This window comes from Talpa europaea, assembly GCF_964194135.1.
Source record: "Talpa europaea genome assembly, chromosome: 2".
Lineage (NCBI taxonomy): Eukaryota > Metazoa > Chordata > Mammalia > Eulipotyphla > Talpidae > Talpa > Talpa europaea.
Window position 1 is genome coordinate 61,119,931 of NC_140068.1, and position 121,896 is coordinate 61,241,826.

At 38.0% G+C, this 121,896-nt stretch overlaps 2 protein-coding genes across 2 annotated transcripts; both read right to left on the bottom strand.

The window, feature by feature from the left end:
* Positions 1 to 42,002: 42,002 nt before the first annotated feature.
* Positions 42,003 to 102,675, bottom strand: LOC311167206 (cytochrome b5 reductase 4; the record flags this gene model as incomplete). The annotated part of the gene is made up of 15 exons (XM_084228061.1): positions 42,003 to 42,057; positions 44,530 to 44,694; positions 51,939 to 52,025; positions 52,318 to 52,468; positions 54,744 to 54,896; positions 56,299 to 56,439; positions 62,830 to 62,969; positions 64,925 to 65,022; positions 66,125 to 66,182; positions 67,348 to 67,408; positions 70,445 to 70,474; positions 79,740 to 79,821; positions 83,429 to 83,529; positions 98,933 to 99,086; positions 102,601 to 102,675. 15 exons carry the CDS (start codon positions 102,673 to 102,675, stop codon positions 42,003 to 42,005), a joined length of 1,551 nt encoding a protein of 516 aa, XP_084084187.1.
* Positions 102,676 to 107,205: 4,530 nt separating this feature from the next.
* Positions 107,206 to 111,952, bottom strand: RIPPLY2 (ripply transcriptional repressor 2; the record flags this gene model as incomplete). Its single annotated transcript, XM_084258609.1, has 4 exons — positions 107,206 to 107,353; positions 111,220 to 111,284; positions 111,583 to 111,661; positions 111,843 to 111,952. The coding sequence occupies 4 exons, from the start codon at positions 111,950 to 111,952 to the stop codon at positions 107,206 to 107,208; spliced, it is 402 nt and encodes a 133-aa protein (XP_084114735.1).
* Positions 111,953 to 121,896: the final 9,944 nt, after the last annotated feature.

Sequence of the window (121,896 nt, forward strand, 5' to 3'; positions counted from 1 at the left end):
TTAATAAAAAATGAAAAATGAATTTTTAATTAATTAATTAATTAAAATGCCTTTTTCATTAAAGGAAAAAGGCAGAGACTTGTTAATAAGGGCTGTGAAAAAAAAGTAGACATTAATTTAGTATAGATGGCGAGGATGAAAACAACAGGGGCACACACTGAATCTAGACTGTTCCACCACCAAAAAACTTCCTTCATAACATTAGTAACCCACCTTCTCTTAGAGAAGAAGTGATGACTGGTACGAGGGCTGATCTTGTAGCCTTTGAAGATTGTGTTATTTAAATATTATGAAGCTATATCTTCTTAGAGAGAATGAACTATCATTTCTGTGTAAACTTCATCAATTTCTATATTCAGCCTAGAAGTCAAAATGAGTCAAATTAAGTAAGTGCACCCCCTGAGAGATATTTAAATGTTCTTTACCAGAACTGCATTCTCTATTTTTAGTTTTATACAGCTGCAAGTGTCAAGTGGTTTGGAGAGGGAACATCTTATCAAACTAACATCCTTCTGTTTACTCTAAGCTCCATTAAATCTTCCCAGAAGAGCACCTTGACTCCAAGCAAAATGGTCAGTGTTGTAACCCTCAGTATTGCTTATGGTTAGCATGCCATTTTCATACTTACTGGGTAAAGCCCCATTATCTTTGGGAAGACTTCATGTACTTAATGGATCTTTACTGAAATGTGTCTAAAACTAAGTATGTACCATAATGACACATGTTCTACCCAGTGTGGTTGGGCATATTTAATGAAAGGATCTCTCTCTATGAAATATCCCAATGCCCTAAATCATGTGGAAAGAAAGAAGCTCTTGGCAGAAATTCAGACAAATGACTACATAAGTCTGTTTAAGGAAAAGCTTTAGGAGCTCTGTGTTCAGCAGCCCTGACAGGCTTTCAAAGCTTAGTTAAACTAGTCTAGAGAAGTGCAAGCCATCAGATGTGTTTCTGCAGGAAACAGCAGAGTTTGGAAAGGGCTATCAAAGCAGTGCCCTGTGAGAACAGAGCCACTCAGAGCTGTGTGCCAAGAACACATTCTGAGATGCCTTCTCTGGCAAATGAAGTAAGACTCCTCAAACCCAGCTCGAAAGGGTAATGAATTTTTAAAAATTGCCCAGGCTTCATGCTTATGGAATCAGCTGATTTACTTCCTAAAAGGGTCAACTTTCCTCTATCCCTCACAAAAGTAACTGGTCCATAATATCTGGTTAAGTTATTGTATTCTGTGACCAGCCTGGAAATTCAGTCATATATAGGTTGGTATATGTTGGTAAATGGGATGTGTTAACAGACCATAAGACCTTGAAATAAAAGGCAACATGGGCTCACAAATTGTTTTTATGTCATCTTTTTTTTTTTTTGAGAAGAAAGAGCTGAAGAAATATGTATGCATATGTGTGTATACACAGATTAGAAATTCTTTTCTTTTGAGAAATTTACACCTTCTTACACCTTAATTTGTAGGGTATAAGAAAAAAAATATGGGTAAGGCAAAGATGCTCAATTAATACTTCCTTTCCAGCTGTTGGACATACAGATAAGGTTTTGGGAAGGCAAAACCTAAAACCATGTAGTTGATCACACTGTCTTTGACTATTTAGGGCTGGAATTTAGTGGGCACTTGGTTTACATGCTTTCCTCTTCCCCGCCATTGAAGTGTATCTACAGTTCTGCCAGTGTTACCCAATGTAATATTCTGTCAAACTCTCCTGGCTGTAACACTGGCACTTTTATATCTTAGCAGAAAAGTACATTTATGAATTCACATTTGTTTTTACTAGGTGGACTATTCACAGCTAGTGTATTATTTTCCTATGGTTCCATGTAGCTCTTGAGAACTGAATCTGATGCCTCTAGATCAAAAAGAAAGGGGAAAAATTCAGTCATGGTTTTTGATGTTATAATTCAATGTTCTAGTACCTCTTTTGAGAGAGTTACAAAGATAGCAGGAAGTAGAAATGCACAAGACTGTATCAGGTTACAGTAGAGGAATACCATTTAATAGCAATGATTATAAAAGCTGGAAAAGACATTTAAAGCTCTTTATTATGGATGTCTGGCTCTTATCATTGTTCATGATTACCTTGCTTAATCTAAGCCATATTCCTTGAAATACTCAGATAATACAAATTAATGTCTTCTAGCCAATTAGCAATTTTGTGTAACCCAATTAATAGCAAGTGACTCTAAAATCTAAAATTCAAAAGTCCATTGCCTTGTTTCCTGATGCTCAGAAAACAGATTTCCATGAATGAAAGAATGGAAATTGCAAAATAAATTTCACTCTTTTACTTTCATTCTGCTGCCGTTTTAAAGACTACCATCAAAATCACAACAAATGAAGGAAATTTGGCACACGCTTCTTAATTATTTTTTAAAAATCTCATATTTGTTTACAAAGAGAAAAATGATATCAAATCCTGATGTGTATTTGTATTCTTTTCCTAAGTCTACAACTGTTTAGTTATAGAAAACAAGTTTAGTGAGAAACCTCAGGTCAAATGCAAGTGTGGGAAGAGAGAAACATGAACTGGTAGAAACCAACAGAGAATTAGAAGGGAAAAAAGCATAGAAATAAAGAAAAATAGGAGGTTGGGCAAATCAAATCAAATAGACACTGTAATCAAAACAAAAACAGAAATTTACTTCCTCACAAGTTGAAAAGAATTACAGAAAATGATAAACAGGGAAAAGAAATACAACATAGTTGTATTAAAGTCTTAAGCAATAAAAGGATCAGAGAGACAGAAGCAAAATGTAAACAGTGTATGACCCCAGCAACAGAGAAATCACTAGCATTATATACCAGCAGTATAAAGGTCACTTAACTATAACTTGACATGGGAAGATAGAGAATAGATGGAAAGAAAAGTAAGTACAATGATTTACAATATATCTGAGTCAAAGGTTATTAATTAAAGCTGTAAAATAGAGCAATATAAATATGAACATATATATTATAAATGACACAAAAATAAATAAAAAATATGTTGTTGACCAAAATTAAGAAGTGTGGGGGTGTGTGTTAGAGAAAGCAGGTGAAAATAACCTTGTTTTAACATTTGCTCATATTAGACGCAAATAGATATTGTCTCTAAGGAAATAAAGGGGGTAGGGGTCTTACATCTCTACAATTATACAAGGTAACCATGAAACAAACACACTAAGCTTCTTAAATAGCAGGTGAACTGTTCACAATGTAAAATAAAGTGAAGAAAACAAGTCACAGAAATATTTTTTAAAGCTATAAAGACAGCAAATACAAATATTAGAATTAAGGCTATATATCTTTCAGATCAATAAAGACTTATCTATTAAAAGAAAAAGAGAGCCTCCCTGGTGGTGCAAGGGGTTGAGCACAGTGCTGTGAAGCTGTTCGCAGCCTCTGCAGCATGAGTTCAATCCCTGGCCAGGGAGCTACCCACAGGGCACAGCAGACCTCTCCTGACTCACCTGCTGCTCCCCTCAGCAGTGTACTTCAGTCTATCTGCCTGTTCTGTTCCCCACTCTGTCTCTGGTGAATCCTCTCACTTCCCACACCCCTGGCCTGTACTCCAGTTCTTGTAATCATAAATAAATAAATCTTTCTTTTTTTTTTTTTTAAAGATTTATTTATTTATACATGCACTGGGTACAGTCAGAAGCGCGGGCGGGCAAGAGAATTCACCAGAGCCAGAGCGGGGAGCAGAGCAGGCAGAAGGAGCGAAGTACACTGCTGAGGGGAGCAGCAGGTGGCAGGAGAGGTCTGCGCGCCATGTGGGACCCTCCTCCGCTGGCCGGGGAGCAGCCGGGGATCGAACTGGCGCTGCAGAGGCCGCGGGCAGCCTGGCAACCCAGCGCTCAACCGCTGCGCCACCGGGGAGGCCCTAAATAAATCTTTAAAAAAAACATTAAAAAAGAAAAAAAAAGAAAAAGAATTGTAGATAAGATCAAAAAGTAAAACACAACTCCAAGCTGTGTGTAAAACTTACCTAAAACAAAGCAATTTGGAAAGATTAAAAATAAACACGTCGGCACTTATACCATATAAATGTAAGCCAAAAGAAAGCAGTGGTCCCATTTTAATATCAGAAGAGATTGTTAAATGAAACAATAAAAGGATATTTCATAATCCTAAAACTTGCAATTAATGATGACTATGATGGTTATAAATATTTACTTCAGTATAAAATATACCACAAGTCTTCATAATTCAAAAATTACAGCAGATACTAGAAATGTTGACAAAACTGTTTCTGGCAGGAGACTAATTCATTTCTCAGTCCATAAGAGATCAGTTGGGAAAAAAGTTAGAATATAGAAGACCTAAATGACAAAATTAGTGAGGGAGATAAATTAGTAAATAATAAAATAGTAAACAGAGAATACCTAACATATATAGAGAATCTATCTTCTTTTTCAAGTCTTCCTAGTATAGTGACCAAAACTGACCAAGCCAGGTCACAAAGAAAATCTCAATAAATTCTTTATGATAATGAATTTTCCCATTTAAGACAACAAATACCTTTGCATTTGTCTAAGTCTTGCTTTTCCTTCAGGAGTGTTTTATCATTTTACTTCATATTAGTGTTTGCTTATTGCTTAAGTATTGCTACATTTATTTCATGATATTTCCTGATTAACTTATTTGTCACTATTGTCAATAGTCTCTTTCATTTCATTATATTGTCATACTGAATATATATACACATGTGTGGTAATATACATATCCATGTGTGTATATGTTTGTGTATATATATATATATATATACATGCATAGATAGAGAGAAATTTTTATATATGAACTGGTTTTCTACTCTGTTTCTTTTCTAAACTGTAGAAGACTTTTCAAATGATTTTTGTTGGTGGTGTTGAATACCAGGAAACTGGAGTCAACTACACTTACCCCTACAGTCCTAAGGAAAATGGCTGCAGGAGATCCTAGAAGTCCTTGCAAAGGCTTATAGCAGCTGAAGCTCATTTCTCTTCTTTCCAGGAAGATACATGGTTTCTGCTTTCTTTCCACCTTCCAAAATCTTACAGGCATGCATTTTATTCATGCAAAGTAAATGGCATTTTCCAACCCCTGTGTTACAGGGGGTGGGAGTGGAAACTGGTTGCTCTCCTCCCTCCCACCCTAGGAATACCCATCATGCATATAAAGTATATAAAATCTTCAGAAGATAGCAATAAGATATAGAAAATAAAAAATAAACAGTTCATAGAAAAGGAATTTTCTTAATTATATGAAAGATGCTCATATTCATTTATAGTAAAGGAAATGTAAATTAAAAGTCCCTATAGAGATCAGTTTTTATGATAGACCAGAAACATCATAACATCGATAAGCAGAATGTGTGAGGAAACAGGAACTCTCTGTATATTACAGTGGAAGACAGCAATTTGATATTATCAATCAAAATTGCAATTGCATATATATATATATTTTTCTTCATTTGACATAGAAATTCAACTTCCAATGATTTATCCTCCATATGTATTTACATGTGTGAAATTGTAATAGCAAACATATATATATATATATATATATATATATACAACCTGAATGGCATGTAGGAGTCTGGTTAAACAAATGATGTTATGGTTATACAATGAGAACAAAAGTATCTTTAAAGTGAATAAAGAAAAGCTTTGTGAACTGGTTTGGAAATATTTTCTAGATACTACATGAAAAAAAAAAAACCAAGGTGTAGAACTTTATGAAGAGAAATTTAACAAAACCAAAAACATTTGTTTTTAAAAAGAGGAAAAATCACATATATTGCATCAACTTTTACCATCCCCAAATTCTGGTAAATAGGAAACTAACAACATGTTATCTTTGGGAGGGGGAAGCAGGAAATAGGCAGGTGAAGAACAGGGTGGAAAAGAACTATTGGGTTTTATGGTTAAATTATAAAATTGCCTTTATTTAAATGAAGAAGATTGGAGGAGGAAAAGAATTGGGCAGAAGTTCAAGGCACACTATAAAGGCAATATCAAAGGAGTTGAGAACAAGCCCCATAAGAAGAGAGGAGTGTGTGTTATTCAGCTGTGAAAAGAGAAAGCAGTCTAATAGGATAGAACTCCTACATACATGATGACGGCTAGTCATTTGCCATCTTCTCTGAAAACAAGAGGCAATTTAGCTGTTGAATGTATGAATATGCACACAAAACATTAATAGACTTGCCCTCTTGGAAACCAAACATGCATTTAAATAGTCTCAGTTCAATTGTTTAAAAACCCTATGCTGGCTGTGGGTCCAGATTTTTTAGAACCAAGTACAAAACCCCTCACAATCTACACCAGCCTACCTTTTAATTAAGGCTTTCTGCTTTCTTCTTTTCACACAGTATACTCTTACCTCTGACCTGATGATAACTTCCTTTTTAAAAAACCTACTCTCTGTTTTCATGCCTCTATGTCTCTGCTGATTCTGGTCTCACTTCCTGGATATCCTTCTACTTATCTTCCTAGAGAGCTTCTCCTCATTCTTGAAATCCAGCAGGTATGACATTTGTGTAAAAATTTTGGAACTTTTTAAATTTGTTATGAGAGTTAATGAATTATGGCATGATTTGTTGTGCCTCTTATGCCTTCCTATGTCAATGCCCATATCTCTGTATTATTGTTCATGACACTATATGATAATTGGTAGAATAGAAGTCTAATGCCCCACTAAAATTGTCAGATGTCAGATAGTATCTTTGTATCCTTAGAAATCAATACAGTGACTCAGTGCCTGCCCTGAAATTATGATCACTGCATGGAAGGTGGGATAGAAAACACTCCATTAGAAATGAGAAAATCCAAGCACTTTTCTGTACTTATATAGTTCAAGCAATGAGGTAATGGAATGTCTACTAGTCTCTGCTGCTATATTGACATCAGGTGTCCGAGCCCGGGACTGGTCAACAAGGTTCTCGAGGGGAGAGCAGCGACCTGAAGAACAGGGGTACACCGGAGGGAGACACGTGCACTCTTCGTTCAGCTATCGCAGGTCTCATTTACTTTCGGTTTCGGCGGGGCTTTATAGCTGGGGACCGGAAGCGGAAGAAGCAGGCCAAAGCCGTCATGCGCACTGGGCCAAAAGAGGCTAATCCCGGAAGGGCACATGCCCTTATTTGGTGCGCCGGAGGTCGTCATGCGCACTGGGCCAAAAGAAGCACAGCCAATCACAGAAAGGGTGAGTATCCTGATGCCACGAGGTAAGGCGCCAACAATCAGGGACAGAATCAAAGGTATCCTTGGGATTTACAGACTAGATCCTGATATATCAGAAAGTGTTCCTTTGCAAAAGATGTACAGTGGGTTTGCCATCGATGCAGCTGCACAAGGGGGGGACTGTGAATGTCCCAAAGGATGCTTTGAAAGTGAAATCCCACCAGTTATGCATCATATTAAAGCAGATGGTGATTGGGGGATTGTGTTTTTTGACAACATGTATATTTAAAACTTGCAAACAGTGTGCTACCAATTTTTACCTTGACCTTACCTTCTTACATATCTCCAATAATAAAATAAACAGAAATAAGACCTTATTTTGAAGACTTGGTTTTGACAGCAAAGAAGAAGAATGGCTTTATCATCCTCCCAGATTCTAAACTATACTATAGGGCTATTGTAATGAAGATAACTTGATGTTGGAATAAAAAAAATTGATGCACTCCATATTGGAAAACAATATGGAAATAGATTTACAATGGATTTCACTTCTTTGAAACAAAGTATCACAACTTCTTATCTAAACAATGTAAAAACATTGATTAGAAGGGATCTACAATATACATATACAATATACATACAATATACATACCTATGTTCATTGCAGCACTCTTTACAGTAGCCACATTATGGTAAGAAAGTAAGTGCCCATGGACAGATGAGTACATAAAGATGTGGCATATATACAACGGAATACTACCTACCTGTAAAGAGATATAATCTTGACATTTTTGAAAATATGGATGAAAGTGGAGATTATGTTAAGTGAAATGAGGCAGAATGAAAAAGGCAAATACTGGCTGATTTTGCTCATTAGTGAAATCTATAGAAACAAAACAAAGAAACAAAAAAAAACCCAACAAAACTAAAACAAACCCTACAAATATGACTGCAGAACTGACACTAATAGAAAGGGAGGGGCGGGGAGGAAAAAGCGGGGAGCAGGACAACAGATTACAGCAAAGGTGTATGTGTGCTTTGGTGGCGTGTGTAGTGCGGTGAGGTACAGCTGAGGAGGTGTAAACATTCCTCCAAATCATACACAGTGTAGTAAACCAATGTTACCTCAAAAAATAAATTTGTGTTGTTACTTGAAGTCACTAATAATTAAACCCTTAGAAAATGAAATTGAGTGTAATGGGCCACGCTGTCACAATCTGAACTGGCACAGCTATACCAAAGGAGCTGTAAATATTTCCCTTTGAAATCACAACAACAGTCCATTAAAGGGTGTTTCTGTAGTAAAGTTCTCCCTTCTGGCTGATGAAATCAGTTGCCATGGTAACAGAGTTAAAGCAGCAAGTGACAGAAAATCGTTTTTTCATCCCCAGCATGATGCCTTCCCCTTTCACAAAATAACACCAATACGCAGACAGGCAAAATAACCAAAAAAAAAAAAAAAAAAAAGAAGAACAAGAAGAAAAGAAGTCCTTATAGTGAACACTATAGAATTCACAGACACAATCTCTTACTCCACAACTTCTCCAGACCACCTTCATCACCTGATCCCACTAAAAACATTTTCTTTAGTTCATTGCACACCTTACTACAAATATCCATTCTCTCTGAACTGATCTGATAGTGACAATAACATTCCATAGTTCTTCACAAATGTGCAGAGGTGGCTGGCCCCAAACACTGCCAAGCAGCCCATTTATTTACTGAGTCCATTTCCAAACAAGTCCAGCTGGACCCTCACCTGGGGAGATAAATAACCTTCTCCAGACTGATCCTCCTTCCCACGTTCCTCATTTCATCTCAAGGTGCACTTGCTTTCCCTAGCCTTCATTCAGTAGTTCTGGCCCCATGAGTTTTCCTTCTCTTTCTCTTCTGTTCTGCATGTCCTTCCAGCCACTGCACTCTTCAGATCCTTCTGTCATATTGTGTGACTTCAACGCTTCCTGTGCGCTCCTCAGCAAACTTTCGACTCCAGAACCCTCATGGCATACACATCAGGTACGACCCTCTCTCCAGCATCATATTCTTGCTACTCCCACCTTCCCTCTGACCTTCATCCTCATTACCTCATTCTAATGTAAAGATAAAAAGATATTTTTCCATTTTTCTTTTAAATTTATTTACGTAAGCATACAAGAACTGGGGTACAGGCCAGAGGTGTGAGGGGTGAGAGGATTCACCAGAGACAGAGTGGGGAACAGAACAGGCAGATTGACCGAAATATACTGCTGAGGGGAGCAGCGGGTAAGACAAGAGAGGTCTGCTGTGCCATGTGGGTAGCTCCCTGGCCAGGATTGACCTCTTGCTGCAGAGGCTGCAGATAGCTTCATAGTGCTACATCTTAACCCCTTGCACCACCAGGGAGGCCCCTAAAAAGATGCTTCTCTTTTCTCAGCTTTAAAACACAGACAAATCCTTGTAGGGAAAGACCTGCCCTTGTTGAGGAAACTATCTGAATAAGCTGCTTTTGGGTAAAAGCTCAGCCCGAAAGGCCTGAAAGTAGATGGAACTATTGTATGTGAGATAAGGGAAAGAATTTTTTTTAAAGATTTATTTATTTATGCATACAAGAACTGGGGTACAGGTTAGAGGTGTGTGTGTGGGGGGTGAGAGGACCCACCAGAGACAGAGTAGGGAACAGAAGAGGCAGATTGACTGAAATACACTGCTGAGGGGAGTAGCGGGCAAGCCAGGAGAAGTCTGCTGCACCATATGCGTAGCTCCCTGGCTGGGCATTGATCTCGTGCTGCAGTGGCTGTGGATAGCTTTATAGGTTGTGTTTTTTTTTTTTTAAATAATAAATTTTATTTTTATATTCCCCCATACAATTGCAAACGCCCCATTCTGACCCCAATCCTTCCCCTCCCGCCCCTCACCCCCCATAAAGTGTCTCTGGTTCATAGTTTTTTGTTGATTTTGATTTTCACTTTCTTATATTCATTTTCCTGGTCCCTTATTTAAGTTTTCTAGATTCCTGCTATGAGTGAGACCATCCGGTATTTTTCTTTTTCTTTCTGGCTTATTTCGCTGAGCATGATCCCTTCCAGCGCCATCCAAGTTGCTGCAAATTGCATGTGTTTATCTTTTTTGAATGCTGAGTAATATTCCATGGTATATATATACCACATCTTCTTGATCCAGTCATCTATTTTTGGGCATTTGGGTTGTTTCCAAAGCTTAGCTATTGTAAATAGTGCTGCTATAAACATAGGGGTGCAGGTGTTCTTTGGAATTGATGTTTCTGTGTCCTTTGGGTAAATTCCTAGGAGTGGAATTGCTGGATCACATGGTAGCTCTATGTTTAGTAGGTCCAGAAATCTCCACACAGCTCTCCATAGTGGTTGGACCAGTTTGCACTCTTACCAGCAGTGCAGGAGAGTTCCTTTTTCTCCACACCCTCGCCAACATTTGTTGTTGCTAGTTTTTTTAATATGTGCCATTCTCACTGGTGTAAGATGGTATCTCATGGTAGTTTTGATTTGCATTTCCCTGATTACAAGTGATGTTGAACATTTTTTCATATGTCTGTTGGCCATTTGCATTTCCTCTTCAGAGAAGTTTCTTTTTAGCGCTTCTGCCCATTTTTTGACTGGATTATTTTCTTTGTTGTTGCTGAGTCTCATCAGCTCTTTGCAGATTTTTGTGATCAGTCCTTTATCATTAGTGTTGGGTTTATAGGTTGTGTTTTAACCCCTTGCACCACCAGGATGGCCCAAGGGAAGAATTTGTTGCTTCCTGAGAAAGTTTTGCATCCTGGAGTCCCGCCCACACTATAATGAAGTCAGCAAAGTCTTTAGTCACTGATGAAAGTGTGTTTGGTTCTGGTTTTCTCTGCTCTGTGGGTGTTTGTGGCAACTGGTGAAAGTGCTGTTCTTATTATACAGATGGACATGGGAGGGCTGTCTCCTGTAGGCAGACAGGGAACTGGGCAAACAGAAACAAGTGAGCAGGAAGAAATTCCCCAAATCTTCCATTTTGCCCGGGAGAATCTGTAGGTGTTTGGCTCCAGTCCCCCTTCAAGGAAGGACCCGGGCCTGGGCCTCTGGGAGGAACAGCAGCAGAGCCTTCAACTGGGGGCCCTGTAGTAGAGACCCCTTCTCCCAAGGCCAGCCGTCCCTGGAGGGGCCCACATCCAAGGACTTGTGATGGTGCTTTCTGCAGGGCAGGGACCCGGAGGAGGAGCGGGGGAGAGCTGTAAAGCTTTAGATTCTCAATTGTCATGTGCTCTAGTTTTCAATACATGTTTATGTAATAGCTGAAGAACAGGAGGCCCTAAATGATATCTAGTTTACATCTAATTAAATTCATATAGTTTTATAAACAGTCTTTAATCTTTTTAGCTCAGGGAGGAAGGGAGATTGGGAAGGAAGGAAGGAAGGAAGGAAGAAGGAAAACGAATGGATTCTACTTATACATTGTGACTATAGCCTTATAAAACTATTCCTGGGAAAAATAAAATAAACTATGCCTAAATAACAATCAACTGCTTGGTAGTAGAATTATGGGTAACTCTTCCCTCTCTCTTTCAAATGTTGTGCAATATAGTTATATGACTTTACTTTTAAATTTAAATTAGGTTATTAGGAAGGCTGTGTAATAATGTGAAGGAATGTTTGTGATTAAATGTTAAGTTGAAACATTAAAATAAAAGTAGTACTTTGGTATGTCTGCAAAATATGTGTGGACAAGATGTATAAAGGGTCGTAGTCACAGCTTGATTTTTCGTGGAAGAAGACTCGGAGACAGAATTGGGTCCAAGAGCCTTTTCAGAGATCCTTAGGACCAACACCTGTGAACAGGCAGCGAGGGACGGCCAGGCCCATGGGTCCTTTACAGCTCTCCCCCGCTCCTCTAGGCCCCTGCCCTGCAGAAAGCACCACCACAAGTCCTTGGATGTGGGCCACTCCAGGGAGGGCTGGGCTTGGGAAAGGGGTTCTCTACTGGAGCCCCCCAGCTGAAGGCTCTGCTGCTGTTCCTCCCAGGGGCCCAGGCCCGGGGTCCTTCCTTAAAGGGGGATTTTAGCCAAACACCTACAGATTCTCCTGGGAAAAATGGAAACATTTTGTATGGAACACTAGGTAAAAACATCATCCAAAACATTTTTTTCAATCATTTAATCTTGCTCTATCAAATTTTCTTCCTAGAAAATGGGGGTTTTAAGAGTACTGACCTCATAGCATTATTGCAAGGATTTCAAGAGATAACAGCTGTAAAGCGCAATGCCCAACACAAAGTGCTCAATATTATTGTTCTTTAAGTTTTCCGACCTTCTACCATGCTAAGGAGCTAGTCCTCTTCATTCCTTTATTCCTGCAGCCCTTGGAGGATATTATCGAGGCCTCAGGGTCCCAAACTCCTCTGCTGCTAAATGCCTCGCTAAGTTAATAAACAAAACACATTCTCATGACTTAGGCTACTCTCAGTTGGGCTTTGTGATTTGAAGCAAAATATATTTCAAAATTTAGGGAAATCATCATAGTTGGGAGGCAAGTCGTAATTTTCTAAGTTGGGAGAACTGGGTGAAGAAGGGAACTTAATAAATGTAACCTGATAAGATCACTCCTGACTGTGTCTGCTTCAAATTCATCTATGCTTTAATTTTCTGAATTCCTCCCTGCTCATGATACAGAAAAAATTAATCCCTCCTTTGCCTCTAAGCCATGTGGAGCAGATGTGTGAGAAAGGAAAGATACTAATGAGATTTTCTGGTTTATGGGTGTACGTCAGTGTGACCATTAAAAAGCAAGAACAAACACCCTTCACTGAGTACACTGAGACTCCTAGAGCTGTTGGAAGGAGAGCTGCATCCTGACAATTGCTAACAATGCCTGTCATTCTAAAGTAAGCTATTTATCTTCTTTATTGTCCAGCAGGTATGAATGACCCTGGAGAGTGTGGAAGGAAGGTTACTTAACCTTCATTCTTTTTTTTTTTAATTTTATTTTTATATTCCCCATACAATTGCAACCCCCTTATTTTGATGCCAATCCCTCCTTTTCCCGCTGCCCCCCACCCGCATAGTGCGTCTCTGGTTCATAGTTGTTTGTTGATTTTGATTTTTTCTTTCTTCTAGTTATTCTTTTTCCTGGTCCCTTATTTAGTTAACCTTCTTCCTTAAGAGAGAGCTGTGTGAATATGACTCACCCAGTAATTGTTGACCTTGGGGGAAGAGATTCAGGAACTAGGGATTAAAATTACTTGCCAGAATTTTCCTTCTAGTAGATGAGTGGAAATAGGAATAGGTGTTAGTGTTTCCCAAATTTTTATTCTTCACCCTAATTAGCCACATGCTGCTGCTTATCAGAGGTAAAATTCAAGCTTTTATATTGTGATATATATATAAAAAGAGACAGCTACAAAAATAAAAATTCCCTGAATTATTATTACAGATGAGTTTTGAGAAGGGTTAAGTTTTGAACTGGAACATTATACAAAATGAGACTGAGTTCTGGGCTGACTTTTAAGAGCAGATTTAATCCATTTCCAAAGGACATGGATGAAATGGTCCAACTCCTGCTGAGGGAAAAGGATGCTATGAACAAAAGGATGCTATGAACAAAAGGATGCTATGAACAAACAGGTTTTATGGACCACACCCCCACTCCAGACCAAACAGATCCAAGACACCAAGAACTACAAATCCCATAATGTCACCATCACAAAAGGGAGGGCTCCTGGGACCTGAGGATGGAGTTAAGCAACCAGGTTTGGTATAAAACCAGACATGTGGGCCTTGGGGTCTCTTGGCTTTTCGCTGGTTCTTAGTGTGCTACTGGAGTTCCAGCTCAGTGGAATTGGTAGGACACATTCACCAATTTATCTCCCTTTCTTTCTCCCTGAGTTATTCCTTTCTTCATTTCCTCTTTTTTTTTGTAAATAAACCTTTTATTAACCTTTTAGTGCGTGCGTGCAGTTGAGTCTTATTATAAGTCCATTGCCCATTTTAAGCGCAAGGGTGAGCACCCCAGTCAGGCAACACATTTCATTCTGGGTTACCCTGTAACAGTCCCAGGTCTTCTGATCAGCCGACACTAACACAAACTTGGAAATGTGAAAAATTTAGCAAGATGATCCCCCAAGCTGGCCAAACATTTTGGTTCCACTTTTACCATAAATTCTTTTTTCGTACAGCTCTGAGCTTTGTGGATGACTGCCTGCGGCCCAGTGAAGTGACTTTTCAGTGCCATGACTGCCATGGGAGTAGCAGAAGAGCTTCCAGCTCTCTTCTGTTGGAGTTGTGCTTCTTTTCCACTTCTCAGCACTCCTCAGCTCAGATGGCCTGGCTCACTTTCCAGAACAATTTTTTGGCTGCCTACATGATTGTGTGTTCATCTTTGATACATCAACTCTCCAGCAACAAAATTCACATGTGTTCTGTCCAGGTAGCTGACTCTGCTCTAAGGATCTGTCTGCTGCTTGATCTCAGCACAGTACATGATCCCAGAGTAACAGGGTAGACCTCAGGGAAGGGGGAAATTCCAGTTTCCCTGCCCCACCCTAAGGAATGGTGTTGCTGATCAACAGGAGAAGCTGGAGAAAAGACTGGAGAAGGAAGGAGGGAAAGCCAGGAAACCTGGAGGAGGCACGTGGAGTAAAGAGACATGTGAAGAAGCTGCAGTTGCTGCTCATTCTTGGACTTGTGCCAAGGATTTAGGGGCCTCTATGGTAGTGCAGGGGTTAAAGACACAGCACTATCACCAGCCACTGCAGCACAAGTTCCATCCCTGGCAGGCCAGGGAGCCGCCCACATGGCATAGCAGACCTCTCCTGACTCACCCACTGCTCCCCTCAGCAGTGTATTTCAGTATATCTGCCTGTTCTGCTCCCTACTTTCTCTGGTGAATCTTCTCACCACCGCCTTCTGCCCCCGCACCTCTGGTCTACACCCCAGTTCTTGTATGCATAAATAAATCTTTACAAAAAAAGGAAGGACTTGGGGTACATGGCATCCATGTCAAACACGTGAAATGGGTGAGAGACCCTAGGAGAGGATAACAATGGCAGCTTTTTAACTTGATTTTGTTCTTTTCCTTCCAGACTTGTCTGGCGCCTTTTATCCCTTTCCTGTGGCTCCCCTTCAGACAGTGCCTTCAACTGTGGCAAGTTTTTAGGCCTCATCTGTCCTACTTTGGCCCAACCCTATTTGGCTAGGCATTTGCCCATGACAGGATGGGTAACTTTGGGTGCTTGATTTGGAAACCATATTCTTTCTCTTCTCTTTATTTCACACTAATTGTATTTAAGTTCTTTTCTATTGAAGGTCTTATGCACTAGAGTATGTATTGTCTTGATGATGCGGATAGCAGAACCTGCTTAGAGCAGGGCAGATTTGAGGGTCCCGGGTGCCCTTCACTCTCCCCTGTAACACCAGATCAGGGGGAGGAGCATGGAGGTAGACTGTCAGCCCGATGCTATAAACTCTACTGAGCACTACTGTGAGCCAACTATTACTTCTTCTGCTCCTGTCTCCCCCAAGCCTTCTGCACACTAGAAATGCAGTCACAAGTTAAGCAAGACACCCTTATCCTCAGCATGCCTAAAAGAGCAGAGCTGATAAATAGCCCTATACAAACACCTCCATGCAAATCCTGAACTGATGAATCAGATGCATAAAAGAAGCCAGAGAACCTGGTGTAGAACGGACCAGTTTTATTCTGGTATGAGAAAAATTAGTAGTTAGCAGGGAGAAAAAGTGATTACTCCTATTTCATATATTCTGTAAATTAGTGGCAGAAGCAAAACTATAGAACAGTTTCCCTGAGATTACGAACTATTCTTAGAATTCTCCTTTTAGTCTAAATGGGGAGGACAATGTTGGAGAGGGTTTTCCAAAATGTAGGCTGAGTGCCACTTTCCCCAGTCACCAGAAGGGCTCATTAAAAACACAATTTCTTCAACACCATCCCAGAGTGAAATGGGTGGAGGCAGGTGAATGCTGGAGTGTGTATTTTAACCAGATCCCCACATTTGAGACCCACAAATGTAGGAATATGGGCTTTCACCAACATTATCTTTATTTCTCTACTGTGCCTGGAGCCCTGAAACTTGTGTTTGAACAGTCTCCCAGGCCCCTCCCGTGGAGATGCAGCTTGGGAAGATCTGAGCAGGGCCTGGGAATCTCTCACAATGTCCCAAATGATGTGATAGGCAAGGTTTGGGGATTCTGATAGGCGATAATTGCTACAAGCACAAAGAAATTAGATACTGTAATAATCAAGCTGACATTTATTGAGTGCTTACCACCAAACACTCAGCTAAATGTTTTCCTATGTTAGCTCACCTCAAAACAATCTTATGAGATAGGTGCTATTGTGATCCCTGGTTTATGGGGAAGGAAAATGAGACCTAGCAAAAGTAACTGGCCTTCCTGGTATCTAAAAAGAGCACACACTAGATAGAAAAGATTTATTGATACTTTCAGGGAGGGAGTTTTTCCCAAGTACAGACAATTTGTAATATAATCCAGCGACGTTTATTCCCATTCTGGTTTTATTTTCTTCTGTTTTGTTCTGAGTGCTTTCAGTTCTGAGAACACTCTTCCTCAGCCCCTTCACATCACCTTTGATATTGATATGCAGGTGGGAGGAAACCTCTAGAAGGTTGCTTTTGACTGGGAGCTGTTTTATATGTCCTAGACATGGAAAATTTGGCTCTCTAGGTAGGACGATCCATTTCAAGAGGCAGCCTGATCTGAGTCAAGGAGGGGAGGAGATGAGCTATGTGCAAAGGGCCAGAAGAACCTGGGAACAGAGAGCTGCTCTCTGGGCAGACAGGGGCTGGGGGAAGAGCTGCAAGTTTGTACCTCTTTACCAATGTCTCCCTGTCTCCTCCATGCCCCAGCCTATGGAAACCACTTCTCTTATACTCCATTGTATGAGTTTGACTTTTAATTTAGATCCCACGCAGTATTACTCTTGCTCTGTCTGACCACAAGATCTACCCGTGTTGTTGCAAATGGTAGGATTCCTTCTTTCTCATAACTAATTTTTCATTGTGTGTGTATATACACATATATGTATTTGTACATATATATACACACCCACAGTATGAATGTGTCATGTCTTCTTTACACATTCATTTGTTGACAGACACTAAAGTTGTTTCCATATCTTGGCTATTATGAATAACACTGCAATGAACATGGAGTGCAGATATCTCTTTCATATTCTGTTTTCACTTCCTTTGAATATATATTCTGAAGTGGAATTGATGCATCATACATCTACTTCACAATGTTGAGGAAACTACTTGCTGTTTTCCACCAGGGCTGCAACAATTTTCCTTCCCACCAATACACTAGGGTTCCCTTTTCTCCATGTGAGAGGAGAATTTAAAGTCTTCAAATAGGAAAGGGGCGGAGCAACATGGCGGCGAGGAGACTCTGTGAGTAAGATCTCCCATTAAAAAAAGTTAATAGGGAGGAAAAGCGGCAGGTCCCAGTGAGAACTGGGACACGGAAGATAAACGGGTGACTCCAGCAAACTGCCCAAAGAAGAAAGTTGCCATAAAAGAGGACCAGAAGGGAGGGAAGCGCAGAACCCTGCTCCCCTCCCCCGCCCACAGAGGCGGCACTCTCCGACCGGCAGAGAGGAGGGAAACAACAAACCAAAACGGCCAACAAGAAAAACGGACGCAGCAAGTGGGACTGTGAGTGGAAAGGAACTATTTCAGCCACCACACCCCGTGAACGGGAGCTGAGGCGAACCCTGCAGGATCCGCCGCGGAGGTGAGCTCCAGGCGCCATTAAAGAGAGCCCCGCCCCCCAGGAGGAGACCAGCACCAGCACACAGCCCTGGCCGCCCCGGTAAGCTTGCACGGAAACCGCGGAGGCCCTCCCTGAGTGAGCAGGAACAAGGCGCCCAGGCAGGGAAGCGGGATTCAAAAGGCGACATTCCCACGCCACTGATCTGGGCTACATCCCGCGTCCTGGAACTGAGGGCTTTGAAACTGAGACCCGGGGCACGAAATTAGGGGCGTGGGTTCCCCACGACGGTGGGGCACAAGGCAGACACAGCACCCCAAAGCCGTTGAGGTGTACCCTACCATCCCCGCTCTGCTCCCTCTCCCACAAGGTGGAAAATCAGCTCCCCAAGGGCTCTAGGAGAGATCTCTGGCGCCACCTAGCGACTTGAAGCCAGCAGAGGCTCCTGAAGGAGCTAGTGGCCAGCTGGGGAGTTAGCCCACACCGGGCCCCTTCTGAACAAGTAGTCTGAGCCCACAGGGAGAGCGAGCACCCACAGCCGGGGCAGACCAGGCGCGCAGAAGAGTGTGCCTGAGACCAGACGCGCAGGGAGTGTGTCTCACATCACCATTTTAGAACAGGGACATTTCTTCAGTAAAGACTACCTGCAGAAGGCTTCCTCAGGAGCCAGAGGTGAGCGGGGGAAGTTCGCCCACGCCAGACCCCCTCTGGCCTGCAGTCCAAGCCCAGAGGGGGAGCAGGAACCCACCGCCGGGGCAGACCAGGCGCACAGGGGAGTGTGTCCCCACATCGGCATTTTAGAACAGGGAACTTTCTCCAGTAAAGACTGCTTGAAACTGACAGATGACTCCTGGAGGAACCAGAGGGGAGCAGAGAAGCCCACCCAAGATGCCAGCCAGTCCCAACAACACAGTGTCCCAACGCATACGGCAAATTAGAAAACAGACAGTAGGGAGGAGAAGAACCACACGCAACCTAGCAACTCTCCAGAGAAAAAGCACACCACAAAAAGAAAACCAGCCCCCAGATTGCAACGACAATAACTTGGAAGAATTTCTGAGCCTTCCAGAAAGAGAATTTAAAATTGCCGTGATTAAAAACTGACAGAAGTCATAAAGGAAAACAATGATAAGGGAAAAATAATCAACGATCAGAAGAATGCAACTGAGTCCCTAGAGAGGGAAAACAATGGTCAGAAGAAAGAAATTGAGTCCCTAAAGAGGGAAGTAAAAGAAATGCAGGAGATCAAAGAATTAATGGAAGAACTAAAGAATTCTGGGAAAAGCAATGAAAGCAGAATAGATGAAATGGAAGAACGAATAAGTAATCTTGAAGACACAGAAATAAAAAGAACCAAAACAGAAAAGGAAAGAGAAGTACGAAGGAAAAAGAACGAGGAAAGACTTCGGGAACTATCTGACTCCATGAGGAAAGGAAATATAAGAGTTATAGGAATACCAGAAGGAGAGGAGAGAGATGTAGGAACAGAGAAAATATTCAAAGAGATAATTGAAGAGAACTTCCCAAATGTGAAGAAGGAGCTGAAAATTGATATACAAGAAGCAAGAAGAACACCAAACTTCCACGACGAAAGGAAAAATACAGCAAGACACATAATAGTAAAGCTCCCAAGAATCCAGGACAAGGAAAAAATAATGAAGCTGGCAAGAGGGAAGAAACAGATAACATTCAAAGGAAAACCAATCAGGCTGACATCAGACTTCTCCGAAGAAACACTACGGGCAAGGAGAGAGTGGAGGGACATAGTCAACAGACTCCAAGAAAACAAATGCCAATCAAGAATACTCTATCCCGCAAAGCTCTCCTTCCTCTTTGAAGAAAGAATATGGACCTTCCCAGACAAACAGAAACTCCGGAATTTCATTGCAACTAAACCCCCACTCCAAAAAATACTACAAGGAGTCTTAAAGCCAGAACCTCAGAGGGATGAATAACAATGAAAGAAGGCCAAAAAAAAAAAAGTTATTACAAGAATAAATAAATAAAATCAAAGGAAAGACAAACACAATGGCAAATACAGATGTTAACATATCAATATTAACTCTAAATGTAAATGGACTAAACTCTTCAATAAAAAGACACAGAGTTGCAGCCTGGATTAAGAAACAAAACCCAACCTTTTGCTGTCTCCAGGAAACACATTTAGATACAAAAGATAAAAATAGGCTCAAAGTTAAAGGATGGAAAACAATCCTACAAGCAAATGGACCAAAAAAGAAAGCAGGAACAGCTATACTTATATCAGATAAAACAGATTTCAAACTCAAAAAGATAAAAAGAGACCCCAATGGTCACTACATTATGATCAAGGGGACAATACTTCAAGAAGAAATAACACTCATTAACATATACTCACCAAACGAAGGAGCACCAAAATATATCAGACAACTGTTGTCCTCTCTGAAAACAGACATCAGAGAAAACACATACGTAGTGGGAGACTTCAACACACCACTATCAACAATGGATAGATCAACAAGACAAAAAATAAGTAAAGAAACCAAAGCTCTAAATAAGGACCTAGAGCAATTGGGCTTAACAGATATCTATAGAACACTAAACCCCAAAAAAACGGAGTACACATTTTTCTCAAGCGCACACGGATCATTCTCCAGGATCGATCACATACTGGGGCACAAGACAAACATCAACAGATACACCAAGATTGAAATCATATCAACCATCTTTTCTGACCATGAAGGCATCAAACTAGAAATAAACCATAAAAAGAAGGCAAGGAACTTTCCTACCTCATGGAGATTAAAAACCACACTACTGGAAGACCATTGGACTAATGAGGAGATCAAAGACGAAATTAAAAAATTTTTTGAATTGAACGACAAGGAGGACACCAATATCCTAAATGTATGGGATGCAGCAAAAGCAGTAATAAGAGAAAAATATATAGCAATAGAAGCTCACATCAAGAAACAAGAAAGAACGCAAAGAAACAACCTAATCTCGAAGCTCAAAGATCTAGAAAAAGAACAACAAAAAAACCCCAAAACCAGTAGAAGAAAAGAAATAATAAAAACCAAAGCAGAAATAAATGAAATTGAAACTAAAAAAACAATCCAAAAGATCAATGAAACCAAGAGCTGGTTCTTTGAAAAAATCAATAAAATAGACAAACCCCTAGCCAGGCTCACAAAGGAAAAAAGGGAGAAAGCACAAATAAACAGGATCATCAATGAAAGAGGAGAAATCACAACGGACACAGTAGAAATCAAAAGAATAATCAGTAACTACTATGAACAGTTATATGGAAACAAGTTTAACAATCTAGAGGAGATGGAAAAATTCCTACAACTCTACAATCACCCAAAGCTAGGTAAAGAAGAAATAGAACACCTAAACAGACCAATTACAATTAGCGAAATTGAAATGGTAATCAAAAACCTCCCCAAAAACAAAAGCCCAGGACCTGATGGATTTACAAATGAATTCTACCAAACATTCAGAGACGAATTAGTGCCTATCCTTCACAAACTCTTCCAAAAAATTGAGAAGGAAGGGACAATACCAAACACATTTTATGAAGCCAACATTACACTAATACCAAAACCAAACAAGGACAACACAAAAAAGGAAAACTACAGGCCAATCTCCTTAATGAACACTGATGCAAAAATCCTCAATAAAATTTTAGCTATCAGAATCCAACAATGTATCCATAAGATAATTCACCACGACCAAGTAGGATTCATTCTAGGGACACAAGGATGGTTTAACATCCGAAAATCAATCAACGTTATCCAACACATCAACAAAAAGAAATATAAAAACCATATGATAATATCAATAGATGCTGAGAAAGCTTTCGACAAAATGTAACACCCATTCATGATAAAAGCCCTTGAAATTCTTGGGATACAAGGAACATACCTCAACATCATAAAGGCCATCTATGACAAGCCAACAGCCAGTATCATTCTCAATGGTGAAAAGCTGAAAGCAATTCCATTAAGATCTGGAACAAGACAAGGATGTCCACTCTCACCACTGCTTTTCAATATAATACTGGAAGTCCTAGCCAGGGCAATAAGACAAGAGAAAGACATCCAAGGAATCCAAATAGGAAAAGAAGAAGTCAAACTATCACTATTTGCAGACGATATGATATTATACATAGAGAACCCCAAAAACTCCACAGAAAAGCTAATTCAACTCATCAATCAGTTCAGTAAAGTGGCAGGATACAAAATCAACACGCAAAAGTCAGTTGCCTTCCTATACACAAACAATAAATCTGAAGAAGAAGAAATCAAAAAAACCATCCCTTTTGTTATTGAAACAAAAAAAATCAAATATTTGGGAATAAATCTAACAAAAGAGGTAAAGGACCTATACAAAGAAAACTATAAAACACTGTTAAAAGAAATAGAAGAAGACACAAAGAAATGGAGAGACATCCCCTGCTCATGGATTGGAAGAATAAACATTATTAAAATGGCCATCCTTCCAAAAGCAATATACAGATTCAATGCTATTCCAATCAAAATTTCAATGTCATTCTTCAAAGAAATAGAACAATTATTGATGAAATTCATATGGAATCACAAAAAACCCCGAATAGCCAAAGCTCTCCTGAAAAAAAAAAGAAGGGAATGGAGGCATCAAACTCCCAGACTTCAAACTCTACTACAAAGCCATAATCATCAAAACGGCATGGCATTGGAACAAGACCAGACATACAGACCAATGGAATCGAATAGAAAATCCAGAAATAAACCCACAGATTTATGGTCAACTAATCTTTGACAAAGGAGCAAAGACTATGCATTGGAGCAAAGAAAGTTTGTTCAATAAATGGTGCTGGGAAAACTGGGTCGCTACATGCAAAAGAATGAAGCTTGACCACTACCTCACACCATACACAAAAATCAACTCAAAATGGATTAAAGAACTAGACATAAGACCTGAAACCATAAAATATATAGAAGGAAATATAGGCGAAACACTACGTGATTTGCACATCAAAGACATCTTTACAGACACATCACCCAAAGCAGTGAGAGTGAAGGCAAAGATAAACAGCTGGGACTACATCAAATTAAAGAGCTTTTGCACAGCAAAAGAGACAATAACAAAAACAAAGAGAAACCCCACCGACTGGGAGAACATTTTTGCACCCAACACTAATGATAAAGGACTGATCACAAAAATCTGCAAAGAGCTGATCAGACTCAACAACAGCAAAGAAAATAATCCAGTCAAAAAATGGGCAGAAGAGCTAAAAAGAAACTTCTCTGAAGAGGAAATGCAAATGGCCAACAGGCATATGAAAAAATGTTCAACATCACTTGTCATCAGGGAAATGCAAATCAAAACTACCATGAGATACCATCTTACACCAGTGAGAATGGCACATATTAAAAAAACTAGCAACAACAAATGTTGGCGAGGGTGTGGAGAAAAAGGAACTCTCCTGCACTGTTGGTGGGAGTGCAAACTGGTCCAACCACTGTGGAGAGCTGTGTGGAGATTTCTGGACCTACTAAACATAGAGCTTCCATATGATCCAGCAATTCCACTCCTAGGTATTTACCCAAAGGACACAGAAACATCAATTCCAAAGAACACCTGCACCCCTATGTTTATAGCAGCACTGTTTACAATAGCTAAGCTTTGGAAACAGCCCAAATGCCCAAAAATAGATGACTGGATCAAGAAGATGTGGTACATATATACCATGGAATATTACTCAGCATTCAAAAAAGATAAACACATGCAATTTGCAGCAACATGGATGGCGCTGGAAGGGATCATGCTCAGCGAAATAAGCCAAAAAGAAAAAGAAAAATACCGGATGGTCTCACTCAGAGCAGGAATCTAGAAAACGTAAATAAGGGACCAGGAAAATGAATAACTATAAGAAAGTGAAAATCAAAATCAACAAAAAACTATGAACCAGAGACACTTTTAGGGGGGCCGGAGGGGAGGGATTGGGGTCAGAATGGGGGGGCTGCAATTGTATGGGGAATATAACAATAAAATTTATAAAAAAAAAAAAAGAAAGAAAAAAAAATAAAGTCTTCAAATAACTGTGATTAGCTTTCTTTGATGCAATATTAACTCAACAGTGGTAGTTTCTTAAAGGTAAGCTAGCTGCATTGTAGAATCTGAAATGCTATCAATGAAATTTTTGTGCTCTCTAAAATTAAAATCTACTATTCCATCTTGCACTTTGAATGGATCTTTTACTTATGCGTATTTTTACAAGATCACATATTGGTAAATTAAGCAATAAGTTGAACAGATCTTCCAAAATGTTGATATCAACACATGATACATTATTTTTAAAGTCCCTCTTAGCTATATCTCCAACAATCTCATTGAAAATATCTTTAAGTATTGGGATGCTGTCAAAAGCATAATGGAAGATGCACGTTTTCTAAAATTCTAATCTCTTGAAAGTTGAAACTTTCTCATAAGCAAAAATCACAAAATTAGTGAATTAGCAAAAACATCAGTACTAGCAGTGACAGGTGCTTTGCTAATTTTCCAGACAATGTCTGCCAAATACACCAGTCTGACTAACTATAATTTGTATGTCCAAATAAAAATCATCCTCTATGAATAACACAGCTCAGTTAGCAAGTCAAAGTTCTTTGCTTGCCACAACGGTCTACCTTCAGACCACCACAGTAGTGCTTTATGTGTTCATCTCACCTTGCGACAAACAATATTTTACTGCTTTGGGCCTTCAGTAAAATGCTAACATATTTGTCCCAAGCTGAAAATGTAAGATTCAAAAATGTTATTCAACACATTGGGTATTTCAGAGCCACTGTGATTTATTGTGGGGCATTCTCATGAAAGCACCTCTTCTTTGTGCTTGATTAGTGCTGACAGCAGGTGAATGGAAGCTAAAGAGCAAGTAAGACACATCTGTAGAGTTATATGCCTGTCAGGCTAAAGTTCAATTCCGCAGAGGAGATGCTGACTAGGTCTTCATGTTTGCAGCTAAATTTTTAGTTCAGAGTTGCTATAACATCAGAAAGTGGTACCATTGTGACTCCTGTTACTTCCTTTTTATCCAACAGACCTTTGGCAATGTCTGACCATAAAATTGTTAAAAGCTTTGTCTCTGAGTTGTTTGTTCTCCTCCTGTCACATAACTTATCCTATGACATGCTTCTCGGAGCTTTCATTTCTAGTTCAAAAGATGTAATGCACCCTACGCACCACCAAGATACCAACAACACATTTATCAGGGGGAGTTGCCATGTTTCTAAAACACAAATAATGTTAGAAACTGATGTTATTGTAGTAAAATAAAAAAATATAACCAAAAAAAAAAACCATAACAAATCACTGTTGGCATTAAAAGAGCTCATCAAGTCCACATTTAAACAATCGATTCTTTCTTATTTAAATTCTGAGTACTGGGCCTCCCCAGTGGCGCAGCAGGTTGAGCGCAGCAGGTTGAGTGCAGCGCTGTGAAGCTGTCCGGCCAGCCAGGGAGATTCCAGGGAGATTCCCACATAGCGCAGCAGACCTCTCCTGTCTCACCCGCTGCTCCCCTCAGCAGTGTATTTCGGTTCTTCTGCGTGTTCTGCTCCCTGCTCTGTCTTTGGTGAGTTCTCTCACCCTCCCACACCTCTGCCCTGTACCCTGGTGCTTGTATAAATAAATAAATCTTTTAAAAAAAATGCTCAGCTACTGGTCTCAAGAGCAGCAACTCTAAATTGACAATTTTGAGTGATAACTAATTGATAATCTATAGTCTCTGAAAACTTTCTGTTGCCTAAGACCCAATCTGGGAAATTATTAACATTTTTAAGGTGAGGGGAATTTAATTTTGGTCATTTGTTTCATTACTGTTTTGCACAGTCTCTTTGGACAGTCAGAGGATTCCCTGTTATGTCAGTTTGCATGTTTTCTTTTCTTAAAGCAATTTTAAACATAGATGGTACAACATAGATGGTACAACCATGTGGGTTGAGAAAGCAAGTATGCTAAACTCTCCATTTAAAGCCAATAATCCTTTTTAAATATAAGAAAATAGAAATTACTTTTTTACAATAAGCATGCTCTAAAATGGTAAGCTTTAGATAAAAAGCTTAACTATAAAGTTTGCAATAAAATTAAATATTTTTTGTAAAATAATATCTATAAATCTCATTTGTACAAAACAATGTATGTGTACATCTAAAAATAGAAAAAAAAATGTTAGAATGGTGACAGCCACATTAATGGTGAGCTTCTCTGATAGTAGGATTTTAGCCATTTTTGCTTTTTTCTTGATATTTCCGGCTATTGTACAATTTTTTACCATGTATCATTTAGAATATTTTAAAAGCTATATTCATTGTTTGTTGCAGGGAGTGAGTCCTGTTCTCAAAGCTCAGCATATCACTGTGCAAACACCTTGGATGCTGCTTGTGCTGTGTTGTGGAAATGATGAGTGGGACTTGCTGGGTGATCAGTCAGTCTTTTGGGAGAGGGAAATTATTCATGCTAATCAGAGCCTGCAAGGTATATATACTTCAATACCAAAACATGAATTTGACTTTGTAAGAGGATAATAGCTGTCAAAGTCCACCAGCATATCAACTCATCCTCTTCCAAATCAGAGTCAATTTGAGAAAAGAAATGACACAGATATAGAAGGCCAGGACTGAAAAGAAACTTGAGATCTTCTGGCCCCACCCTGTCATGTTACAGACGAGAAAACTGAGCTTCCAGAGGAGGAAGTACAGGAAGTCCTCACTGAACATCTGAGACAGGTTCTTGGAAACTGCCTCTTTAAGCAAAATGACATGTAATAAAACCAGTTACCGGAATCACGTCATTTCTTTCAGTGTCAACTGAAATTTCTTTTTTCTCATCAATATTATAAGAAAATGGTGCTGTTTGAGGACTTTTGTGTGTGTGTGTGTTTCAGATTTGAGAAATTTCAGTAGGTGTGGAGAGAACAAGTGCATTTTGTAAACCTGACACTAGTTCTCACTAGAGACCTGATTTATCAGCTTTGGTGACATCATCAAACTTCCTGCAAGCTCTGTCACAGCTTTCAAATGTGTGGTTATCCTGGGCTATACATTTTACCCTGAAAACTTCCTGCTTCCTCTAGAGATGACACCATGTCCTCACAGACATATGATTCCTAAGTCTTAAAAAGCAGAGTGAGCAGCAGGGCAGCTGTTAATGCTTATTAGTATCAATTACAGACTGAATCTTCGAGGTTCCAGAGCTCAGTCTCTGCTAAACCCATCATTTCTATTCTTTTAATGTATTTGCTGTAGGATCATCAGACATAGGGATGGTGACCTGGGTCAGTAAGGAATGGATTGGGGGGGGATAAGGGAGACATTAAAAAGCATATCCATTATCCTAAAAAATATGACTTTGACTTACAAGATGTAAAACCAGATTGTACTGAATATGGCTGCTTAGCCAATTCAAAATACTTTTGAAAATAGTTGGGGTATGGGATATATATTAGGGTTTTTCAGAGACACAGAACCAGTAGGAACTATATGGATAGGTAGGGATATCTCTTATATTAAAAAAAAAAATTAGAAAGATTTATTTTTTATTTATTTATGCATACAAGAGCTGGGGTATAAGCCAGAGATGCGGGGTTGAGAGGATTCACCAGAGACAGAGTGGGGAGCAGAACAGAAAAATTAACTGAAATATACCGCTGAGGGGAGCAGTGGGCAAAACAAGAGAGGTCTGTTGTGCCATGTGGGTTTTCTCCCTGGCGGGGATCAAACTCGTGCTTCAGTAGCTGCTGATAGCTTCATAGTGCTGTGTCTTAACCCCTTGCACCACCAGGGAGGCCCTATATATCTTATCTTATCCTGTCTGCTCTATCTAGCTATAGATGTCCATCTGTGGAGAAAGAGGGAGAGATTTATTGTCAGGCACACTACTGTGTATCCGTTACCAATACCAGGGAAAGGATTCCAAACCCTTCTGTCCATTGCATCTTAATATTGGTGTCACCGAGGAAAACAATGCAGTAAAGCCCTGGACAGAAGAAAGCTTTACTCACACAGACAGCAATCAAGATCAGCTCCAATAGTGTGGCTTGGTCCCTATGACCAGCAGTTTCTCCTCCATACCCCATTCCACCCCAAACACAGGCTGGGCAGTTGGCCTATGAGTTCCCTTCTCCAGCTGCAGAAGAGCCCAACTCTTTCCCCAGGGAGAGTGAAATATGTGTTTAAGCAGAAGGAAGGTGCACTCATTAAGTCTGAAACAGGAAAGACATTCCCAACAAGGCATAGCTAGGCACAGAGTGTGGGGGCCCTTTTATCTCTGATAAAGAAACAAGGGCCCCAGGCTGATTCTTATTTGGAGTCAAGAGACTATGCACATGTTACTGCCTTTGTCAATATTTATTTCAAGCAACTGAATCATGGTTATGGAAGATGGAAAGTTCACAATCAATGCGGCACCCCACAGACTGGAAACTCAGGCTGGGGTCTGTGGTGCGTGCTGAGGCAGAATCCCTTCTTCAGGAAGCCTCAGGGCCCTTTTATTCTCAGGGCCTTCAGCTGATTGGATGTGTCCCTCCCCCCATATTATGGTGATTATTTTAACTAATTTGCATTATTTAAAGTCTACTGTTTAATCACATTTTAAAAATACCTTCATGGAAACATCTAGATTAATCTCAAACAACTGGGCACACAGCAAGCAGAGTAGACATATAAGATTAATCACAACTGGGTAGAAAGATTTTTTTTTTAAAAAATGCATTGATTACCTGTCCTATATCCTAAATCATTTGTTCCTTAGAAGTGTATCACTGATCATAAACTATCCTTTCATTACACCATTCCCTACTAGAAAATGTCCAAAGGGTCTCCACTGCCCCTTGTTAGATGTAAACTCTTTCCCCGACACACGAAACACCCCCATGACCAGGCCACAGCCTCACTAGCCCTCCCTCAGGCTCACTAAGGCAGTCAAACTGCACACTGAGACTTTCCAGGCTTTGGTGTTTGCTCCCAACCTGCTCCCGTCTCTAATCACCAACATCCTACCTACTGCCTGACATAGAGCAGCTCAGATTCCAAATCTACTTGAAAACCTTGACTGCTATTCAGAATCTAAGGTATCTTCCTGTACTTCTCAAATTCTTTTATTTTTGCCTTTCCACAGAGATGTAAACACCTCAGGAACAAGGACTTTCTCCACATTTGCACTGGATTGGGCACGCATATAGTCAATTTCAGAGCTAGAGAAATGGGGAAGTAGAACAATCATTCTCAAGGTCACCAAGCAGCATAAGATGTGAAAAAGCAAAGTCCTACTCTAATTATCTGCCCCGTCCCTCCTGCACTTTATCATCAGCACACCCGCCCCCCTCCCCCACCACAACCCCCTGCGCCCTGACTGGCCTTGGATGAGATGAGCTGTTAGTGGTGCAAGATCAACTTATCATTCCTGGCTTGGGACTCACACAGTGCTTCTCCCCAGAGGCCCTGCTGGCATGCCAGACCTAGGAGGACTGGACTTCCTCTCCTCCTCCCACCCTCTCAAAGCTGAGGTGAAGAGAGGACTGTGGACTCACTTGAGGCTACAGGCTGGGATGGGGAATGGAACAGGGCTGAAGAGCTCAAAGGTGCAGGTCTGAGTCCTGAATGTCATACAGGCCGAGGGCCTTGGTGGCTCAGGTGCCTCCCCTGGCTTCTATCTCTCCATGTGCAAATGATTACCACAATCAGTTCATGGGTTTTCATGAGGCATAAATGAGATGCAGCTTGTGAAAATACTTTGCCACATTTAATTAAGATCTTCATATAAACAGCTGTTAAGTGTAAGAAATTCCAACACAGTGTTCTGATATTTCTTATGGCAATAGCTCTGAAGCTATTTTTGAAATAAAACATTCTCTGAACAGAATGGTTAGGTTTCCTATTTGCTTCCCCTGATTGAGAGCTTACATGACCTTCATTCCAGTTTTCAAATCCTACATCTGACTTTTGGATCAGCCTAGATCAACTCCTGCTCTGGCTCAGCTGTCACTCTCTTTTAGAAATGACAAGGTGGGAGAAAATGTCAGCAAATGGCATGGAGATAAGGCGAGAGAGCTTGTTTCCAAATCAGTCACTGAGAGCACTTGTAGGTGGCAAATGAGTCAGGTGACATGAGAGCAGATGGCCCTTTCTTGGAGTGGCTCTCGCTGAGAGGTGGCACTGTGCTCCCTGTAGGGGAGAGCTGAGAGCTGGCCTGCATCCCGTGCTGGAAGCTACCACCAGCTAGTCCGATTAAGAGGGACATGCCTCACCACTCACCCCCCTTTCCCGTCCTGCCTCCTTTCTCATTACTTGTGTTTCAGCAGATGGGACACGGCGCCTCCGTGGGCTGGCCTCCCTGCCTTTCCACAGCCATACCAGTCTCTTCGCCCTCTAGAGCCTTAATGCTCTTTACGGTCCATGCATGTTTGGGAGAAGACCACATCAGTTTGCTAAGCTGGTTTTTATCCAAACATCTTGTTATGATTCCTTAAGGCTGCATGAGGGATCTGCCTCTATCTCTTAACACCCTTTATATATTTTTAATGTGACACTTACTGTAGTGCACCATAATTATTGGTCTACTTATTTGCATACTTCTTTAAACTAAGAATATCCTGATTTTTAAAAAAAATCCTTATAGTGAGAGGTAGAAGTATCAGCCCAAAGCAAGCTCAGGATCAGAAATTCTGAGTTACCAAAGGATGCAAGTTGGTGGGTGACAGTAAAGAGGTATATGACCAACTCTTCCCAATACTTTCATGGTACTTGGGTACTTGTAGATATTGAAGGTAGGAAAACCTTGCTATTTGTTTCCGTCTTGGCTACATGTGGGTAAAGACTCTTAAACTAGGCAAAATGCCAGGCATGAAAACAGCTGACTAACCCATGGTCTGTGAATTAGAAATGATTGATATTTTCCTCTCTGATTTTGTCTCCCTACTTTGCTATACTATTGTGTAGAAAGCATGGGCTCTGCCATAACACACAGAACATAAAGAAAATAGAATATCTACTTCCCTTTGCCTTTAAGATTGCATAGGATTTTCTTATGCAATAAAAAAAATTAACTTTCCCTGAAAATGTTTCTCTAGAATGTGCCTTCTTCTAGGTCTTCCCAAATAGCTCAGAAGAAGAATTTCAAAACTTTTCTTTTAAAGAACAACTCGAGTCTAGCACCTCTCAGGAAATGCCAGACTCAATTTTTCTTGGCTTAATTTCATTTCAAGAACAGCACATTTTCTTCCTCCTCTCAAGCTCTGCTCCCTAGTCCTAGGAATAAAAGCAGTTATTATAAATCAGGCAGTTATTAAATAATAAAGGTAAGAACAAAAGAAATGAAATTGAAAACAAAATTGCATTAGAGGATGGACAAAAACAGACATTTATTCTTTATTTTATTTTATTTTATTTTTTTAATTTTCTAGAGGCATGTCTTATTTATTTATTTATTTGTTTGTTTGTTTGGTTTATACATGCACTGGGTACAGTCAGAAGCGCGGGAGGGTGAGAGAATTCACCAGAGCCAGAGCGGAGAGCAGAGCAGGCAGAAGGACCGAAGTACACTGCTGAGGGGAGCAGCGGGCGGCAGGAGAGGTCTGCGCGCCATGTGGGACCCTCCTCCGGTGGCCGGGGAGCAGCCGGGGATCGAACCGGCACCGCAGTGGCCGCGGGCAGCTTCGCAACCCAGCGCTCAACCGCTGCGCCACCGGGGAGGCCCAGACATTTATTCTTTATTATTTTTTTAACTTTAAGATTTATTTATTTATGCATACAAGAGCTGGGGTACAGGGTAGAGATGTGGGGGATGAGAGGGCCCACCAGAGACAGAGTGGGAAACAGAACAGGCAGACTGACGAAATACACTGCTGAGGGGAGCAGCGGGCAAGAGAGGAGAGGTCTGCTGAGCCATGTGGGTCCCTCTCTGGCCAGCCAGGGATCGAACTCTTGCTGCAGAGGCTGTGGATTGCTTCATAGTGCGGTGCTTAACCCCTTGCGCCACCAGGGAGGCCCAGACATATATTCTTCAAAAACATGAATATAATAATTAGAATTTTGAAAAGATTGATGAGAGAGGGAATAACTAGTAAATAGGAATGAAAATTAAAAAAAAATAGGGGCTCACCAGTGGCACAGCAGGTTGAGGGCAGTGCTGTGAAGCTATCCACAGCCTCTGCAATGTGGGCTCCATCCCGGCTGGCCAGGAAGATTCCCACATGGTGAGCAGACCTCTCCTGCCATGCCCGCGCCTCCCCTCAGCAGTGTATTTCAGTCAGTCTGCCTGTTCTGTTTCCCACTCTGTCTCTGGTGGACCCTCTCACCCCTGACATCTCTAACCTGTACCCCAGCTCTTGTATGAATAAATAAATCTTTAATAAAAAAGGAAAATGAAAAAATATAAATATTGAAACAAAGCCAAAAATGAAAAAAATACTTTGAACAATTTTCCAGTAAGTTAGAAGTAAAATGAAACAAACCATTTTCTATATAAATAGATTAGCAGAACTGTTTTGAAGGGAAAGAAAAATCAGAGATCCCTGCCTATGATCTCAATGTTTGTGTCCCTCTAAAATTTATACTTTGAAATCCTACACCTTAATCTGTGTTTTCTGTTTTCTTCCATATTTTTTAGTAGGTGGGGCCTTTCGGAATGCTTCAGCCATGAAATTGGTATCCTCATGAGTGGGATTTGTACACCTGTGAAAGAGGTACCAGTGATTTCTATGGCCCCACTATGTGAGGACATAGAAGACACAGGCTATGAACCAGGAAGAGGAATTTCATAAGAATGCAACCATACTGTTGCTTTGAACTTAAACTTTCCATTGTCCTGAATGGGGTGCAATACATCTGTTGTTTATAAGCTACCTAATATTTGGAACTTTGTTATAGGAACCCAAATGTCTACGACCTCCCCAGACTTGAAAATATTAAAGATAAACATTCAGAATACAAAAATGTGCCCATGGGATCAGGGGAAAGGTGATAAAATAGTTTTACAAATGGGATCTACCAACTGGTGATGGGACAGATTTCTGTCATGTAGGAATTATAACTAATTAGGGTAATTTATTTAACCTTCACATGTTTTCTCTATATTCCACATGTGACACCATCTGGTATTTGTCTTTCTCCTTCTCACTTATTTTGCTTAGCATAATCCCCTCCAGCACCATCCTTGTTACCACAAATGGCAAAAGTTTATTGTTTATGATAACTGAGTACTATTCCATTGTGAGTATATACATATTATCTACTCATCTCTGTTTACTTAGGTTGTTTCCTTCGTTTGGCTATTGTAAATAGTTATGCAATGAACATGGGAGTGCATGTTTCCCTTTGAATTAGTGTTTTTACATTCTTTGGATAGATACCTAGGAGTGGAATTGCTGGGGCTGTCTGTATGGCAGATCCATTTTTGATCTTTTGAGAAACCTCCATATTGCTTACCATAGGGGCTGCACAGTCTACATTCCCAACAGTATGTAAAAGGGTTCCTTTTTCTCCATACCCTCCCAAACACTTGTGTCTAGTCTTTTCAAAATGGCCCATTCTTACATGTGTGGGTGGCATTTCATTGTGGTTTGATTTGCATTTCCCTGATGATAAGTGATGATGAACATTTTTTCATGTGTCTGTTGGCCATCTGTGTGTCTTCTTTGGAGAAGTGTCTTATTTCGGTCTTCTGTCCATTTTTTTTTTTATTGGGTTATTTGCTTTCGTTTTGTCAAATTGTACAAGTGTCTTTGAAATCAGTCCAGAGGTACACCATAAAAAGTGTTTCTTCAATTTTTTTCTTTGTATCTCTTTCTTCTTCCACCTGGATACTTTTTGCATCATCATCTTCAAGTGGTCATGGATTTAATGTAACGTTTGGTTTATTCTACTTCATAGCTTTCTCCAGATTTTTTTTTTAAAACCTTTATTATCTTTTTATATCCTGCATCTCTTTTTATATCCTGCATCCTGCATTTATATCCATTATTTTCTTAGGGCTTCAATTCTGACCTTCATTTGTTAGTTTTATTTTTCAGGACATTCATTTGTTTTTCTTGAGTTTTCTAGTATATCTTTGATTAGTTTTTCTGTGTTTTCTGTTTTCTTCCATTTTTGAATTTATTATACAATTTTAAAATTTTTACATGTACAGATATTCCATGTCTTTGTGATTGGGGTCTGGAGAATAGTTCTCTGTGGTCTAGTATCCCCCAAGGGCTCAAGTTGGTGTTTGTTGTGATTTTTGTGTCCCCATAATTTGCTTTCTAAAAATTAAGTATGCTGAGCTTTCTGCCTTCCCAGCCAATGGCGCTGTATGACAGGGACAGCTAATCTATAGCTGGATATTCAATGAATGGGGGGATGTCCTCCTGTCTGTTGGGGATCTGGCATTGTGGGTTCACTCTCAGGTCCTTTTCCTGAATTTTTCAAGGCCCCATTGAGGTCTGCTGGATATTTCTTGGGGAGGGTCTGCCCCTGAGCTCATTCAGGGAGTTTACTGGGGCCAGCACTGATGTTGACAGCTTCAGGGTTTCCACTTATAAAACCTCTGTTCAATATAGTATGAAGCTCATCAGTGACCGATCTATTGAAGTCTGTACTGCTATCAATAGGCCTGTCTCTCAGACCTGTGTCCCTCTGGTTTGCTGTTCCAAGAGCTGAAACAAGTGGGAGACAGTCTCTGTGTTTGTTCACTGGCTGCCATAGCTAGAGGATGGAGGCTAGAAGTGGTGGGGTACTCCCAGCTGGAGGTGAGGCTTTTGCAGCTGGTAGCTGGAGGTTAGGAGGAGCCAAGTTTAGCTCCTGAAGCTGATGGCTGGTGGCTGGCAGTTGGGCTCTCACAGCTGGCAACAGGGAGTGGGGGGGAAGAAGCATGACTCTTGTTCACAAAGCTGAGCTGAGGCTGAGCTCCTGTTGCTGGTAACTAGAGGCTGGAGCTGCCCAGTTCTTGCTCACACAGCTGGTGGCTGCAGGCCGGGCTCCTGTGCAGACAATGGACACCAGAGGGCAAGGTGGTTTGGCTCTCACAGCCAGAGGCTGGGCTCCTGGGCCACTATTGCATGTAAGGGGTGGTCAGGCTCTTGCTGCCAGGGACTAGGGGTTAAGCGTTCTCGGTTGGCTACTTGAGGCTGGGTTCACACAACTCATGACTGGATGCTGGGAGTGGCTTGGATCTTGCTCTCACAGCTGTCAGCTGACTACAGTCTCCCAAGGCTGGTAGTCGGCAGCTGGGAGTGGCCAGGCTCCCTGGATGGCTGGCACCTGGGCTAGGGCTCCCCCCCTCCTATGGATATTTGCTCCCAGTGCACACTGCAATCATCTGTCTTAACTTTAGGAGTAAATATTGGCTTTGTTTTGCTGCACTGAAGCTGAGAGTACAAGGAGGAGGCAACCCTGCATCCTTTGCTGCCATCTTGCCCCACGTGACTTTTGAACCTGTGTCATGTTTCCCTTGAAAGCCTGCTTAGTTCAGGAAACCCTGCCTTTGGTTTCCTTTGTCACTTCCTAACTGGTTGAAGGAGAGTGCCCCTTCTTCTCACACTGTAGTATGCAGAATTTCCTCCTCATCAAAGGTTTAGAATAATAAATGGAAGATTTTAAAATATGATCAGTATATGTTAAAAACCACACTTAACATATGGAAGGTAAGAAAGAAAAGCTAGATGTGATGTAATGATTTCTGTGATTTTTTTTTTTCTACACAGCACAAGAATGTTGCTATCCTGACATGCCCTATGACGTTTCTCATATCACTGAAATACTACTTCTCAGAAAGTGGGAAATAGCATAACAAATACCTGAATGATTTTTACTAAAAATTTCAGCAGACTTTCCTTGAGACATGTTTGAAGAGCAACTGCAGAGCACAAAAAACTCTTTTCTCAGCATGTTCCAAATGAGAGGAAATTGAATTGTAATGAATCTACACAGGCTGCCGCGGCAAACATTACAGTGAAAACACTGCCTTCCTGCTCTAATCACCTGGGGCTGAGATGGCTAATTAGAAAATCCAAAATCAGAACATAAACCCTTCGAATGGGAGAAAGCACATTGCCAGCTCATTTTCAGGCTTGCGTACCAGTGCCCAGTTGCTACAAATGGACAAAATGTGCAGCAGCATGAAAATGATTTGTTCCTCCTAACATAGCCAAGCTTGCACAAAGTATATATGGGTTTTACTGCCTTCCTAGGTACTAAGTTATCGCTTTCATTATTTAATGTTTTCCAATCAGAACTAAAGGTATTGTCCCCTCTAGAATGTGCTCCCCACTCTGCCGCTACTGTACTCTCCCTAGAATTTCAATCATTCGCATAATTAACAGTTGACTCCTGTGCCATTATTTTCTTTTCTATTCTGCTCAAATCTAAGTAGATTCTATTTCTAAGTGTATTCCTATCCCAGGCACTAAGAGTTAGGAAAGCACACACATGATCTGAAGTCACAATGGGAAAAAAAAATATTTACAAAACATACAACAAGGACTTGTATATAGAATATATTAAGAATGCTTACAACTCAATAACAAGAAAGCACTCTGCTTTATAAAGGGCCAAAGATTTAAACAGACACACTATTAAGGTCAATTCACCACTGGTGAGTAAGCGCAAGAAAATATGTTCAACATTATTAGGCACCAGACAAATGCAAATTAAAGTCACAATAACATATCAATATACACTAAAATTGTAAGGATTAATGAAGTTGGTAAAGATATGGAGTACCCTTGAAAGTCTCATACAACATTGGTAGTATTATAAAATGGTATAACTGAAATTTGAGAAAAAAACTTTGGCACTTTCTTAAAAGTTTGAGACAGCACATTCAAAAGCATGATCATCTAACAAATCTGTATCTCTACATTAGACTGAGACATACAGGATTTTAAAAATGCAACTATATAGTCATATGACCCAGCAGTTACACTTTTAGTTATTTGAGAGAAATGAAAAACGACGCCCACAAAAAGACTTACACATGAGAGTTCTGCGGAAGGGGACAACAGCAAGCTTCTGAGCGGCTCCCCTTTCTAAGAGCTGAATGCTTGGCGAGGGAGGAGGGCAGCAACCTCAGGTCTGCTCAGCTTGCCTCTCTGGGAGTGGAATCACTGCCTCTCTACCAGGGCCCCAATCTTACTGTGTTGCACCCGAGGTGGAACCTCCCTTCTTTGAAGGGGGACCTGGCAAAGAGGGGCCTTTAGCCAGAAAGTAAACACATTTTGCATATCCAATCACTCAGTCATCTGTCTTGAGATCTGCTGAACTGACAACCCTAGGTGAAGAAAATTCACAACAAAACCAAAGTAGGAGGAGACCAAGAATCTGCGACTGGTTGGGATTTTTTCCCTTTTTAATCTATTAGCCACAATATTGCAGACCAAACTGTTCATGTGCCCAAAGGAGGTGAAAGCGGGAGAAAGGTGTCTGCAGCTATCATCAAATGAAGCAGCCCCAGCTAGTTCAGACGTTCTATGGCAAAGAAGGTAGACCATAGTGGAAGTGATATAGGGCAGCAAGTGGCACTAAAACTGGCCAAGGACACTGCCCGAACAGTTTACCGGTCACTGTCCATGTTCTTCACCCACATGCACAATTGCAAGACTACTCAGATTCAGGGAACGACAATGGGATTTATTTAACAAACCAGGGAAAAGAGTTACGGAGGCCAAAAATGGTCTTTACCTCACCCAAAGCAGTGTCCAGTGTTTTCCAGTCCTAAACAAAAGCTGGATGATGGCATCTTCCCGCCACTGAGGATACAGAGCTCCTCTTCAGAATAGGCCATGTGCCCCAGATGGCATCTTCCTGTCTCTGCCAACCTGGAGTACGCAGTAGCCAGACTCTAGGCCAGGTTCCAACTAAAAAAGACAACAGAAGACGCAAGAGGAGATGCTCTTGGAGCTGCCAGGATGCTCCAGCACAGCACCAGACAAGTGATACTCAAGACAGCAGCTGCAGTGGCCTAAGTACCTGACAAACAGCCCCACTCACACAGTTCAGCAAGGCGCCCGCCTCTGGGTCTTCGCCTTCTCTGCCAGGCTGTCACTACAGCAAAACAGAACAGTTTCAGTTGCTTGTCTAACTATGAAGCCTCCAAAATTTTCCTCTCTGAGGTTAGCTGCTGAAAGCCTCCACTTTCAGAGGCCTGCAACAGCCTTCTGAGAGATGAGAGCAGTCGGGAACAAAATCTGACCCCTCCTGCTTAATCCACCCCCAAATGCTGAACCCACGCCCTCTTCTGAATTTATATTTTTTTATCAGTTGCTCCACACCACTTTTTAGCATTTTCCCTGGGGCTATCTATTCTCATGAGCAACCCTCCCCCCCAGGGGGCACCACCCATAACAGTCTTTTGGCTTTAGCTACCAGTTACAGAAGTAGTGGCAACGCCTTTGCATATTGAGGTATTCTGGAGTGAAAACTCCTCTCTCACCTCTCTCATACTCTGTAAAATTCAGGTAAAACTTAAGAGCCCATAAGTGATAATCAAAACCTAATTATCTTACCTTGGATAATTCTGTTCTCTTTATAGACTGGATGTAGGGTAAGGTAAAAAGCATCAGGCTTTTCTGCCCTCCCGCCATCAGGATAGATGACGGAACCCTGCGGTCCTGAATGCATGCCTGATGGCGGGCACCTGGAGTAGGGTGTGGGCATAGGTAGATGGGATTCACCTGGGCTGAGACTGGGCTTTTAGAGGCGGGGTCGCAGGGAGGCCAGCAGAAACCAGGAGAGAGAGAGCAGAGAAGCAGAGACCATCAAAGAACGCTTGAGAGCCCAGAAAGAGTGAAGACTTGCTGGTGGCTGGGAGGCCTGCCAGCTTCCCGGCACCCCCAGCACCCCTGCCTGCCGTGTACCCAGTAAATCCCAATAAAAGCCTGCAAAAGCCACTGAGGGCTCCAGGACTCCTCCTTTTACCCAGTCTGCTGGATCAGAAAACCTGCACTGTGTCCTTCCTGTCACTACACTGGAGTACGCAGAATGTTCCCCCGAAGATGTTGACACCCTAAAAATGCCTGCCACCATTGAACATGTTTTATTAAGTGGCAAAGGATCTTTGCATACTGTAAGGTTACTGACTTTCAAATTGGGAGATTTTTTTCTAGATTATCTGAATGGGCACAATTATGTGAGCCCTAAAAAGGAGTGAGTTTTCTTCAGCTGGGACAAGAAAGTTGCAGCACAAAGGCAATTCAGAGATCTGAAGCATGAGAGGGGTGGATCCACCAGTGCTCTAGGGACCACATCCATCCCAGGCGGAGGAATGTGAGCAGCTTCTACAAGCAAGGATGCCCAGGCTACCCACTGGCAAGGAAATGGGTAATTGTCTTACAATTACAAGGAACAATTCTGTCAACAACCTAAATGAGCCTGGAAGCACAATCTTCCCCCAGAATCTCCAGATAAGAGCCCAGCCCAGCTGATCGCCTGATTTCAGCCTTGCAAGGCCTTCAGTTAAAGACCCAGTGGCCCCTGCTGTACCCAGCTTTCTGAATTATGGAACTGTGAGCTATACCTTGGTGTTGTTTTGAGCCACTATGTTTGTGGCAATTTGTTCTAGATGCAGTAGAAAACTAATTCATAAACACCTTTTTAAAAAAGCAAGCAAACAGAATTTTCAAACAAAAATGACTTTGAGTGTAACTCCTTTAACTCCCTTTCCTTGCAAATATGTGATGTAAAAGTCTTGATTTCTTTTCTCAAGAACAACAGTGTAGGGTAAGGTAAAAAGTATCAGGCTTTTCTGCCCTCCCACCGTTAGGATAGATGATGTATCTGCGGTCCTGAATGCATGCCTGATGGCAGGCACCTGGAATAGGGTGTGGGCATATGTAGATGGGATTCACCTGGGCTAAGATTGGGCTTTTAAGGGTGGCGTCACGGGGACGCCAGCAGAAGCCGAGAAAGAAGCAGAAGCAGAACCATGAGAGAAGCAGAACGCGAGAGAAGGCTGGAGAGCCCAGATAGAGTGAAGACTTGCTGTGGGGTGGAAGGCCTGCCAGCCTCCTGGCCCCCCAGCACCCCTGCCTGCCATGTACCTGGTAAATCCCCATAAAAGCCTGAAAACCCACCAAGGGTTCCAGGACTCCTCCTTTACCTGGTCTGCTGAATCAGAAAACCTGCTCCATCTCCATTCCTGTCCTCTACAAACAGAATCTATACTACCATCTGTGCCCTACAGGGTATCGGTGTACTTAATGGGGGACTGAAGCTCTACCTAGGGAATGTTCTCTTTAAGCCTTTCTCAAACACACTGGAGTGGAGAATAGATTTCTGTGAGATCATTACTGCAACAGGAAGGTCAGCTGTCAGACTACTGTACTTATCCATTGGAGGGTTGATAGGACAGGGTTTGCGAGTATGAAGCAGTCCAGAAGGAGAAATATTGCTATTTGATGATTCTACAAAGGCTGGCTTGGTGGAAGTTAGTAGCATGAATCAAAGAATCAAAAGAGGAATAGGCTTGGGGAGAAATTGATGATGGTGAAATCTTAATTTAGAACAAGTTGAGTTTGAGGAGTTTGTGGAACATTTGGGGATATCCAGGAGGTAGCTGGAAATTGAAAGCTGAAGATCAGCTGATTCTCAATTAGGAACTCCAAAATATATATATATATAGAGAGAGAGAATAACAGCCATTTTGTTTGAGGTAATTAGAACAGGATTGCAGGAAAGGAAAGAGGATAGAAAAGATGAGAAAACTGTTGGCTGAGATAGAGTTGATAAATTACTAATAAACTAACAAAAAAGGAAAATAAAAGCTGTGTCCTTTCTTAGAGGAAATAGTAGGAGGTAGTAGGGAGACAGAAACTGGAGAAAGTTCCCATCAGCCACCAGGGCTCATGGCTGGCCCAGGACAGTAGACACCTATGTGTGTTAACAATGATGCTGGTGGAAATGGCTGTGGAAGAATAAGGCACAGGAAAGATGGCTGTCCAACTGACCGCTTCCAGAGTGGAAAGGAGCTTCCTAAGTGGAAGGAAGCTTCTTAAACTGTTCATTCACAGGGAAAGTGGAGGTTCCTTTCACCCCATTTCTGTGAGAACACTGTTGCTATCCTCAAAAAGAGTGACAAATCCAAGTGAGCCACCTATGCATTCAATACTGTTTCCTCATGAGGAACTGACAATGACTTGATAGCGCTGCTGAATCCTCATCTGTGAAAATATCGGAAGGTTGCACACAGCAACAGGGAGAGGATTAGCTGCCTGCACACCAGCACTTAGGGGGGACTCCTGACTGAACTGCCAGCTATGGGGAAAGCAGCCAGCAAGAGCAAGTATCATTTGGGACATGGTGTTCCTCATCTTCCCAAGTGGCTAAATGGGCACAATAAAATAAAATTTAATCCAGTGCAAAGCACCCAATAATAAATTTTAGACCATCAGAAACGCTACACTTCATTCTCTTTCCTGATGCCTCTGCTTTTGGCTAAGAATCAAATAGTTAACAACCTAGTTCTCTTCAACTCTCTAACACACCTAATCCAAAGCTGCATGCGTGAAGCATCTCCAATATTTTTTATTGTTGCCTTTCAAATTTTCCCTTAGAGTGATGCAACATTGAAGCATTCAAACTCATTACTACTACAAGGATTAAAAAGTTCTTAAATATATTTTTATTGTATGTAACAATGCCATGTACACACACAAAAAAACTTTTGATCACTTAATAAGTTACAACATTCCATGTTTTAAAAGTATTAACAAGGACTAAATGATCACTTCCTGAGGTAACAGTGCAATGTAAAATTTATTCTGTATTGCTAGTAAGACATTTTACAGCATAGAAACATGATCAAAATGATCATTTACTTTATCATGTCACAAAACACAAGAGCTTATAATAGAACAGTGATCAAGTTTAAAGGGTAAGGAACTTTGTGACTCATAGTAAAGAATCCTGTATGTATTTGTTGTATGATTGACTTTCCAGGTTAAGTATCAGTAGTAAAATAAGTTGTGGTACAAAATAAAGCTGACAAGGTATCTATTTAACGATGGGCTATTTGATATCATTTAAGAAATTGAGGCCTGGAATCTAGTTATTAATCTTTTAGTATATACAAAAATGTTCTCTTAAAAAACCCTAAGCAGTCACAAGTTTAGATAAAACAGTTGAATGAAGGACAATCTTTATTATCCTGTAAAACTATGGATTTCATCTTTGGAAAAGTTAAGATCATGCAGCAACCTGAAAAACAAACACAAAGCATGTCTCTTAGGGACAATGTGAAAAACAAAACAAAACAAAACAAAACAAATCAAAGTTTATCATCATTACTAGCAAGGTATTGTTCCATTTTCCTAAATTACTATGTTCTCAAAAATCCCATCATTATAATTTCTAAAAATGTAATAACTCTTTAATGTCACCAAATATGAAATGTCTAAATTTTTAATGCTTTCCTAAACGCCGTAATTTTTAAAAGTTTGTTTGAATCAAGAGCCAGTTAAAGTGCTCTCATCATGATTGGCTGTTGTCTTCTAAGAATCTTTTGATCTGAAAGATCCCCACACCCCCAACCCCTGTCCTGCAATTTATTTGCTGACAAAACCAGATTTTTATGTGCTCTGTCTCCCAGAGACATCAATTTGCTGTGCCCTGTGGTATACTATAACAATATGTGTTTATAGCCTATTATTTCCCATAATTTAGTAATAATCAAAAGGCTTTACTAGATACAGATCAATTCTTTTTGACAAGACTACTTCATAGGTATATCCTCCCATCAAGAGGCACATAATACCTGGTTGCATCTTTTTTAATATATACTAGCAACCATTGATCATATATAGATCCATTAGTTCATAAGAAACTGAAATTGGTGATATTCTACCTCCATCATTCTCCATGTATCAGCTAAGAGCTCTATAAAGACAAATTTCTGCTTATTTATTATGTGGTTACCCTATAATATAGTTCATATAGAAAAGGCAGAAAAAATGCTTGATTTCCCCCCTTTTTAATCACCAGTTTTCAAAGTACAGAGTTGATCCTCTGGCATCCTGTTTTCATTTTTTTGGCAGAACAGGAAATGTAGAAATACTGCTTATGGGTAATTCAACTTGGAAAACACTTTACATAGAGACTGAAATCTTAGAAGTGGCTCTGTTTAAAATCCTGCTGAAACTAATGAGCACTTATTTAGTACTTACTATATGGAGTCACTGTGCTAAGCACTTCCAGTGCATATTACTACTGCTTCCCTTTCACAGGTGAATGCACTAAAGCTCAGGAAGGTAAATAACTAGGGTATCTTAGTTACCTAGGACACTTAAGTGATGATTATAAGATATAAGTAGATAGTTTGGATTCAAACCCTAACTGGATGCTTACAGAGCACACACAAATATTCAGACTATGGGATTGTAGCACAGAAGGTCAGCACAGTGCAACAATCCTGCTTTTGCTATTTGAAACCATCCGACTCTTCCAGCCATCCCTCCTGCTTCTCCCTGGCAAGTGCCTTCATTCTAGCCATACCAGTGTAGTCTTTTGGAAACCTGTACCTGTAACACATCTGTTCAGTCTCTCTCTGCCTATATTACTCTTTCCCACCCCTCCTCTGACTGCCATAGTCTTAGTTATCATTCAAAGTATCCTTTCTGACCACACAGCTCCTCTCTCTCCAAACAAATACCTCTTAAGTGAAAGTAACTTATCTCTCTCTTCCTGAATTTCCGTAATGCCTTGTTTTTCTGTCTCTAGTAAGATATTTATGACATACTGAGATAAATTTTACTTACCAGCATGTGCAATTGTTTCCCACTAGAAAGTGTGGCTCTTAGAGTACAGATTTAGTCTATAATAACTAAAGTGAGCATTTAAGTGGGAATTTAGTGCATAGAAAGATATTTATTGGTCAAATAATTATAAGCTCTTTATATTTTAAAAGATATGTTTATGAGCTATCATGCCATACAGATTTGATAAATTTCATCAAATATGAAGAGTACATCTGGAATAGTTATGTTACATCTGGAATAGTTATGTTATAATCTAGGTAGCAGACATGAGGTTAACTTTAGAGGTCACTGGAAGTGGGCATCCCAGAAAGAGTCATTTTTCAGGGGGGCAAAAACTATGAAATAGTAAGAGTCTTGTGGTAACTACTACTAAACAAGAGAGAGATACCACATTCATTAAGATGTTGAGGACAAAAAAAAAAAAATAAGAATTCTAAGTCAAAAGTAACAAAGTGCAGATTGTATGAATTCCAAGTGCCAATATGAATTAAGTCACAACTCACAAAGCTATACAGAGTGTATTCAAGGGTGAACAACAGCAGGGGACCCCTGACATGAGCACTGCTTCTTAATTACCGTATAGTAAAAAGCTTTGGTGGAAGAAAGTTGGATTTAATGCTCCAAATAAAATTGCGGCACCAATCTTGTGAACCTCTGTGTCCATCAGCCATTAGCACAGATCAGAGAGCTGGCTGTATCTTCTGTATTCCTATCTAATCACATGCATAGTGTTGGTTTCTAACCCCCCGCCTACAGGATGATTAAATACTTCACTAAATTTCTTAGGCTCTAATAGATTATTAAAAGGCAGATTCATGTGAAGAGCAGGAACTACAAAGCTAAATCGACTGCTTATAATGGAAGCTCTTCATTTCACAGCATTGGGTATCCTTTTTCCTACCACATTACTGCTCACCTTACTCCTTGTTCTGTAAATGGTGGTGGTCCACAGATGCAGATGAGAACTTTGGATTTCTCTAAACTTCTTTTCAAAAATTCAGAAAGAAGAGCTGGTGAGATGTGTCCCTGTTTGCCATTCCATTCTGAACTAGGTGCTGAGAGCACAAATTCGATTTCAAATCTAGAGAAATGAAAACATTAAAAAAACATTAAAAACATTACTTTAGATATATTAACAAGTTTCAAATTCATGAAAACACCTTTTATTCACTTTGAGAATAATTTAATATATAAAGATTGATGTACTGGTTAGAAAGCACTGGCAGATATTATAAGCAAAAATTACATAAAAGCAGACAGGTAAATCCATTTTGTTCTAAAGACTGCCTTTTGCTACAGATTAATTTGACATTTCTTATTGAACTCATTACAAAGCAAGTTACAAAAGATCCTATTCAGAAAATCCCACAATTTCTATTAATAATCTGCTTATACAAAATCACAGTGAGGAGCAATTATCAGTGACAAGTGTTCTAATCACTGACCCACACCTCTTTAATGAGTTCTAGATCTTTAAAACCAACAGTCTATTTGACTTTCTACTGTTGCTGTATCAATGGCCTCAATATCAACTACAGAACTCCCTCTCACATTATTTTTCTGAATGGCACCACAGTCCACTTAGTTACACAGCCCAGAACTGTGAGATTTATCCTGGGGACCTCTCTTTTGCCTCACTCTCCATATCCAAATTCTCACCAAGTCTTATCTCCTAATTGTGTCTACTTTTCTCAGTCTTTACTGGCACAATGTCATCGCCTCTCTTTTCTTTCTGTAATGCTTCTATCATACTCTGCCCTTCTGTTTTGGGTCAAGCTCATTTCCTCAGGGAAGGATGTGGCCCCACCATTCTGGGGTTCTTTGTTATATGTGTAATAGAAATGTTTTACTTTTCTTCATAGCCCGTAGTGCAGGCTGTTAAAATGATTGTTTTATTAATGTTTTATTAATGTCTTCCTCATGAGACCTTTAACTCCATGAGCATGAGAACCATGTTTGCTGTGACTGTCACTGCAACCCTAGGAGCCATTACTCAGGATGCACTAAACACTATGGAATGAAACATATTAAGGGAAAAAGGTTCAGAATTAAAATGAGAAAGAAGAACATCAACTGAGAAAGCAGAACTACAGATCATTTCTTCCTACAGCTTTGTTACCTGGTAAGAGAACTAATGGCGAAGAGCCTTTGTAAATTCAATGTTTTATGTTGTACCTGCTCTCTTTGCTCCATTTTAGCAAGCACAATTAATTCTCACTATTTTCAACATCATAGAGTAAATGCATTCCTACATTTCCTAGCGAATACTTGAGTTTCTAAAAAATAACAAGAATTAATTGAACATTAATTTTAATCTTAAGAAAAAAGTTGAGAAGAACAGTTTCTCTTGTGAGGTGGCACAGAGAGCCAAAGACCAGAACAGAAACAATATGTGGCTGATGCAATGATTCCCACGCCCCTGTGCTGCATGCAGCTGGGTTCATGCTCCCAGAGCTGAGCAGCCCAGCACAAGTGCACAGACCAACTCAGAGTGCCAGCAGGGGGCTCCTGGGCCATTGCAGCCCTCACCCAGGGCTCAGCTGCTAGGTTTTGTTGAGGAAGAAGGTGGAAAAACTACATAATCTCTTGCAATTCTAATGATCTGATTTTGTATCTTAAAAAATCTTACAGAATTGTGTTTTATTTCTTACCTTCTAGGTTCCTGTTTAGTTTCAGCATAACACTTCTCCACTCTACACAGCATAGCCTCCCAAAATACTTACACTAACTTCCTAGTACTTAAAATTAAGATAGTTTAGACAATTCCAGAAAGTGATATTTGTTTTTTGCTTCTTGAGGGCAGGGTCATTGTATGTCAATACTGTATCCAGGACTGGCTCAAAGGTAAGTGTGCAAAAACAAAAAAAAAATTGTTGAATAAAGGAATTTATTTACAAAGAAGCCATAATGGTTCTCTGTACATAGAAGAACAGAGTCATATGTAGACATCTGGAAATTACATATAACATGTATATGAGTTCACAAGTGTACTTTTTTTGGGAAGATTGGTACATAAACTTTTACTACATTACCAAAGGGGACCCACCAACAACTGCAGGACTACTTTCTTAAGAAATTTCCAATTAAACACAGACAACTGGATGAAAGATAATAATTACCTATTAAATTAAAAAATAGGACTCCTCTAACTCTATTTTAAACAAATCTACCACCGAAATAAAACTGCTAAGATATATAAATCAATACTGATGTTCCTGTCATTTGCAGTTTAGTATTTTCTTTTACTGAGATGCCTTTTAAAAAAGCCTAATCAGTGGCATACTTTCTGCAGGCATCTATTAAAAGGTGAAAAATAACTGAGATCCTTATACAAATTACATAAATTTCTCATGCATTTCACATTTGTCCACATAAACTGCCCTTTGTGTGTAAATTTTGGGATCAATGGAAAAAGTGAACAGGTGACAAGGATGCTATGTGTAAGGGTATTTAAAGAGGCTGCTGTGCTGCTTACTTCCTTCTTCACAGGACTACAAGAGCTTAAACTGGAACAGGGGCAATCCCAAGTTAACAGTCACAAATACCTCAATGAAGGATTTTTTACAGAGAGATGCAGAGGGTTATTGTGGATCTTCTCTTCTGAATTTTTCTGAATAGATTTGCTGAAACAATTGCAGCCTTGAGGCATGAGGGGCAACATTCATAAATGTACTCAAATTCCTATTACCTTAGGACTTCCAATGTGTCAGAAAGGACCAAGACTTTTGTTGTGAAAATAAATTCGGATATTCCATAAAGGGGAGAGAGGAAGTAAAGGAGGAAGAGAAAGACAGGGAGAATGGAAAGATAATAAATATAGACCGGAATGCTAAAGACAGTTATTTGGATGCTAGGATTATGGGTAATTTTTCTCCCCTTACATTTCCTCTACATATGTATTAATTTTATAAGCAGATGGAAAAATCAGCATATCAACAAATGCTACCATTTACACAAGATAATATGCCTCTAATTTACTAAAATAAGCTTATTATCCCTCAAAATGATTCTTGAAAAGGAAAGGAAAACACTTTTTACTTATTAAACAATGTTGTCAGGAAATAAACTTCACAGTTAAACGATGAGGTCTGCAACTCATAACTAGTTCTGCAAAGGCAGAGAACTCACACCGTGAGCTCTTTCTGCTGACAGGATGGAACAATGTAAAAGACAGAGTCACCTTGGCCTCATAGCACTGCTCAGTATTTGAGAGCAATAAGTGAAATTTAATTTGGAACTCAATTTACATGGTAATTTAGTTACAACTGCTATTGTACACATTTGTCTTCTGCATTCTCTCACTTTGAAGAAAAACATATTTGTGAGATTTTACTAGATTTTTTAAAATTAGATTTTACTAATCTTGTGAGCATGCAAGACATACATACTTCAGTTCAAATTTTATATTTAATGACATGAAAAAATGAAATAGAAATGCCCAAAAGATTACTTACGGTGTACCCATGTTTTGCAGTTCTATTAAATTTAGCAATTTGGAAATATGAAGAAATAAGTCCCTGAATTTCTCATAAGAAAATAAGCCAACACAGTATTTTGTTCACTGCTCTACCCCTGTGTATGGGAACATGTCTGATGGCTTTCAAGCATTTCATGAATGAAGGAATTTTACAAGTATGCTAATTTTGGGGCAGGCACCTACATATGCTTACTTATGCTATTTCACTGACCGCAGTTCTATGACATAGGTATCACTATGTCCCTGTTCTAGAAATGGAAAAACTGGAGATCAGTCAGACCAAGTGACTTGCCCAACATCAAAAGGTTTGTAAGATTCTATTACACAGTGATGTTTCTAAAATTTTCATTTGCTAATAATATTATTCAGGTAAACCCTGGGGATAAGCATAGCATTCCTGCTATGCTTTACTTTTCATGCTGAAAATTAAATTAAAATTATATACCAGCCTTGGAATCCTTTCTTTATATCTCTTCTTGTTCAATACAAGATTGAGTGGCATGTTGAGGCATAGCTACAGAAAATAGGCTATTTTTCTTGTTTTAATTATAAAATTTGATGGATTTTTAAAAATTTACAATTCAACAAAAATTCAACTGAGAGCATGTTTTCAGGTGTCCACATTCTGTCATCAGAAATGTTACCACTAAAATATTATTAATAAAACTAGAAGTTATAAAGGAGAGTCAAAATGTAGGAGAGGGTGATTTAATATAGAATATGTATTAAAATAATAGCTTTATAAATGGTTAACTAAATACAGATGTAACTAATTAAAACTATCTTTTATCATATTTGAAATTTTAACTTTCCTTTCATATATGGGACTCAACAATTATGTTTTCAATGAACAATACAGACAAAACCTGTCAATAAGCTTTTAAGGTTAGATTTTTCCTGTACATGCCAAGCTCCAGAATATGACAAAGTATTTAACAAATGTTCCAAAGCCATCCACATAGCATGGGAGAGCTGGGCCATGAGTGTCATAAAGTACTATGTAAGAAGTCAGTGCCAGTAAAGTCCTCAAGCAAGGAAAGCCATGTCTCTATGAAGTGGACAGAGCTTAGGGAACACAGACCAAACACACAGGAGGAAGTGGGTAAGAGCAAGAAGAAAAGGACAAGGAGCAGAAGAGAGTGGATAAAGGCAGGCCCAAAGTCAGACATTGTCACTTCTCTCAGCAAGCTGGAGGTTACCACTCACCTGGTGAGTGCTATTAGACCCAGTCATGCAGAAGTTTGATCATTACTAAATTATGGAAAATAATAGGCTATAAACACATATTGTTATAGTATATCACAGGGCACAGAAAACTGATGTCTCTAGGAGACAGAGCACATAAAAATCTGATTTTGTCAGCAAATAAATTGCAGGACAGGGGTTGGGGGTGTGGGGATCTTTCAGATCAAAAGATTCTTAAAAGACAACAGCCAATCATGATGAGAGGACTTTAATTGGCTCTTGATTCAAACAAACTTAAAAATTATGGCATTTAGAAATTTAGGAAAGCATTAAAAATTTAGACATTTCATATTTGATGACATTAAAGAGTTATTACATTTTTAGAAATTATAATGATGGGATTTTTGAGAACATAGTAATTCAGGAAAATGAAACAGTACCTTACTAGTAATGATGGTAAACTTTGATTTGTTTTATTTTGTTTTTCACATTGTCCCTAAGAGACATGCTTTGTGTTTGTTTTTCAGGTTGCTGCATGATCTTAACTTTTCCAAAGGTGAAATGCCACCAACCCAAATTATGCAGACCAAAACAAAAAACAAAACACAACACACAGTGACTCTGTTAAGATACTTTAGGCTCAGTCACTGTCACATATTCCTTCTTACCAATTATTTCTTAAATCAGCTTTAACTTCTATTAATAAAATAAAAGAAAATGCTCATTAAAATAACAGTTAATGGATTTTTCTCATGTAAGGGCACTATCTTAAAGAAATTAACATTGTCCAAAAAATGGTCAAAAATACCTTTAAAAAACTCTCACTAAAAGCCTAGATATTTCTGTTTAAATTCTTTTAAAAGTTTATTTAAGAAAACAGTAGTCCAAACCGTAATACAGTAAAGAAACACATGTATATGGTTCCTACAACCACAATTCAAATATATAAGTAGGGTTTCTCAGTCTCCAAAGCATTTACACTATCTTTTCTAATCTTCACAACAACCATATTGTAAGTAAGTAGAAAAGATGCCATTATTTTATTTTGAAGGTAAAGAGACACACAGAGCTAAGTAATTTTTGAATAAAATTCTAGACCAGTGAAGGATAGGGAACAAACTAGAGGCTTTTTGATAAATGCTTTCAATTTTCCATTTTGAAAATTAGTGAAAAAGGCTCTTGAAAATCTAGGAATTTGTATTTCTTTCTTAATGCTCTAAATTGGCATACTACTATCTAAAACATAGTAAGTCTTCTTGGATTTATGTCTTAGTATGTAGGAAGAGTAAATAAAGATAATTAAGTTCAAATCATCCTGTATTTGTGAAAATTAGTTAATAAAACAGAAAGAGGAGGGTGGGAGAGAGCAGCAGGTTAAAAAACTAGAAGATGACATCATTACTCTAGTAAGGTATTTTAAAATAGTCAGAAGAACCAGAAGCCCCTACAACAGCTGAGTTTTGAAGATCTTTAACTTTTAAAAGGCCTAAAACTTTATTTGTGCTGTGCTATCATAAACATAAATGTTTATTTCACATACCTTGTAAGACTTAGGAAATTTTAAATTCTTAGAAATATTTTTTGATGATTATGGAAATGGTTTAGAAAATAGTTAGCTTGTCCAATGAACTCTTCTAAAAAATTTTGTTTGCAATATCCTACTGCTTTCAAATCTTTTTAGGAGAAATGGACAAATGCCCTTTTATTTTATTTATTTATTTTTTAAGATTTATTTATTTATGCATACAAGAACCAGGGTACAGGCCAGAGGTGTGGGGGGGTGTGGTGAGAGGATTCACCAGGAACAGAGTGGGGAGCAGAACAGTCAGATGATGCAAAACACTGCTGAGGGGAGCAGCAGGCAAGACAGGAGAGGTCTGCTGCACCATGTGGGTATGGGGAATCGAACCCGCCCTGCAGAGGCTGCGGACAGCTTCGCAGTGCTGAGCTCAACCCACTGCGCCACCGCCACCAGGGAGGCCCGCAGATGCCCTTTTAAATTGTCAGATTTCAGTTGACTATGCTAGGGCTCTTTCTCCAATGAAATAAATTTTTACTTTACTATTCTTGCTGCCTTGTTCTACCACTGAGCTCAGTCTGCCTCAAGCATTTTTTTTTCTTTTTTGATTGCCAATACTGGCATTTTCCAAAGTGTGTACTGGGGACCACTAGTTAATAAGTGTTACTATAAACAACAAAAGTCAAAGAATCTTGCTAAATTATGGATAAGTAACCTCTCTCTTGGAAAGTCACAATGGACATTAGCATGTTAAAGACTAAGAAATCCTCCAGTTAAGAAACATGTTTATTTTTGCTTAATTCATCTCATCCAATTTATTTATTCTGTTCCCATTATAACAAGAATATCCTAAATTACCAAACTGGGATTATTTTCAATAAAACCCAATTCAGTATAAATAACAGCATAAACATGAGCCTAATATATGCTTACTGGTACATATATGATGTGAAATTGATCTTTTCAAACACTGTTGGGATTTCTTAGGGTGAGTATAAACATTATTTACATTTAAGAGAATTATTGATAATTTTTTCTTTGAAGGAGCTTCCTGCTCAATTAAAAATCCAACCCAAGGAGATAAGGTGTACACTGACTACTCATTTATAAGTATTTAAACACAGAGCTAATACCATTTTAATACCTTTCATCTTCTCGTGATAATTTCTCCAATTGGCTTCTCCAAATTATATCATCCTCTGTTTTATTGAAGAACATCAGCTTCACTTTCCTTTAAATAAAAAAATAACAACTCAAAAGGAGCTATTTTCAAATACATTTAACATATGCATGAATGGAAAGTCTAGAAGTGAACTAGCATACCTTTTATTGTCACTTAAGAAAACAAAAGCATCAAATTTAAAAGAATCAAGTTAATAAAATAGCTAGGAGTTGAGAGAAAGAAATGATGAGTAAGGGAATGAAAACATGTCTATTAAGGTTCAGAGTATTTAATTAATTGAATGCCTTATACTAATCTAACAGCCTCATAAAGGATAGTAATTAAAGATAAAATTACATACCTGAGACTGGGTATATTAGTCAAAGCATAATTCAGTATTTTAACCATTGGTGTGAAGCCTGTTCCAGCTGCCAATAAAAAGAGATCTTCTAATTCTTGGAGCTGGGATATTTTAAAATTGCCCTCAGGATTGCTTACAGAAACAAAATCTCCTAAACAATGAAATATACACTAAATCAGAAAAAAAAAATCAGGGAAACTGAAAAGGCTAAAACTACCTGAATTTAGAATACTGATGAGAAATAAGATCAATGCTTAACTTGCAGACAACATCTCAGTCTTCATGGTATGTAAGCAGTTTTAGGAATAATCATTAGGGCCTCAAGAATGTCTGGATTATATAATTATAATCAGATTATAATGAGATTTTATTATACTCACTCCCCAATATTATTTTCTCAAACCATGTGGACTCTTATCTATAAATAACTACAAAGTAATTAAGTACAAAATATCAAAAAAGGATTAAATGATAAATTGTAAGTACCTTAAAAACATGGTCCATGTATACCTGCCTTGCATGGGTACAGACAGGGTAGAGAAGAGATACTCACTATTTGCATATTGATTCTTAACCCCAGTAGTAAGAATAGTAGGAGAAAACAAAAATAGAAATTCATTCTAGAATCTCATGTGAGTAAATGTGCTGACTTTTTCTCCATCAAATCTTTGAAAAGATTGATCAGTTCAAACAAGAACCGCTATTCTGAATTTACTTCCTATAAAAACAAAGCAAGACCAGAAACTGTACTTGGAGCATGCTTCTTCCTGATGTAGAATCATAATAGCCAAGAACACCACTCTCTGTAATACAGTTGATGTAATCACTATGTACTACTCATGAGAGAAGTGCCTTTAGACATTTCAGAAATTTTCAATATAATTCTAAAAATAAAATAGTTGTCTAAAAAAATCTATTTATTTAAACACAGTTGCAAATACTGTGGTTTATTTTAAATGCTGGCTATTCATAATTTTTCTTTTTCATAGCAGGATAGTAAATATTGAGGAAATTGATGAATTAGGCATATTAGAAAGTATCAGAATCTTCTATATACTATAGTTTGAAGTGGACCATAAGATTAGAATATCCTGGGGAAAAAAGTCAGCTGATTGTTCACAAGATCACAGTTACCTTCATTAGATTTGTAGGAATTTCAAAAATTCTTTAGTTTCCCATTTTACATTCAATATTTTGGTATATATTACCCAAAGAGGACTGACTATATCCACTGTATCTTAATTTCTAAGCTTGGCTTATAGATACCAAGATAATTTTCTTCATTTCCATGTTAGTGCATGGAAATATTATCCTGTTATTATCTTGATGTTACTATTATCTTGATGTTACTGTTACATTGTCTTGGAAAGGGGAAGAGCACTTTTACTGTTAGGCAAAGGGCAGAAAAAAGTTGAAGACTAAGACAAAAGGATTAGAAACATGAGGGTGTTTTCTAAATCTTAACAAATTTCATTATAGTCACTTCATTAATATTTTCTATACTAATAACAATCCTTTTATTAGTTTATCAAGGACCTATTATGTCAACTGAAATGTGGGAGATACAAAGACAAGAATTCTACCCTGGAACTCAAAGTTTAGTCAAGAAGAAACATTACTGTTAACAAAGAGCTAAAAGAGCGAGCTCCTTATTGGGGGGTTCAGAGGAGAGAGGCTATATATAGGAAGTGGTATTTTATTTGGGTCTTTGACAAGTAGAGAAAAAGGAACTTGACAAGTAGAGAAAGGGTTGATGGACATTCTTTAGGTAAGGCAGATGCATATGCTTATGAGTGAGAATGATAAACTGAACAGCACGAATATTTTTGTACAGCAGGAGACGAAGTTGGAGAGATCCCAAAAGTCTTTGCAGGCCATGCAGAAACTGAATCAGTTAGGTAATGGAGACCCATCAGAGCAACATGCTGCAGAACAACATGTTCAAGTCTATTCTCTAGGTATTTTGAAAAAAGAAATGGAAAATGCGGATCAATAGAAAAAGAGAAAAATCAGTTAGTGGCAGCTGGCAGGAATCAGTTAAGAGACCAAGACAGAAATAACGAAGGCCTGATCCAAGAGACTGGCAAAGAGATACAAAAGAAAGACTAAAAAGTCACTGGGAGGTGGACTCACTGAAACTTAGTGGCTGATTGGAGTGTGAGGGAGAAAACTGGAAGACTCTAGGATGACTTAAATTTGCAGATTGGGTCAAGGATGAACAATAATGCTGCAAATAATAAAGACGAGGAATATGGGAGTTAAGGATAGGTTGGGTGGGACAAAGAGAACATGACTTTGGTTGCAGACATGTTAAGTTTAAGATATCTGATAGATCCCCTCATGGAGGGGACTAGAGGCAAACATAACATATGCTCTAATCTAAAACACAAATAAGGTAAAAAATATGTATATGCAAAAATACTAACCAAACTGAAGATGATCAAGTTCTGGTGTTAAGAGTCCAGTGGGATAGATTTTGATCAAAAAGTAGATGTATTTATTGTTGTCAGGAACTGATTCCTTGCACTCTGAGAATAAGGATTCAGATACAGGTGTATATGGCTTCACTGTTTCTGCACCTAGAAAAAGTCATGACAAAGAAATTCAATTCTAAAAATTCTGAAGATGAAACATACAAATTTTGTGATGCTATCAATATATATTCTGGAATATTTTCCTAATGAGTATATAATTCTAACTGTATGTTCTCAATCTATATAGTACATGTATATATATTCTATTTCTCTGTGCTGAAATAATTTTAACAAATCAATATATACTGTAAACAATTTTCAATGTGGGATGAGTTGATAGGGGATTTATGTTAATAAACTTAGATGACCATCAATTTCATGAACATATAAACTTTGTAATGGGTGAAAATAAAATGACGTCAAAGTCTACCATAGAGCTATTAGATGGTACTTATATAAGTAATTTTAATTATAGACCTAAGTTTTTAAATAGTGGTTAATAATGGCCAATGAGAAGGAGAACAATTTTACTTTTTATTTCATTTATTTTGAACTCCTTTAATGTTTTAATATATTATAGCTTATTTTGTTAACTGAAAGAAAAGAATGCTAACCCAACTACTTCTAAGAATGTAATATTAAAAGCTAGGGTAAAATTAATAAGAATTCATATGATATTATTGGTTAGCCAAATTCCAAAAAGAAAGAAGCCAGAACATTCAAAAGACCAAAATTTTATACATGGCTCAAAAAGCATAAACAAAATTAATCTACTTATACATTATAATACATTGACAATAACTGCACTGGGGAAGATACCAGCTATTGAATGATAACCTGGCATTAGTAATAAGTGCCATTGTAATAAAACGTATCCATCAAATTCTGGCTAACAGCTTATTAGAGTGATTATTGGAAAACACCATGCCATAAAATTGTTACTTTTACAGCCTCAAAAGGCCAAGAAAATAGTGAACATAATAAGAAGGGTATTTAAGACAAGTAAATGAGATGATTTTAGGATGAAAATGAAGGCAGAATAATTCACACAGCAAGGAACACATTTATAGAGATGCTTAAAATGGTGGCACATAAAAGGAAAACATAATTATCCACCCGTTATGAAATTTATAAATTCAACTTCATAAATGGCACAACCATTAAGTGGTTACAAAGAGATGCTAGTAGTATATATTTGCAGTAGGTGTCTTCATGAAGGACTGTGCATTTTCTCAACCCTTTCCTTTTAGGGCTTTGCTAGTAAATACTATATTGGTGGAACCATCTCTCTGATTAGTGGCAATTTCTTTGTTTCATACAGTAAGATGGCATGTCCATCGTTCCAACACACAGAAACACTATCCCCAAAACCTTTATCTTCTTATCACTAAGTGTAGTTACCCAGAAATGTTTATTAATAACCTAAACAGTTCTTCCTAAAGAGATCAGTACTGATTTTGAAATGCGTATGAAAGAAGAGTTTCCCCAAAGACTCTATTTACCTTACCTGTAATAGTTAATTTGAGGTAAACATGTTGCCCAATTGGCACCTGAAGGTGAGTGCTTGGTGGCAGCATCCAGCAGAAAAGCTTTGTATCATGAGTAACATCTTCCTTGGAAATTAACTGGCATTTTCTGTAGTACAAACCTAGAAAGCGATTCATTTTATTATTGATGAATAATTTCAGTAAGAAGTAACAGTAGAGTCCCTAAGTAAAAGTGCAATCCCAGCATTTGTTCTCTCTCTTTTTTTTAAGATTTATTTATTTATGCATACAAGAGCTGGGGTACAGGCCAGAGGTGCAGGGGGGTGAGAGGATTCACCAGAGACAGAGTAGGGAAGAGAACAGGCAGACTGATGAAATACACTGCTGAAAGGGAGCAGTGGGTGAGACAGGAAGAGGTCTGCTGCGCCATGTGGCTGGCTCCCTGGCCGGCCAGGAATAAAACTCATGCTGCAGAGGCTGCTGACTGCTTCACAGCGCAGTGCTTAACCCCTTGCACCACTAGGAAGGCCCCCAAATCTCTTTTGAATATTTAAATAAAACATTCATAGCATATCTTCAAGCACTAGCAATAACTGTCTACAGGTACATTTCTATTTATATATTGTGGTAAAGATAACGAAGAAGGATGCTCAAAGACTGAGAATTCTGACACCTTTCCCTCCTTTCCCCACTTTTTCCCCAAATGTATTTTAAATTAGTATTATTAAGTTGAGAGTACAGATTCCTTTTGAACTATTACTATTCAAAATATTCCCAAAGGGTATTAGGATGTTTTACTGTCTTAACTAGACCAGTGCAAACTGAATCTTTCTTTCAAAGTGAGGATTTTGTAGGGCTAAACAATAGCATTAAACTGGGAGGACAGCTTTCTCTTAGATTCAATGGGGACTTTGGGCAACACAGTATTAGGAAGATTATCACCAAGTTTGGAAATTTCTATACCACTTTTCTTCTCAGTTCCACAACTAATTCACCCAACATTTATATACTGAAGTGCCTGATTCACCTGAATCCTAAGTCTTCAAGTATCTTCTGTTCTATCTTTTACTATAGTAAATAATTTCGTACTTAATTAGTCTGCCACATTTACTCTGTTTCTTCAGATTTCATCTTCAGGCCATTCTGATAGAAATTATAAGACACAAGATGCCAATGCCAAAGTATCTTATAGTTTTACACAGGCAATTACTTAATTCCTATTGAGTAGGGGAGATAATTTAAGAGAACAAAGAACAGTGAAGTTTTTATTTGCTATTTCAATATTTCTTAATTTCTAGTAATTCTGAATGTTTATTTTAGGCAACAAAGAAACACAGATATATGGGCAAGGGCTGGTGAGAGGTGAGGGTGGTTCTTTCTGCAAGAAGAGCTATTCCCTGTGACAACTGTTTGCTTGCAGAATCACGGGCACTACAGATAATCTCAATTAAATGCTTACAGTGCACTGACAAGCACGTTTACAACACAGACAATACTTCAATGTGTGTGTATAACATAAGCAGTTAAGAAGTCCTGAAGAGAGTGTAGGTAGGTCAGTCAACCCATGTAAAAATGCCATTTTTCTAACTAATATCAGCCATTTCATAGTTTAATTGAATTAAAAAGACAGCTATGGATTATGTATATATACATATATATTTATCACAAAGATTTATAAATGGCTACTAGCAAATCAAAATTATGACAAAATTTTAAAAATAATTTTAGTATCACAAGATCTGTGAGTTATTTGTTGGCAAATATTTAAAACTACCATTGTCAAGTTACCAAAGTCCCCATATTACAAATAATCTTAATGAAAATAAATTTTAGGTTGGATTCAGAAACAGCAACCCAATGACCTATTCGTTTCTGACATTTAATAGACACATAATTTTTCTGGCCATCATACACACACACACATACACACACACACACACCCTATTCACTTAAAATTTTCTTTTTTTTTAAAATATATTTTTTTTAATAGAGGCATGTTTTTATTTATTTATTTATTTATTTGTTTGTTTGTTTGTTTTGTTTATACATGCACTGGGTACAGTCAGAAGCGCGGGAGGGTGAGAGAATTCACCAGAGCCAGAGCGGGGAGCAGAGCAGGCAGAAGGACCGAAGTACACTGCTGAGGGGAGCAACGGGTGGCAGGTGAGGTGGGACCCTCCTCCGGTGGCCTGGGAGCAGTCGGGGATCGAACTGGCGCCGCACAGTCTGCGGGCAGCTTCGCAACCCAGCGCTCAACCGCTGCGCCACCTGGGAGGCCCCTATAATTTTTCTTTTTAGGGAGAAAAAATTAATTGGAAACATCCAACTTATAAAAGGTAGTCTAGTTCCAATCATACAATATAAACTGTCACCTACTCTATTCAGATTAAAATTATTTTTCTTTAAGTTCTATGCTATATTTGCATATTTCATATCAGTACAGATTTGATACAAGAAGGTACTGCATTAAAAATCTTCAACATACATGTTTATTTTCAACCTAAATTTTTTTTAGCTAAGAAATGTCAATAAGAGGAAGCTAGCAAGTTAATATGATAAAAACCAAAAATTTTAGTAAATCATACTTAAAACCTAAGAATCATGTTATGCACTGTAATGTAAACATTTGGAGTTACTATCAGCAAGGCAATCTAATATAATAATCTGATGATGTGAGTATTCAATTTTGTTAGTGCATAAAATAAGCTTCAATTTCCATCACAATTTAAGGAGCAGAAAGAATAAAGAAAAAATTATTCATGTTAATTCAATCAAACAAAGTAAAATTTCCCTAAACTCCAAGTTATTTTCCAAAGTGGAAAATCTAATTCACTGAAAAATACATGCCTGGCTTCAATTTCAGACAAGAAAGTTAAAGTTAAATATGGTGGTTCATGACGCAGGTAGAAATTTATGGCAGGGATAAAAGAGTTCACAGAAAGCCCCAGAAAATTATAAAGAAGAATTCTTGAGTGATATTCATCGTAACCATTTCCAAATGGAGGTCATCAGTATCATTTACTTCTGGAATTGGCTTTTATCTGATCTGCTAAGATTTTTCAATCACTAGTCAGATAAATTTCAGGGCAAGAGACTTCCTGTTAATAATATCTCTTTTCATTTTCATTATCCTTTACCTATTTTCTTCTGATCTGCTAGATCACACCATTATTTCTCTGTGTTCTCTCTCCTTACCTAATACCACAAAATTCAGACCTGGTCTGGTAAAATTAATCTATTTGACCTTTCCCACACACAGCTAACATTTTTCATTCTCTACAATCTTCAAATGCCTGGCACAGTAAGTACTCAATAATGATTTGAAGCTTTACTTGCACAAACCCCTTCATAGGATTGTTTTGAAAACCACCTTCAAAACATCACTTGAAATTCACCTCCTTCAGAGATTCATTCAAGGTCAAATTCATTTGCAGCTGTTCACTTGGGGTTACCACAGAAAATGTTCAGTTTATACTATGTAACTTGCTTTTTGGCCTGTTTATTTAGAAACATATTTTTCAATCTTATGTTTCTGTATGTTTGTTCTTCCAACTGGAAAAATAATATCTGATACCTAAAAAGGCTGTCTATACACAGTGACTAAAATAGTTGTTTACAATAATGTATACTCAAAATAAGGCTACTTGATACTTTTTTGAAAATTAAGATATTCACAAATATAATTTTATAATTTTAAATACTTAAAGATGGTAAATTGAATACAGTTAGTTCCTATTAATGCAGTTAGTTCCTATTAACCCACACTAAATAACACAGATTTGTATATATTTGGTTGTTTTTTATGCATAAGCACAAAAACAGAAAGAATGGAAATAAGAAAAAGTAATAAAGCTTTGGGTGTTGATAGGGGAAAGAGATGATTAGTAACCAATTCAGAGGACTCACTGAAGTTGAATCCTAAGTTACAAGAATAGAAAGTCACAAATCAAGTCATTTGAAAATGAGATCCCTCCCTTCAAGCCTTAGAAATCAGAGAAAGCAAGTACCTCTGAAAAAAATTTAGATGCCCCACTCACCTACCCTCCCGTACTTAGCACAGTCACACTACTGATGCTCTCCTCTTCTGGCAAGCAATAATTAGTTTCCTCACTAGGGAGGGTAAAACAAATGGTCTTTAGATTAGATAAATATCAGACTGAATTATATTGCCCTCAATTTTCATACATTGAACTCATAACCTCCCCCTAGACCAAGAATGTGACTATATTTGGATATAGGGTCTTTTAATAGTCAACTAAGTTAAAATGTGGACATCAGGGTGGTCCCTGATTCAATATGACTAATGTCATTGTAAGAAGGGAGAAAAAGGACACACAGACACATACAGAGTGAATATCATGTGAAGACAGCTGTCTACAAGCTTAGAAGAGAACTTAGAAGAATCCAACCTTGCCAACACCTTGGTCTTGGACTTCTAGCCTCTAGACTGTGAGAAAAATACATTTTTGTTGGTAGGCTATCCAGTCTGTGGTACATTGTCAGGAGTTCTTGCAAACTAATACAGTATACAAGAAAATAACAACAAAAAAAGGAAATTACGGTTTATAGGTATCCCAACCTTCTTTTCCTCTGATTTCTAAAATGTTGAGGATAGGGTAGGAATTATTAACTCTAGGTTCTAACAAAATGCTGGCATTAAACTTTTCCCAAAGAAAAAAATCTAGCCACAAATAAATATTACTGTCAATGCACATTCACATGTACAAAGCTTCCAGTTAACTTTTAGAGTTTCACCCTGAAATATGAACAGAGAGTCGAGGATCAGCAAACATTCAAAGAAAGCATGTAATATGAAAGAGAGAACTAATCAAATAAACTGGGCACACGAGGCTATCAAAGGAGAAGAAAACTCAAATACTACGAGTAATTCTTTAAAGTAAAAGAGAAACTAGTAAGATGAATAGGATGTTAAAACAAAGGAAAAGAAATCAAGAGTTCTTAGAAGTCAAAGGATAAGAGTAGAAATGGCATCAACAGAAAAACTGGATGACACAGCTCAAGAGATCTTCCAAAAAAGTAGAACAAAGGAGTAAAATTAAATGAAAGCAGAGATACTAAGAGGATGTGTTAAAGAAGTTCAAAATAAGAACAATTTTAGAAAGCAAAAACAGACTACAGAGGGAAGAGAAATCAATATTTTCCAGACTAGACGGTTCTAAGTTCCCATAATGAAAGAATACAGAGGATAAACATGCAGCACAAAGGATGAAAACAGACCCACAGTAAGGCATATAAAACTGTGAAGTTTCAAAAGACTTGGAACAAAGAACAAATGCTATTGATTTCCAAAGAAAAAATAGATTGTATTCATTTTGTGAAAAGTCATCAATTAGAACACTTATAATATGCACCCTTTCCTATAAATATATTATACTTAGTTTAAAAAAACTTAAAAAAATAAAGGAAGGAATGAAATGAAGAAAGGCAATGAATTATATTTTAGGAATAAATAGAAACTAGCTTAAGTAACTAGCAAAAAAACAAGAAGCGTGTTTTCTTCAAAAGAAAAAGATGTGCACACAAAGCATAAACTTAAACTTGTCACTGTACTTTTTATAAAAAGGAATCTGAAGGAGTGAGTGCTTGGACAACAGTCTACATAGGAGGGCTTCTCCAGTCAGTTATCATCACCTGGTAACTTTGTTATACTTCAACATTAGATAATAGAACCTGAAATTTACTTTTTATTTTATTTTTTAATTTTTTTTTTTTTTTTTTTTTGTGGGACCCTCGCTGGTGGCCAGGGAATGAACCGACGCTGCAGAGGCTGCAGGCAGCCTTGCAGCCCAGCGCTCAACTGCTGCGCCACCAGGGGAGGTCCTGCTTTTTGTTTTAAAGATTTATTAATTTATACATACAAGAACTGGGGTACAGGCCAGAAGCATGGGAGGGTGAGAGAATTCACCAGAGACAGAGCGGAGAGAAGAACAGGGCAGACAGACCTAAGACACTGCTGAGGGGAACAGCAGGCGAGGAAGGAGAGGTCTGCCATGCCATGTGGGTAACTCCCTGGTTGGTGGGGAATTGAACCAGCACTGCAGAGGCTGCGAACAGCTTCGCAGTGTGACACTCAACCCGCTGTGCTAACAAGGAGGCCCTACTTTTTTTTTTTTTTTAAAGATTTATTTATTTATACAAGCACTGGGTACAGTCAGAAGTGCAGGAGGGTGAGAGAATTCACCAGAGCCAGAGGGGAGAGCAGAAGAGGCAGACTGACAAAGGACACTGCTGAGGGGAGCAGCAGGTGGCAGGAGAGGTCTGTATGCCATGTGGGACTCTCGCCTGGGGATCGAACCAGTGCTTCAGAGGCTGTGGGTAGCTTCACAACCCAGTGCTCAACCACTGCGCCACGGGGGAGGCCCCTACTTTTTTTTTAAAAAAAAAAAAAAAAAACCCTTTTTCAACTTTAGAGCAAGAGATACAAAGATCTTGTGTCTCATCTCAAAGTGGCCAGGTACATACCAGATTCTGGTACGATTGTGTCATAACCGTTTCATGAACATAGGGATCAAAATAGCAGCACAGCATACCTGTATCTTTCCTTGGAATAAATGAATTATGATTCTCCAGGGGATGGCCAAGACATTTCCAAGGAGTATTCTCTTTTTTCTTTAGCACAATCTCTATTTTTCCCACATTCTCAACAACTCGCACTGAAAGAGAATAAATTCTATTTGGATTCATTGAAATTAAATGTAAGATTTTATTATAAAAAACAATCTTTCCCAAACAACCAACATGTCCCAATTAAGTATGCACAACAGTGATGACTTGTGACATAAATAAAACTTTGTGTTTATATTTATCAAAATTGTTTATGTCTCATATGATATTAAATTCAGTTTATTTTATTTTAGATTCAGACAGCTTCTTTCAAACTAATTTATCAAAGGCCCAACTAATACATATGGCTAGTTTACATATGGGCTCAAATATAGTCAGCCATGACAATTAAATAACACAAAAATGGTGAAAGGAAGGTGATAACAGGCAAATTAGCCATTGCGAGTACTCAAAAAAAATCAAATTTAATTTATATATTTTAACATTTCTTAATTGGCATCAGAGGAGTTCTTATGAGTAAATTTAGCAGACCAATACTGAGCCTAGTAAGTAAAGAAAAAGCCTTAGGAAAATACATCCATGTAAAAGTGCATATAAATCTTTGATAATTAAAAAGCCTTTAGATTATCTTTTATAAAATTATTTAAATATATGGGTATAACGTTAAAATACAGACTTTTACAAAGTTAATTAAATTTGAATTAAAAGTGCTTTTTAACCTAAGCTATATTTCATTTTGCCTTTAGAAGTACTCTGTTCCTCCTCATTAATATATAATTCAGTAGTAATTTAAAAACTTAGGATAAATTAGTCAAATGAATTCAAATCAATGAGCACTGACTTGAAGTTTAACAAACATAAATCATGGCCCTTCACTTTAAGAAGCTTAACTCAAAAAATTTATAACGCTTACTATAACAAATAGAGAAAGGCAAGAACAGATACAGTGGAAGGTAGTCTGAAGTACTTTAAAGCAAGAAACTACATAGAAAATTACATATATATATATGTGCTAAATACACACATTTATATATATAACAGAATACTGCACAGCCTTTAAAAGAAAAAGGAAATCTTGCGATTTGCAACAATATGGATAAACCTGGAAGGCATTATGTTAAGTGAAATATGCCAGACAGAGACAATAAGTCGGCATAGTATCACTTATATATGCAGTCTTTTTTTTTTTCTTTAAGGAAAGGCAAACTCATGGAAACAGAGAGTAGAATGGTGGTCACCAGGAACTGAGGGGTTAGGGAAATACAAACTTTCAGTTAAAAGATGAACATCTATTGTACAACATGGCAAATATAGCTGATGATACTGTATTGTATAAAAACTTTCTAAGACAGAAGAACTTTTAAGTGTTCTCAGAAAACAAAAGGTTATGGCTATATTAATTAATAAAGGAGAATTCTTTCACAAAATATACCTATATATATCATCATGTTGTACACTTATAAATGTAATGTTAATTATAATTCAATAAAGGACAAAAAATTCAAGAAACCACCATCCTATGATAGTCTTCTGTTGTTAAAATGCTGTATAAAATCCACATTATGCATTTATATGCAATAATACTCATTCATTTTATGCCAATATTAAACATTTAAATATATATATATGCCCCTAAGAAAAATTGGTACTAGTATATTTCTACAAGCTGCATATGAGGAGAAGGGCAGAAATGATGAAGGAAGAATGGACAGAAGAAAGGGATTTTTTCTAAGGAGAGAAAAAGAAAGTAGCAAGGGAAAAGATTACGTATGTGTGCACAAAAGATTATGTGTGCACAAAAATAATTATTTTTTAATAACTTACCAGAAACATCCTCCTTAACCTCATGACTTAGACCTGGAAGAGAAAAATACTTTTAAACTCTAATTTACACAGTCTATGAACACCATGGAAGATCATACAAGTGGGTCTTTTCTGCACTATTTTATATCTCTTAAATAAAACATTCTGAAAGATCAAAAGAAATAAAACTGTACACAACCAAAATGTATTCATATATGATATATATATATGTGTTTCTATTAATAAGGAGTAAGATACTTACCAATATGTACAATATATGAAAAGTCCTTGATAATTGTTTCTGCTCTAAAGGAACTGTCCTGGTGATCAACTATTATTGAATCTAAATTGAGATCCTTGAACAGAAAACAAAAAAAGGAAGATCAAAAGTAAATTTTTTCCCAAGCTTCTACAACTATACTTTACAGAACCAAAACTCTAAATAAACATTATTCCTGTTTTTCCCTTTCATTCAGTCTAGTTCTTCAAAGTACACTGTGTCTTGCTGCTATCACCAATGAGAGAAGACCTCAACCTCCCTAGGCCCTGCCCCATTGGTTTTGGGCTGCATGATGAAGAGATAATAATGAGAGGGAGCTGAAGGTGGGTCAAGCAGTGTCTCTGGCCCTCCTGGCTGTATCAGCTGGTTACTTCTGAGGAATGGTCAAGTCATGCTTCAAGAGTCAGAGGAACACACTGGTTCAGATGAGGTTTTGATACTACAGAAGCATCATGAATGCTCAGAAATTCCTGGCTGCCCAAATTTGGTTTCAATCTACATGGTTCCTCAAGTGTGGGAACTTCTCAGGTGCTGGAGGATGTGTTTAGAGATGTGTTAAATTATCTGCTTATTAACTGATTTCCTATCTGGACTGTAAGTCTCATGAATGCCAAGCCTCTGTCTATCAGGCCCCATCATTACATCTTGAATTCCATCAACACTGTGATGCAAATAAGATAGGTATTTGATAAGTACTCAGTGAGTAAACTATCTCCTTAATTTTTATTTCAAGAGGGCATGTGAACCCCATTAGTGGTTTAAGTATACTAAGCCACAGTAATGCAGTCTCTCCTGTCTCTCAAATTCCATTTATATACTAAAAATTTGTTTAATAGTGAAGTTAACTGGGATTCTTACATTCGTTATCTATGTTTTTTTTTTTTTTAAATCACAGAACACAAAAAGTACTTCTTAATCTAGTGTTTTCTAAGAGGCTATACGTAAGCATATATCCATGGAGCTGGCTTGCCTGAGTTCAAAATACCAGATTTGCCACTTACTGTGTGACTTTGGGTAAATTACTTAATCTCTGTTTTCTTTCTGTAAAATAGAGGTAACAAAAGGACCTACTGCATAGAACTGCTGTCGGCTAATACATTAATATAAAAAGAGTGCTTAGAAAAGTACCTAGCACATAGCTAATACTTTTTTTTTTCTGATTTTAAAAATGTGTTTACCTTCTGTTTAGTATATATGACAACGGTGACTAAAGAGTCTGTTTGGAACCAGTCATAGCTGTAAAATATTTAAAAAATGAAGAATTATATTGATAATCCTGTGCATTATCTTACATTAAATCATTACATGATTTTAAATTATATGTGGTTTAAAATATACCGACAAAATAAACATATGATTTAAACGGTATGGTTTAAAATCTACAGTGAGAAACATATTTCTCAAGGTAAACTTTTTTCCTAAATAATCAGTGGTTGTATTATATAATCAGCAATTATTTTCAAATTTAAAAATGTATATACTTCCATGTGTCCTAATATGAACAAAAACAAACAGTATCTTTGACAAATCACTTTAAAAGCTATACATATTACTAAAATCTTCTTTTTTTAGACCAGTTACAGAGCAGAAATGGTTTCTTAAGCAGCTTACTTACTACCTACACACAGGCACCCATAGGTGAATCCTGGAGGAGTTATTTTTAGATTCTTAAAATTGTAATAAAATAGATTTAACAAGTATAACAAGATACTATTGTATAAAGATTACAGGTGGGGAGAAAGATAGTAAGAGAAAGAACAATAACCCTAAGGGAATTAGAAATACCATTAAAAACACTACACGGATTGCTTCATTTACTACAACAGTGGATAATATATTGTGAAGGATTTTCATAAAAACTGATTTAAGAAACTACATAAGCAAAAATAAAGTTGTTATGGTATAGTCATAAGGGATGCAGACAAAAATGCTCTTGCAGAATATTTAATGTCAGAGAAAATTGTTCATAGAATTATAATATTCATATTATCAAAATAGAATAATATATGGGAACAGGTACATGAGTCCAACTGGATAAAACAAACCAAATATTAAGAGATGCATGCAGGGTTGGTGGGATTACCATAAATTTTTCACTTTATTGGGTCATTTGTCTGTATTTTCCACGTTTTATGTCATGAACATACATTTTATAATCAGAACAAGTATTTTTGAATGTTTTTTTAAAGCTTTGGTGCTTAAAATGGATAAAGCTTAAGTTAAATTTAAAAATCCATGTTTACAAAATAGCTCATCCTCCAAAATTTCTGATGAGACACTACATAGTTCTTGTGTCAAAGAAGCATGTAATAAGCCATAAATCAAACCCAGAGATGTTTTCTTATTTGAATGTATGTTAGTGAAGAACTTATTCAGCTTTTGAAAGTACAAGACTGCATACCTTGGAGAATGCAGCTCTTCTTTGGCAAGGTTATCTGTCACTTGGCTCTTGGGAAGGATACCTGGATAAAGAAAAAGAAATAAAATACATCATAGTTCATCTACAGAGCAATTTTTTCCCTTCTCAGTCAACTTCTTCAAATATTATAATAATCACAATATATTATAAATAATAATATAAATGTACAACTTGATGAATTTCCATAAAGTAAAACATGCCCTAGTGCCCCCTTTCAATCACCTCCCCTTCCAATCACCTCCCCTCACACTTTTCTGACAACTTCATGAATAGTTTATACCTGTACTTGGCCTTTATACAAATGTAGTCATGAGATAGGTTCTCTTATTCTGGCTTATTCCCCCAGCATTATATATATTATAGCTTTTATGTCAAACAAGCATAATTGACAATAATCAATAAATCAAGCCCAAAGATTTCTGAGATTTTTATCCATGCTACTGAATATATTAGTAGTTTGTTCCTTTTAATTACCGCGTAGTATTACTTTGCATGCACACTGCAGAATTTACTCATTCACCTGTTAACAGACGAGTTTTTTCCAGTTTGGGGCTACTATGAACATTCTTGTACATGTTTATGTACATTCTTATAAAATCAATGTTTCTGGTAGCTACACAGGGTGTATGCATGTTTACTAGATACTACTCAACAGTTTTTCAAAGTAGTTATACCAATTTACACTTATTTACCAGAAGTGTTTGAGAGTTTTAGTTTCCCCATAACTTCACTGATGTGCTAGTCTGTCATTTTCCACTTTAGTCATTCTTGTGGGCATACTTCAAAATAGCATTTTACAAGTCCATTAAAGCTGTCGTTTTCAAATTGCTTTAGAAAACTCAGACATGGAAAATTTCAGAAGATTCTGAAAAAATCAAGTTATCCCCCCTCCCCCATAATAAGAGTACATTGTGTCTATCTACGATTTTGTTTGGAAAAAAAGATTGCTGCTGCTAAAAGACTCCTGAAAACAGCACATCAATTATATTACTATTTCTCCAACTCTGCAGGAAAAATAAAATGTAACATTTAGTTTTTAGCGAGTCCTAGAATTTTCAAATTAGAAGTCACAGTAATTATATAGAGTTGGGAGGCACCTTTGAGACAAGCTAGTTTAGAGATCTTCAAGTTTCTTTTCAGTTACAGAATTTTTCTACTTAAACACAAATTTAAGTATAAGCTGTCAAACAGACACATATTTTTTTTAGATGAGGCTGACAGCCCTAAGAACAGGTCCTACTCAGCCTTCACCCCTTCCCAAGTCACTTTGCAGAACATTTAATTTTCAGATAGATAAACCAGGAAGTCTCCAAGAGTGATATAACAAAGCTAAAGTTATGAAATAATTAGCAGTGAACTGAAAAAAGAATGCTCTACCACAAAACTATAGGTATAGCAAAAGACAAGACTATAATATTAAAATGTGTTCTTTTCTAAATAACAAAAATCAATTAAAAATAAGTTATTAATTTGAAGCCCTGAAAGATTTTGTTACAAAATTAACAGCATTCATTTTTTTTTTTTGGAATCCACCTAGATATATAAGTGAAAAACAAACATACCACAATATAAAACTACATCAGAAATCTAAGAATATCTATTAGAAAAAGTCATCAATATAAATCATGACTCATTAGTCAATTTTGAGCTTACATATGACCTGATTAGGACCAGGAAATCTGGATCTGAGTTCAGTGTCTGCACTGTGATCTTATTAAAAAAAAAAAAAAAAAAAAAAACCCACTATTTCAAATTCAAAGCAGTAAAGAAATATGGCCTGCAATCTCATGAAATAGCAAATAAGACTACTGTCAAACACTAAGAAAATATAGAGTACCAAACAAGTATAACTTAATTAGAAGAAAATGTCAGAGACCAAACAAAATACATCTGACATATAATATCTTTCAGGATAAACTGAAGGAAATCTGGTGTGAATTAGCAGTGGAACAAAATAATTAAGATGTACTGAATCTTAAGAATGAACATTCTTTCCCCAAAATTCTGATTGATTGATGAATGTCAATTTGAAGGGATCCAGCAGAATACTATAGTAGTCTATATTATTCAGTATTTTAAACAGCCGTAGGTGTATCATACCTGCAAATATCTAGATTTACCACATAGACTTAAATAAGTGAAAATGAGCTTATTTTGAGCTTAATTGTCACAGAAGAGACAATTATCAGAGGAAATCTAAGATCAGTCTCTCATTTAATAAAGTGTTATATTCTCAGATAAACCACTTTAGGTGTTATATCACAAACTACATAATGAGTATGCAATACAGACTATTTTCTCTAGTTAAAAGATAACTCATCTGGGAATCTACTTGGAGGCTGAATTTCTATAACTTTCTTTAGCAAACAGAAAGAAAAAATTATTTCTAAACATACATTAATATACTGAGTACCAGTAGCCCCATGCATGAGTCATCACGACCAACACCCCACACTTTTTTTTTAAGAGAATGGTGTTATGTCAGTCACAATTCCAAGTCATACTGAAAGGCTGATGAAGCCAGAGCTGCTGTGTCCCGAGAAGGAAAGATTAACAGGCTAATCAGCAACTATATGCAAACATGGAGGTGAGCTCATTTGCCTGAGGGAGGTGACTTGTTCAGCTCTCTTCTGAGGATAGATCTCCTAATCATAAGTAAAGCCATGTGTCACTTACAGACTTTTTTGTCAACAATGGACTGCATATATGATGGTGAACCAATAGACTATATATTTTAACCCAGGAGTGTAGTAGGATATACCATCAATGTTTGTATAATTATACTCTATGAATTTGCATGATGAAATCACCTAATTATGCCTCTTCTCAGGAAATTATCTCTGTTTAGTGACTCTTGATTAGTTGAGCCAGGGCACATGAACACATGTTCAAAGATGTCATAGAAGCAACTACTATGAGGCAGGAATAGGGAATCTCTAAAGTTTGTCAAAACCTCTAAATTTGAGCAAGACAACTTTCATAGTAAAAATATCTAAATACTCCCAGATTATTCTGAGAAGCAGTATCATACATGATCATTTGAATGATTCATTTTTTATTACAAACTTTTATGACTTACCATTTAAGACTTTCTTTTCCTCACAACAGTCTATATTTAGGGAAAAAAATAGAAAAAGTCAGAGAAGAATGCTATCACTAATCAAAGAGATTAGCAGTTAATATTATTGATTTAAAGATAGCCATCTTCCATTTTGGAACCAATTTTTTCTAAGGTCTGAGGAGAGGAATAAGGCTAATAAACAGATGGCTATGTTTTAAATAAGTTTCATTTCTGAAGACTGCCATACTGTTCCTCCAGATGTTTATCTCCCATTTCACTGGGCTTTTTCTGCTCCTTTGGTCATTTTCTCCTAATAGTCTCCTTAGCAAGCATGTAAAAACCCAAGTTTTGGCCAGGCTATCATATTCTAAATCATTTAATATTAATAGATTACATTTAATAATGAAATATACATCTTAACAACCCAACAAAAGACACCTATTACCTTATTATCTTTACCTTTAATTGAGGTCAATATTTACAATGAGTGTCATTGTTATACCAATTTTTTTATACTTTATTTTTTTAAACATCCTTGTTTATTTTTTCACAATATGGGATTTCTCTCCTCAGGTGTGGTCATTATAGTTTTCCCTTTACCAACGTGTACACAGTCCTTCACCACACTTTCCACCCCACTCTCCCCATTCTCTTCTCTCCCTCCTCTTCTGAGTGTCTCAGATCTATGGTTTGCTTTCAAGGGTTAGTCTTACAGTTTGTCTTTGCCTGATCCTTTGTTTAGTTTCTCTAGATTCCACATATAAGTGAAACCACCTAGTATTAATCTTTCTCACTATGTTTAGAATAATCCCTTCTATTTCCATCCATATTGCCACAAATGGCCTTAGAAAACCACCCCATTTACAATCTCACCAAGAAAAAAATCAAGTACCTGGGAATAAACCTAAACCCAACAACAACGGAGGCAAAGGACCTATACAAGGAGACCTATTAAACATTGTTAAAAGAAGTAGAAGACACAAAGAAATGAAAAGATATTTCTTGCTCATGGATTGGAAGAATCAACAGTATCAAAAAGGACATCCTCCTCAAAGCAATTTATAGACTCAGTGCAATCCCAATAAAAATCCCAATGACATTCTTCACAGAAATGGAACACAGACTACTGAAGTTTATACAGAACCACAAAAAATCCCAAATAGGGCCTCCCTGGTGGCGCAAGGGGTTAAGCACCACACTATGAAGCAATCTGCAGCCTCTGCAGCACAAGTTTGATTCCGGCTGGCCAGGAAGCATCCTACACGGTGAGGTAGAACTCTCCTGTCTTGCCCTCTGCTCCCCTCAGCAGTGTATTTCAGTCAGTCTGCCTGTTCTGTTCCCCAATCCATCTCTGGTGAATCCTCTCACCCCCCCACATCTCTGGCCTGTACCCCAGCTGTTGTATGCATAAATAAATAAATCTTAAAAAAAAAAATCCCAAATAACCAAAGCTCTCCTGACTAAACAGAGGAAAGCAGAGGTATCACACGTCCAGCCTTTATATACTATAAAGCCATAATAACTAAAACAGCATGCTAATGTTATTGTAAATTTAAATGGCTCAAATGCTGAAAATATTCTAAGATTTTCAGGTGTACATACAATGCAAGTGTCAATGTTTCAGTGAAAAACAGAAAAATAACAAGTTAACACAAAATATCCAAACAGTAAGTTGTTAAGGTGATATCACCATCTTATAGAAAAAAGAAACTAAAGTACTTATATCAAAGTTTTCAGATTTTTATGTTCTGATTTTCAATCAACCAGAGACCCCCATAATTACCTTTATTTTCCCCAACTGTTGTTAAATAGTCATGATTAAGGAAGACAGATAAACATCCTTTTCATCTGTTTCTCCTATTTGCCAAAATAATTTCATAGCTGAGAGGGAGCCTGACAATACACAGCAAATTACCATTTTATCCCTCCATTTAAGACTTCAATGAAATCCATGTCTCTTCAGCAACAAAACCAAGGTCAAATTTTGATTTCCCTAAGACTTAATGCCTCACTTCTTAATATGCCATTGTTAGAGTTAATACTTCCTTAAAGGATACAAGACCTAAAATCTACTTAAATTTTACCTTCAAGTGAACTTTGCTGATCAACCATCAGATAAAAATCTAGTCATCATGACAGGGATCAATGACAAACTAACATATGTCCATTACTTTCATGCAGTATTTCATCTATTTTTGTGAATGCAGTTGTGATTATTTATCTTAGAACAAACAGTAAATTCACAGTAATAAAAATAAATGAAATCTATTTTCAGCATAGTACATGTCTGGCAGTTTGATGAATCTCATTTAAATGTTTTATCTAAAAGGCTCACAGGTTATGAAAAATTATCTCAGGTAATTTGTCTCTAGAGAAATATATTTTATATATTATTATAAATTATATTATAAAATAAGATATGTATGTATCATCTCATTTGATTACTTCTCCCCTGAGGTATATTTATTTGAATCTGTGTGAGAACTCTCTGGATTCTGTTAAATTAGTATTTTTTTCCTGAGTTTTCTTTTAATACAAGAAGTACAAGTAGAAACTTCTACCTCAATGGTCTAAATTACCTTTAAAAACTCTATGAGTCTACTTTTGCAACTCTTTTCAAAAATTGACTCACAGAAATAACAGACTATTTTTTACTATCGAGCATACTTACATCTGAAATCATTTTAGTCACAAGAGATACTCTCCTCTCTGATGTGAAATGCAATATTCTGTCTTGATAACTAATTCTATTATTTGGCTGGCTCCATGGTCAAAAGAATTCATGTCTTCTCATAATGTTTGTCAAACTGCATTACTCTGAGAGGAGCCTCTGCTCTTTGGAGAGGTCAGAGGAGTCATTTCGAAGATTAGCAACAGGATCTATTAGCACTTTACTCTTATTTAGTAAGAGGGCTTCATGAGGATTTATTTTTTAAATTCAGGTAACATTGGTTTACAACACTATGTATGTTTCAGAGGCACAGGATCATATCATCCAAATGCATATCATCATACCACATACACCACCAAGGAACCCTCTACTCTCATTCTCAAATAGAGCTGAATGTGTTACTGACTTAAAAAATTAAACAAACTCAATTAAAAATAAAAGGTCAATGTGTTCTTTTTAATATGAAGCATGAAATGCTGTAAAAGAGGTATGGAGAAGGTAGAATGGAAGTCCAGAGGATTGGCATCTACACTTACAAGAAATCTGTAAGAACTCCTCTGAGAACTTCTCAGCAGGTTAACTATGTTTTAAAAACCTGTATGCAACTATGTTTTGAAAACCTATAGGCATTTGTTAGATAGGACCTAAAGAAAAAACATTTTAGAAAGATAGATGCTGAACATTTATCTTTGAAAGTTTTATATTTATTGTATAGCTATATACCTCACTTGTCTTCTTACTCCAAAAGATTGCTATCATGTAGTTACCAGATAAGAGCTCAATCTTGCCAATAGGGAACTTAATCACAAAGTGCAAAACGTACCATTCTGTGTTCTCTTTACTATTGAGCCTTGCTAGAAGACTTCTTGACTCTCTAAATGTATTTAATAAATATTTTTCTTTAGAAATTCTTCTACATTCTACATAGAATTCCTCATAACGCAACTGAGGCTCAATTCTTGTTTTTGTTTCCGAAGTTATATACTCATTTCTCAAATCTTGATTAATTTAATGAATTCTATATTTCTAAACTATATTTTCCTTTATTCATAATATAATCACCTTTTGAATCATCTATAATTTTTATACATCTCTCAAACTTAAAGGATTAGAATTATTCTTTACCCTAGAGGCAATTTACTAGCAGAATTAGAATTGAGATTTAATAATTCAAACACATACTCTGAAAAATTCAGAGTTAAAAAGCTTTAAAAGTATTAGAGAACAGACACTTATGTCTGGTCAGTTTTTTCCCCCAGTTTTTATTTACTCAGAGCATACATTGCATTTTTACCTTTTTATATTTTCTCCCTATGTAGGCTCCACTTGTCAATCTTAATTCTCCAATTTATCAGTTATTTTCCATTCTTGCCCCACACCTTTCTGACTTGGAATTATCTGCATAAAATATAGGTATGTTCAAAAATCACCTTTCTCTGAAAATAACACAAATACTGCCCAAACATTCAAGTCAGTGACACCCAAAAAGCATGATATACTTTCTGTTTAGGTTAGAACCTGCTCCCTGACCAGGGATCTTTCACCCCTATTTTTAATTATGTCTCCTTTGTCCCTGTTTGTGAGAAATCACAGCAGCACAAGCAAGTTAAGGCAAGCAGAATGACACAAGGGATTTGTTCATGTAGTAAAGTCCAATTCTCCAACGCACACTGCCCTATTCTCTCCACCTTTAGCTATCTTGCTTCTCCCTGACCAGTTAGCCTCTGAACTTGTGTTTTGCTTACCCTGTTACCAATGTACCTCCTAGAAGAGCGGACTTTGACTTTATAGAAGCTGAACTTCCAGCTGACAGTCAGTTTATGCAATAGCTGTCTTGCTATTCTCACAAAGCCATGACAATAACTGAACACTCTGAAATGAATGCCTCAAGATCCTTTGGGTGCTGGTAGACATTGCTGATCCTACAGATACCAGAGTTTGCCAGGGATAGCCCTGACGCTATGCACTGATTACATACCAGCCTCACGTAATTTGTTACTAATACCATCAGTTTAGGGCTGCAAATTCACTGTTGTGGGAGTCCATTCTGCACACTGCAGGGCACTTTGCAGCATCCCCGACCTTTCCTCTACTCACCGGGATCTTCCCCCCAAGGTAAAACACCTTCCCCCCAAGGTAAAACACCCTCCACAAATAAACAGTTTTCACCACTGCAGATCCCTTGTGCTCACGCTCCTCTTGGTTTATCTTTGCCACAGAAGGAAATGTCCCACACAAATAATCAGTAACTGAAACCTGCTTTTTCAAGAAAAAGTTTCTCTTTTTATTCATTACTGATATCATCCTAAAGCACAATACAAACCACAATACTTTTTTAAACAAAAGATTATAAAACACAATGATTCTTTTCTTGATAAGGATCTACTAGTATTATGGTTTATGTTCTGACTTTTAACTTTTCTGTTTTATTCCTACATAGTTAAGCATTTCATCACTGTCATAACATAAACCACCAAGTTAGTTGAAAACTGTCCTTCCAGACTTGCCCAACTGGGGTGATGTCAATTATGGATTCTACCCCCATCCCCAGGATGGGGACCTGGCAAGTCATCCCACCCAAATACAGCATCAGGGATATGATACTGAAAAAAGTCCAAGTATAAAATTCCTCTTTAGTATATCCACTCACTGCCCTCCCTCTCACGCCCTCATGCAAAACACATCAGGAACCTACAGCCCCTACTTCATCTCAGTTCTCATTTCACCTAGAAGTTCTAATTTTAGGGTGAACACATGCCTTGATTTGCAGAAAGAATCAAAGTTTACCCCCTCTGGCCCTAGTATAATTACTAACAGAGTCCCTGTTCATTCTAAAAAGTGCTCACTTTGTACAGTTACACCCTTACCCCACCTAATAATTTCTAGTAGTAAGTCTCAGACTAGCAGAGTTTAATAATCAATTCATGTTTAACAGATGAAAGGCAAAAGCGGGACTGTTAAAACAGCACTTCATCTTAATTATCATGGATATCCTTTATTTTTGACACATTAAATCTTTGTCTTCAGTTACTTTGTCCTTCTTATATAGTCTCCTGGTACTGGCCAGCCTGACTTCTGAATATCTTGCTAGAAATTAAGCCTCTACTGTTATAAAAACCTTATCCATTAACTTGCCATCAACACTTTTCTAAGTTGTCAAATTTTTCTGAGTTGTTATATTCTTATCTTTGCTACCTAATGCCTTACAAGTTGTCTTATATCACTTATTTGCTACTGATCTCATTCTAGCAAAACATTTATAATCCCAAAAGGCTTTAGAGTAAAACAAACCCACAAACCCAATCTCAGATGCTCTGCCAGTAATAAAATATTTTTCACAGTAACAGTATCTTTCTGCATCTTTCATCAATACATGCTGGTTTATACTTGCTAACTTGTAGGGATACAAAAAGGAATACAAATATAAGTAGTGTCAGTACCACAGGAACAGAGAAGTGAAGGCAGCCACAACTGCAACAATCACTTTACTGCCTTTACCACCATCTGTTACCCACATAAGGTGGTTAGCAATGAATACTTTATTTAATCCTCACAGTGGTTTAATCTTAAGTCCTATTTTCTGCTCTGATCTGTTAACTGACCCTACAAACATAAAAATGTGCGGGTAGCAGAGTTGAGATTTAAACCCAGGTAATTCTTTTAAGAAACTTGTGCTCTGTCCACAGTTTATGCAACCTCAGTAATCAATATCCCAAAGGAAACTTTAAACTTATGAAAAAATAGTATTTCAAGAGTCCGTATTTCATTCTGGGTAAGGTATGTGTTTTGCACTACCCTGAATCAAATGGTAAAGAGAAGGAATACTCATTATAGTTTATCTCTTTATAATTAGGGTCAGTCTGAAATCCTTAGTTTCCCCAACCCTCCTGATTTTGGTTTCATAGGGGTTTTTTTCCCCTCCAGTCTTAATATCTTTACTTCATCTTTGCGATGAAATGATTTGAAGTTGTTGGTTATTTTCTCTTAGCACTTTTAAGAAAATATTCTATTGTTTTCTGACTCCTAATGTTGTTCTAGTAAATCAGTGTAACAGTGAGTAAATTAAACTAGTGAATTAGCCATCTATTTGCTATTCAGGTTTGTTAGGAAATCTGTTTCTCTTTGGCTTCTTTTTTCTTTTCTTTTCCTTCTCACTGTCATTGATGAACTATTTTATTTCAAAGTGCTATGTATGGATTTCTTTTTATATATTCTGTTTGGAATTTGCTGAACTTGCTGAATTTGAGATTTTTGATTTATGGTTCTAGAAAATTCTCAGTCATTATTCCTTCAGATGTTGCCTCTTCTTCATTCTTACTACTACATACTTGTGGAAATGATCACAAGAGTTAGTGAGATCTTATTATTTCATACTTCATACCCACTGAATATTTTTCTATCCTTGTTTCTCTGTTCTGTGTTGTTTCCAGAGCTCAGTCTTGCCTTCACTGAATTTTTTAAACTTGTCTGACTGTTTATACTGTGTACTTTTAATTCCACCAGCTTTCTAGATATTTGGCTTTTTTTTTAAATTCTACATGATTATTTTTAGCAGTTTCTCATTTTTTACTTATTAATTCATTCTTATTCTCCTAAACATTGCGAACATAATTTTTATTCTGTATATGAATAAATGAAGTCCTAGAAGTGAGATTCTGTTATTTCTGCTGACTTGTTTCTTCATATGTTAATTTTTTTGTGCATTAATAACTGTCTGATCTGCACCTGTGGGACTTTGAGGGTTTTAAGTCGAAAGCGTTCTTCATCATTAAAAATTTGTATATACATCTACCAAGCAACCTGGGAAACCAATAATGAGAGGCCATTTATTTCTTGATTTGGTGTCTGAGACCATATAGGTGGTATATTTGAATTCCCAACTCATATCTGGATTGTGGTTACAAATTCTCAAAGAAAATTGCTCTCTTCTCCCCAACTACCTCATAAACAAAGTCAAGCAGACAATATACCCCTGACCTCTCTTCTTGTTGTTGGACAGATTTTCTTTTAAACTTTTCAATTTCCCTGGTCATATAGACCTTCAGGAGTCCAAGCCACAGGCAATGATCTCGAATTCCTTGGCTTTACAGGTTCAAGATGTGGTCATCCATTAAAGTTCTTGTGCGACTATAAGGTGCTAGTATCTAAATAAATGGAAGATTAGAGTTAACATCACTATGGATTGCTGCTTCTAATTACCATTTTGGGTTTTTTTCCCCTTATTTTTTTGATATATGGGGATCTCTTTGTAAACTAATCTGCTCATTCTAAATAGTGTTTATTGTATTTGGTCAAGCATTTTGCAGATTAGTTGTCCTTTGCAGCCAAGAAAGAAGGAAGAAAATCAGGAATACTCCTTTACTAAATTCATGTTTCCCATGAACAGAAGCATAAGGAGCCTTGAATGCTTTCTGATTTCCCTGCATGGTATTACAGAAGAACACATTAACTTTGGTATCAGATTGTATAAATAAGATACATAATATTCAAGATGAAGTAAAGTTATCTCTGGCTGGCGGTGAATCAGTGAAGGTAGGAAGTCAATTAAGAGGAAAAAGAGATTGGTGTGAAAAACTAAGTTAGTTTGGAAGAATTTCCAGATATTAAAGTTCAAACTGCCTTTTGTTTTTGCTATATATACATACTGCATACTAGTTTTTGTAGTAGGGAAGGAAAAGAAATAAAGCTTTTTGATCATCTGTTATACTAATTGTGCAAGGAACTTTGCTTGCTAACTTTTATCTTTCTGAATCACTATACAGATTAAAAATTGAGACTCAGAGATGAGAAGCTGGACCACATTAGCACAGTTAATAAACCATAAAGGTAGGGTTCAAGACTGACTGTACTGTTTCCATTCTGCTGATGGAGGCCTCCGGCAATAAGGCCCTGAATAACAAAACTCTCTGAACTCAATAAATAATGTAAGACTTAGGTTGAACAAGTCAATTTATTCCTAATTTGGGTGTCAACATCAGGAATGACTCAAAAGGAACAAGTACTCTATCCATAATAAAGGATTAAGCAAAGCATTTCTGTTACTCCTATTGCATGTCTATTACTTTCAAAGGGGGCTCTTATGAAAGAGGCTTTGGAGGTAAAGAGGTTCTCTCCAATACTATACAGATAACAGAATCATTGATCAGAAGGTAAGGTGAAGAAATGGGGGGGTTGTATTTTAAAAATCCTTTTAATTAGATGTTGGTTTTTCTATGGCCAAGAGGCAAAGAAGGGAAATTTCACTATATAACTTTTCACATTTCTGATTTTTTAGTTATGTGAATTCATATTTAAAAAGTTAAATTCTTAAAACTAGTCTAAAAGCTAATGCTAACCAAGTTTCCACCTAATCTGTCAACAGAATAAAAAAAAAATGAAGACTAAAATAAAGAGAAACTAAAGTTCTTTCACTTCCATAACATTTAATCCTCACACTATAAATGTTCTCTTAAAACATGCCAAAATTTTAAGGTAAAGCCATTGTTTCATTCTAAAGAATGAGAGTAAAACCCATAGAGTCACTTAGCTGAGAGGCTAGTGAAAATGAAAACAATGTAGTGATTTAATCTGTTTGTTGAAATCCTGGTAAAATAAAGTACATATGTCTCACATAGAATTCTGTTTTAGGACAGTGCTACTTACCTTTAGGAACAGCAGGTTTGACTGCCATTCTGCCAACCAGGCATTCTTTCAGCATGGATTCATAATTGACCCAACGATGAACCTGGTAATGGCGATAAATAACAGAAAACATGACTCTGACTCCATGAGATGCTCTAATTTTACTCAGGGCAAAACTAAACATTCTTACGCTGTTCTGAAAATCAGACTCAATTAGTCGACAAGAGAGGGACTGAAAGACATAGATAGGAACTGTTTAGACAAAGTTCTCAAAATGTTGCAGACCTCTGGAGGGAGATTTCTGACATCCTTTTTGATAGCCATGAAGTCCCACTTAGCTTCAAAATATTGTATTGAATATTGTTATCTGCCTTTTTCACTGTGTTGACATTTTCACTGATGTTACAAAGGCAATGGTGGGCAAAACTTCTGACTTTTTTTTTAAAGATTTATTTTTATTTATACAAGAGCTGCAGTACAGGCCAGATGCGCAGGAGGGTGAGAGGATTCACCAGAGACAGAGTGGGGAGCAGAACAGGCAGACTGACGAAATACACTGCTGAGGGATGCAGTGGATGAGGCAGGAAAGGTCTCCTGCTCCATGTGGGATTCTCGCTGGCCAGTCGGAATAGAACCCGTGTTGCAGAGGCTGTGGACAGCTTCACGGCATGACGCTCAACCACCTTCGCCACCAGGGAGGCCCAACTTCCGGAATTTTAGCACAAATAAATGCAGTGGTTTCCAACTATACTAATAGTCATTATATTCTTTACCACCAGAAGCTCACAGGAGTAGGAGAAAGTTGGTTTCACCTAAGAATATCTTTCAGGATATAGTAAAAATGATTAATTTTCTCAAATCTTAATCATTGAGTATAAGTCCTTATATTCTTTCTGTATGACAAAATAAGAAGTCCATAAAAATATTTCTGCTATAAAGTAGATGAGGAAAAAAACTTAGGCAGCTGTTTGACTGGCAAGTTTAACTGGGTTTTTTCTTGAAAGGCTATTTAAAGGTAAAAGAATGACGGATAAATGAATTGGTTATTCAGATGTGGGTCTCTGAAAGATATTTTCTGAAAATGAACAAAATGAGACTATTACTTCAAGGCTTATCTGTGTCTGGATTTATTGCTGGGGATTAACTTCAAGCAACTTTCTGTTGGGTCCCTTCACGCAATGCATTAGAAGCCTTAACATATGCAGCTCCTCATTCAGTAATTTAGGAATTTGCCTGAGAAAATATTTTCATACACACAAAGATGTACAAGAAACTCTCAGAGCTCTATTCATCTTAGAAAATATTAGAAACAACATAAATATCCATTTAGAAAAGACTAATAAAGGAACATCATACTATATTACTCAATAAAATACTGTACACAATCAGTAAAATAAATGAGGTTAAATAATACTGCACATAGTACATTCCTGCATGAATATATACTAACATAGCAAATATGTCAAAAATAAATATGTAATTAAAACTAGGTGTTCATTTATTAATGTATATTGAAACTTCATTTTCCTAATATTTATGGAACATCTAATAATGGGTGAAGCACTGTTTTGGGGGTTGTAGAGTTGTATAAAATTTTAACAGACAAAGAGGAAAGATACTCAAAGAGGTAAGAAAAGATATGGGGCCTGGCAATCATGGAACTGTTAATAAACTGCAGGTACTTTTAAAAAAATTTGTTATTGAGGTAATGCTGGTTGACATTGTTTATATTTTAGAAGTATAGGTACTTCAGATTGCTCAAAGCAAGATGAATATTGAAAATATTTACTTTGATATACTGTTTCTTTGGGCCTCAAATCCCTCTAAGTGTTGCCAAAGAAGGTACTAGGACATTGTCTTTAAGATAGTTAATCTAGCTGTTATGTCTTTAAATTGGGAATGAAGGTAAAGCTATCAGGAAAGTATTAAGAGTTGGGGTAGAGGCGATGTTGACAACTTGATCTAAGACAGTAGGAAGAGAGAAAAGGTTTAAATAAACATTGTAAGATTTCACCAGTGATTGATATTGGGATACAGGAGAGAAGACAAAGATTACTCAATAACTTCAAATCTCCATTACCAGAAACAGGAAAGTGAGGGAAAGAGAGGAAAGTGAGATGATTATTACTGAGAACATACTGAGTTGAAGTGCCAAAAGGTAATCAAACTGCTCATCAGGCATTTGAAAATATAAGACAAGAAGTCATGAGTGGGATCAAAAGTGGAGACAGAAATCAGATGATAAAGAGATAATATTCTCTGTATAACTCAAATACTACGCAAAAATAATTCTTACATATTTACAAATGCAAGAAGTTTTACTACAGTTTCAAGAATACAAAGCTGTTTACTTCTATGTTAAGTAAAGTTCATAAATAATTTAAACATCACTGGCTTTATTAAAGTGAAGGGGGTTGCAGTAATCTACCAACTAATTGTTTTAATTGCTGAAGATCTTCACAGTATAACAGCTGATGTGATGTCCCTAAAACAAGCTATCTTAAATAAAGTCTATATAATCTCAAAATACTGGGAAAAAATAAACAGGACTATAGTTTACTGAAAATTCTTCTTGTGGAAGAGCACATTCAACATCAAGAGGTTACAGGGCAGATATAAAAGTATGGTTTTCAGGCAAATGTTCCCAAATCTTTCTACTTGGCTCACATTGCTAGAAATTAACAAACACCAAATCACAAGGGGGATTTGCCTTTACTCTGCAATAGAAATTTGGAACCTACTATGGATATGTGACTATGGATAATGGGAAAACATGACTTCTCTACTCTAAGATATACATTAACAGTAAACAGGAGTTTGCTACATAATGGGAGTCTGCTATCTAAGCAGATGCATCTAAGTACATTTAAGTATAAAACAAGTTATATTTCTGGCAACCTGGTCAAAAAATAAATCCTAAAATGGATGAGAAGGTAGAAAGTGCAGAAATCAAATTACATTTGATGATAAAAGAACATTTTTATAAATGACCAATCTGATTCAGGTATCTGGAATGATAACAACCAGGTACTACATCATATCTAATTATCACTAAAGAAAATAAACAAAGTATATGTGAGAAAAAAGCAAATTTCTATTCTCAAGATTGTTTCAAATAACAGCTTAGAAAATTGATAATAATTAACATGTTCTACGGAACTTTTAAATAGCAGAAAAAATGCTTATTTTTGAAGTCTCTTATGAGATATACAATAGAATCTCTACTATCACTATAGGAAAAAGTAAGTTTTCTATTCATTAATTAGCCTCATACAACCGCCAATTTGATATGCAGACTCATTACAGCAAGACAGGCAGATTATGTAACATCACCCAAACGAGAAAAGAATAAGAGCAAAGAAGCCAAGAGACTCATTATTTACTCTCTAATTGTCACTTCCTTCCATAAATCAGTCATTATCATTATCAAGATCAAGCTAAACTGAATAATCACTTGTCAGCAGAGGGGATTGTAAGTACTTAAGAGCAGAGTCCTAGACACAGATTTGAAACCACTTCTAAAATTTTAATAAAATAATTCAAAGGTCAATTAAATGAATAGCTGTTATCTGCGAGCATCTTTCCACACTTCAAAATTCAAACCAATGCATCTGAATTTTTTTGTAATTATTTCCTTTTTGTCTACAAATATCTCACTGTTAAATCTAAGACTGCTCTTCTATTATAATAGATTACTTTCAGCATCTTACCTGATCAAAAAGGTCAGTACCATCTGATCCTGCTGCTCTCATAAGTTCATCTTCTCCACCAGGATGATACTCCATATATGGACTGACATTATAAACAAACCCTATATGAAAGCAAGGAGAAATAATGTCCTAAACAAACTTCTTTAAAAAATATTAGCTATAAATGTAAGTTCTAATAAATATTTCAGACATCCCACTTAATAACTCTTTACTACTTCCAAGTATTAAGACTGTTATAAAGGATCTGAGCTTTTACCATACTTGCAAGATAACAAGTAACTTGAGATTAATAGATGAGAGGCAAAGGACAATTTAGTACTCATATCAACAGCAGTTGCTAGAACATCATAATGTGCTGCAATTTTCTGAACCCCATGCGCAGAGCTATGTGAAGAGGACCAGATAACACCTACACAATGTGCTGCATGACAGGAGGAGACCCCAAATCTTTTACAATGGGCATTATCTTTATCACTACTAGCAGTAAGCAAACCTGTCCTTTATTCCCTCTAAGTTGGTACTCTCTCTCATCATCCAAGGTTGCATGTTATACAAACATCCATGAAAAGAGAGTACAGAACAAGACAGTCAGTGCTTCTGCTCACAAGATGTGCAGAAATGTGAAAGACCTATAAAGAATTGACTCTCCACACAAAGAAATGATGAAAAACTATGTATCTAATTTCTAAAGTACACATACAATACAGCAAAATCTCCACTACTGCCTTGGTAAAGAATTTGATGAAAAGAACCGAGCTCTCATCCATGTGTCTTCTCATCTTGGCAAAGGCTGAACAATGAGAACAAATGGTTTCTTTATACATAGTACTAAGCCCTCTTTTTTATGATGGCTATTCTTTTGTCTTTAGAAAATATTAATGTCGGGCCTCCCCGGTGGCGCAGCGGTTGAGCGCTGGGTTGCGAAGCTGCCCGCGGCCTCTGCGGCGCCGGTTCGATCCCCGGCTGCTCCCCGGCCACCAGCGGAGGGTCCCACATGGCGTGCAGACCTCTCCTGCCGCCCGCTGCTCCCCTCAGCAAGTGTACTTCGGTCCTTCTGCCTGCTCTGCTCCCTGCTCTGGCTCTGGTGAATTCTCTCGCCCTCCCGTGCTTCTGACTGTACCCAGTGCATGTATAAACAAAACAAACAAACAAACAAATAAATAAATAAAACATGCCTCTATTTAAAAAAAAAATTAAAAAAAAATTAGTCTATAAAAAAAAGAAAATATTAATGTCAATACATTTCATCAATTCATATATTTAACTATAATTTATTTTTACCTTTTAAGAATGAATAGACATCAACACATAAAAAATAGTTCAATAAATAGCCTTCTCAAGGAAATGAGGTGCTTTTTAATCCTTTACTCAAAAACTATGGAGTGGTAACAAGTTCAGTCCTGAAGATATCTAAAGTGAGCAATGAGAACAACTGGTTTCTTTATACACAGTACCAATCTCTCTTTTTTATGATAACTTCCAAGAAATTTAAATAATCCCAGTTAACTTATAATGTTCATCATTATATAATAATCTTAGGAGGAAGGAAAAGATTGGATGTCAGACCCAAGAATGGCTCATTTTTTTCTACTACTTTAGTATTAGAAAATAACCAATCAGGGCCTCCCCAGGTGGCGCAGCAGTTGAGCCCTGGGCTGTGAAGCTGCCCGCAGCCTCTGCAGCGCCAGTTCAATCCCCAGCCACTGGCGAGGGTCCCACATGGCGCGACAGACCTCTCCTGCCTCACCCGCTGCTCCCCTCAGCAGTGTATTTCATCAGTCTGCCTGTTCTGTTCCCTGCTCTGGCTCTGGTGAATTCTTTCACCCTCCCGCGCTTCTGACTATACCCAGTGCTTGTATAAATAAATAAATAAATCTTAAAAAAAAAAAAAAAAGAAAATAACCAATAAGTCCAAATTTCTTTATAAAAGTGCATAAATCCAGACGGAGAAGGATACAAATTTACAGAATCTCTTTTTTCATCAGTCCTCCAAATAAATTTGAAAAAAAAAAAAAAAAAGACGAAGTACCCTCCTTTCTCCTTTCCCATACAGCTCTCCCTACCAAATACAGAAGGCATTTTCCTATTGTTTAATGCTCTAAAATAAACAGACCACAAATACTAGTGGCAATAATTAAGATCCGAATTATTCCCAATAGAATTTTAAAGACAGTGAATGACATGATCATTTAATTTGTGATGAAATTTCACATATTACAACAACCAGCACAAAGAGACAGCTATAACACCTCTCCACCATTAGCATATAGACTGAAACTCCCCACAAGTAATCTCTGCTGCCTCACAGTGCTTTAGATTGGCCCTTATTCCCTCACCATCTGACCATTCTTTCTGACATACTAGGGTCACTCTGGACCTGAAGAACTTCCCACCCATTTCAAATGGACCGAACAAGGAATGCCTATAAAATACCTCACTAGGGGTCTCCCCGGTTGCACACAGGGTTAAGCACCACACTATGAAGCAATCCGCAGTCTCTGCAGCACGAGTTCAATCCCCGGCCGGCCAGGGAGAAACCCACATGGCGCAGCAGACCTCTCCTGACTCGCCCGCTGCTCCCCTCAGCAGTGTATTTCAGTCAGCCTGCCTGTTCTGTACCCCACTCTGTCTCTGGTGAATCCTCTCACCCCCCGCATCTCTGGCCTGTACCCTAGCTCTTCTTTGCATAAAATAAATAAATCTTTAAAAATAAATAAATAAATAAAATACCTCACTAGAGGCATTAATAAGGATATCAGATAGTGTCTCTGAACAACAAATGTTAGAAACAACTATATTTGGCAATGCCAGTAATTTGGTAATTATTAAACCCAGCCCCCAAATGATGTTTCCTCTGGTTTAAAAGCTCTTGCTTCCCCTTTTCTCTTGCTTCCTTTCATCTCTGTCCTTTCTTCCTTTGCAAAAGCATCCCCAGCAACTAAAATTTGAACACCTGACTTTATGCTTTTCCTTCATGCTTTTAATTTTGTTTATTCTATTTGTACTATACATGGCTTTAGAGAGAAATCTCCTGTGCAAGATCTGAAAAACTAACCCTGCAACTATCTGAATTTTGCAAGCACACAATCAACTTCCTCCTCAAGTTCTCACTGCTCAAGTATAGCATATTTGTATGATTGATTGCCCTTTAAATATAAATAGTATTTATGGACCCACAGACACAATCTCAACTTGATACTAGGCTATTTATCAATTCTACAAAATCTAATTCTAATAATAACATTAAGAACAAAAATGGTCAATTCAGTCCTGAATGAATTGATCAGAATCAAGATCAGAGGATCTTGATCATGGCCCAACTAGTGCTTTTAGATTATTTACATGGGTTAATTTCAGTGGCAGAGGAGAATTTAGGAATGATTATCTGTCTGTCTATCTATCCATCCATCCATCCATTCCTTCCTTTATGCTGATACTTTTTTCATTTTTCCAATCTAGTAGATCAAAAAAAAAGAATTGGTTAAGGAGAGTTCAGAACAACTTCACAATACATACACATACATACCATGTAATACACCTTAAACTTACATAATGCCTTATGTTAACTTATCTCAATAAAACTGGAAATAGTGTAAAAAAAAAAAGGAAAGAGGAACTTAATGAAACTAAAATACAACAACTGTATTTGGGAAAATATACTTTAATGTTTAACTATGTCATTTTTTTAAATTCCCTACAAACGTTCAGGAGTACATTTTACTGCTAATCACCTTAGCAGATCTACAGCACAATTGAAAGCACACATTCAGAACAGCTACTCTCAGTTCTTTAGGAAATGTACTTACAGGATCAGTTTGACTAGTTTTTACACTAAATTATCTTTTGTGTTATATGTATGCATCTCTGAACAATCAAATGAGTTCTTAGGGAAAAAAAAATTTCCCCCCTTTAAAATTACCACTCAGAGACTCTCTGATGGCACAAGGGGTTAAGTCTCAGCACTAAGAATCTATCGGCAGCCACTGGAGCAAGATGTTAACCCACATGGTCCAGCAGACCTCTCCTGTCTCACTCACTGCTCCCCTCAGCAGCGTATTTGAGTAGATCCACCTGTTCTGCTCCCCACTCTGTCTCTGGTGACTCCTCTCACCCTCCCACCCCTGCACCTCGGGCCAACCCCCCAGCTCTTGTATGCATAAATACATAAAATAAATCTTGAAAAAAAATAAATAAAATTACCACTCAGTGCTTTACATGGTCAGAAACTTACACTGTCAATTCAATCACAAAATAAGAGTTTTAATGCTGAAAGAAATTTAAAGGCAATTTTCAGTCTGCTCTCCCACTCAGTACAGGATTCATTTCTGCACTGTCTATAGACAGACTATCAAGTAGCATCTGCTAGAACAGTTCCAGGTCTAGGAGCCCACTGCTATTTGAAAAGCTTAGTTCAAGGAAAAAAAAAATATTTATACCTGAAAAATAATGTTGCCATTTTATGGGAAAAGAACTTTTTCATCTTCGCAAACGCTGCCTATAATTTTTTATGTACTTTTTACATACATTACACAACGAACAGTGGACTCCATTAACTGACCTTAAAAAGTATTACAACGAAACAACAAAGAAAAATTGAGACTCCTTAGATCTCTAAAAGAAGAATCTCCCTTTGAGTTTTTTATACTGATATTGTGAAGAATTATGAGTCCATACTGATGCCTTTGGCCATATAATAGCTATTACAACTTAACAATATGCAGAAACACTCCTCTGGGAGCATTCTTCTCATCTTCCCCAGCCCTAGGGAACTACTAATCTACATTTTGTCTCTGAAGATTTGCATATTTTAAGCATTTTGTGCAAACAGAATCATACATTATATAGTCTTTTGTGTCTGCCTTTTTTCGATTGGTATAATGTTCTCAAGGTTCATATATGTTAAAGTGCTTCATTCCTTTTTATAGCTGAACAATATTCCATGCACTTATACCACATTGTTTATCCATTCATTAGTTCATGGGGATATGGGTTATGCCCAATTTTTGGCTATTATGAATAATGCTGCTATGAACAACTGTGTAACATTTTTTAGAAATTTTTTTATTGAAAGTGCACTGGGTTATAACATCATCTAGGTTTCATGTATATATCATTACAAAGCAACAGGTTTACATCTTAAAGCATAGTCTATTATGTTCCCCTTAAAAAGTCTAATTCCACCCTTCACCACAAAACTGATCCCTTTTACTCAATTTACCCACTCCACTCCCACATTATTTTCTGGGAATCACATATTTGGTCCTATAGCCTAAAAGTCAACTATTGTTAATACTTGGTGCATTCATTTTGTTTCTTTAACTACCACATCAGTGAAATCATATGTTGTTTGTCTTTCCTTGTTACTTATTTCACTATTTCACTAAGCATAATCCCTGGTGGGTCCATGCGTGTTGCTGCAAATTGTAGGATTTTGTCTTTCTTATATTGCTGAGTAGTATTTTTGTATGTGTGTGTGTGTGTGTATGTATGTACATGTGTATGTACACACACATACCTCACATCTTATTTATCTAGTCATCTGCCAATGGGCACTAAAATTATTTCTATAACCTGGCTATTACAAGTTATCCTGCAATGAACATGGGATTGCATAAACCTCTTCAGCGTTTTTGCATTCTTCAAGTAAATATTGTAAGTGAGGTAACTGGGTAGTATGGAATTACTACCTTTAATTTTTTGAGGAATCTCCATACTGTTTTCCATAATAGCTAATCCAATTTGCATTTATACCAACATTGTCCTGAACACTTTTTTTTTTAAAGATTTGTTTATTTATTTATGCATACAAGAAGTGGGGGTGAGGATTCACCAGAGACAGAGTGGGGAATAGAACAGGCAGGCTGACTGAAATACACTGCTGAGGGGAGCAGTGGGTGAGTCAGGAGAGGTCTGCTGCACCATGTGGGTTTCTCCCTGGCTGGCCGGGGGATTGAACTCGTTCTGCAGTGGCTGCGGACTGCTTCATAGGTTGTGTCTTAACCCGCTGCGCCACCAGGGAGGCCCCTGAACACATTTTCTTGTCTAAACCTATATTAAGTATGTGCCTAGGAGTGAACCTCTAACTCACATAGCAAGTCTATGTTTAATCTTTGAGGAACTGCCAGGCTGTTTCCATTCTCAACAGCAGTATATGAAGCTTCCAACCCAAAGAGCTCTTTTAAATCATTACTCCAACTTCCCACAAAGGGGAAAGCCTTTCACAACTATAAAATTTGAATCATACCACTTATCTCAGATAAATGAAATCAGGACTGGAGAGCAGCATGCTCCAATTTATTCTCAACACCCTAGGAGTAGCAAAGTGTAAGACTTGAGTGACATTTTATACCTACCTACCATCTCCAGATGAGGCTCCCACAATGTTTCAGGTAAGGTAATCATACATTTGAACTACAACTAGCTCAGGTCACACATCCACTAACTGAAATTTTTCATTTTTTCTTTGTTGTATTTTGTTAAGTCTGGGACTCCAGAGAGATCTCAAGACACTCTTTGTGGTCCAAAGGCAGAACATTTTTTTCAATAATACTAAATTATTATTTGCCCTTTTTTTTTTATTCATTCTTTCACAAGTATAAAAACTGAATGCAGGTGACATTACACTACTATTGTCATCTATTAAAAATATTTGCCAAAATGTAAAGCAATGTCACTTTCCTCATTTGTTTTGTAAAATATTTTTCAAAAAATATATTACATATATTACATTTCAAAAAATATATTACATTAAGTTTATGGCTTTTATTTTTTAACTGATTTAAAAGTATCCTTCAAATTTCTGAATTCTAATTCTGAAAGGTAAACATCAATAGATGTAACTATTAGACAATGGTGGAGGACTATGGGTGTCTTGGTGTTGAGTGTAGTGTGGTAATACACAACTGAAGGGTATGATCTTATATCTCTGAATCACATACTGTGTTGTAAACCAATGTTACTGCAATAAAAAATATTAAAAGCATTATATAAAAAAGTGATTTTTTAATCATATTGAAAAATAATTTTTGTTCTAAAATTCAAATAGATTTAACTCCACAGTCCCACATTATATTAACTCAACAAGAATTTATTTAGTGCTTACCATGTGTGTGTCAAATATTATGCCCCTAGATTGCAGCATTACTATTTATTCCATTATTCACCACTGCTCATTTTCTTGGCTCTAAAACAGATGAAGGAAAACAGGTACGTTCACATAGTAATATGATGGCATGTTTTACCATATACAAATACAAGATCCATTTTTGCAAGTATTGTAACTACTTTGCCATCTTGTGTTCAGAAGAGAAATTGCACATTATTTTCATTATTTTATACCTATTGATTTTTATCCAATTTTAACAACTGCTGAGATGGTGTTAAAATATGCAACAGTAACTGTGGATTTTAACTTCATCTTTCAAAACTATTAATATTTACTTCATGTATTTTGAAGCTTTGGTATCAGACATAAAGTCTTCCTAATGAACTGACTCTTTTAACATTGTCCTAATCGTTAGTAAGAAACCTTGATAATATTTTTTACCGCATATTAATATAGTGTAACTTTATTATACTTACTGTTTAGAGAGCATAATTTTTTTCTACACATTTAACTTAATTGTGTCTTCCTATTTAAAGTATATCTTACAGATATCATGTGATTAGGTCTCAGAGTGATTGGTTTCATTTACACTAATTATTAATGTGGCTTAATCTAGTAAGAGCTACCAAGTTATTAGCCCAAAGGTTTTTCTCCCCATGTTTGTATTTCTGTTCCCCTTCCCCTAACTTCTTTTGAGTTAACCAAATATTTTTAGAATTTCATTTTATATATAGTTTGTTTTTTTTTTAAGCAATACATTTTTGCATTTTTTTAAGAGACTGTTCTAGGGATTACTAAACATTATCATATATATATATATATATATATATACACACACACACACACAAACATACATACACTTTAACAAGTTTTAGTTTACTTAATATTGTGCTCCTTAACATTTACCACTCTCTAGCCCCTATACTTTATGTAACTCCTCAACATGGAATAACTTATGCTTTGAAAAGTTAAGCAGTTTTTAAAAGTTAAGAAGGAAAAAAAAAGTGATTTTTTTTCTTTTTACACACATTTATCATTTCCTGAAGATTTTCCAACTGGTATTATTACCCTTCAACCTGATGAACTTTAGAATTTTTGTGGTGTAAATCTGCTGAAACTAAATTCTCAGTTTTTGTTTTTACAAAAAAAATCTTAGATATTTCATTATATTTAAGAATACAGGATACAGATTTGAAGGTGTTATTTTATTTCTCTTCAGCAGTCATTTTTATTGTTTCCAGGTGTGGATTTGGCATTCAAGATTTTCTTTTATATTTGTCTTTTAGCAGTTTGAATATGATGTGCCTCTATGAGTTTTTTTATGTATTTATCATATTTGGCTCTCCTAAGCTTCTGATATAACAATTTTGCTTTTCACCACATTTAGAAAATTTGGTGTTAATATTTCTTGAAATATTTTTCTGTCCCATTTTTTCATTCGTCTCCTTCTGAAACTCCAACTACACATATATTAGACATTTTTATTTTGTCTATAGGTCACTAAACCTTTGTTCATTTTATTTCCATTCATTTCCCTCTGTTTTCTGGGTTGGTTAATTTCTGTTAATCTAACGTCAATTTCACTAGACTTCCTTCTGTTACTTCTAATCGGCTATTATGCCCATTCAGTAATTTTTAAAATTTCGTATACTGTGTTTTTCAGTTCTTGATTTCCATTTTTTATAATTTCTATTTCTCTGCTGTGATTTCCTATTTGCTTATTCATTATATATATTTCTTTACTTTGTTGAGTATAATTTTAACAGGCACTTTAAAATCCTTGTGAACTAAATTCAATCCCTGGATTGTCTCAAGGTCAGTCTCTAATAACTACTTCAAGTAGTTCTGGAAGTTAGGATATATATTCAATATAAGAAGCATTATAACCTGAAAATCTTCTCTGCCATCCTATACAACCAAGCAACAACTCCCTTTCCAACCCTTTGAAAAGTACAGATTTACTCTCTGGAGAGAATGAACCAGAAAGATATTATACTGAGGGAAATATATACAGAGTTGGGGAGAAGTGTGAACTAAAAAGTAGAAGCAAATATCTACATATCAAAACATTAAGATCCCCCACTTTATCACCACCATCTGAGCCGTTCCCATTCTCCATAGCACCTAGAACAGTGATTTGCAGATGACTGAAGGATACCAGTCTAAAAGCAAAGACATATATAGCAGCTTGGGGGAGCCCTCCCAGTGCAGTCAGCCAGTTTATTAAAAAGTTCTTCCCACATCATGGTGCTTTTATTCAGTTTTCTTGTCCATCATTGTCAAAAGGATGGCTATTTAAGGAAACCTATAAAACCTATTAAATTATCAAGCTCTAACACAGTTTTTAATAAGAAAAAAAAAAATAACAATAATCGGGCCTCCCCGGTGGCGCAGTGGTTGAGCGCTGGGTTGTGAAGCTGCCCGCAGCCTCTGCAGCGCCGGTTCGATCCCCAGCTGCTCTCCTGCATGGTGCGCAGACCTCTCCTGCCGCCCGCTGCTCCCCTCAGCAGTGTGCTTCGGTCCTTCTGCCTGCTCTGCTCCCCGCTCTGGCTCTGGTGAATTCTCTCACCCTCCCGCGCTTCTGACTGTACCCAGTGCTTGTATAAATAAATAAATAAATAAATAAATCTTTAAAAAAAAAATAAATAATAACAATAAGACAGATTTACTTCACAGATAACAGAGAAGAGCCAGGTAGTAACTGTAATGAATACAACCTAGAACTTCTAACTCCACCAAACAACTTTAGTGATAACCATTCAATTTACAAAAGAGATGAAAGAATCTAGTGAGTTTGCAAAGGAAAATTTAAATAGACTGTGATGAAGGTCTCTAAGTACATTATCGGGTCCACTAGACATAATTTCCAAAGATTATCTTACGTCACATTACTACTATTAGGAAAAAGATCCCTGACATTTCACTAAAAGGAAACTGACCAGCAAAAGCACTAAAAATTAACTAACAATCTGAGCAACCAGTTACACTCTAAATACCTTTCTCTTTTTTTTTTGAAATTGAATTAAACACTGCTTTATAACATTATATAGGTTTTAGGTGAAAAGACTCATATATCAGCGTCTTGTTGTCGAAGTTGAATTTCCACCCGTCATCATATCATTGAACCCTTTTACTCAATTTATACCCCTCCTCTTCCCTTCTAATAACCACTATTTTGTTCTTGGAGTCTAAAAGCTTGATTTTGTTCACCCATTTGCTTTAAACTTTATGTACCACATATGAGTGAAGCCATATGGTATTTCTCTTTCTCCATCTGATTTACTTCACTCTGAATTTGAAAAAAATTCCTAAACTTCTCCTAGGGAGAAAATGACCAAACATCATTAGCAACAGCCATATTTTCTATACTTAAACTAGATTTACAACTTACATCAATTTTAAACAAGGCACCCTCTCCCTTAAAGATCAGTTTTCCTGTCTGTCTCTCCAGACTGTTCCTATCTCACAGAGCGATTTCCCTCTGTCTACTATGCCTGATCTTTAGTTGACAGTTACCAGTACTTAACTGCCTTAATTGGGAGTTTTGGGGGGTTGTAAAGGTGTCATTTTGCTTAGGCATATTTCCTATTTCCCCAAAGAAGCCAGTTGCAAAGATTAAGATATAACAATCAACTTATATACAAAATCACAAGAAAAATGCTCCCATCCTTAAAAGAAGAAGCAAGAACATAAAATCATAAGTTTTTTAGCCCATTAGTGAACTGAGGTCAAAAGGCAACCAATAATCTAAATTGCAAAGTGCCAACCCCATCTAAAGGGATAGGACACATGAATTGCTTTACTTTTTACAGACCACAAGAAAAAAGAGATGTCATTATAAAAACAACTGAAAAAATTAAGGGTCAAGTGTGCACTAGTACCACTTTAGAACTTTGGGAACCTCCAACACAAGGGGATTCTATATCCACTCACCATCTCATGTAATGAGTGTTTCTTATCTTTTTTTCAGTTTCCCACCTCATGAGATACTTGTGAGAAATACTATAAATAGGGAAGACCTGAGAAAGACCCATTGGTGGTAGAAGTGTGTGGTAGCTGCTCCAAGACTTAAAGCAGAACTGGATACCAAGGAAAATCCATCTACATTTATGGCCTGCATGAATACAAGATGGTCATCAGCCTCTACTAAGGTCGGAAGGAGATATTCACCCATTATAGGTTGAACTCTGACATGAGGCTACGGCCAGTTATGCTGGAAAGGGACACTAAAGCCTTCCACAACTTCAGGCCCTGCACTGACATCAGAGAGAGGTTAACTGTTACCAGAAAGGGTAGGAAAAACATATCCTCCTTTACCCTGCACTGATACTTGAGCAAAAACAACTGGAGGAAGGACTCATGCCCAGATTCTGCATTGACACAAATCAGAGATTTTCTAGCATGGAATTGCTCATACCCTACATACTACTCAGCCTGTCTTCCCCCTCCTCTTCTGCTGATATGAGTCAATGCTAGGCTGTGACAGAGGAAGAGGCAAAACATCTGTCTCCCTATTCTGGATCCTGCATTGAGTAGGAGGCAGAGATTTCCACTGGGGAAGGGACAGAGCACTGAGAAAGATCATTCCCTGGAGCTCAGGGGCATATAGTAGGACTAAGCCTGAAAAAAAGGAAAACTACAAAAACTCCTGCCCTCCCCACAAGTCTAGCATCAAGAAACAGGGCAGTCTGCAACTGCGAGAGGGACAAGAGAATGAGAGAGGGACAAGAGCATAGCGACACTACTCAGGTATATAGTGTAAACATTCAGCTAAGAGTAGAACAGGAACAATGAGATAATCCTCCATGGACGCTCTCGCTTTAAAAACACAGTAGCAATGACCCACTGTTGGAATAATTTAAAGTCTGTGGGACACTGATGGTAACAATACAAACTTAAACACCAAAACCCAGCTCAAGTATTAACTACACTAACTCAACTTAATTGTCTGCCAGAAAAAGTACACCCATTTATAAATATAAATGCCTCAGATTCTACCATTCATCTATATGCAAGGGTATGGCAGTCAATAAAAATTCTGATATATTTAAAAAGATAAAACAACCCATTGTCGAGAGAAAAACAAACTTAGAGATGATGCATACACTGGAACTATCAGACAAGAACATTAAATAATTATAATTAATGTCTTCAAAGTTCTAGTAGAAAATGTGACTGACACTTGACAAACAGGAAATTTTAGCACAGAGATGGCAACTCTAAAAAGGAACCTAATGGAAATAGTATGAGTGAAACACAGGGCATCAGAATGAAGAATTTCCTTTGATATGCTTATCAGCAGACAGGGTAGAGGGAACAATCAACAAACTTGCAGAAAGGTCAACAGAAATTATCAAAATGCAGTACAAAAAGAAAAAAATGTGTGAAAAACAGAATGGTGCATTTAAGGTGTGGGACCATAGATCTAATGTATATGCTATTGAAATCCCCGGAAAAGAAATAGAAGAAATACTCATATAGATAATGACCAAAATCTTTCCAAAATTAATTTAGAAAACCCCAAGCAGGAAAAATACAAGGAAAAACACATCATAGCCAAACTGCTAAAAAGAAAAATCTCACAGGCAGTCAGCAAAAAAGCCTTATAAACCAAGAAAAATTTAATAATATCAGCAGAATCCTCATCTATGCAAACTAGATGAGTGATATTTTTAAAGTACTGAGGGGAAAAACACCATCAACATACAAGTTTATACCCAACAATACATATAATGAAGGCAATATAAAAACTTTTCTGAAGAACAAATACTGAGATAATTCATTGCCAACACACTTACACTAAAGGGAATGTTAAATTGTTCTTCAGGGAAATATAGATCAACACAAAGGAATCACAAGCACTGAAGATGGTAAATAAATGGAGGTAAATATAAAAGATAATTTTTTTCACTTTCTTAATCTCTTTAAAGGTGACTGTTGAAAGCACAAATACTAACACACTGTAGAGTTCATAACATATGTAGAAGTAAAATGAGTAACAATAATAGTCAAGGCACAGGAAAAGGGAATAGAAATACAGTCTGCCTTACTGTAAAATGGTATAATACTATTTAAAGGCAGACTGTGGTAAATTAAAAATGTATATCATAAACCCTAGAACAACTATTAAAACTAGAATATGTTGACAGTGGAGATAATATGGGTTCATTAAAATATAATGACCATGTCGGGTGGGGGGCGGGGAGGGGAGGGATTGGGGTCAAAATAAGGGGGTTGGAAATTAGGCTACAGATACAATTCAACTGGAGAAAAACAATTCCTAAATCATTAGATTTTCACTGAGAATCAAGATAAGCCGACTATATTTAATATCAAACCAGAAAATTACTGAGATTGAATATATGCATATAAAGCACTCTGGAATAAAGTACAGTAATATCAGCAAAAAAAAATATATACATATACATATACATATATATATATATATATATAAAAATATATAATGACCATGTCAACCATGGGTGAATCTAGGTAGGTAGAGGGTTTCTGGAGTTTACTGCTTCATTGTTGTAACTTTGTTGAAAGTCTGAAGCTCTCAAAAAAAAGTTTCATTGAAAATATTAAATAACCATTAAGAAATCCTTAATATTTACCTAATCTTCAGAGTGTACAAGGTCTACAAAAGGAAATCAGAAGCTGTACAAAGGAAAGAGAACTCATGATTCCTCTCAGGCTACAGCCTCTTTTAACATGGCTCAAAAATACTGACTTCATGTATCCTATGTATCTACAGATATATTGGAAAATTGTCCAGAAGTAACAAAGTTTCTGATAAAGCTGTGGTGTACTCCCTAAGTCCAGGAACCAATTTGGAAAAGGTAAATATGAAAGTCTATCAACTAGCTACTATTTTGTGAAATCAGTATTTTTTTTTAAGATTTATTTATACAAGCACTGGGTACAGTCAGAAGCACCAGAGGGTGAGAAAATTCACCAGAGCCAGAGCAGGGAACAGAACAGGCAGACGAAATACACTGTTGAGGGGAGCAGCGGGTGTGGTAGGAGAGGCCTGCGCGCCATGTGGGCCCCTCGCCAGGCAGCCAGGGATCGAACAGGTGCTGCAGAGGCTGCGGGCAGCTTCACAGCCCAGCGCTCAACCGCTGCGCCACCAGGGAAGGCCTGAAATCAGTATTTAAGCAACCAGGTTTGTTGTATTTTGTTTGGACATTTCTAGCACTCAGTAAAGTGTCTACTTACATCTTTGTGTTTACCTATCACCAGTCCATTGTAACAACAATATACTTTTTTAAGTAACCAAGTTCCTTTAAAACCGTAAGTTTTGCATTCATTCAATACGGACTGATGACCTATATATGGCAGGCACTGACATGGTCCCTGCCCTCATACAGGTTACAGTGTAATCAGGATAACTGATGACAAACCCAAATCACATTATGGTGAGAACAATTAATGACACACTTCCAACAAAGGACAGTGGACATATTTAACCATGTCGGATGACTCAAGGAAGTCACTATGGAGGCACAACGTACATTTTTGTGCCCTTTATTGCTCCTGCTCCCCTCATAGATGCCAGGTTGCTGGATACCATGAGGTATGCTTTCATCAGTTACTTTCCTGTGTCTCTACTTACTTTCTCCAATGCACCACTTCTAATTTGGAGCTTATAGTTTGCCGTGGGCTAGAAAAATCAGTTAATTAATATTGCTAAGAAACATACATTAAATAAAAATTGCTGCAAGTGATAACTGAAGGTTTGGCTTTAATGCAGGCTTTCTGATTTCCAATTAGCAGAGACATTTTGTCCTACAGAATTCTGTTATAAGACAAGAATGTGGAAATAATTCTATATAAACTAATATTACTGAATTATTATAATACTTGGGTATTAAATTGCCTGGCAAACAAATGCTTTCTTTCAAAGGGAATATATAGTACAGGGATGTTAAGTAAACAACCACCTAAGGAAGAAATATAGTCCAGGGCCACCCTGGTAGCACAAGGGGTTAAGCACAGTACTGTGAAGCTATCTGCAGCCTCTAGAGCACAAATTCAATCCCTGGCCAGCCAGGGAGCTACCCACATGGTGCAGCAGACCTCTCCTGTCTTACCTGCTGCTCCCCTGAGCAGTGTATTTCAGTCAGTCTGCCTGTTCCATTCCCCACTCTGTCTCTGGTGAATCTTCTCACACCCTGCACATCTGGCCTATATCCCAGTTCTTGTATGCATAAATAAATAAATCTTTTTTCAAAAAAAGAAATATAGTCCACATTCAGAACTGTTTAATATTGTCCAATATAAGACCTAATTTATTGTCTAAGTCATATCACCAAAGAGCAGTATCATTGGGTTATACAGAATTATAACTGGAAAGCCCAGCCAACATGTTTTACAATACATAAAAAAATACCACCTACCTCTTATGCATATCCAACAATCATCTTTTTTGTTGTGTTTTTTAAGTTCTTCTTCAGTTACTTCAATTAACCTGCCTTGTAATCCTGTGAGGTCCTTTCCACTTTTGGTCAATCGAATCCAATCCATAAGACTTCTGCCCTGTTTTAGAGGAACCTACATAAGAAAAGGAAAGAATTCAGTGTGGATTCTTCAGGTTATTTGCTTTTCTGTCTCCCTGCTGTTTGTCTTCAGGCTGCTCATTAAACTCAAATCTAACAATTCAGCATATCTTTTTATAGCATTTGGAAGTTGTCAAAAGCATTTTGCTGCAATTTATAATTCCATAATTTAAAGTTTTCAATAGGGCCTCCCCTGGTGGCGCAGCGGTTGAGTGCTGGGCTGCGAAGCTGCCCGCAGCCTCTGCAGCACTGATTCGATCCCCTGCCACAGGGCGAGGGTCCCACATGGGCGCAGACCTCTCCTGCTGCCTGCTGCTCCCCTCAGCAGTGTACTTCGGTCCTTCTGCCTGTTCTTCTCTCCACTCTGGCTCTGGTGAGTTCTCTCACCCTCCCGTGCTTCTGACTGTACCCAGTGCTTGTATAAAAAAATAAATAAATCTTTAAAATAAAAAAATAAATAAACAAATAAAAATAAAGTTTTCAATAAATAAAACATTATACTAGATATCTGGGGCATGAAGCAGAACTTAGAAATTGTCACACAAATGTTCATCATAATATAATTAATATCATAGTATAACAAGATTAGCATTAAACCTAGGGTCAGAAAACATGTTATGGTCCTGGTTCTATGAGGTGTGAACAGACATTTAAAAAACTGTAATATTCTAGGGAAGTGATTGGAAAACTGGTGTGCCTGTTACTGTATTACACTTGAGGTAATAATAGTTTTTACCTGTGGTGGTAGTGGAGGTGAAGAGACTTAATCCCTTATGTGGACCTCAAAGCCTAAAATATTTATTATCTGGCCTCTTGCAAAAAAAAAAAAAAAAAAAAATTGCTTATCTGGTCTCCCTGGTGGTTCAAGGGATTAAGACACAACCAATGAAGCTATCCGCAGCCACTGTGGCATGAGTTCGATCCCCAGCCAGGGAGCTACCCTTATGGAGCAGCAGACCTCTCCTGACTCGCCCGCTGCTCCCCTCAGGAGTGCATTTCAGTCGATCTGCCTGTTCTGTTCCCTGCTCTGTCTCTGGTGAATCCTCTCACCCCCCACGCCTCTGGCCTGTACCCCACTTCTTGTATGCATAAATAAATAAATCTTTTAAAAAAAATGTTTATCCCTGCCTAGAAGATTTAATAAAAGGGTATTTGGGCACTTGGTGTTTTGTTCTATTTTTATAAAATAAGTTGTTAGATAAGAGTCATTATTAGTATTTTAATCAGTTAAGATAACCTAGTAGAAATTTTGCAAGACCTCTATATAGGATAGGGCTACTGTCTAACTTGTATAACCAGTTAACAAATTACTACCAGGGGAATGTTTACTGTAAAAGCAGACACATTCAAGGAAGTTTATTGTTATACGCTAAATGTTTGTGTATCCTCCCACTCCAACTCATATACTGAAATCCTAATGTCCAGTGTCCCAATGTCCATTAGCAAGTAGGGTCTCTGTCAGATGGCTAGGTCCCTGAAATCAGTGTCCTTATAAAAGAATGCTTAGAGCGTTCCATCACTGGTTCCACCAAGTAAGGACAATGAAGCGATAGCTCTGGATAGGGAATCAGGCCCTCCCCAGATATAAAACTGATCTTCAACTTCCCAGCCCCCAAAGCTGTAAGAAATAAATTTGTTGTTTATAAGCCAGTTAATCTATGGAACTCTGTTATAGGAGTCTGAAAGAACGAAGACATTTACACACTTCATTTTTATGAATGATACCTGTTTTAGGCATTCATTTATCCCCCAAATAACTAAGTTTATAGGCTTGTGGTGTCTCTCCAATTTTACATTCTCTCTTACTAAAACAGACTGTCCCATCTTTACCATCACTGGAACTCTCTGGGTCTGAAGTGCAAGAAAATTATTTTTCCCACCCCAAACCAAATCATTTGACTCTCTCTTTCCATAATCTGCAGCATAAAGTAATTGAAAATGTAAATTTAATCATGGACCCTCCCTACTTCAGTAGCTCTCCATATTATAATAAATCCCTAAATTCCCTAGAATGGCCTACAAGGCATTTCATAATTTGGGCTTTTTTCTTTTTAAATTCACTATAATCTTATTTTGTCCTCTTTTTGGACCCAAAGAGTCACTTTTGCCAAAACCACTTGTGGAACTTTTTTGTCTTTACCTCTAAATGGAATCTGGGAAATGGTTGGTTGTTTTAATGGAGAAGGGCAGCAATTCTATTCTAACTCCTATCCTCTGGAAAGAATACTATTCATTTATAAAAATAAACAGGTCAAGTAGGAAGAGGAGACACATGAGAGGATGACTGAATGAAAAGTCACAATCAGTCATAGCCTATCAATCCTCTAGGTAGGTCTAAAGGCACATTTCTTAACCAATTTCCTCTTCTGTGAACTGGAGGTTAACAAAAGCACCCACAAACAGGATCGCTGTAAAGATTTAATAAGTTAACAGACATAAAGCACCCAAACTACTTAAAATATACAGTATGGCCACCCGTAAGCAATGGATAAACCTTAGCTATATTATTATTACAGTCACGTTTACTTATTTCTGAAAAGCTAATGAAAATTACAGATCCCTGAACATATAACTCTGATCTAAACTTCAGGTGTAAGTAGAGAAAGAAAGCAAGCTGCTGAAGGTCCTAAATAAAATTAAGATCCAACAGTCCAGAAATGAAAAAGACGTGGCCCAATTAGGTAGAAAGTTCAAAAACAAAAACATGAGGATGTGGTTACAGAATGAGGAACAAATAACAGGAAAAGCAACATTCATAAGACAATGAACACAGGGGACAATTTTATTAAATTTTGCAAATTCAATATATATTTGTAGTTCACCTGTTGCTAACAGTAACTTTGATTACCAAAAACTTAAAGAGTTCTATTAACTTCAAAGTCAGTACGGATTTCAATAGACTTGCAGTAATAAAACAAATGTCAGGTACCAGAGGGTGAAAGGCAGTATGTGTCTGTTAACCTAACCAGGGCTGGCTTCTCCAATTTCTCCGAGCTCCTGGAGTCCCCAACTATAAAGGGACGGTGACTGTCTGATCTCTGTGGCCACTGGCCCATCTTTCCCTTCTGCTAGGAAAGCCCTATCATTCACAACGTCTTTGGAACATGAAAAACAAGACTGGAAAGGAAGACAGATTATTGAGGAAAGCAAAAGAATTCTAAGTTCCTACAGAACAAGGCAAGTGCAGTGCCTGCCTCTGTATTATATACTAAATTGGCCGGGGTGGCGGATGGGGTTGGGGGTGGGAGGATGGGGAAGTTCAAGAAAAGGAATTAACAGCATGGGATAAAGAGAAGGGAAAGAAAAGAGGTTACTAGGTGAGAGGGAGGGAGGTTAGGAGAATTCGAGGACTGGAGACGACGTGGGTGCCAGCAAGGGTAGGAAGGAAAAAGGCTGCAGAGAGGGCAGGAGGTTGGAGACGGGTCAGAAGGAGAGAAAGGACCATGTGAGAACCCGAAACGCTGGCGGGGAGTGAATGCACAACGAGACCCAGGGCGTCCCCAGCTTACCTTGCTACGCCCCCCAGAGGCGACGCGCTGCTGCGAGCTGGGGGCCGGGAAAGACTGAGAAGGGACGTTCAGCATCTTGGACCCCTGGCCCGGGCCCTGCCGGGATCGCTGGCGGTCTGGATAACAGAGTTCGGGTAACACCTCCTGCTCCGGCTCTGAGGCCGGGCAGAGGCCAAGCCCCCGACCCACTTCCGGGGTCGCCCGGGGTGAGGCGCGCCATGACGCAATACGTAGAGGCCATAAAGGGTGGAGCCAATGGGAAGGACGGAGAGCCGGCAGGGGTGGAACTAGCAGAAAGTACGCATGCTCCGTTAGTCCTGCACCCTGAACTTCAGCACCGACAGGAGGTGACAGCTATTGGGTGAAAAGTATTAGAGTGAAGCTGTTCCTTAGCCTTGGTGCTGACCGAATCTGAGAATAAATTCTGTAAAGCACTGTAAATACAGAACACAGTGTCTGTCCATTAAACGCTATCATCACATTGCCTGAAATATTAATATTAAATCATATTGACGTCTCTGAAACTCTGCTCTAAGGCACTAGGCTGTGCCAAAAAGAGAACCTTTAAGAACTAAGTTGTCAAAAGCAAACATGTTACTCCTGTGGCGTGAAGAGAAAACTTAGCTTTCAAGAACCCACGCTAAATACCAACGAGTGAGTCGAAGACGCTCGTAAAGTCTTCTTTTTCTCCACTCATCCACTCACACGTTCCTCCTCATCTAATTTTCTGTCTTCCCTGATACTAGGAACTATGTATTGACACAGTTCACTACCAAATGAAATGCTAAACAGCTACCTGTATGACTCATCTCTGAACTTAAAGGCTAAGTCGTATGCAAGTTACTTGAATATCCTAAAGCTTCACTTTCCCCATATGCATAATTTTAGGTTTTATTTAGTAAGGATGAAATGAGATGCCATGTGTAACTATGTAGTACAATGTCTGATTAATAGTAAACACTCAATAAAGGGCAGTGACTTTTTACATTATTCCATTATAATAACGAAAGCACCAGCACTGTATAGGTAAATACCAGTCCCTAATGCTTGAATCCCCACCAGTCCCTAATGCTTGGTGAACTGGTGAATTCTTTGCAAGTCCATTTAGGAACAGACACATCTGAGAGTAGAATCCAGTCAAGCAAGGAAGGCTTTAAGAAAAGGAAATAACTCTCAAAATCCTCCTTCCATTACTAACTTTTCCCAACTCTGAAACATGGTTTGAACTTGCTCTATTTCAATTACCAATGAAATTGAATGTAAATGTCTCTAAAATGCCGGTAAATCAATGTTTATAGTCTCTTTTCAACTAGAAGGGAAAATATGTGAATGTATGCAGCCAATCAAGGGTAATTTCTTAGTTAGGTAACTATCACTGATCTTCACTCCTGTCCATTAGCATTCTGGAATAATACAGAAACATTTTGTAGGGTAAAGAAAATATCAGGCTTTTCTGCCCTTTCGCCATCAGGATAGATGATGGATCCTTGTCCTGAATGCATGCCTGATGGCGGGCACCTGGAATAGGGTGTGGGCATAGGTAGATGGGATTCAGCTGAGCTAAGACTGTGCTTTTTAAGGGCGGCGTCACGGGGGGACGCCAGCAGAAGCAGCAATAGCAGCAGCAGCAGAACCTGAAAGAGAAGCCGAAGCAGAAGCAGAGAACGCCAGAGAGCCCAGATAGAGTGAAGACTTGCTGGGGTCTGGGAGGCCTGCCAGCCTCCCAGCCCCCCAGCCAGCACCCCTGCCTGCCATATGCCTGGTGAACCCCAAATAAAAAACCTGCAAAACTACTGAGGACTCTGACTCCTCCTTTACCCGGTCTGCATGGGATCAGAAAACCTGCACTGTGCCCATGTCCTGCCCTTACAATTGGCGTTAAGTCGGCAAGATCCATGCAGACGGGTATTGGAGCCCTCCGAAGACCTGGAGGGACTAAGGAGAACAGACTGTTTGCCTTTGATGACGCTGGAGGCGCCATGGTGGCGTAGAGAGACAGAGAATATCCCAGTGGACAACTTCCACGAGCTACAGGACGAGAAGGTGGACAACTTCCACGAGCTACAGGACGAGACCTGGCGTGAAGGAGAAGGTGGACAACTTCCACGAGCTACAGGACGAGACCTGGCGTGAAGGACATGCCCAAAAGGACCAGCCAACGACACCGGAAAGGACCAGTCAATGACCCCTGAGGCAGCAGGCCGTTGCTGAAGCAGGGAGAGGCCAATGGACTTGGACTGATGGACTGATGGGCTGACGGTCCCGTCAGAGGGCGGAGGACCTTGCAGGTTGATATGTTTTGGGACCCTGGGGGTGGAACAGTTTTGTTTGTAAACCCCAAGAGATGGGAATCTGGGGGTGGCCAGTGGGCCTAGATGGCCAAAAGCAGCCTGTGCATGCCCAGCAGCCAGGTGGAGGATAAAAGCCAACTAAGGCAGCAAAAGCTGGTACTGATGCTAAGTTGAGAAGCCCTAAGCGGCTGTTAAGCAGCCTGGGTATGCTGAAGAACTGTGAGTCTCGTAAAATCACCTGTGGGTGATGCCCTGCTCATTCTTGAGTGAGGGTGAGGAGCTGAGGAACCTGTCCTTGGGGGACGGGTGGGGAACGTGGCTTGGGGTGGAGCCCAAGCCGAATGCAGAGTTTGGATCCCGACCCATGTGCTTGTGCAGTGGGTTGGCCTGAGTGCAGGGGTCTGTGAGTCGCATTGGTGGCCGTGAAGGCCGAGTGTTGGAGCGACTGCAGACAGAAACCCTGAGGGTTGGCGATTACCCCCAATAGAATAAAATTGCGAATCCCAGAGGTAGCGCATCCTGGGGGTGGATGCTGTGTGTGCCTTGTAGCCGAGACTACAGCCAGAGAAGGCCAGGAAGCCTGACGGCTCCTGGCATGTTGCAAAAGATGTCGTGAGTGATTCCCCTCCCTCGTATGAGCAGTGCCTTCGGCAGCAGATTTGGTGGCTCATCTGCTGGTACCAATAATTGTCTTTTGCACTAGGTTGGTGCCCTGCCTGGACTTATTTGTGTTCTGTTGTATTTTGGTATTGTATTTTGTTATTTGATGTATTTGCTTTTGTGGGCCATGGCTGCATTGTTTGTTTGCTTAGAAAATTGTATATATATATGTATAGACTGTATGGCAGAAAACCCTGAGGGGGTGGACTGTAGGGTAAAGAAAATATCAGGCTTTTCTGCCCTTTCGCCATCAGGATAGATGATGGATCCTTGTCCTGAATGCATGCCTGATGGCGGGCACCTGGAATAGGGTGTGGGCATAGGTAGATGGGATTCAGCTGAGCTAAGACTGTGCTTTTTAAGGGCGGCGTCACGGGGGGACGCCAGCAGAAGCAGCAATAGCAGCAGCAGCAGAACCTGAAAGAGAAGCCGAAGCAGAAGCAGAGAACGCCAGAGAGCCCAGATAGAGTGAAGACTTGCTGGGGTCTGGGAGGCCTGCCAGCCTCCCAGCCCCCCAGCCAGCACCCCTGCCTGCCATATGCCTGGTGAACCCCAAATAAAAAACCTGCAAAACTACTGAGGACTCTGACTCCTCCTTTACCCGGTCTGCATGGGATCAGAAAACCTGCACTGTGCCCATGTCCTGCCCTTACACATTTTTACTGACAATTGAAATGCTTATTGTGAAAAGAGTGTATTTGAGCTAAAAGGACTTCATGGTTATGATTTACTATGTCACATTTACTTTGTAAAGTACTCCTATTTCTAATTTCTTAATTGATGGCACATTCCTTTATAAGTCTATGTCAGAAAGGCAAATCACTGAAAATTTCTTATTTCATTTCCCATAAGAAAATTTGTACATGGGAACATCAGAAGCAGAGAACCAGCACAAAGGAGGGCAATGTATTAGAAAATGTTTCCTATCTCTTAAGTGTCTTAGCTTCCCCTTAGAGAGAAATGGAAAATACTATCAAATTCTGGTCTTCTGACTCTGCATTTTTGAACTCCATGTAAGTGTAACCCATATAAACATTTTGTTTTAGTTCTCATTACTTTAGTTCCATAAGTATTAAACACAAATTTTTTTTTAACCAGATTTAAGGACATTACATAAGTGTTAAGTGAAATTACCTGATTCATCACTAATTAGATATTCCTAAAATTTAGCTCCCCTGAGGTTGATTCCCACTCTCAATTAGAAAATTAAAGTGTTTTTCACCATCTGCTGGTAAATACGTAATAATGTGTGATTGATAAGACAATTTTGTTCATTATCTGATATTATTCACTGGTAATTACAACATCCAATGTGCATGTTACCAAACTCAGACTTGAAAAGTAAGTGTTGACATTCTTTGCAAAGTTATAACTAAATATTTGTAAAATTATAGCTAAATATAAATTTTTATTTACTGAAGAGGCCAAAATTATCTTTTGTAAACCCAAACATATAAATAGAACCTATTTTTAAATTCTAACAATGAATTATATTGTAGGGATAAAAAAGGCCAAAATACCATAGTAATTACAAAATATTTCATTTTATTAACAATTTATATACAAATAAGTTATTCTGAGAGGATTATGATACATTTATACACTAAGTTTATATCCTACAAGGCTTGAATATCATCAAAAGTAAATAGTCAGATTAATTTTCACAGATCAGCTCCTCAATTTCATCTTCACTATCAGAATCTTCATAAAAAGAAATTGTGGCTTGAACTGGAAAATTTTTCAGAAGAGCTTCTGCTTCTTGATATAAGTAATCATAACACTTTGATTTGGGCCAAAATAGTCTGAAAGAAGCAGACAACAAAATGTGCTTTATTTTTTTCAAACTTGAAATCTTTCTACTTAAGAAATGTTCAAATTTCAAGAGCTTCATATATTTAATAATTGATTTATTGTGTATTTAAATACAGCCTTAAGATAGAGCACTTAAAAATGCTACTATCAGGCCTCCTTGGTGGTGCAAGGGGTTAAGTCTCAGCACTCTGAAGCTATCAGAAGCCACTGCAGCACAAGCTCAATCCCTGGCCAGGGAGCTAATCCACATGGTGCAGTAAACCGCTTCTGTTTTGCCCACTGCTCCCCTCACAGTATGTTTCAATCAATCCACCTGTTCTGTTCCCCACTCTGTCTCTAGTGAATCCTCTCGCCTTCCCCCCACACACACCTCTGGCCTGTACCCTAGTTCTTATATACATAAATAAATCTTTAAAAAATGCTACCATCACAGCTTTCCACTTGCCTTCCCCCCACACACACCTCTGGCCTGTACCCTTCTTTTATACATAAATAAATCTTTAAAAAATGCTACCATCACAGCTACCATCACTGCTTAGCAAAGAATCAATAATTGGTTGATTACTTTTAAATGTCTACCCAAATCATAAGTTGAATCAAACAAATTCACACTAAACCTTGCATGGCATAAGACTAATATTTAGCTCACTTCAGGTATAATGCGTATAGTTAATCTTACGAAGCACAAAAGGTTTATTTTCCAATTTCCAAATTCCTTCAGGAATCAAAATTCTGAATGATACCAACCACTGAATTAAAATTCTGATGATAGCCAACTTTTAATGATGACAAAATATTATGCATTACCCAAAGGCAGAAATCAGAGATCTTGTTTGAAACTCATAGATTGAACTCAGTTACAGATATAATAACCAATGCAAGTTTAGGAAAGTACAAAAAGCAGTTTTAAAAAAGTTTGTATATGCACTCCCAATTTGAGATGTTGAAGGGCTACCTCTAACCCCAACGTTGATTACATATCCTTCCCCATCCAACTTAATTTGGGAACACCATTTTGAGATTTTTGAGAATGACACCAGTTTTACACAATTAATAGTGTGTAAACATGATTACCTCAAAATTTCAAATGTCTGGCAAATAGTAATCTTGCCATCAATTTTTCTATATTTTTCATCAGAAGGGAAAAAAGAGGAGGGATGTAGCTGAATAATAAACTACAGAGCAGTCATTTTAATGTGGAATAAATAGCCTCATGTATGTAAACCCCTCTTTGGTTCTAACAAAGAGAAGGTTACATTATGTCTAATGTGCTCTATTTTAGAAAAATAGCAATGTAGTTTATAAATGTTTCTAACAAAATGACAGGAAAATTTTTATAATTTTATGCCTAAGTAAGTAACCATCAATAATTTAATCATTCCATAAACATTTTAGTAATCTGTTGTGCCAGACATAATGATTCAAAGATGAATAAATCATCGTCCGTACTCTCAAGAATTTAACAGTGAAAAGAATCAGAAACATATAATACTACTCCAGCTAGAAATAAATATGAATATAGTAAGTAAGAATACTAAAGTAGTTTAGTAAGGTTAAAAACTAAGCCCCTACTCCTGACCCAGCAGGCAGGTTGAGAGGCTGGAATAGATAAGGGAATAGACAGGCTTCGTTGGGGAAAAGGCCATAAAACTGACCAAAATGACCAGGAAAGCCAGCCCAGCTCCAGGAATGCAGAAGCAGAGTCCAGAACATGCTTCTGTGTCAAAGGCCAGCACTGGAGACCAGACATCCCAGCAGATAACTGGTGCAAAATGGCACCCCAAGTTACAAAGGCCGCGTAAACAGAGTATAAAAGAGAGCCTCAAATCCTCCTTAGGGCACAGATTTGTCGCATCTCACCTGCTGCTTCCCTCCCAGTGTAGTATTTCAACAAATCTCCAATCTGTCTCTGGCGAATTCTTTCACCCCAGCACCTCGGGCCCAATCTTCTCCCCACAACAGTTCAGAAGAGGAAGGAATTGCTTATATAGGAAATAATATGTCACTGGAACTGCATATGCCAAAGAATCTTGTTTGTTATCACACAGTCTCAACAGAATTTTTCACTGATCATTTTTCTCCCAAGGGACACCACAGTTTCCTGTACTTCCCCCTATTCCGAGTGATTTTTCTCAGTCACCTTCACGGGCCTCTGTTTTTCTCTATATAGGTTAGATGTTGGCCCTCCTCTAGGGGTTTTACACTAGTAATCATCTCTCTTTTCTCACTTCCTACAATAGATAACATGACTTAATGCCATAATTTCCCCAACTATTCCTTTACCAAAGGTTTCCACATCTGTATTTCCATTAAGATCTTAATGCTGGGTGGCTGATCAATCTCTCTAAAGGATGTCGCTATCTGGATGGCCCTAAGCAAAGTGAATACCATAAATGGGAAACTACTTATTATCTTGCTTCCCAAATCTCACTTAAGCTTCAATATCCTTTCTGTTAGGATAGTATTTACTTGCTAATCAGTCCCAAACTTGGGAGCTAATCTGTCTTTTTACCTCTTCTTCACCTACCTTATACAAAGTATTATTAAACCTAATCTATTTCTTCACCTAAATACTCCCCAAATTCACTCAGTCCCATCCCCACTCCCAGTGCCTTAGAATTGGTATTTATCATTCTAGCCTGAACAACTGCAATAAATTCCAATTTCACTTTTGGTGTTCTAACTAAGCTTATATATTATTTCCTTAGTAATTCTTCTGAATCACAAACCTAATCACACTACTCTTCTCATTAAAATCTTTTGAGTAATCTCCCAATACCATTTACAGAATAACAACCATGGATTCAGAACAACACATACAGGATCAGGACAAAACTGAACCAAAGTGTACAAGATCTGGCCTTTGGCTTCCTGCTGGAATAATCACAGCTTCCGGCACCCAAATTCCAGCTCCTCAATGCTCCCAGATTGAGCTGTGATATCTCCTTGTATCTCTCTTCTTGGGCTATTTCTTCTGTCCCTGCCTTACTTGCTAACTTCAATATTTGCTAAGCAACCACAACCTATAATATATACACATTCTTGAGCCCCACTGCCTCCAGCAGAGTTAACACTTCACCACCTCTACCTACTTGTAAAACTGACCAACCTGAACTCTATTGCCACTTGCCACTGGACCATTATTATTGTTTTCTGTATCCTTCAGTAGTGCTAGCACATGATAGGAAATGAATTAACATGTATTGACAATTACAGGCTATTTATAAACCTATATATGTTTTACAAACATCATAGGGCTTTTCATTTATCAGCTCCCTGAAGCAAAGGTCAGCATTAAACTTTCACTTGAATAAAAGCTACAGATTCTAATAGAAAGGCTGACTTTCTGTAAGCTAGCTCCTCACTATTATATCAATTAATTTTTGGTCACTTTTATGATCCTAAGTAATCTTTAGGGCTTTCACTATATTTCTATTTTCTCGTACAAGCCTAGCTTGATTCGCTGTAAAACTGCAAGAGAATAATATTGAAAGAGATTGCTGTACTCACACTGGCTAACGCGAGGTCAATTTCACTCAGCCTCTTTAGCATTCAAAATAAAATATTTTGCAGGCACAACATGTCTACACCATTCCCTTTCCCTCTTTATAATGCATTTTTTAAGCGTTTACTGAGTGTGCGCTGATTAACAATTCTACGTGAGAGTATGAGCACCTACATTTTTCCATTCGATGAGTGGAGAAACTGTAGGGCTGGAAAGATAAAGCAAAACCTTGAAGATAGATTTTCCAACAGAAAAACTGCAGCACTAGCTGCTGAGCTGAGCTCTGCGTTGCCCCAGGTCCTCCCCTGAGTATGGAAGTTCAGGAGATCTTGGGTGAGGCCTGCCACTCACCTAACCGGGTGTCTGTAATTGGAAAGCTTTCCTAAAGCTGCAGTCGTTCCGGAGCCATCAGACACCTGGGAATGAAAGGAGATGAAGCGCGGCTATCACTCACCTTCTTGGAGAAACCGGAAACGCGCGCAACCAAATGTTCCTCGAGCCCCCAGGGAATGTGACCCCCGGGCTCCGAGCACCCTGGCCCTCGACCCAGTCCGTGTGTCTCAGTTGCTCTGAAGGACACCCTCGCCGCACCAGCACCAGCAGGGGCACCGGCAGGCGTGATCTTAAGCGGGCCGGCCGTGTGTACCCCGCGCCATACCTAACGGACCGTGTACGTCCCTCGGAGGCGCGGCCAGGCGTGCGCTGCTCACTTACCGCCTCCGCGGCGAGGTGCGGCTCCTCCTCCTCCTTCTCGCCCGGGGCGTGAACCCAAGGTCTCCAGAAGCCTGCGGATCTGCGGGGTGGGAAGCACAAGACGCGCAGAGGAGACGTGAGCCCAGAGGCGGGAGACCCTATCGCAGCCGCAGCAGAGCGCGGGCCGGGCGGGTGTGCAGGGCGCAGGGCGCAGGGGAGAGGAAGGGGGAGGCTGTGGCGTGAGTAATGGGGAGGCGTCGGGTGGTGCCCACGCGCTATACCCGGAGTCCGCGCCCCGGCGCCGCGTCGGGCTGTCAGGGGCAGGAGGCTGCAGGCGGCGGCAGCGCGCGCATTCGCCAGCTTCACTCTCTACACGATCGGAGATCTCCATGGCGCGCCCGGCTCCGCGGAGGCCGGCTGCCAGCTCGCGGTCAAGCCTGACCCCTTCCGCCCGCTGGGCCTCAGAACCTAGCCTTATATAACCCTGCGGCCTGCTGCATATTTAGGGTTCGCTTCCTCTCCGCCCCTCTCTCCCTGGCTAGCCACATAAACAAAAAGGCTGCGCGTGAAGGAGCAACGGGCTGAACCCTGGGTGTGAACGCGTGCAACCCCCAAATGGCCCGAGAAGAGGTTTTGCCTAGCAAGTGTTAATCGCTCTTAGACACTTGGCTGCGGGAAGCGGGGTGGGGTGGGGGGGAAGGTGGATGCACAACATTCGCTGGAGAAGGCAATTTCCTAGTGAAGAAGCTAGGAGGGGATAAAATTAAGCCACCTGACACGTTTTGTGTATTTCTGCAAAAAGGCCAAGTGGCTGATAATTGACCTGAATCTCACGGCTTATTTTTGAGGGGGGTTGGGGTGGGAGAGGGGGGGTGTCTAGGGCAAATGCAACTGCTTATGTATCCTTTATTCTAAAAAATGAGATGTCAACCAAATTTAAAATAATGGCCTTAATTCTTTGGCCTGGCAGAGTGAAGGATGGATGGATGAATAAATGGACGCTTTACAAATGGAATACTGTCCTTTTTCTAATGTGTTGACAGAGTAGGTTCATATAGCTCTCTATTATTATTTGAAGATAATAAAAAATTCACAAGAAGTAAATTGTAAAAGACTGAATGTTTCAGCCAAGAGCCACGGACTGGACTCAAGGGATTTGAGCATATATCTGTATATTAACTTCTCAGATCTTTGTGATTTTTCACATCTTATCCGTGTTCTCCAAGATCATGAGTTTCATCTACATAGTTCTCTCATTACTTCGTACATACAGTTCCATCACTACCCAATAATAATTAGAAAATTCTTTTGTTGGGACAGGATGTGTGTCAGATGGTAATGAAATATTGAAAAGTAGTGATATGGGACAAGTCGGTCAACCTTTTCTGTATCTGCGTCTCTTAAGTTACCCATCATTTTCTACAGAGGTCTATTAAACTTGTAAAATTTGTTATACTTTAAAGGAAAGATGATATGTGAATGTCATAATTTCTTTCAAAATGTTTTAAATAATAAAACTGAACTTTCTCTTAAAAGTTGTAATTAAAGATCTTAAATGTAAGCTTCAGTGTATCTGCTATTCATTCAGTTTCCGCTAGGGAAATCATCTAATTGTGTACCTAAAGACTTACAATGACCCACCTGTCAAGAGGATGAGATAGAATTGCTTCAGATAATGATATCAGTAAGGGTGGGTACCTAATGCATGTCTCAGTACCTTAGAATTATTGTTGGTCTAAATAAAATTAAAATTTGGAATTTTTGCTATGGTGCCTGACATATAGTAAACTCTCAAGAAATTTTAAGCTTTGTAAACGTAAACCCTAAACAGATGTTAAGCTATCTGATGAAATGGGAAGCCATAATTCAGTAATGAAAGCACATTTTAAGCAGAGAAATGATAAAAGGGAGAGAATTGATAAGTCTATTTGGGCAAAAAGGAAAGTCATTTTAGAGTACATGAAACCCAATTTGGATTTCCAGAAGGCTCAATCAAGAATTACTGTGGAGGGGCCTCCCTGGTGGCGCAGCGGTTGAGCGTTGGGTTGCGAAGCTGCCCGCAGCCTCTGCGGTGCCGGTTCGATCCCCGGCTGCTCCCCGGCCACAGGAGGAGGATCCCACATGGCGCGCAGACCTCTCCTGCCGCCCGCTGCTCCCCTCAGCAGTGTACTTAGGTCCTTCTGCCTGCTCTGCTCCCCGCTCTGGCTCTGGTGAGTTCTCTCACTCTCCCGCGCTTCTGACTGTACTCAGTGCATGTATAAACAAAACAAACAAATAAATAAATAAATAAAACATGCCTCTATAAAAAAAAAAAAAAAGGAATTACTGTGGAGGCCTCCCCAGTGGTGCAAGGGGTTAAAACACAGCACTATGAAGCTATCCACAGCCACTGCAGCATGAGTTCGATCCCCAGCCAGAGAGCTACCCACATGGCGCAGCAGACCTCTCCTGTCTCACCCACTGCTCCTCTCAGCAGTGTGTTTCAGTGGATTTGCCAGTTCTGCTCCCCACTCTGTCTCTGGTGAATCCTCTCATACACACACACACACACACACACACACACACACACACACACCCCACTTGCATCTCTGGCCTGTACCCCAGATCTTGTATACATAAATAAATAAATCTTAAAAAAAAAAAAGAATTACTGTGTGTGCAGTATAGAAGTGGAAAGAGAAGTGACAGTGCTTCTAAGGGTAGGATATTCCTAGAGCAGAGAGGTAGCTGAGGAAATAGAAAGGGCTTGGACCCTTAGGAGCCTCTCTAGTCCTGATAAGATATGTTAGTTTTATTCTGTAAGCACTGGTGAAAGATTTTAAGAAGCAGAGTGGAATGGTCAAGCTTTGCATTTTATAAAACAGCCATATGGGAGATGGATTTAGGGAATGCTGAGACTGGAAAGAAGGATATAACTTTCAAAGTCTCTGTAATAGTTCAGGCAAGAGATAATGAGATGCATACTAAGGATAGAAATGAAAGAATATATTTGAGGAGAACTTAGGGAATAGAATCTTCAGAACTACCTGAATCATAAAATGTGGACAGGCATGAAAGTGATGTCCATATATGCTCCCAGGTTTCTTACCTAGTTATAATGGTGGGTAGATTGTGGGCTCAAACAAGGACAAAGAAAGCAGGAGATATAGGGGGAAGAACAGGTGAGATGTTGCTATGTTGTTTTATTTTGTTAATATTGCACATGGAAGGGGCATATTGAAATAATTTGGTTTTGGACCTTGAATCAGTCAAGTTGAATGAGCTATATGACAATCACATATAACGCCAAAGTCTCATAGGCTTAAAACAACAAAGGTTCACTTCTCATGTAGCTATCTGTCCATTTCTGTTTGATGGGGGACCTGCTGCATATCATCTTCACTTACAAATTAAGCTGATGGAATTTCCTTCCTCTGAAGATTGCCAATTATAACAGGGAGAAGGGAATAAAACCAATAAATTTTAGAAGGCTTAGTAACACATAGGTAGAGAAGATGTCCAGAGGACTACCAGAGATGTGAGATCTGGGTAACAGCAGTTCATGGCTAAAGATTTAAATGTGGGAATCATAAGAAAAGGGATGTAAAGGAGTTGATTAGTTTTCCCAGAGAAATTTTGTTGCTTGAGAACAGGACCCAGGAAGCAAGAAAAAAGCTGTGGAAAGAAACACTCACTAAAAAGGAATCATGAAATAGCAGGAGATCTGGTACTCAGCACCTGTATGTAGATGAGGTGTGTTGGAAATATGGAATGAAAGAATTCCAACAAGAATACAAGGCATTTTAGGGCCTCCCTGGTGGCACAAGGGGTTAAGACGCAACCTATGTAGCTATCCATAGCCACTATAGCTTAAGCAACACACATGGCGCAGCAGACCTTTCCTGATTCACCTGCTGCTCCCCTCAGCAGTGTACTTCAGTCAATCTTTCTGTTCTGTTCCCCACTCTGTCTCTGGTGAGTCCTCTCACCCCTCATACCTCTGGCCTGTACCACAGCTCTTGTATACATAGATAAATAAATCTTAAAAAAAAAAAAAAAAGAATCCAAGGCATTTAGTTCCACCAAAGCAAAGGGTCAAATAAGAGCATATATTAATTGAATTTGGCAGTTATGGAGTAAAAGTGATTTTAAAATAAGATCCTCAGGATAAGATGATGGAGACTTTTTCACAGTATGTTGAGATATAAAGATGAACAAATGAAAACATTGAGTTGTGGTTATCAATTTGGGAGGAAAGAGAGATGGAGAATGCTGGGTCAGTAGAGAGTTTTTAGAGTGCAAGAGATGGGAGAATGTCTGTAAGATGGAGAGAAGAGGCCTCCAGAGAGAGGGCACTGGATCATGGTTGGTGGTCTCAAAGAGGAAGGAAGAAATGGGAACCATAGAAATGGGGAGGATTCTCATGAGGTCGGAGAATGTGCATCAGTGATGACAGTAGTCCAGGCCTGGGAAAACAACAGAAAAAAAGTTTAATCTAGGTGACCAGACCTAGTGTGGAGAAGGTGGTGTGTAGTATAATGATGATGACAAGACACAAATCCAAAAAACATCAATTGTCCTAAAAATGTGAAAAGAGCAATGTAATACTCTAATGAAAAATAGAGATCTAATTAATAAAATTGCAGCAGACTTATATGTGATCAAATTTAGGTAAAATGAGAAATAGAAATATGAAATATTAGAGCTAGAAGATCCAAAATCTTCCATTTATACATTTATTCCATTTGTGCAATATATTTATACAGATGTTGAAGCTGACTACCAGTGTGACCAAGGCCAATATAACTTATTCATGTTACAGTTTAAATTTATTTTAGAATTCTCTGTGAGTCTTACCAGTACATTTAAAACATGTGCTTTTTAAAAACTGAGATATTGGGTCTCCCTGGTGGTGCAAGTGGTTAAGCAACGCACTGTGAAGCAATCCGCAGCTACTGCAGCACAAGCTCAATCCTGAGCTGGCCAGGGAGAAACCCACATTGCAAAGCAGACCTCTCCTGTCTGGCCCACTGCTCCCCTCAGCAGTGTATTTCAGTCAGTCTGCCTGTTCTGTTCCCCACTCTGTCTCTGGTGAATCCTCTCACCCCCAGCACCTCTGGCCTGTACCCCAGCTCTTGTATGCATAAATAAATAAATAAATCTTTAAAAAAAAAACCCTGAGATATCGACATTTAACATCAGTTTCAGATGTATCATGACTCAGTATATGTATATATTGCAAAATGATCATCACAATAAGTCTAACAGACCCTTATCAAATTAATTTTTTTTTCTTGTGATGAAAACTTTTAAGACCTATCTCTTTGAACTTTTAAATGTAAAATATAGTATTATTGACTCTAGTCACCAGGTTATACATTATATCCTCAGGACTTATTTATTTTAATTGCATTATTTTTTATCTAGGTAACATTGGATTACAACATTATATATGATTTAGGGGTATAGGTTCATACCTCTGCAGACATATGTTAAGACATCACTTCCAATATCAAGGCACCCATAATCCTCCACCACTATTGATTGGACCCTCTCCCTTATGCCCTGCCCCTGACCCCCCTCTGGTAACCTCAATTCTCAGATTTCTAGGGTTTGTATTAGTTTGATTTTATCTGCTCCTTTGTTCTATTTCTTTATATTCCATGTATGAGTAAAACCATAGTGTTTGTTGTCTCCTTCTGATTCGTTTTGCTTAACATAATCCTCTCCAGATCCAGCTATGTTGTTGCAAATGTCAGGATTTCATCTATTTTATGGCTAAATAGTATTTCATCTTCTTAATCCATTCATCTGTTATTGGGTATTTAGGTTGTTTCCATAAATTGGCTATTGGAAATAGTGTTGCAATGTTGTGAAAAATGCCACTGCAATTTTAATAGAGATTGCATTGAATCTGTAGATAGCTTTGGATGGTAGGGCCATTTTTACAATATTAACTCTTCCAATCTACATAAGCACAGGCTATCTTTCCATTTATTTGTTTTCTTCAATTTCTTTCACCATTGTCTTTCAGTTTACAGGTCTTTTATCTCTTTGGTTAAGTACATTTCTGGGCATTTTGTTCCCTTTTTAATGAAATTGTAAGTGGGATTTTTAAAATTTTCCTTCTTATTGTGTGCTTTATACAGTATATCACACTTTCATAGCACATCAATGAGTCAGACAAATCAATTGGGATTAAAAATATAAAAAGCTTCATTCATCGATTCTTGGCCTTTTGGCTAAGATCAAGTGTAAAAAGCTTCATTCATTCAATAAGTAGTGTGTCAGACAATGCTTTAAGAGCTTTAGGATATGTCAGTGAAAAACACAGACAAAATTCCTTACTTTCATGGAGCTTACATTCTAATAGACATCTAGCCACTAACTTTTATATTTCACTAAGAGAAAGTATTACAAATTTACCCTACATTTGGTACATATATACCTAACATGATTTTTTTAATCTTTAAATTTTTATGACTGAGAAAGGGAAGAGTGGAAAAGAGGAAGAACACATAAGCAACAATGCATGTGTTCTATTTTATCCTGAAAACAATAACCAATAAAAATAAATGTTAGAGCTTGAACTAGCTTCCCATTTTGAATGTGACCTGATGTTGCCCTCTTCTTTTCAACGGACAGGATGACCTCAAATAGGGCATGACTTACCATCCCCTTAGAGACTGAGGTGAGAAGCAGAAGTGTGAAGGAGTGAGGGGAATATAATGAGTCACAGCTGCTACTGTCACCATGTGCCTCCTGAATAATGTGGTTTTGCATGTACAAAAGCATTGCCAATTTCAGTTCATACACATTCCCTTTTATCCATGATTTTTTTGGTTAAGGAAAACTATAATATCAATCTAATTAGCCAGATTCCTTTTTAAAGGATTGTATATACAAAATGTGCTTCTTTCTAGGAAAATCATTCATATGTGTCTGAATGCCAAAGATTAAAATTTATTACTGATTTTTGATATTTTATTTCAATTATGTAGTTATGTTTTCACACAGAAAAATTATTAAAAATTAACACAGAAAAATACCCTACATAGGATATTTGTTAGGAATTTTTTTGAGTGGTGGAATAGTTCTAAAATTGGACTGTAGTGATAATTTCACAACTCTATAATTTACTAAGTGACACTAGCTCGTACAGTTAAATGGCTGAATTTCATGGTGTATAAAGTATGGATAAAAAAAAACTTTAAATATGACTTTAAAGGTTTGACCCTAACCATACTCGGTCTGAAAAATTATACTGCAATCAGACTTACGGCTATTTTAAGTGTTTCTGATTTGCAGATTTTTAAATAGATGTATTTCTGGTAGAGGAAGCAATTTTTGCAATATCAATTATAACCTTAGAATTTCTATTTATGTTTAAATACACTAGTCTCTGGGAAATTCTTGGTAGTTTTACAGCAGTGCAGTCTCTTCAACACTCCCCATGGATGCTCTAATTGGTGGCCATCGGAACAAGTTCTCTAGAAAAGAATATATTGGGTCTGCATGTAAGTACTTAGGCCTCCATTCTATCAAGTTAAATGACAAACTGTCTGCCAGTGATTCTGCACTCCTGCTGACTAGTCAGAATGAGGATCTCACAATGAGTCCATTAAAAAAGGAGCACTTGCCTCATTAACTGGTGATTGAACTAAAGAACAAGCAAATTTACTCAACTGACTTAGAATTTTATTTTGTATTATTCGAAAGTTAAGTACATGAATGTGTTCTGACTTAGTAGTAATCTAAAATATGTTTATCCTTTCTTACTATTGGATTGGACCTTCCGTGGTCAACATTTTATTCCAAAATTTCATTTGAGATAGTTGATCTAGTAGAGTTGGGTTTTTTGTTTTTTTTTTTTTCAGTTTGAGCATTGGATTCTTAGTGAAAGGTGGTGTTTCTAGCTTCAGACATTTGAGAGTCTTCCCAGATTTCAGATAAAGATAACAGTTGTGGTTAAAAAAAAAAAAAAAAAAAAAAAAAAAGACTGACTGAGAATGGAGCAGAGCTAGCACATGTTGTTTTAAACCAAGAAGGTGCTCACAGATGGCTCAGAGAGAGATTTAGCAAGTCTGTGCTAATCACACTCATACATGGGAATATCTCCATTGAAAACAGTCGGATTTCATTGTACCTCTCAGGTAACTTTCTTAGCTGGTAATAACATTGACATATAATATTTAGTGACTTAAAATATTCTGTGCTTTATTTTTTTTTTAAAGATTTATTTATTTTATTTATACAAGGACCGGGGTACAGGCCAGAGGTGCGGGAGGGTGAGAGAATTCACCAGAGACAGAGTGTTGACCAGAACAGCAGACTGACTGAGGGGAGCAGCGGGCAAGACAGGAGAGGCCTCCTGTACCATGTGGGTGGCTCCCTGCCCAGTAGTGATAGAACCGGCACTGCAGAGGCTGCGGACAGCTTCACAGTGCCACACTCAACTACTTGCACTACCGGGGAGGCCTCTATTCTGTGCTTTAAACTATAGCTAAAATTGGATATTATTAAAATCACAGTGAGAACTCATAAAAAGTGGTAATTCAATTCACATTGAAGGTTCAAAATATTTGTAGGTGTTCAGTTTGAACAGACTCCTTGAGTTCTTGAGGATTTCAGTTTTATATTTTTCTAAACTTCTATGTTACCCTTTAGTAGGTTAATCTGTCATGCCTAATATATAAAATAAACATACAATATATAAAAAAATTCACCTGATATAAAAACACATTTATCTGTCCCATTATAAAACTATATTTTACCATATCTGACATCTTGTTAAACATCCATTAACTGTAGAATTTTAATATCCTACATTATTACATATCAATGACCAAAATATGGTAAACAGCAAGATTTCACTATACATTTGGAATACAACAACATAGAAAGAATATAACAACATAGAAAGATAATTCAGAAATAAAACTAGATTAAATTAATACTAATAACAATATTTCAGCCACAATATGCCAGGCAATGCCAGAGCAGCATAGAATAAGTGCGTATTCTATCACGTTAACCACATTATCAAGCTGCTTATATTTCAACGGGGAGTAAGAAAATAGGCAAACACAGGAAGGAAATAATTACAGATTTGCAAGAATGCTATAGACAAAATTAGAGGAGTGATTTAATAGAAAGTAATTGAAGGAGGCCTCTTTTTAACAAGGTGTCAGGGACCGTCTAGTGGTGATGGTGCACGGGTGCATTGGTGAAGGAAATTCTATAGGGCCTACATCTGAGGGAGGTGGGGAGAACAAATATTGTTTAAAAATGAACGTTGATGTAAAAATAAATTAAAAAGTAAAAAAATATATAAACTGAGAGTTAAAGGAAAACTGGCCGAAGACCAATGATTTCTAAGTCACACTTGTAATAGCCAGACAGTATAAAATCATAACAGAAAATATCGATCTGCCCTGGCTGGCTCATACTATTAATGGGAGACCAGACAGCTGGTATGTGGGTTGCTCCAGAGAAGGAAAGACATATTGAATAGTATTTGCCTGTATGTATTTCTGACTTTTATCAATTACTTTGCTTAGAAAATAATTTGGACTGTAGAATGAAATTTATAAATTTTATTTTATTTATTTTTTTTATAAATTTTATTGTTATATTCCCCATACAATTGCAGCCCCCCATTCTGACCCCAATCCCTCCCCTCCCGCCCCCGCCCCCCTAAAAGTGTCTCTGGTTCATAGTTTTTTGTTGATTTTGATTTTCACTTTCTTATAGTTATTCAGAATGAAATTTATAAATTTTAAATAAATGATTCCCAGTTTAATAGGAAACTGAACTTTACAATGGAAAGTATTGTTTAAAAGGGATGGTAACTATTCATGTTAGCAACAACACAGACATGATAATTTAAGTAAGGAAACAAAAAGTTAGTAGTATGAAATTGAGTAGAATTTCAACTTTATGTTACTAGTGAATTAAGCATATTTGGAGATTTATAGAAGACTGCAATCTAAGAATGAACCATCAGTGAAGATTTAAGAAAATGTTACTTTGTACATCTTTAATGCTGGTAGGTGTTCACTAGACTCTCAATGACTAATGAGTAATTGAAAGAAAAATAGGAAAATGTCATCTTTATAAAACTTCTCTAAATTGTGTTGATTATACATTGATAGTTTTAGTTACTTCAGTTGTCATGATTGTGCAAGAACCAACTTGCTGCCTATTATTCCATTGCTAGTCTCACTTCCCTATTTTTACTAAAGGAACTCTGTATTTGTGCAGATATCAAGAAGTTAAGTGCTTTTGGAAATTTTGGGTCTTCTGTCAACCACAAAGAGAATCATATTAGTCTGAGTCATGATAACTTCATTCCTC